Below are 144,179 nucleotides of genomic sequence, written 5' to 3'. Positions count from 1 at the left end.
ACCTTTTACTGCCCGAAACAAATCTTGTGGCTCCTCCTCCCTCACCACCCTCGATGTTGGGGCCGCTTTGGGGTACGCGGGCATCCCCTCGGTGGAGCGGTCTGTGGCCATGCAACTATGTCCAACAGCCGCTACCACTCTGCGGGGTGACCCGTGTCTCCCCTCATGGGCCTGTAAGTATTCGTCAGGTCTAACTGGCAGTGCTTATAGAGCCTGTGGGGAGGCGGCTTCTGCCCTCCACGCCATGGCGTTATTGCAGGTCCACCAGGCCAAAGCCCTGAAAGACCTGCACGAGGGTGGTCACGACCTGGCGGTTCTACATGAGCTGCGTGCTGCGACGGACCTCGCGCTTTGAGCGACGAAGGTGACCGCACAGTCTCTGGGTCGTGCGATGTCCATGCTAGTGGTCCAGGAGTGCCATCTCAGGCTGTGTCTCGCTGATATGAAGGAGCAGGAGAAGGTACAGTTCCTGAATGCTCCCGTGTCACAGATCGGCCTCTTCGGCGACACTGTCAAGAGCTTTGCCCAGCAGTTCTCGGCAGCACAGAAGCAGACTGAGGCGATCAAACACATCATGCGCCGGAGGAAACCTGCTGCTTCCACCTCGGCTGCAGCCCCTCAGCCTGCTCGTCGCCATGGGCGTCCCCCCTGCGGCCGCGGTAAGCGCAAGTGCAAGAGGCCCTGAGACGGGCGACCCAGAGATGGAGGAGACTGCTCATTGGGAGATGGTGACCGCACCACTCCCTCCCCCGGAGGAGGGCCGTGTGGAGAATCTTTTGTTTCGTTTTGCTTTTGTTCCGCCGCTGGCCCAGCAGCCAGCGGTACCCAAAACATCTATAGAAGAGCGATTTCCTCAATCTCTGGGTCTCAAGAGCAGGAGAGTGGTGATCCGTGCATCACGGGATCACTTCCCTCCTCCTCTCTCGCCAGGCAGCGGGTGGCTGCCCAAGAGCACCCCTCCTGCCCATTCGTGGAACCAGGTACGGGTGGTAGCACTCGAGTCCCCGCTTCAAGTCATCAAACACCGGGCTGTCACAAGCCTCAAGCTGGGTTCCTGTGTTTCCTCCCGCACGAGGAGGAATCAGGTGAGTGTTACACTACACACCCAGACCCCGCCCCCTGCCATCACAGGCCAGGCCATCACAGGCCCCAGGGCGGGTCCCTGTGTTCCACCTCGCTGCCCCTCCGCGGGTACGTCGGTGGCCCTGCTGGTCCCGCTGGCACGGTCTCTCGGAGCCTGGCTAGCGCTCCCCAGTCCGTCTCGGTGGCTCCTGCGGATCATCAGACTCGGCTACGCGATTCAGTTCGCCCGGCATCCCCCCAAGTTCAGGGGCATACGGTTCACTTCAGTCAAAGCCGTCGATGCCCCTGTCTTGTAGTGCGGAAATCACAGTCCTGCTGGCGAAGGACGCGATAGAGCCGGTCCCTCCAGCCGATATGAGGTCGGGGTTTTACAGCCCTTACTTCATTGTGCCCAAGAAAAGCGGTGGGTTACAACCGATCTTGGATCTGCGAGTTTTGAACCGTGCACTTCACAAGATGCCATTCAAGATGTTGACGCAGAAACACATTTTCGGGTGCGTCCGTCCCCTAGATTGGTTTGCAGCAATCGACCTGAAGGATGCGTACTTTCATGTCTCGATTCTCCCGCGGCACAGGCCATTCCTGCGGTTCGCGTTCGAGGGTCGGGCATATCAGTACAAGGTCCTGCCCTTCGGGCTGTCCCTTTCGCCTCGCGTCTTCACCAAAGTCGCAGAGGTGGCCCTTGTTCCCCTGAGAGAACGGGTGTGCGCACCCTCAACTATCTCGACGACTGGCTCATACTTGCACAGTCTCGAGAGCAGTTGTGCGCACACAGGGACCTGGTGCTCAGGCACCTCAGCCAGTTGGGCCTTCGGGTCAACTGGGAAAAGAGAAAACTCGTGCCAACGCAGAGGATCTCTTTTCTTGTTAGTGGCTCCATATTGGCCCAACAGGACCTGGTTCCTGGAACTCATGCTCCTCGCGACAGCCCCTCCCTGGCCGATTCCTCTGAGGAAGGATCTGCTTTCTCAGAGACGGGGCACCCTCTGGCACCCGCGTCCGGACCTGTGGAAACTCCACGTATGGTCCCTGGATGGGACGCGGAGGTTCTAGGTGACCTACCCCAGGAGGTAGCACTCACTATCGCTTCAGCACGTGCACCGTCCACAAGATGGGTTTGTTTTCATATGAAAAAATAACATACTTAAAAGGAGAAATTATTTTTAACTCTAGGCCCAAATTACATGTCTTCTTGGTCAAAGTTAACCCAAAAAATAATGTAAACATTCAAAAATTAATAACAATACCTTGACTTCGATACTGGTTCCTGAATTTTTTTAACTCTTAACCCCCTTGATGCCTCGTCACAGCCAATCACCATCCCTTGATTTGGGCACATCAAGCATTCTCCATGCTTACTGTTTCACTGACGTAGAAGTATTAAATTTGGTATTGTAAGGTCCACACATTTGGCCCAAAGAAGGTATCCAATGGTGGATGAAGGTTTCCTGTGTGTTCAATCTTTTCAATGTGCAAAGTTCTTCAATTTAAGTTAAACTCTAATCTGACTCCATTTTATTATGACCTCGTATTTAGCTTGAAATACAAATTGATTGCTTGTCTATTTCTAATTAGTATTCTTCTGATATTTGATTATTCTAGTTAACTCTTGACTTTATATTTACTCGTTCATTCGGTTGCTCATGTCTTTAACAAGGATGCAACGTAATCTACTAGAGTCAATAATTACAGAGTAAAACAGAATAAGGTCAAATGTAACAATTTATTATCAGTCAGGTAAATACTGTATGTATTATGTCAATTACACAGCAATTCAAAGAGATCAAATCATATCAATACAAAACATAGAATTCTCAAAGATAAATCTACGAGTAAAGGATGCATACCTGACTTTCTAGAAATACATAGTGTTAAGTATTGAGACACACCACACTACGGGCTTCTGGTTACAGAATCGCCCTGATCCTTTTACCACATTTCTTAAGTACTTCAGACCAAGACCAATACCCCCCGAGGTGGAGACAGGAACTAACAATTGTAATTTGCAATTTAATCAAGTCGAGTTAGCACCTTTTGGGACAGAAGGTAATTTGCATGAAAACCACTGGGAACTGACCCACCCTCTACAGTATGCAAAATATCTCTGAACTCTTAGGATCTGTATTACCTTTTAGTTTACTTCTTATAAGAATGAGACCATTGTACCAGTCGCCCTGAGACAATTCAAATGATACCATAAATGGCTGCCCACTGCTCCGGGTGTGTGTTCACGGTGTGTGTATGTTCACTGCTGTGTGTGTGTTCACTTTGGATGGGATAAATGCAGAGCACAAATTCCGAGTATGGGTCACCATACTTGGCCGTATGTCATGTCACTTAACATGACAATGATTGTTGTTACAATACATAATGTAGATTTCTTTAAAAGTGCTTCCCCTCATACAATAAAGTTCACAGACATCTTTTCATGCAGCTGTTTTACACTGATTTTGGTTTTATATCAGGGGTGTCAAACTCCTGGAGGGCCACAGCCCTGCAGAGTTTAGTTCCAACCTTGCCCCAAAACACATACCATGTAGTTTTCAAATAAGCCTAAATGACTCGATTAGCTGGATCAGGTGTGTTTAATTAGGGTTAAGTCTGAACTGTGCAGGGCTGTGGCCCTCCAGGAACTGAGTTTGATACCCCTGTTTTAAATGGTCATTGGTTTATTTATTTACCACTTGCCGAAGAGTTTTATTGATCAAAATGTGAATTGTTCAAGTATAATCAAAGTGAATATAACCATTTATGTATCAACATATTCTACTAATATAATCTTGTATATGCCTGTGTGTAGAGGCCTGCATGAATGGAACATGCAGACATATGGTGGGCTGTATGTCCTGTTTTGACATTACACAAAATATATGAGGGGGCCCTTACTTTCACGGAACATAAAATTAAGGTCCCCTGTCTGCATCTTGGTAGCAGACTAGAAACACAGCCAAAAAAGGTAAAACGCATATGTATGAAATGTATTGAACACACCTACTGGAAAAACTATTTAAAGAGGATACAAACAGAAATTCGGGAGATCTCTCTGCAGAGTTTTCTCAGCCTTATTGTCTAATGATAATAAAGTCTCTCTTCTGGCATCAAAACCCCAAGACTTCAAGAGTGATTCTTCATAGAAAAAGCGGAAGTCACCACAAATTGGCGCCCGAACAGGGACTGGAAAGGAGCAACAGGGTGGACGACCACTTTGGGCGGACTTTGACGAGTAGCTCAAACGGTGGCCGCTAAAGAAAAACAGGTAAGCAGTTTTGCTTATATAATCAGTTTGTGCTGTTTGTTGGTCTGCCCTTGGTGGCAAGGACACTTAAAATTGCTCATCCAAATTAAAAGAACAAAGAGAAAAAGAAAAAAAAGGGGGTTTGATCCCAGAATGAGATCAAATGAATGAGCCCTATAAATAAGGGGACAAAGGATGAGTGAATGAGCCCTGTGAATAAAAGGACTAGATGGAGTGAATGTGTTTCAATAAAGATTGGATCAAGATATTGGCATTGTAGATTTTTCGTACACATTTGACTGCATATATTGTGCTACTTAGGGAGAAGATATTTAGAAAATTTAGGAGACTAATGCAGTTCAGATAGTAAAGTATAATTTAGCTATATGCATTAAGTTAAATAATTGTATTAATAAATTATTGCTCACAGAATAACTTTTAATAATAGAAAAGAAGGAAGAATAAATACGAGAATTATTTTTAGCTTTTTTTTGGATACTGAGTGTTCATAAAATAAAATAGAATATAAGTTCACATTATTACAGGAATTTGGTATAATATACATGCATGTGGTATAATAATACTAGGTTTAAAAGTACAAGTTCCAGAAAAAAAAGGAGAAATTGGTTAAAATAATTAAACTGAGTTCGGGAGAAAATATTATTTGGACAAAAAACAAAATAGTAAAGTTAAAGTGTTGTTTAAAAATATATATTGAACTTTAAATATAGGTTTGTCATATCATAGGAAAAATTATGGCAGCCACTCCGGTGGAAATATTAGGATTAAAATATCCATTGTGTAAAGAACTGATAGACAAGCTCTCAAATGGCAGCAGAGAACGAAAAATATAATGACAAAATGGCCAAAGGAAGGGACATTTAATGTAGCACTGTGCGAGGAAATGAAAACTCTAAAAACTACATGGGACTGTTTTTGATGCATTCCGTCCAGCGGTGTGGCAGGCACTGCGTGCTGAGTACCCAATCAGACTAGACCCTAAATCAATAAAGGGAGAACAGCTGGGCCAAACAGAAAATCCAACCACATACAGTGGTGTGAAAAAGTGTTGGCCCCCTTCCTGATTTTTTTTTTTTATTGCATGTTTGTCACACTTTAATGTTTCAGATCATCAAACAAATGTAAATATTAATCAAAGATAACAAGTAAGCACAACATGCAGTTTTTAAATGAAGGGGTTTTTTTATGAAAGGAAAACAAAATCCAAACCCTCATGGCTGTGTGAAAATGTGTTTGCCCCCCTCAAGAAATCACTTAAAATAGGACCTGCCTGACAAAGTGAAGTAGACCAAAACATCCTCAAAAGCTACACATCATGTTGAGATCCAAAGAAATTCAGGAACAAATGAGAAAGTAATTGAGATCTGTCAGTCTGGAAAAGGTTATAAAGCCACTTCTAATGCTTTGGGACTCCAGCGAACCACAGTGAGAGCCATTATCCACAAATGGAGAAAACATGGAACAGCGGTGAACCTTCCCAGGAGTGGCCGACCGACCAAAATTACCCCAAGAGCGTAGCAACGACTCATCCAAGAGGTCACAAAAGAACATCTAAACAACAACATCTAAAGAACTGCAGGCCTCACTTGCCTCAGTTAAGGTCAGTGTTCATGACTCCACCATAAGAAAGGGACTGGGCAAAAATGGCCTGCATGGCAGAGTTCCAAGACGAAAACCGCTGCTGAGCAAAAAGAACAAAGACTCGTCTCAGTTTTGCCAGAAAACATCTTGATGATCCCCAAGACTTTTGGGAAAATACTCTGTGGACTGACGAGACAAAAGTTTAACTTTTTGGAAGGTGTGTGCCCCATTACATCTGGTGTAAAAGTAACACAGCATTTCAGAAAAAGAACATCATACCAACAGTAAAATATGGTGGTGGTAGTGTGATGGTTTACTTGTGTCATCTTTGATTAATATTTAAATTTGTTTGATGATCTGAAACATTAAAGTGTGACAAACATGCAAAAAAAATAAAAAATCAGGAAGGGGCCAGCACTTTTTCACACCACTGTTACACTGATTGAATATTACATATCAACATGAAAATTGGTATGCAAGGTCTTAGTCCAAAGTGCCACAAGTGTCTATAAGGACATTTGCATATCTTAAAAAAACCTGGCCTATAAAAGACTATAAATCCTTAACGAAAACTCAGTGTCACGAAACTAGGACAGCACATGCGACAGGTGATTCTAAACAAGCATGCAAGGTTTCATGGTGATCGGACCACAAGTGGCGCTGTAACAGTTAAAAAGGCTTCAAAAACACAATGGGTCTCATTCACTAAACATGCGTACGCACAATTTTTTTGCGTGAAATGTGCGTACGGACGTTTTCACGAATAAATCATGATTCATCAAAAACTTTCGTACTAAAATTTATTCTAAATGTATGAAAAAATTCAAGAACAACTTATACCACACGTACGCAATAATCATGTACGCCCAGGGCCTTATAAGCAGGTATAAAGAACCCCACATATAATTAGATATGTTATGTACAGGGTGGGTGAAAAGTAACTAGACGTTAAAATTGATAATAAAGTATAATTAGAGGTCCAATTATATAAATATATATATATATATATATATATATATAAAATTAGAGGTCCAAACAACAAATCACCTGATCTATCCTTATATAAACGGTGATTATTGTTTCTCACCTTGTGTTTGGAGGCATGGCACACTTGGTACTGCTTGAAGACATTGCGGCGCGTGCTCTAAGGAGAGAGCGCGTCTTTAGAGTGCGCACAGGGGAGCAGGACCTGCGAGACCTACGAGATCACAGATTGCACGCTCTTCACGAATACACCCCCCCACCCACACACACACAACATGATTTGTGCCCCCCCCCCTAGAAATTGAAATGCCCCCCGATGGAGGTGCCCTGGCGCCGGCTCTGGCGCACAGATATGTTTGCTGAGAGTGACGAATGGCTGTTCAGTTGCTTTTAAATAACACATTTTTTTCTGGCTTCCACCTCCGACAGCAAAACCTCACGTTCATTATCGTTAAAGTAATTTTTCTTTGTCTTTTGTTTCGATGCCATAATTGTCTTTCTCTAGACGAGTGCCGCTTTGCGGAAAGCCCTTATATGGAGCTGGTTTGGGCGTGTATTATGCTAATCACTAACCTCGTGCACGCGGGCGCTCTTTTAGAAGACTCCAGATTCACTAACAGAAGAACGAGTTTAAGAACAAGCTCATGTGCGTACGCACGTGTTGTGAATTAGGCGGAAGGTTTTCGTGAGAAGTTCAAATGTGCGTATAAAACAAAAAACTCTATTTCCTAATGATTATATGGGCAAACAAACTCATTAAATGATAATAACTGTCCAGTGACAGTACAAATAACGGATAATGAAAGTACTCACCTGCTGTGGCCTGATGATGTTCACTGGATCAAGCATCTCTCTGTGTCACTTCTCTCTCTCTCTCTGGGATTCCAATTCCTTGTCTCTTTGCTCATTATAGACACTAAAAAAAAAAAAATGTTTAGAGCCAACATATTCTTAACATATTCACTAAACAAATATTCTAACAGTGTATTTCAAATAGAATTCTTACTATCAGGATGTTCTATGTGGATGCTGTTTCGTCTTACAGGTTTCCACCCTTCAAATCCAAATGATCCACTGGCTTATGAATCATCTCTGCTCTTCAGTTCTCCTTCAAGTCCACCCAGTGGTCGGTCTTTGTGTTCAGACTCTATTAAAAACAGCTTTTCTGTAGTAAAATCGGGTCATTGATCAACTGGTAATAATCTATATTAGCAATGATAGTTTCTGTCCAGTGAGAAGTACAGATGACCAGTTTTGAAAGTACTTACCAGAGGGAGTATCTGCTGTGGTCTGATGATGTTTTCCGGATCGGGCAACTCTCTGTCACTTCTCTCTCTCTGATCTCCAGCTGCTTCTATCTGTCATCCAGATTTCTCTGACTGTCATCCAGTTTTTTTTTTTTTTTTTTTAGTGACATTCAGCCAAGTATGGTGACCCATACTTGGAATTCGTGCTCTGCATTTAACCCATCCAACGTGCACACACACAGCAGTGAACACACACAGCAGTGAACACACACACACCGTGAACATACACCCGGAGCAGTGGGCAGCCATTTTATGCTGCAGCGCCCAGGGAGCAGTTGGGGGTTCAGTGCCTTGCTCAAGGGCACCTCAGTTGTGGTATTGAGGGTGGAGAGAGCGCTGGACATTCACTCCCCCCACCTACAATTCCTGCCGGCCGGAGACTCGAACCCGCAACCTTCGGATTACAAGTCCGACTCTCTAACCATTAGGCCACGACTTCCCCAAGTCGACAAGTTCCTTCATTCTTCTGGACACTTTTTTCTCTCTCTCATGCAACTCTTTTTCTTTGGCTTGTACATCTTCCTCTCTCTGTATCACATTACATTCTGACTGTAACTTTGTAAGTGGAAACGCTGCTTTAACTTTTGATTCAGACCGATTTTTTTGTAGTTGTTTTTTATTCTCAGCTGTTCCACTTGTCTTTTAAGTTTTTCTTTATCGTTTTTTATTTCAATCACTCTGTCTTTGGAATCATTCAACACCTCGCATAACTGAATCGCTCTGCATTTTAATTCATTCAAGTCTTTTTTTAACTGATACTCTGCATTTTAATTCATCCAACTCTTTTTTTTTTATTAAACAGTAATTTTTAGATACAGATAATTACACTCAGAAAAAAGACAAAAGAATACCCTTAAACAAATGTGTAGCCAGGGTAAACGACAACAAAGTAATACATTTACAAGACACAGAGGATGAATAAAGAAGTAAAGTTTTCATTGCTTTCAGATGAACAGAATTTTGTCAAGTTTCCATAGGCAACTCTGAATTTCCTCTATCTTCTTTTAAGTGGTCGTACAATCCCCCCAAAAATAAAAACATCTTTAATACAAAAAAGAAGTCACTTACAAAACAAAATTGGACAAACATTAAAAATTCTGACCGAAATTTTTCTGTATAGGTGCATTGCCAAATATAAACAATGATAGCAAAGGTCAATGCTGATTTCCAAATTATACTCAACTAGAATCTTCTGACAGGTGTGATAACCATATTTAATTGCCTCACTCTGACATCCAAAATTTGGTGTCTTTAGATATAGTGAATTTCCCGAAAAAGACAAAAAAAAAAAAAAAAATGAAACCTACTTTGTGCCTATTAGAAAAAAAAAAATATAGCCTTCCTTTTAACATTATTTTTCAAACCCCAGAAAACAAAGACAACACATAAAATGAAACAAGAGAATAATATCTCTAGAACTAGAGCAAGATATCAATTAGAACAGAAGAAACTTCACTAGAAGAATACAAAAAACTGCGATAGTTCACCTGACTCTGCATCCTAAGGAATATAATGAGTAAAAGGGCTTGAGTAAAAGTCTTTTATGTTTTATTTTATTCTTCCCCCGCTTTTGTCTGTTCTTTCTCACTTTCATCCTTCTTTCAGTCATTAAGATTAAATATCTACTTCAAAACGAGCACTCAGTCTCGTTGACAGCAAAGGATGGATTCAAAAGTAAATATTCAATATTTATGACTAATGTCCTACACGAGTAAGTCCCAAAATAAAAGTAAAAAATTGAGTTAAAGATCCAGCACATGAAACAACACCAAATAGGTAATGGTACCTTTAAATCTACTGTCTCCAGATTCCAATTAACTGAATACAACACTGCCTGTGCATCCTGTATGAAATGATAAATAAATAAAAAAAGAGCAACAAAGCACAGTTCGTGTTCCATGAGTATCAGAAAAAGTTATTTGGTGCGCGGAAACTTCAATGAGGATGCCACAGCATCATTCAGCCCAACTGATCTTTTACAGAAATTCTTTTAGTGTCAATATAAGCAAACGGGCCTCTGAAGCCTGCTTTCTTCCCTTCCTTTCTTGCTCGTTCCACCTTCTCTTGTAAGCATCCAGTTTGTCGCATTTCTCATGCAGCACACAGTTCTCCTTTTCGAGTGTTTCCACCCTGTTCTGTAATCAGTTCACTTTGCTTGTCATCTCTTCTACTTGATTGTTCATAAACTTAAGCGCCTCAGTCACACTGTTTAACGAATTTGCATTATCTTTCACGGTTGTCTCGAGGGATTGCATGCGAGTCAGAAATTCCACTTGCATTTTTTCAACTCGCTCCAAAATTTCCAACAGGTGTAGATTGGAGACCGTCTGATTTTCCGATGCTACTCTGTTGACCATTTTCGATTTTTTGGAAGGTGGTTTAGGAGTTTCACTCAGGGGAATTTTCGATCCAGAGGTGTTTGCTGCATCATTCCTCTTGAACGCGGAAGCCAGAGATTTATTTGCGTACGAATGCATGGCAGCTCGAACAGGCCTATCTTCATCCATTGCGCTCGTTGAAAAGTTTAAAAATCATTAGAAAGATGAAAGAACGAAAAAAGACTTATTCGGATCGGTAACTAAATTATTATTATATTCCCGTTTACATATCAAGTTACTTAGGCCTATCAATTACAAAACAAGTGCAGAGCTTCAGCACATGGATGTTACTCGGTTGCCATCTTGGACCAGTGCCTTCTATCCAGCTCTTGGTTTAACTGATTCTCTCTGTCTTTTGATTCATCCAGCTCTTGGTTTAACTGATTCTCTCTGTCTTTTGATTCATCCAGCTCTTGGTTTAACTGATTCTCTATATCTTTTAAATCATTAAACTCTTTGCTTATCTGATTCTCTCTGCATTTTGATTCATCCAGCTCTTGGTTTATCTGATTCTCTCTGTCTTTTGATTCATCCAGCTCTTGGTTTAACTGATTCTCTCCATCTTTTGATTCATCCAGCTCTTGGTTTAACTGATTCTCTCCATCTTTTGATTCATCCAGCTCTTGGTTTATCTGATTCTCTCTGTCTTTTGATCCATCCAGCTCTTGGTTTAACTGATTCTCTCCATCTTTTGATTCATCCAGCTCTTGGTTTAACTGATTCTCTCTGCATTTTGATTCATCCAACTCTTTGTTTAACTGATTCTCTCTGTCTTTTGATTCATCCAGCTCTTGGTTTAACTGATTCTCTCTATCTTTTGGTTCATCCAGGTCTTGGTTTAACTGATTATCTCTGTCTTTTGATCCATCCAGCTCTTGGTTTAACGGATTCTCTCTATCTTTTGATTCATCCAGCTCTTTGTTTAACTGATTATCTCTGTCTTTTGATTCATCCAGGTCTTGGTTTAACTGATTATCTCTGTCTTTTGATTCATCCAGCTCTTGGTTTAACTAATTCTCTCTGCCTTTTGATTCATCCAGCTCTTGGTTTAACTGATTCTCTCTGTCTCTTGATTCATCCAGCTCTTGGTTTATCTGATTCTCTCTGCATTTTGATTCATCCAGCTCTTGGTTTAACTGATTCTCTCTGTCTTTTGATTCATCCAGGTCTTGGTTTAACTGATTCTCTCTATCTTTTGATTCATCCAGCTCTTTGTTTAACCGATTCTCTCTGCTTTTTGAATAATCCAATTCTTTGTTTAACCGATTGTCTCTGAATTTTGATTCATCCACCTCTTTGTTTATCTGATTCTCTCTGCCTTTTGATTCATCCAGCTCTTGGTTTATCTGATTCTCTCTGCCTTTTGATTCATCAAGCTCTTGGTTTATCTGATTCTCTCTGTATTTTAATTTATCCAACTCTTGGTTTAACTGATTCTCTCTGCCTTTTGACTCATCCAACTCTTTGCTAATCTGATTCTCTCTGTATTTTAATTCATCCAGGTGTTGGTTTAACTGATTATCTCTGTCTTTTGATTCATCCAGCTCTTGGTTTAATTGATTCTCTCTGCATTTTGATTCATCCAGCTCTTGTTTTAACTTATTCTCTCTGTCTTTTGATTCATCCAACTCTATGTTTAACCGATTCTCTCTGCTTTTTGAATAATCCAATTCTTTGTTTAAGTGATTCTCTCTGAATTTTGATTCATTCAACTTTTTGTTTAACTGTTTCTCTCTGTCTTTTGATTCATCCAGCTCTTGGTTTAAGGGATTCTCTCTGTCTTTTGATTCATGCAACTCTTTGTTTAACCGATTCTCTCTGCCTTTTGATTCATCCAGCTCTGGGTTTATCTGATTCTCTCTGCCTTTTGATTCATCCAACTCTTGGTTTAACTGATTCTCTCTGCCTTTTGATTCATCCAGCTCTGGGTTTATCTGATTCTCTTTGCCTTTTGATTCATCCAACTCTTGGTTTAACTGATTCTCTCTGCCTTTTGATTCATCCAGCTCTGGGTTTATCTGATTCTCTCTGCATTTTGATTCATCCAACTCTTGGTTTAAGGGATTCTCTCTGCCTTTTGATTCATCCAACTCTTGGTTTATCTGATTCTCTCTGTATTTTAATTTATCCAACTCTTGGTTTAACTGATTCTCTCTGCCTTTTGACTCATCCAACTCTTTGCTAAACTGATTCTCTCTGCATTTTAATTCATCCAACTCTTTGTTTAACTGATTCTCTCTGCATTTTAATTCATCCAACTCTTTGTTTAACCGATTCTCTCTGCTTTTTGAATAATCCAATTCTTTGTTTAAGTGATTCTCTCTGAATTTTGATTCATTCAACTTTTTGTTTAACTGTTTCTCTCTGTCTTTTGATTCATCCAGCTCTTGGTGTAAGTGATTCTCTCTGCTTTTTGAATAATCCAATTCTTTGTTTAAGTGTTTCTCTCTGCCTTTTAAATCATTAAACTCTTTGTTTAACTGAATCTCTCTGTATTTTAATTCATCCAATTCTTTGTTTAAGTGACTCTCTCTGAATTTTGATTCATCCAACTTTTTGTTTAACTGATTCTCTCTGTCTCTTGATTCATCCAGCTCTTGGTTTATCTGATTCTCTCTGCATTTTGATCCACCCAGCTTTTGGTTTAACTGATTCTCTCTGTCTTCTGATTCATCCAGCTTTTTGTTTAAGTGTTTCTCTCTGTAGTTTGATTCATCCAGCTCTTTGTTTAAATGATTCTCTCTGTCTTTTGATTCATCTAACTCTTTGTTTAACTGAATCTCTCTGTATTTTAATTCAGACAGCTCTTTGTTTAAGTGTTTCTCTCTGTATTTTGATTCATCCAACTCTTTGTTTAACTGATTCTCTCTGTATTTTGATTCATCCAACTCTTTGTTTAACTGATTCTCTCTGTACTTTGATTCATCCAGCTCTTGGTTTAACTGATTCTCTCTGCCGTTTGATTTCTCCAACTCTTTGCTAAACTGATTCTCTTTGCCTTTTGATTCATCCAACTCTTTGTTTAAGTGTCTCTCTCTGCATTTTAAATCATTCAACACTTTGCTTAAGTGATTCTCTCTGAATTTTGATTCATCCAACTTTTTGTTTAACCGATTCTCTCTGTCTTTTGATTCATCCAGCTCTTGGTTTATCTGATTCTCTCTGCATTTTGATCCATCCAGCTCTTGGTTTAACTGATTCTCTCTGTCTTTTGATTCATCCAGTTTTTGGTTTATCTGATTCTCTCTGTCTTCTGATTCATCCAGCTTTTTATTGAGCTGATTCTCTCTGTCTTTTGATTCATCCAACTCTTTGTTTAACTCATTCTCTCTGTATTTTAATTCATACAGCTCTTTGTTTAACTGATTCTCTCTGCCTTTTGATTTCTCCAACTTTTTGCTAAACTGATTCTCTTTGCGTTTTGATTCATCCAACTCTTTGTTTAATTGATTCTCTCTGTATTTTGATTCCTCCAGCTCTTTGTTTAACTGATTATCTTTGCATTTTGATTCATCCAGCTCTTGGTTTAACTGATTCTCTCTGTATTTTGATTCATCCAGCTCTTGGTTTAACTGATTCTCTCTGTATTTTGATTCATCCAGCTCTTTGTTTAACCGATTCTCTCTGTATTTTGATTCATCCAGATCTTTGTTTAACTGATTCTCTCTGTATTTCGATTCATCCAACTCTTTGCTAAACTGATTCTCTCTGTCTTTTGATTCATCCAGTTTTTGGTTTATCTGATTCTCTCTGTCTTCTGATTCATCCAGCTTTTTGTTGAGCTGATTCTCTCTGTCTTTTGATTCATCCAACTCTTTGTTTAACTCATTCTCTCTGTATTTTAATTCATACAGCTCTTTGTTTAACTGATTCTCTCTGCCTCTTGATTCATCCAACTCTTTGTTTAAGTGTTTCTCTCTGCCTTTTAAATCATTCAACTGTTTGCTAAACTGATTCTCTCTGTATTTTAATTCATCCAACTCTTTGTTTAACTGATTCTCTCTGTCTTTTGATTCATCCAACTCTTTGTTTAATTGATTCTCTCTGTATTTTGATTCCTCCAGCTCTTTGTTTAACTGATTATCTTTGCATTTTGATTCATCCAGATCTTTGTTTAACTGATTCTCTCTGTATTTTGATTCATCCAGCTCTTGGTTTAACTGATTCTCTCTGTATTTTGATTCATCCAGCTCTTTGTTTAACCGATTCTCTCTGTATTTTGATTCATCCAGATCTTTGTTTAACTGATTCTCTCTGCATTTTGATTTATCCAACTCTTTGTTTAACTGATTCTCTCTGCATTTTGATTTATCCAACTCTTTGTTTAACTGATTCTCTCTGCATTTTAATTCATCAAACTCTTTGTTTAACTGATTCTCTCTGCCTTCTGAGTCATCCAACTCTTTGTTTAACTGATTCTCTCTGTATTTTGATTCATCCAACTTTTTGTTTAACTGATTCTCTCTGTCTTTTGATCCATCCAGCTCTTGGTTTATCTGATTCTCTCTGCATTTTGATCCATCCAGCTCTTGGTTTAACTGATTCTCTCTGTCTTTTGATTCATCCAGTTTTTGGTTTATCTGATTCTCTCTGTCTTCTGATTCATCCAGCTTTTTGTTTAAGTGTTTCTCTCTGCATTTTAAATCATTCAACTCTTTGCTTAACTGATTCTCTCTGTCTTTTGATTCATCCAACTCTTTGTTTAACTGATTCTCTCTGTATTTGAATTCATCCAGCTCTTGGTTTAAATGATTCTCTCTGTCTTTTGATTCATCCAACTCTTTGTTTAACTGATTCTCTCTGTACTTTGATTCATCCAGCTCTTGGTTTAACTGATTCTCTCTGCCTTTTGATTTCTCCAACTCTTTGCTAAACTGATTCTCTTTGCCTCTTGATTCATCCAACTCTTTGTTTAAGTGTTTCTCTCTGCCTTTTAAATCATTCAACTGTTTGCTAAACTGATTCTCTCTGTATTTTAATTCATCCAACTCTTTGTTTAACTGATTCTCTCTGTATTTTGATTCATCCAGCTCTTGGTTTAACTGATTCTCTCTGCTGTTTGATTCATCCAGCTCTTGGTTTAACTGATTCTCTCTGCTGTTTGATTCATCCAGCTCTTGGTTTAACTGATTCTCTCTGCCTTTTGATTCATCCAACTCTTTGCTAAACTGATTCTCTCTGTATTTTAATTCATCCAACTCTTTGTATAACTGATTCTCTCTGTATTTTGATTCATCCAGCTCTTTGTTTAACTGATTCTCTCTGCCTTTTGATTCATCCAACTCTTTGCTAAACTGATTCTCTCTGTATTTTAATTCATCCAACTCTTTGTTTAACTGATTCTCTCTGTCTTTTGATTCATCCAGCTCTTGGTGTAAGTGATTCTCTCTGCTTTTTGAATAATCCAATTCTTTGTTTAAGTGTTTCTCTCTGCCTTTTAAATCATTAAACTCTTTGTTTAACTGAATCTCTCTGTATTTTAATTCATCCAATTCTTTGTTTAAGTGACTCTCTCTGAATTTTGATTCATCCAACTTTTTGTTTAACTGATTCTCTCTGTCTCTTGATTCATCCAGCTCTTGGTTTATCTGATTCTCTCTGCATTTTGATCCACCCAGCTTTTGGTTTAACTGATTCTCTCTGTCTTCTGATTCATCCAGCTTTTTGTTTAAGTGTTTCTCTCTGTAGTTTGATTCATCCAGCTCTTTGTTTAAATGATTCTCTCTGTCTTTTGATTCATCTAACTCTTTGTTTAACTGAATCTCTCTGTATTTTAATTCATCCAGCTCTTTGTTTAACTGATTATCTCTGTCTTTTGATTCATCCAGGTCTTGGTTTAACTGATTATCTCTGTCTTTTGATTCATCCAGCTCTTGGTTTAACTAATTCTCTCTGCCTTTTGATTCATCCAGCTCTTGGTTTAACTGATTCTCTCTGTCTCTTGATTCATCCAGCTCTTGGTTTATCTGATTCTCTCTGCATTTTGATTCATCCAGCTCTTGGTTTAACTGATTCTCTCTGTCTTTTGATTCATCCAGGTCTTGGTTTAACTGATTCTCTCTATCTTTTGATTCATCCAGCTCTTTGTTTAACCGATTCTCTCTGCTTTTTGAATAATCCAATTCTTTGTTTAACCGATTGTCTCTGAATTTTGATTCATCCACCTCTTTGTTTATCTGATTCTCTCTGCCTTTTGATTCATCCAGCTCTTGGTTTATCTGATTCTCTCTGCCTTTTGATTCATCAAGCTCTTGGTTTATCTGATTCTCTCTGTATTTTAATTTATCCAACTCTTGGTTTAACTGATTCTCTCTGCCTTTTGACTCATCCAACTCTTTGCTAATCTGATTCTCTCTGTATTTTAATTCATCCAGGTGTTGGTTTAACTGATTATCTCTGTCTTTTGATTCATCCAGCTCTTGGTTTAATTGATTCTCTCTGCATTTTGATTCATCCAGCTCTTGTTTTAACTTATTCTCTCTGTCTTTTGATTCATCCAACTCTATGTTTAACCGATTCTCTCTGCTTTTTGAATAATCCAATTCTTTGTTTAAGTGATTCTCTCTGAATTTTGATTCATTCAACTTTTTGTTTAACTGTTTCTCTCTGTCTTTTGATTCATCCAGCTCTTGGTTTAAGGGATTCTCTCTGTCTTTTGATTCATGCAACTCTTTGTTTAACCGATTCTCTCTGCCTTTTGATTCATCCAGCTCTGGGTTTATCTGATTCTCTCTGCCTTTTGATTCATCCAACTCTTGGTTTAACTGATTCTCTCTGCCTTTTGATTCATCCAGCTCTGGGTTTATCTGATTCTCTTTGCCTTTTGATTCATCCAACTCTTGGTTTAACTGATTCTCTCTGCCTTTTGATTCATCCAGCTCTGGGTTTATCTGATTCTCTCTGCATTTTGATTCATCCAACTCTTGGTTTAAGGGATTCTCTCTGCCTTTTGATTCATCCAACTCTTGGTTTATCTGATTCTCTCTGTATTTTAATTTATCCAACTCTTGGTTTAACTGATTCTCTCTGCCTTTTGACTCATCCAACTCTTTGCTAAACTGATTCTCTCTGCATTTTAATTCATCCAACTCTTTGTTTAACTGATTCTCTCTGCATTTTAATTCATCCAACTCTTTGTTTAACCGATTCTCTCTGCTTTTTGAATAATCCAATTCTTTGTTTAAGTGATTCTCTCTGAATTTTGATTCATTCAACTTTTTGTTTAACTGTTTCTCTCTGTCTTTTGATTCATCCAGCTCTTGGTGTAAGTGATTCTCTCTGCTTTTTGAATAATCCAATTCTTTGTTTAAGTGTTTCTCTCTGCCTTTTAAATCATTAAACTCTTTGTTTAACTGAATCTCTCTGTATTTTAATTCATCCAATTCTTTGTTTAAGTGACTCTCTCTGAATTTTGATTCATCCAACTTTTTGTTTAACTGATTCTCTCTGTCTCTTGATTCATCCAGCTCTTGGTTTATCTGATTCTCTCTGCATTTTGATCCACCCAGCTTTTGGTTTAACTGATTCTCTCTGTCTTCTGATTCATCCAGCTTTTTGTTTAAGTGTTTCTCTCTGTAGTTTGATTCATCCAGCTCTTTGTTTAAATGATTCTCTCTGTCTTTTGATTCATCTAACTCTTTGTTTAACTGAATCTCTCTGTATTTTAATTCAGACAGCTCTTTGTTTAAGTGTTTCTCTCTGTATTTTGATTCATCCAACTCTTTGTTTAACTGATTCTCTCTGTATTTTGATTCATCCAACTCTTTGTTTAACTGATTCTCTCTGTACTTTGATTCATCCAGCTCTTGGTTTAACTGATTCTCTCTGCCGTTTGATTTCTCCAACTCTTTGCTAAACTGATTCTCTTTGCCTTTTGATTCATCCAACTCTTTGTTTAAGTGTCTCTCTCTGCATTTTAAATCATTCAACACTTTGCTTAAGTGATTCTCTCTGAATTTTGATTCATCCAACTTTTTGTTTAACCGATTCTCTCTGTCTTTTGATTCATCCAGCTCTTGGTTTATCTGATTCTCTCTGCATTTTGATCCATCCAGCTCTTGGTTTAACTGATTCTCTCTGTCTTTTGATTCATCCAGTTTTTGGTTTATCTGATTCTCTCTGTCTTCTGATTCATCCAGCTTTTTATTGAGCTGATTCTCTCTGTCTTTTGATTCATCCAACTCTTTGTTTAACTCATTCTCTCTGTATTTTAATTCATACAGCTCTTTGTTTAACTGATTCTCTCTGCCTTTTGATTTCTCCAACTTTTTGCTAAACTGATTCTCTTTGCGTTTTGATTCATCCAACTCTTTGTTTAATTGATTCTCTCTGTATTTTGATTCCTCCAGCTCTTTGTTTAACTGATTATCTTTGCATTTTGATTCATCCAGCTCTTGGTTTAACTGATTCTCTCTGTATTTTGATTCATCCAGCTCTTGGTTTAACTGATTCTCTCTGTATTTTGATTCATCCAGCTCTTTGTTTAACCGATTCTCTCTGTATTTTGATTCATCCAGATCTTTGTTTAACTGATTCTCTCTGTATTTCGATTCATCCAACTCTTTGCTAAACTGATTCTCTCTGTCTTTTGATTCATCCAGTTTTTGGTTTATCTGATTCTCTCTGTCTTCTGATTCATCCAGCTTTTTGTTGAGCTGATTCTCTCTGTCTTTTGATTCATCCAACTCTTTGTTTAACTCATTCTCTCTGTATTTTAATTCATACAGCTCTTTGTTTAACTGATTCTCTCTGCCTCTTGATTCATCCAACTCTTTGTTTAAGTGTTTCTCTCTGCCTTTTAAATCATTCAACTGTTTGCTAAACTGATTCTCTCTGTATTTTAATTCATCCAACTCTTTGTTTAACTGATTCTCTCTGTCTTTTGATTCATCCAACTCTTTGTTTAATTGATTCTCTCTGTATTTTGATTCCTCCAGCTCTTTGTTTAACTGATTATCTTTGCATTTTGATTCATCCAGATCTTTGTTTAACTGATTCTCTCTGTATTTTGATTCATCCAGCTCTTGGTTTAACTGATTCTCTCTGTATTTTGATTCATCCAGCTCTTTGTTTAACCGATTCTCTCTGTATTTTGATTCATCCAGATCTTTGTTTAACTGATTCTCTCTGCATTTTGATTTATCCAACTCTTTGTTTAACTGATTCTCTCTGCATTTTGATTTATCCAACTCTTTGTTTAACTGATTCTCTCTGCATTTTAATTCATCAAACTCTTTGTTTAACTGATTCTCTCTGCCTTCTGAGTCATCCAACTCTTTGTTTAACTGATTCTCTCTGTATTTTGATTCATCCAACTTTTTGTTTAACTGATTCTCTCTGTCTTTTGATCCATCCAGCTCTTGGTTTATCTGATTCTCTCTGCATTTTGATCCATCCAGCTCTTGGTTTAACTGATTCTCTCTGTCTTTTGATTCATCCAGTTTTTGGTTTATCTGATTCTCTCTGTCTTCTGATTCATCCAGCTTTTTGTTTAAGTGTTTCTCTCTGCATTTTAAATCATTCAACTCTTTGCTTAACTGATTCTCTCTGTCTTTTGATTCATCCAACTCTTTGTTTAACTGATTCTCTCTGTATTTGAATTCATCCAGCTCTTGGTTTAAATGATTCTCTCTGTCTTTTGATTCATCCAACTCTTTGTTTAACTGATTCTCTCTGTACTTTGATTCATCCAGCTCTTGGTTTAACTGATTCTCTCTGCCTTTTGATTTCTCCAACTCTTTGCTAAACTGATTCTCTTTGCCTCTTGATTCATCCAACTCTTTGTTTAAGTGTTTCTCTCTGCCTTTTAAATCATTCAACTGTTTGCTAAACTGATTCTCTCTGTATTTTAATTCATCCAACTCTTTGTTTAACTGATTCTCTCTGTATTTTGATTCATCCAGCTCTTGGTTTAACTGATTCTCTCTGCTGTTTGATTCATCCAGCTCTTGGTTTAACTGATTCTCTCTGCTGTTTGATTCATCCAGCTCTTGGTTTAACTGATTCTCTCTGCCTTTTGATTCATCCAACTCTTTGCTAAACTGATTCTCTCTGTATTTTAATTCATCCAACTCTTTGTATAACTGATTCTCTCTGTATTTTGATTCATCCAGCTCTTTGTTTAACTGATTCTCTCTGCCTTTTGATTCATCCAACTCTTTGCTAAACTGATTCTCTCTGTATTTTAATTCATCCAACTCTTTGTTTAACTGATTCTCTCTGTCTTTTGATTCATCCAGCTCTTGGTGTAAGTGATTCTCTCTGCTTTTTGAATAATCCAATTCTTTGTTTAAGTGTTTCTCTCTGCCTTTTAAATCATTAAACTCTTTGTTTAACTGAATCTCTCTGTATTTTAATTCATCCAATTCTTTGTTTAAGTGACTCTCTCTGAATTTTGATTCATCCAACTTTTTGTTTAACTGATTCTCTCTGTCTCTTGATTCATCCAGCTCTTGGTTTATCTGATTCTCTCTGCATTTTGATCCACCCAGCTTTTGGTTTAACTGATTCTCTCTGTCTTCTGATTCATCCAGCTTTTTGTTTAAGTGTTTCTCTCTGTAGTTTGATTCATCCAGCTCTTTGTTTAAATGATTCTCTCTGTCTTTTGATTCATCTAACTCTTTGTTTAACTGAATCTCTCTGTATTTTAATTCAGACAGCTCTTTGTTTAAGTGTTTCTCTCTGTATTTTGATTCATCCAACTCTTTGTTTAACTGATTCTCTCTGTATTTTGATTCATCCAACTCTTTGTTTAACTGATTCTCTCTGTACTTTGATTCATCCAGCTCTTGGTTTAACTGATTCTCTCTGCCGTTTGATTTCTCCAACTCTTTGCTAAACTGATTCTCTTTGCCTTTTGATTCATCCAACTCTTTGTTTAAGTGTCTCTCTCTGCATTTTAAATCATTCAACACTTTGCTTAAGTGATTCTCTCTGAATTTTGATTCATCCAACTTTTTGTTTAACCGATTCTCTCTGTCTTTTGATTCATCCAGCTCTTGGTTTATCTGATTCTCTCTGCATTTTGATCCATCCAGCTCTTGGTTTAACTGATTCTCTCTGTCTTTTGATTCATCCAGTTTTTGGTTTATCTGATTCTCTCTGTCTTCTGATTCATCCAGCTTTTTATTGAGCTGATTCTCTCTGTCTTTTGATTCATCCAACTCTTTGTTTAACTCATTCTCTCTGTATTTTAATTCATACAGCTCTTTGTTTAACTGATTCTCTCTGCCTTTTGATTTCTCCAACTTTTTGCTAAACTGATTCTCTTTGCGTTTTGATTCATCCAACTCTTTGTTTAATTGATTCTCTCTGTATTTTGATTCCTCCAGCTCTTTGTTTAACTGATTATCTTTGCATTTTGATTCATCCAGCTCTTGGTTTAACTGATTCTCTCTGTATTTTGATTCATCCAGCTCTTGGTTTAACTGATTCTCTCTGTATTTTGATTCATCCAGCTCTTTGTTTAACCGATTCTCTCTGTATTTTGATTCATCCAGATCTTTGTTTAACTGATTCTCTCTGTATTTCGATTCATCCAACTCTTTGCTAAACTGATTCTCTCTGCATTTTGATTTATCCAACTCTTTGTTTAACTGATTCTCTCTGCATTTTAATTCATCAAACTCTTTGTTTAACTGATTCTCTCTGCCTTTTGAGTCATCCAACTCTTTGTTTAACTGATTCTCTCTGTATTTTGATTCATCCAACTTTTTGTTTAACTGATTCTCTCTGTCTTTTGATCCATCCAGCTCTTGGTTTATCTGATTCTCTCTGCATTTTGATCCATCCAGCTCTTGGTTTAACTGATTCTCTCTGTCTTTTGATTCATCCAGTTTTTGGTTTATCTGATTCTCTCTGTCTTCTGATTCATCCAGCTTTTTGTTGAGCTGATTCTCTCTGTCTTTTGATTCATCCAACTCTTTGTTTAACTCATTCTCTCTGTATTTTAATTCATACAGCTCTTTGTTTAACTGATTCTCTCTGCCTCTTGATTCATCCAACTCTTTGTTTAAGTGTTTCTCTCTGCCTTTTAAATCATTCAACTGTTTGCTAAACTGATTCTCTCTGTATTTTAATTCATCCAACTCTTTGTTTAACTGATTCTCTCTGTCTTTTGATTCATCCAACTCTTTGTTTAATTGATTCTCTCTGTATTTTGATTCCTCCAGCTCTTTGTTTAACTGATTATCTTTGCATTTTGATTCATCCAGATCTTTGTTTAACTGATTCTCTCTGTATTTTGATTCATCCAGCTCTTGGTTTAACTGATTCTCTCTGTATTTTGATTCATCCAGCTCTTTGTTTAACCGATTCTCTCTGTATTTTGATTCATCCAGATCTTTGTTTAACTGATTCTCTCTGCATTTTGATTTATCCAACTCTTTGTTTAACTGATTCTCTCTGCATTTTAATTCATCAAACTCTTTGTTTAACTGATTCTCTCTGCCTTCTGAGTCATCCAACTCTTTGTTTAACTGATTCTCTCTGTATTTTGATTCATCCAACTTTTTGTTTAACTGATTCTCTCTGTCTTTTGATCCATCCAGCTCTTGGTTTATCTGATTCTCTCTGCATTTTGATCCATCCAGCTCTTGGTTTAACTGATTCTCTCTGTCTTTTGATTCATCCAGTTTTTGGTTTATCTGATTCTCTCTGTCTTCTGATTCATCCAGCTTTTTGTTTAAGTGTTTCTCTCTGCATTTTAAATCATTCAACTCTTTGCTTAACTGATTCTCTCTGTCTTTTGATTCATCCAACTCTTTGTTTAACTGATTCTCTCTGTACTTTGATTCATCCAGCTCTTGGTTTAACTGATTCTCTCTGCCTTTTGATTTCTCCAACTCTTTGCTAAACTGATTCTCTTTGCCTCTTGATTCATCCAACTCTTTGTTTAAGTGTTTCTCTCTGCCTTTTAAATCATTCAACTGTTTGCTAAACTGATTCTCTCTGTATTTTAATTCATCCAACTCTTTGTTTAACTGATTCTCTCTGTATTTTGATTCATCCAGCTCTTGGTTTAACTGATTCTCTCTGCTGTTTGATTCATCCAGCTCTTGGTTTAACTGATTCTCTCTGCTGTTTGATTCATCCAGCTCTTGGTTTATCTGATTCTCTCTGCCTTTTGATTCATCCAACTCTTTGCTAAACTGATTCTCTCTGTATTTTAATTCATCCAACTCTTTGTATAACTGATTCTCTCTGTATTTTGATTCATCCAGCTCTTTGTTTAACTGATTCTCTCTGCCTTTTGATTCATCCAACTCTTTGCTAAACTGATTCTCTCTGTATTTTAATTCATCCAACTCTTTGTTTAACTGATTCTCTCTGCTGTTTGATTCATCCAGCTCTTGGCTTAACTGATTCTCTCTGCCTTTTGATTCATCCAACTCTTTGCTAAACTGATTCTCTCTGTATTTTGATTCATCCAGCTGACTCTCTCTGCCATAAGAATAATTCAGCTCTTTATTTAACTGATTCTCTCTGACTTTGTAATCATTCAACTCTTTCTGTAACAGATTCTCTCTGCTTTTGGAATCATTCAACTCTTTGTTTAACTGACTCTCTCTGCCATAAGAATAATTCAGCTCTTTATTGAACTGATTCTCCCTGTCTTTATAATCATTTAACTCTTTCTTTAATTGAATCTCTCTGCTTTTGGAATCATTGAGCTCTTTGTTTAACTGACTTTCTTTGCTATACAAGTAGTTAAGTTCTTTTCTTAACTGAATCTCTCTGTCTTCTTTGTTTAACTGATTCTCCCCACATTTAGAATCATTCAACTGTTTGCTTAAATGACTTTCTCTGCTTTTGGAATCATTGAAGTCTTCATTTAATTTAATCACTCTGTCTTTGGAATCATTCAGTTCTTTCTTTAACTGATTCTCTCTGTCTTTGGAATCATTCAGTTCTTTCTTTAACTGATTCTCTCTGTCTTTGGAATCATTCAGTTCTTTCTTTAACTGATTCTCTCTGTCTTTGGAATCATTCAGTTCTTTCTTTAACTGATTCTCTCTGTCTTTGGAATCATTCAGTTCTTTCTTTAACTGATTCTCTCTGTCTTTGGAATCATTCAGTTCTTTCTTTAACTGATTCTCTCTGTCTTTGGAATCATTCAGTTCTTTCTTTAACTGATTCTCTCTGTCTTTGGAATCATTCAGTTCTTTCTTTAACTGATTCTCTCTGTCTTTATAGTAATTCAAGTCTGCACTTAACTGAATCTCCCCATCTTTGGAATTTTTCAACTCTTGTTTTAACTGTTCCGCTCTGCCTTTAAAATAATCCAACTCTGTGCCTAACTTAATCTCTCTGTCTCTGGAATCATCCAGCTCTTTGTTTAACTGATTCTCTCTGTATTTTGATTCATCCAACTCTTTGTTTAACCAATTATCTCTGCCTTTTGAATAATACAATTCTTTGTTTAAGTGATTCTCTCTGTATTTTGATTCATACAACTCTTTGCTTAACTGATTCTCTCTGAATTTTGATTCATCCAAATTTTTGTTTAACTGATTCTCTCTGTCTTTGGAATCATTCAGCTCTTTTCTTAATTTATTTTCCTTTACCTCATACTCAGTATAAAATTCCTCCTGAAAATAATTTTTAGCATGTCTGAAACACTCCAAATGGTTTGTGAAAAAATTACTGTCTTTACTTTCTGTCATTGTCTCTATTTTTATCAATAATTCATAAACACTTTCATCAGTGTTCTGTAAAATGTGGTATCTGCCTCTACAAATCTTCAAACAAGAGTTCTTTTTTGGATCATTGTGCTTAGCGTCATCTATAAATAATACCATGCAATAGTCCAAGACCTCTTCCCCGAACACCTCACTGAGAGCACGTAAAAGATAATACTGTCTACCAGAGTTTTTCACACCTCTGTGTACTAACAGAAAGGCATGAGGCCCTGGAAACAACAAGGATTCATATGACTCCATTTCATTTCTGATACATTTGACTCCTCTGCTAAAAAACAGGTATGATTTCAAAGTTTTCAGCCAGCCGAATGGAGTTTTTAATACAGAAATCTGTCGTCCACAAACTTGAGCCATCCTAAGATTTTGTTCTTCAAATGCATCTCTTCTCTCTCTTTCTCTAAGAATTGTGCCACATGCTATATCAATAAGAGCATCGTCTCCACCAAGCACCATCAATCTCAGCTTTTCAATAGATCCTGTGGACCATCCAGGTTCATCTGTCAATGTTTCATCTGTTAGAAAACAGTCAGAGAACAAATCCATAAAATACTGCCCAAGAGAACATTTTACATATAATTTTTACACACACACCTAAGCACACACTCGTGTGTGTGTGTGTGTGTAAACTTGAGGTTATGCTGTATTGTGAAAAAAAATCACTGCTGAAGGCCGTTGTTAAGCCGTGGTCACCTCAGGTTAAAAAAAAAAAAAAGTACACTTCCATAATGCACTTAAAGTAAGGTGACAATACGTGCCATTTTTCCCGGGCACGTCCTTGCCCGGATTTGTTTTGGCTTTGTTTTCCTGTTTTCATGCTTACTGAAGGTAATGATCGAAAAGTAGTTTGACCGATAATATGGAAGCATTGTATATAATGGACCAATCGTGGTGTGTGAGAAGGTGGGATCTACGGTCAAAGCGATGCATACCTATAACGTTAAATATTATGTTTGTTCGACTTTAAGCGGTCATCATCAATCTGCACATGCAAACAAAGCCTTTGACGAGTCAAATCTCCAAATGTGGAGATTTGACGTGAATCTCCACATTTGGAGAGGCTATCAAGCTGTGCGAGAACATACCCCGCAATGGGGTATAAGTTGTACCCCTGGGGCACAAGAGCGCCCCAAAGTTGCCCCATTGACATACTATGGTGAGGGACGGCCCGTGAAACAGTACACGTTTTCCTACTATGATAATTTACATAGGAATTTTGCATTGAACATAACTCTGCATCACAATGTGATAGAGGGCTCATTTTACTCAGGCAACCAATCAGACTCTCAGGATCATTGTGAAGCTGTCAAGCCACGCCTTAGCAACCATTTAGAGCACCCTAGCAACTGATCACATAGACTGCCATTATAAAGGGTCAGATGGATATCTTTAGATCACAGTGTTGTAGAGACATGAGGTGGGTGTTTTGACTCAAGACAGCAAACAACCAATCATTAACCACCACTGGCCCTTCCTAGCCACACCCTAGCAACGCAACCCCAAAGAGGTGTATCTTCAAATCTGAATGTCATAGAGATTAGGGGGTTTATTTATGTCATTCATACTGACAAGCTGTCTTTGGAGTATAATCATTGACAGCTGCCAAGCCATTCCCTAGCAACCAAACAGTGTACCCTAGCAACCGCCTGGCAAGACCTATATCTTTGCATCAGAATATCGTAAAGACATGGGAGTTGGTTCTTTTGACTCATGCTAGCAAACCCAGACTTCAAACATGCTAGTCATGCTATCCATGAATAGCTACATGTTAATAGTCATTAGCTAAGTGCTCATTCAGGTTAAGAACATGTTAATAAATCTATAAAACTCCATAGTAACGATCTGTGAAACTAGCAACTGCCTAGCAACACCCCAGGTACCATAGTAACCTCCACAAGTACCCTAGCAACCGCCCCAAATACCCTAGCAACCACATAGCTACCCCTAGCAACCACTCTGGGTACCCTAGCAACGGCCCTAGCAGCCATCCTGGGTACCCTAGCAACCATCCTAGGTACCATAGCAACCACCCTGATTACCCTAGCAACCGTGTTGGTGCAGCCACCTCCAAAAGAGCTGGGAATGCCGGTTCTCATAACGGAGGAAAAACTTAGCACACAGACACACAAGTTTCTTTGCCTGCATGCACACTCCAGTGAGAATGAGCAGTGGCCATTTATTAATAATTCTGGAAGTGGGTGTCACCCCACCCACTTCCAGAAACTAGGTCACAGGGTCAATTCAGAACATATACAATGACATAACTCAACACCCCCACTTGTTCTTAAATTGACAGAGTACAACACAGTATATCACATACCAAATAGAAAACACACAAATTTATCCATTCTGATTCTAGATACAGGTTTAGTTAAAATATCTGCCACCATATCAACTGTAGAACAGTAATGAAGAGTTATTTTGCCATCACTGAGTACAGATCGGATAAAATGATGTCTAATATCAATGTGCTTACACCTTTGACGACATACAGGGTTTTTTGAAAGAGCAATAGGACCCTGATTGTCCTCAAAAACTGTCACTGGTGCATATTCAAGTACATTGTCCATTCCACTTATTAAATTGACAAGATACAGGCTTTCCTGTGCAGTAGCTGATAAAGCCATGTATTCAGCTTCACATGTGGATAAAGCAACAGTTTGTTGTTTCTTTGACTTCCAAGAAATAATAGGCCCATTCTCAGACAAACTAAAACAGTAACCAGTAACACTACGCCTGTCATTCAGGTCTGCTGCCCAGTCTGCATCACTATAGGCCACAAGTTTAAGATTTGCATCATTTTTCTTGTAACACAATTCCAGATCCACAGTGCCTTTCAAATACCTCAACACATGTTTAGCTGCAACCCAATGTTGTTCTTTTGGTACAGATAGATATTGTGACAATTTACTAACAATAAAACTCAAATCTGGACGAGTGCTTGCCATTACATAAATTAAACTGCCAACCACTTCTTTGGATCAGCAAGTTCACCATCATCATCAAATTTCATTTTCATTTCACATGATGTTGATCTTGGGTTGCAGTGAGTCATGTCAAATCTCTCCAAAATTTTTGTGATGTATCTTTTCTAGTTCATTTTTATTTCACCATTTATTTGTGTAAAGTCAATGCCTAGGAAATGTCTAAGTTTCCCAAGATCTTTAATTTTAAATTTAGCCCCCAACATTTCCTTCACACCTTTGAGTATCTGACCATTACTCGCTGCAATAATAAGATCATCAACCCAAATGATCAATATGACTCTTTCTTTGTCAGTTTATTTACTATAAACACAATAGTCAACTGAATTTTGAACAAAACCATTTTCAATTAGAATATCATGCAACATCTTATTCCAATTCCGTCCTGATTGTTTCAGACCATACAATGACTTATTGAGCTTACACACCAATTTCTCTCCTGTTCCTAACTTGACCTCAAATCCTTCAGGCTGCTCCATATACATTTCGCAGTCTATAGGAGCATGCAGATATGCAGTTTTAACATCCATCTGATGTAACTCTAAATCATACTGCGCTGCAAGCTGCATTAGGATACGTACAGAGGTCATATCAGCAGTAGGTGAAAACGTCTCGTTATAATCAATGGGGTAAAAGTTGCACTCCTGGGGGGCAGGAGCTGCCCAAAATTTCCCATTGACTTACTATGGAGCAGGACGTCCCATGAAATGCATGCGTTTCATCTACTATGATAAATTGCATAGGGATTTTGTATTGAACATAGCTCTGGATGACAGTGTCATAGAGACAAGGGGGCGGGCTCATTTTACTCAGACGACCAATCAATCTCTAAGGATCATTGTGAAGCTATCAAGCCACGCCCTAGCAACCATTTAGAGCTTAGCAACAAGTTCCATAGACATCCATTGAAAGAGATTAAAGGGATATCTCCGGACTGAATTGTCATAGAAACATGAGGGTGGTCTCATTTGACTCGGGGCTGCAAACAGCCAATCATGAATCACCTCAACACTTCCTAGGTCCTCCCTAGCAACCATTGTCGAGCACCTTAGCAACCAAAATCCAAAGAGGGATATCTTCCATTCTGAATGTCACAGAGGCATGGGAGTTGGTTTATATCATTCATAGTGACAAGAAGCCTTTGCAGTTTCATCATTGGTAGCTACCAAGCAACTCCATAGCAACCAAACAGAGTACCCTAGCAACCAAAATCAGAAGAGGGATATCTTCCATTCTGAATGTCACAGAGGCATGGGAGTTGGTTTATATCATTCATAGTGACAAGAAGCCTTTGCAGTTTCATCATTGGTAGCTACCCAGCAACTCCATAGCAACCAAACAGAGTACCCTAGCAACCAAAATCCAAAGAGGGATATCTTCCATTCTGAATGTCACACAGGCATGGGAGTTGGTTAATATCACTCATACTGACAAGCAGCCTTTGCAGTTTCATAATTGGCAGCTGCCAAGCCACTCCCTAGCAACCAAATATAGTACCCTAGCAACCAAAATCCAAAGAGGGATATCTTCCATTCTGAATGTCACACAGGCATGGGAGTTGGTTAATATCATTCATAGTGACAAGCAGCCTTTGGAGTTTCATGATTGGCAGCTGCCAAGCCACTCCCTAGCAACCAAATATAGTACCCTAGCAACCAAAATCCAAAGAGGGATATCTTCCATTCTGGATGTCACAGAGGCATGGGAGTTGGATTATATCATTCACACTGACAAGAAGTCTTTGGAATTTCATCATTGGCAGCTGCCAAGCAACTCATAGCAACCAAATAGAGTACCCTAGCAACCAAAATCCAAAGAGGGATATCTTCCGTTCTGAATGTCACAGAGGCGTGAGAGTTGGTTTATATCATTCATACTGACAAGCAGCCTTTGGAGTTTCATGATTGGCAGCTGCCAAGCCACTCCCTAGCAAACAAACAGAGTACCCTAGCAACCAAAATCCAAAGAGGGATATCTTCCATTCTAGCACATAGAAATACTACTTACACCCTAGCAACCGAGTGGCGAGTTTTGCCACTGCAAGCACCCACTCACATTCTCTTCAGGAAATGTACATTCTAGTTTTCTCTTCCTCTTCTATAAAGCAGCACAGCATGGCCTCACCCCCTTTGCTGCGTATTCCCGAGGGCTGGGTTTATCTGGGTTCCTGATGTAACGGACCCAGGAAGTAACTCATTGTAGTCCCTACGAGCCATTTTTGTAGGCATTAAACTGCCAGAATTTTAAAAGACGATATCTTCATTTGCACTGAACTTTTCCGCAACTTTGCAGATATTGTTTATGTTCAAACAGCAACACACTAACTAACGTTAAAAAAGTGAAATTGCAATCAACCACCCCTTTAACAAGTACTAAAGAATAATTTTTAGTATGTCAAGTACAAAATCAGTGCGCGAAAATAGAGCACTTTAAGTTATGGAAGTGCACTTTTTTTTCACCTGGGACACTAAAATTTGAGCATGCAAAATTTCTTAGGAAGCTGCAACGGTTGTAATATGTCGTCAAATGGCGCTTTTCCACTGCGTGGTACAACTCGGCTCGGCACGATTCAGAACTGCACGGCACGGCTCAGTTCGGGTCGGTTCCCACTGCAGTTTAGTACCGCTTTAGTGTGGGTGGGATTATTCACATGGCGTTATAGTTGCACCGCCTCTACTGCCATGACTCCTGAAAAACTTTTTAATTTCGCGTCGCTCCATTACGCTCTCGCTGGATCCTCTCCTCGGCTATCAACGAGAGTAAAGTCTGTACTTCCTCAACAGACAATGAAACAGCCATTTTTTTGGTTATTAAAAGGAAGGTGCGCTCATTCAAAACAGTTGCGTTCGATCCTTCACTGGCTGTGCTGATTTAAATCTATAGGGTCTGTTGTGTCTCGTGCTGAAAGTTCAATGACGCAGGCAGTGACGATTTTCTCCGGCCAATCAGTGATCATCAGAGTTTACACGTCACGTAACGGTACGGCTCTCTTGGAACCTCGGCTGAGGTGGTACTAAAAAAAGTACCAGGTACTGTACCCAGCATACCTTGAGTAACTTATTGCTTTTATAAAATGGTTACCACAGTAAAGTTAATTCATTAAATGCTTTTCTTCCACTAAGAATATTCCTGTCAGTAAATGGCAAGAGATTGTTGCTAGGTGTAACATGCCTGGAGCTCAAATGAAAACAAGGCAACAGGAGTTTTTCAGCCAAATAAATTGAGTTTTTAATACAGAAACCTGTCCACTATAAGATTTTGTTCTTCAGATGCATCCCTTCTCTATTTTTCTCTAAGGAGTGTGCCATATGCTATATGAATAAGAGCATCATCACCTCCAAGCATATAGATCTTAGGTTTTCAATGGAGCTTCTGGACCATCCAGCTTCATTTGTCAATGTTTCATCTGTTAAAAAGCAAAGTCAGAGAACAAATGCATAAAATACTGGCCAAAAGAACATTTTACATACCGTTTTTACACACACACACACACACACACACACACAGACGTTTGTTTCTGTGAATTGTGGGGACTTTCCTTAGACTTCTATTACTTTTATCCAGACCAAAAAATATTTTCTATCCCCTAAAGCCAAGCTCATACTACATGATTTTTGGCTGGATTTTGCTGGCACGGACAGATTTCGACAGTCTGTGACAAAATCCCCGGATCGCGACCAAATCAGTGTTCGTTGCGGTCACCGAAGCTTGTTAAGTATTGAGCAGGTCAGCAACGTGATCCGAACCTGTCTCGAGTAGGGGTGGCTGATGCGAAACTGACATTTCGACACGGTGTCGAGATCCCGAAGCGCAGATGTTTCAAAACACTGCTCAGAAGTGTGATTTGAAATCACCCATGTCACGTGACTAAGGCGAATCAAAGCATCGGGGCATTTCACAAGCGTTTCGAAACCCGAATCTGCTTTGGATCAACAAGGTCGGGAACAAACCAGACAATCGCACATCTGTCTTAACCTAGACTCCCTCGCCGATGGGAGTCAAGGCTCATTCCACTAGGAGTGTGGTGGCCTCCAAGGCCTTCCTCGCAGGTGTCCCAATACAGTTCCTGATGAGGAACGTTTTAGGTTACGTATGTAACCCCAGTTCCTCGAGGGAACGAGACGCTGCGTCTCGAGGCCACACTTCCGGCATCCCTGCCAGCGCTTGCTTCATTCTAGAAGCTGACACCAGTTTCACCGCACGTGCTTTTATACCAGCTGGTCATTACGTCACCTCGCCCATGACGTCTCGCCCATCCTTTGGACAGATTTCACTTGTATTCAGAGCCGGTTACGTTGAAGGCGTTCCCCAAAGCGTCTCCAGACGCAGCGTCTCATTCCCTCGAGGAACTGGGGTTACATACGTAACCTAAGACGTTTCTGATCCATTACTTTTAAAGTTTATTTGTATTGTGACATCACAGGCTTAACAACTGATTGAGAAGCTTGAACCCAAATTATCGCACAATAGGTCATATGTGATAATATCATAGCATGCATAAACTGCTTTAAGAGATATACATGGCCTTATCATAGGGTTCATTTTATTTGAGTAATAGTTTCATTTGATTGGAGTTTTGAATACTTGGTTGCACATACAAATGTTCTTAAAAAAAGTAGTCTATTCATGGAAACTCTCTACAATTCAGTGCAGTGTACCCACTCAGATATGAATTAAAAATGCCTAACCTATGAATCATACTGAATTTCATTATATTTAATATAATATACATTTTATAGAAATGTCACGATTCTGGACTTTTATTTTTACATTCTATTATTACTCGGGTCCTTATTTGTTTCTGGTTATTAATTATCTTAATTTCTCTCTCATTAGGTTTACTGTGTATATATACTTCCTGTTTTGTTCTTTTCCCTGATGGTATCTCTTTTAATGTTAAGAAATTGTGTTACGCTTACTCTTACGATCTCTTATTTTTTGGTTTTACTCCTTTATTGTGTGCTTTATATGCAGTACAAACTCATGAAAACAGACCAAAGATATTTTACACACAAACTCTGAACAACTCTCTTACTTCTTCCTAAGCACAAACAAATTTGCTTTTATTTCTGTGCTATTATCGTAGTAAAGTATTACAAAATTAATACAGTTTAATGGATAAAATGTTGGAACCCCATTATTCAGATCAGAAAGTGCAGAGCCAAATTTCTTACCATTGTAAATACCTAAGATTGGTGTTAGGTAACCTGTAATCAAGAGACAAAGAGTGGGACAAAACATAATGGATAAATTAAAATATTAGTTAAAACATTTAACAATCCGATCAATATAAATATGTTGTGTGATGGAAGATAATCTTATGCAACCATACGAAGTGTAGTTATAGACAGTCTAGCTATAGATTGTCTATCTATCTATCTATCTATCTATCTATCTATCTATCTATCTATCTATCTATCTATCTATCTATCTATCTATCTATCTCTTTTATTTTTTTATTAAGACCTTTCAAATCTAGTGCACATTTCAATCTCTTTAATATATTTTTGTCTGACTAAACAAGAGGAAGTTATCACACTGCTATACTTCATTTTAGGCAAAGTCAGAACATATGAAAAACTGAATCTACATTACTGAATCTTGATTTCATCATTCAATTTCTAAATACTTCCTAGATGTGAAGATTTTTTTAATATTTCCCTTTTTTTTTCTTTACATTATTGATTAATTACCTTACACATACTTACCCATTTCAATATCATTACAACGTGCTGCAATACACAAAACAGACAAAACTGTTTTATAAATTAATATCTTATGCATTGACAAAAGCAATGGCACTGAACCAATAAATCATAATAATAAAAGAGAATCTAGAAAGTCACCGACCTCCATCTCTTCCTTTGCCACCCCACGCCATACTGTAGAAAATGGATAAATATGGATTAAAATCACAAAAATGAGAGTTATTTGAAAACCAGACATAGGATACACATACTTCGAAAAGATGTACTTGCACAAATTGATTTCGAAAGAGAAGAGAAGGCTCTTCTTATTCCAACCTCAGAGTGTGACAGACGCTGTCATGGCCGGTCAGCAAATTTTATTTTGCCCATATCAGCAGCTAAATCAAGGAAGTAACCATGTCTCGAACATTGTCTCACACAAACAATATACCAGCCAACACCTAAATGAAAAGGAGAAACGTACTTTTTTTTTCCAATTGATTTCAGTATTGAAAATGTGGCTTCAGAATTGAACAATGCTTGTTAGCAACTGAAAAAAACTGTATTAGTAATTAAAATAATTCTAAGCAGTTCTTTTAAGCTGCTTTTGTTGCAGAAGTAGAGGCTTTATATTTAAAGTTTGGAACATTAGGTCTTCATTTCTGTCATGCTGTGTTTAAGCATTTGTAAAAAAGATAAGAAAGATTCATGATTTTTGGTATGGGGTAAGCTTGTGTGAAGAGAACATTTAAGCATTTTAGAAACGTGTTAATTGACTGAATATTGTGTGAATACAACATTAATTGTGTTAATGGTATGGTCACAAGAGACGGATGTTGTGTTAATTGTGATTAGAGTTTTGAAAATGTGAATACATATTGGACAAACGGATGTTAGCAATTGAAAAAAAACTGTAAATAGCAGGGCTGCCAACTCTCATGCATTCAGAGTGTGCCTCACGCATTTGACACTTTTCTAATGCTCTAACGCAACAAAGCACCCTAAGTTGAGTGATTATATAGGAAGGGCTATTTCCACACTTTCTATGCTAAATAGATAGTTCGTTCAGAATTTAAATAAAATTAGTTTTTCATGCTGTTAGCAGCCATATACCCTGCGCATGAAGCAAAATTTTAATAGTGACATATAAATCCCTCATCCCTCACATAAATGCGGGATTCATTTTCGAATGGGAGAAAAATATAATTTGTCAAAAAAAAAAATGTTCATAGGCTCTTCCACATTTTTATGACTCCCACTGATGTCATTCTTTGCAGCTCTTGCCTCAGCTTTGCATGAAGAGGTGCTGGAAACTGTCTTGTGGCATGGACTACTGGCTGTGCGTCTTTTTTCAACTGTATTTTGTAGGTGAATGGTAATACTCTTAACCCTTCTAAAATGTCAGTAAACTGCTCCACTATATTTTTCACACTGTTCTGTCTTATTATGAAATAAATGTTTTTCTCAATTCCACGTTGGCCACAATTATTGAATAGAATGTCAAAAGTGTCTCAATCCACCTGAATTCACCCTACATAAATAACAATATAAGTTTAATAATAGGCCTATAATTACACAAATTCCTTATTTGTAAGTCACATTGGATCGAAGCATCTGCTAACTGAACAAATGTAAATGTAAACTACCACACTGTCAGAAGCAGAATTATTATATCAAAACAAAAGAGCATGAATGTGCATTACTTATGAAGGTCCTGACTTGGACTACACACATCCAAACACAGGTTAAGAAAGCCAGGCAAAGACTGTACCATCTGCGACAGCTGAGGAAATTCAGGGTCTCACCAGCAATCCTGAAAACTTTCTATTCAGGGACCATAGAAAGTGCATCTCAGTGTGGTATGGAAACAGCTCCAATCAGGACTGCAAAGCTCTACAGAGAGTTGTGCGCTTAGCTGAGCGCATCTCAGGGTCTGCTCTCCCCTCTCTACAGGACATCTACCTCAAACGCTGCAAAAATAGAGCTGTCAAAATCATCAAGGACTCTAATCACCCTGGTAACCATCTATTCACTCTACTACCATCTGGTAAGCGCTTCCGTAGCCTGATGGCAAAAGCTGAGAGACTTAGGAGGAGCTTCTTCCCCCAGGCCATCAGGCTCCTAAACTCTAACTCTGTGTCATAATATCACTTGACTCCATGTAAATATCACCATATCAATAAGCTTCAGGATTTTTTCTACCTCATATTGCTGCTATTTACATACCCTGTACAACTTTTTGCACATTCCTCTTATTATTATCTAAGTCAACAACATACTGACCTGCACATTTATATTTATATTTTTTATCTTTATTTTATCTTATTTTATTTTTTTCTACTTTTCTTTTTCTTAATATTTGTATACTTTATAATTGCACTGTCCTTGGAGCGGACCTGACCTACATTTCACTGCTGGTTATACTCTGTATAATTGTGTATGTGACAAATAAAAATCTTGAATCTTGAACATACTGTCAAACCTCAATCTAGTTCTTCTTCTTATATCAAACATGTTTTAGAATGATTCGGAAGGATGTGGTAACTTATATTGAGGATATATGATAATAATGTGTGTATTTGATTAGATTATTTCAAAGTTATAAAATAAATAAAAGGAATAAAGATTAAAACATTATGTAGAGATATTAAAATATAAAACGGGAAAATATGCACATAAAGAATGTGCTCTTTATAAACCATATTTTATATACTGTAGGCCTATGACTTAACTTTATATTGTGTTTATTTTGTTCCATACACTCAAATACAAAGCTATAAGATAAAATAATAATAATAATAAAAACGGCATATATTATCATCTAAATAATGTAACAAGACACCTCACAGGGACATGAAAAGGAGTAGACAGAAGCCATTAATCATACTCTTCTCACAATTAAAAAAAAAAAAAAGTATTATTATTATTAATTATTTTATTATTGTTGTTATCCACTGTATCTTACTGTAATTTTTCTTATTGTATATTTTGAGGTTATTTGGTGTTCATAGTTTGTTATAATTATATGAATATGATACTCCTTAATGTCAATTCATTGTTGTTGTTGCAGGAATGACTATGTGGGTAGTATGTGGAAATCAGCATCATTTTTAACTGCTCCAGAATTTTATTTATTCCAGAGGGAGGAAATTATTTCATGTAAAACACTATGTTGTGTCAACAAAACCAATGATTTCATAGAAATATAAAGAAACAAAAAGAAAATACATGGCATATTAAAATAACAAACACTAAATGAGGCTGTTAGCAATAAAATACTGTAAATACATATCATTCACTATATTAACACATAAAAATGTCCTTGGCACCATCTTACAGGAACAATTTATACAAACCCATTCTGTATAAACTGGAATTTCATACATTTCGATCTGTTCTTCACATGAAGATATCATGTGACTTCAGAAGATTTGAAATAGTGTATGGATAGACTACTTTTATGATCCTTTATAGGTTTTTTTTTCCCTCTCAGAGCTTGACAGTTGTGGTTGCCATGAACTGTTGCTGTCCAGTAAAAAAAGCAGAGAAGGTTTGTTTGTGTTCCAAGTCACACACATGATTGGAGGATGAGTTAATGAGTTTTTTAGGTGAACTATCCCAGGAAATCAGGCAATCTCAATGGCCTGTTCTCACTTTAAGACATTAAAGAAAAGGAACAAATAACCAACTTTTGGATATCTTATTTTTAAAGCATTTAGCATTCTGAGATCGACTGATTTTGAGTGTAACAGTATTTCAAGAGTTCTTACAAGGTGGCTCAAATTCCTTGCTGTTTCGTATCGCAGATTTCTGTGATTCAGTGAATCATCTCTACTCTCCAGCTCTCCTTCATTATCAGGGGACAGTGTTAAAGGACAATCTTTCAGTAGCCTGTACAAACCTCAAATAGCAGATGTTCTTTACTAATTTAATGAATAATAATGACTGAACAGATAACAGATAGTGAAAATGCTAACTTGCTGTGGTCTGATGACGTTCACTGGATCAAGCATCTCTGTGTCACTTCTCTCTTTCTGATCTCCAGTTCCTCGTCTCTTTGTTCACTTTCAGACACTAAGGAAAAAAATAAAAATTTTGGGCCAATATCTTAATGTTAAAGCATTTTGGGTATCTTTTTTAGAGAAAGATTGATTGAATATAATAGTACCAATTCTTACCATCGGGTTGCTTGCTGTTTCGTCTTGCAGGTTTCTGGATCCCAAGTGATCCACTGGCTTGTGAATCATTTCTGTTCTTCAGATTTTCTTCATTTTCATCTAGAGGCCTGTCCTTAGACACTATAATAAACAAATATTTTTCTAGAGGACACTGTCTGCATGCTCAAACCTATAATGGTAATAAGTGCTAGTTGAATTGGCTGTAACGTATATTGAAAGTCAATGTCCAGATAATAGTACAGATAACAGATGTTTAAAAATACTCACCAGCAGAGAGTATCTGCTGTGGTCTGATAATGCTCTATGATTCGGACATCTCTGTGTTATTTCTCTCTCTCTGATCTCTAGCCGCTTCTGCCTTTCATCCATTTCCTTCACTCTTTTATCCAGTTCTCTCTCTTTCTTACGCAGCTCTTTTTCTTTGACTTGTACTTCTTCCATACATAATTTTCCTCTTCTTAAGCAACGTACCATCATCGCTCAAGAGAAGACCTGTAATAAGAAAATAAGACAGTGTGACAATAGCACAATTTGTACATTTAACACTGTACATTGATTTCTATATATATCTTACAATAAAAAGGTTCTATAAATAAATACATTACATACATGCATATATACATACATTATGGTTAAGTAGCCTAAAGGTATTAATGTATAGGTCATAATCACCTGAAAATTATTATTATGATTGATATAAGTGTATTCACTATAGAATTCACTGTATGACACTTTCTCAAAACAAGTTCAAAAGCAGGGTCATTGCTAGGAATTCTGGGACCTGTGCACTGAATTTACTATATGGCCCCTCAAAATCACGCTCAGTGGGGTTTTCGCGAACCTCTGTACCCTATGCACTGTCAACTGATCAAAGGTGAGAGTAAATAATCTAACAAAATTGACCTTTTCTTCTCCTCGCCATGCTGCAGAGAATGAACAACACATGAAATTAAACAACAACTGTTAGAAAATCTCAAAATAAACCCATTTTGGGCCGAAATTAATCTTCCGTTAACGAGCCTGTTTCGTGGTGATATGTAGGCCTGATCCTGTAGGGAGGGGTGTGGGGGAGTCGATGGACTGTTCTTACCTGTTTTCTTAATCTTTAAGAATCTGTTATTAAAACACTACATGAAGAAAAACAGCTTGTTGATCTTCTTAATTGTTTTATTGCTCCATGTCAAACTCGATTAAATAAATTAGAATTGAGCAATGAATAAATTGTGGAATGTGCAAAATAGCTACACATTTTATTTATTTAATTATTTTTTAATTTAACATTTTACAGAAGTTTCCAGGTGGAGAAGACAAGAAAAAGATGCAAAATAACAATGAAATAAATTAAAACAACAAAATTAAGAACTAAAAAAAAAAAACGTATAGAAATGTTTGCATACATTAATAGACTTTACAGTTTAAAAAAAAAAAAAAATTCTAAATAGACTTTAGGTATTTCTGATCTTCTGATGTTTCCAAAACAGCTTGTTTTTTGTTTTTTTTAGAGACTTGCTTTGGAAGAACAAATGTTGAAAAACATACACAAGGAAAAAAGCCAGGGGTTCAAGGATGGCCAAACATTTTATTATGCACATTATTTCAAGAGAGAGAGAAACATAAAATAGGTAAATAAATAAATCAGAAGATCACATAACAATAAACACAATCTTTCTTACAAAACAAATTAATTATTAAATAAAAATGATACACAAACACCAAAAAGTGAGCATACATTCAAAGTTTTGCCTTTTTTTACTGTAGGTAAAATATGTAATGTAGGTTTTAATATCTTCTTGATAAGAAAAGTGGGGGGTAACTTTATTCTACTCTTTGCATAAACTTAAAATAGCTGCATCGTTATTTTATTTGACCTTGCTCATAACGTCCCGTTGTGGAAGGGGCATTACAATATTTTTATTTTATATATATATAATATGTGTAGTAATACAGATTCATCATCCTGTGCGCAAGATATACAGTAGGTGGCGGTAATACTCCCAAGACAGGGGTCTGCGACCTTCAATGTCAAAAGAGCCATTTTGGCCCCTTTCCCACAGAATAAAATGCATGTGGATCCACAAAATATTTGATGCCCAAATAAAGATAACGCAGCATATAGATGAAGTTTTATATTCAGTTATGTTACAGGGCAGGGGAGTAGCAATCATTTCAGACGTGAGGGGGGACAGAAATGTCAAATGTAGTAGTAATAATAATAATAATAATAATTATTATTATTATTATTATTACATTTATTTATGTACAATTGACAAAACAATCTCTCTTACTTTTAATTGGCTAAGAAATAAAATACACTGCTAGACAATAACCAATAATTTGCCTTCTATAATATTTTTGATAAATATTTTACTAATGACAAATTTATGGTTATGATTGTACAATCAGTATATATACTACAAACACTTTTTCCATTTTTATCACAGAATAAGGCAAAATATATATTTTATAGCTTCTGTACTGTAATAAATGCTCTCAATTACCACTATATAATTCATATTTATTATCCGGAGAAGACATGAAAAACACAAACCATATCGTCTTCACGGTTCATCAGTTAAGTTTTATGCTTGTTATTCAGCTTAGCCACAGCGATAACGGGACGCATGTCAAAAGTTATTATTACTTCTCATATAAGTCCGTTTTCAAGAGCGTTTTCTTTTCTCTTTTAATTTGAATCTAGATTTATTCACATTGGCCCTTGAAAATCTCTACTTTAACACACTTGACCAAGAAAAAGTGCAGGGGAAGAGTTAGGTTGTAAATCCCCCGCGTATTGCACACCCACGCTACAGGGAGCCACCGCAGAGGAATGAAAGAGCCGTGGGTTGCCGACCCCTGTCCTAAGAGAGATTCATTGAGATATAGGCTAATCCATGCTGCATACTCCGGTACAGTAGGTGGCGGTATGCACCTGATAAGTCATGATTGCAATCCACCATAAAACTAATTATGGGTGTTTTTCAAACGGAAGGCTGCATCCTACCGAGGCTGCATCCTTCCTAGTTCAGTCCTTCAAGGTGATGATACACGAGGCAACATTTTGAGCAATGTTGCCCGGCAATGTTGCCGAGCGATGTTGCTCAGCCATGAGAAACCACCATCTTGTTTGAATTTTTCTGACAGCTCCAAGTTGGTCACGTGATTCGCTGCTTGCATTCTGATTGGAGGATCTCAAAAATTGCCGACTACAGATCTGACGGATCCAGATACAATTTTGTTGCCCATTCTCAATGGAAAAGTGGCTGAGCAACATCGCTCGGCAACATTGCCGGGCAACATTGCTCAAAATGTTGCCTCGTGTATCATCACCTTCAGAGTCTTGTAGGCTAGCTCCTCCTCGGCCTATAAACGCTAGAATAAGACGATCTAGTAAGTGCGCTTGGCTACGTCACATATGTTCCCACCCTCACCGTCACGACACAAAAACACTAATAAAGCTTAGTTTTGGAAAAATACTTTGTATTACAAATCTTTATATTATTTGGCTTTCTTTTAATACAATACAATGAATCACAGCCATCTACAATCTCCCTGTGGCTTAAATGATTGGCAGTTTAGCATATAGTAACTAATTTACACCAAAACAAAAGATAACATCTATCAATTTCATGTCCGAAAACATTATTTTTGTCTTATATTTCACAATAAATTTAGACCAGCTCAGTACTGACTCGTTTTTCATCAGTTTATTTTCATGAAATGGAATGGGTACAAAGGATTGTGGGTGACTGAAGGTCGTGGAGCATACATCCCATGCATCCTTCAGTTTCAGCTGAATAAAGGACACGAAACGAAGGCTGTCTTCCAAGGATCCTTCCGATTGAGATGGCCTTCAGCAAAGTTTGATGACGTGGCAGCTGAGAAATGCAGCCTTCCATTTTATAGTGGTGGAACTATGATGTCACTTTGTAGGCTAAAACCCGGAAGCGAGTTAGCATTTTAGCACTTCCAGTTTCATCGTCCCAGAGTCCATGGGTTTTTTGAATGGGATTTTGGTTAAATCCCTTAAATAAGGTCTGTGGTTCACATAGGCTCAAGATACTTTCATGTTTTATTCTACGACATAAAACACACCAGTTACACCACACTCAAGATTTTTTTAAGCTGTTACATTTCTTAAAAAATATGGTTGCTAACAAGTTGCTAAATGGGACTACAGACGCTGTCGGAGACATTACATGTCATCACGCCAAACAATTTACAGTATTTTCCAATTAGCCTTTTTCACAAAAATCGGAAATTACGTCAGTGCAGAGTAAAGTTAGTTCCCTATCTGTCGGTCACTACGAGTTATGTCGTGACGACATTAGGGGATTTACTTGGGAGCCCCGACTGCCTCTGATAAGAGAAAACGCCAATGAAATTTGGCTAGTGGATTTTGCATACCTGAGCCACTCCCCGTGCATACGGGTATAAAAGGGCGACAGGTGCATCCACTCATCAGATTTTTGCTTCGGAACCGAGTGGATGAGAAGTCTTCAACAGATCAGATCTCCACAAAGCCGTCTGCCTCGAAGTTTGTTCCTGGGTGGCGTTACGGTGCAGACAGCGGTGTCCCTGCAGCAGCGATTCCCCTGGGCACTTCACCTGAAAGAGCAAATTTCTAAAACACTGGGCGGTTCCGTCCGTGTTCTCTTGGTTGCGGTCGCTTCCTGTCCTCGGATGACGGTCACGAGCGTTGTCTTCAGTGTCTGGGCATCCAGCACGCTGAAGATGCGTTTGTGGATGAGTCATGCGCCTGTTGTGGGCGTATGAACATGGTAACGCTGCGATCTCGCCTTTCCTTTCTGAAAGGATTGGCACCCTCTGCCGCCACCCGTCCCGGTCTCTCTGGCTCGAGCAGAGGACCACCGACTGGCGCTCTGGGAGATCTGAGGGTGACAGTAAGAGCTTCTCCGCCGGGCACGTCCCCGCGGACCTCTTACTCCTCTTGCAGCGCTTGTTCCGTCCGGTTCCCGAGTGATTTCGCTGGTTCGCCCCACAGGGCCGCCAGCATTTCATTCGGTGCGCCGCCCGAGGATCAGATGTCGATCGCGGCATCGGGGGATGGGCTTTCGTCCTCTGAGGATGAACGATCGGCGGGGCTGCCCCTGCCGATCCGGACCCAGAGCTGACGGCCATGCTTGCCCGGGCAGCCGTGAGTATCGGGCTGGAGGTCAATAGACCGCCCAGTCCCGTGCCTTCGCGGCTGGATGATTGGTTCATCGGCGCAAAACGCGACCAGCGGCCGCACTTTGCCCCGGTGCCTTTCTTCCCGGAGGTGCATGAGGAGCTGACGAAGTCGTGGACGGCCCCTTTCTCGGCCAGAAGCCGCTCGTCTCCCTCCTCTGTCCTCACTACCCTCGATGGCGGGGCGGCCAGGGGGTACGTGGATATTCCCCAGGTGGAGAGAGCGGTTGCGGTGCACCTGTGCCCGCAAAACGCCACCACCTGGAGGAATCGTCCGCGTCTCCCGTCCAAAGCCTGTAAGCTGACGGCCGCACTTGCCGCCAAGGCTTACAGTGCTGCGGGCCAGGCCGCCTCTGCCCTGCATGCCATGGCCATCCTGCAAGTTCACCAGGCCAAGGCACTGAAACAAATGCACGAGGGTAGTCCCGACCCGGGGTTGATGCAGGAGCTGCGCACGGCGACTGACTTCGCTCTCCGGGCGATGAAAGTCACGGCGCGGTCCCTCGGGAAGGCGAGGTCCACGTTAGTGGTCCAAGAGCGCCATCTCTGGCTCAATCTGGCCGAGATGAAGGACGTCGACAAAGTACGCTTTCTCGACGCCTCCATCTCCCAGACGGGGCTATTTGGCGACACTGTCGAGGGTTTTGCCCAGCAATTCTCGGCAGTACAAAAGCAGATGGAGGCAATTCAGCACATCCTCCCTAAACGGCGGGATGATCCAGCTGTCACCGCTGGCCCAAGGGCCAGGCCCCAGTCTGCTGGTCGCCGTGGGCGCCCTCCTGCGTCCTCCAGAGCTGCTCCGCCCCGTGCTGAGTCGTCACCTAGGCCGGTGCCTCGAGCCTCTCGCAGGAGTGTGGCGCCCCCTGCGCCTCAGCCGGCCGCCAAGTCCTCCAGGAAGACGACAAAGCGGCCCTGACGCGCACAACCCGGAGATGGAGGAATTTGCTCTTTCCCAGGAGACGACGAGGCTAGCGTCGCTCCTTCCCCCGGAGGAGGGCCGGGTGGAGAATCTTGTGTTTTCTTTTGTTTCTGTTCCGCCACTGGCTCAAGGGCCAGTGGTACCCACATTGTCAAAGAAAGAGCAATTTCCCTTTCCTCCGGGTTCCCAGGTCTGCGGGCTGACAGTGTGCGACGCACTGCCTCCTCACTCTCACCCGAGACCCATATTGCCAGTGGCCAAGAGAGTGCGGTCTGGGGACGCGATGCCTCCCCGCGCACCTCTAGCCAGTCCCCCCGGGACTTAGGGAGTTTTGTGGGGATGAGTCAGAACGCACCGCCTTCTGTTCCATCCAACCTTACTCCCCCTCGCTGCACCACTGCGGGCACGTTGATTGTGCCTTTGGTGCCACTTGCACGGTATCTGGGGGCGTGGCTTGCGCTACCCAGCCCGTCTCGCTGGCTCATTCGCACAGTTCGACTTAGCTATGCGATTCAGTTCGCCAGGCGGCCTCCCAGGTTCAGTGGCATCCTCGAGACTTCGGTGGCAGTCCGAGATGCACCTGTCCTGCGCGAGGAGATTGCTGTCCTTCTGGCAAAGGGTGCAATCGAGCCGGTCCCTCCAGCCGAGATGAGGCAGGGGTTTTACAGCCCCTACTTCATCGTGCCCAAGAAAGGCGGTGGACCTGCGAGTCTTGAATCGGGCCCTACACAAGCTCCCGTTCAAGATGTTGACACAGAAGCGCATCGTCAAATGCGTTCAGTCCGCGGATTGGTTTGCAGCGATCGACCTGAAGGACGCTTACTTTCATGTCTCGATTCTCCCTCGACACAGGCCGTTCCTACGGTTTGCGTTCGAGGGGCGGGCATGGCAGTACAGGGTCCTCCCCTTCGGGCTCTCCCTGTCTCCCCGTGCCTTCACGAAGGTGGCGGAGGGCACCCTTGCCCCGTTACGGGAAGTGGGCGTCAGGATCCTCAACTATCTCGACGATTGGCTCATCCTGGCCCGGTTGCGAGAACAGTTGTGTGGTCACAGGGACCTGGTGCTCCGGCACCTCAGCCAGTTGGGGCTTCGGGTCAACTGGAAAAAGAGCAAGCTCTCCCCTGTGCAGAGAATCTCTTTTCTCGGTGTGGAGTTAGACTCCGTGAGTATGACGGCACGTCTCACGGACGAGCGTGCCCAATCAGTGCTGAAATGCCTGAGTTCCTTCAGAGGCAGGACAGTGGTTCCGCTGAAACAGTTTCAGCAGCTCCTGGGGCATATGGCATCCTAGCCGCAGTCACGCCGCTCGGGTTGCTTCATATGAGACCACTTCAGCACTGGTTACACTCACGGGTCCCGAGATGGGCATGGCGCCGCGGGACATGTCGTGTGACCATCACGCAATCGTGTCGCCGCTCTTTCAGCCCCTGGTCGGACCTTGCCTTCCTACGGGCCGGGGTGCCCTTAGGACAAGTGTCCCGGCATGTTGTTGTCACAACAGATGCCTCCAGCATGGGCTGGGGCGCTACATGCAACGGGCAGGCAGCCTCGGGGCTCTGGACGGGGCCTCGACTGCTTTGGCACATCAACTGCCTAGAGCTGTTAGCAGTTCCTCTGGCCTTAAAGCAGTTCCGGCCACTGCTCCTAGGCCAGCACGTGTTGGTCCGCACGGACAACACTGCGGCTGTTTCGTACATCAACCGGCAGGGAGGTCTACGATCACGCCGCATGTCACAGCTCGCCCGCCATCTCCTCCTCTGGAGTCAGTCACAGCTCAAATCGCTGCGCGCCGTCCACATTCCGGGGGAGCTCAATCGTGCAGCCCGACGCGCTCTCACAACAGCTCACGTTCCCCGCAGAATGGCGTCTCCATCCCGAGATGATCCGGCTGATTTGGAGTCGATTCGGGGAAGCTCAGAGACTTGAGTGGCCTGCCACAGGCTGTGGTGGACACCATCACTCAGGCTAGGGCCCCTTCAACTAGGCAAGCCTATGCACTGAAGTGGAGTCTGTTCGCGGACTGGTGTTCTTCTCGGCGGGAGGACCCCCGAAGATGCATGATTGGAGTGGTGCTTTCTTTCCTGCCAGAGAGGTTGGAGCGCAGGCTGTCGCCCTCCACCTTGAAAGTGTATGTGGCTGCTATTGCGGCCCATCACGATGCAGTGGACGGCCGGTCCCTGGGGAAGCACGATCTCATCGTGAGGTTCCTGAGGGGTGCCAGAAGGTTAAATCCTCCTAGGCCACCCCTGATGCCCTCCTGGGATCTCTCTATTGTCCTGGCTGGACTTCAGAGGGGTCCCTTTGAGCCGCTGGACTCAGTCGAGCTGAAATTCCTGTCAGCTAAGACAGCGCTCCTGACTGCGCTCCCTAACATCAAGAGGGTCGGGGACCTCCAAGCATTTTTGGTAAGCGAAGAGTGCCTTGTGTTTGGGCCGGCCTACTCTCATGTTGTCCTGAGACCCCGGCCTGGATACGTGCCTAAGGTTCCCACCATGCCCTTCCGTGATCAGGTGGTGAACCTGCAAGCACTGCCCTCGGAGGAGGCAGACCCAGCCTTGGCGTTGCTGTGTCCCGTAAGAGCGTTGCGCATATACGTGGACCGCACCCGGAGCCTCAGAAGCTCTGAGCAGCTCTTTGTCTGCCACGGAGGTCAGCAGAAAGGGAAGGCTGTCTCCAAGCAGAGGTTGGCCCACTGGATAGTGGATGCCATCGCCTTGGCGTACCAATCCCAAGGCGAGCCGTGCTCCCTCGGGGTGAGGGCTCACTCCACACGGAGTGTTGCCTCCTCCTATGCGCTGGCGCACGGCGCCTCTTTGGCAGACATCTGTAGAGCTGCGGGCTGGGCGACACCGAACACCTTCGCGAGATTTTACAGTCTCCGCATTGAGCCAGTCTCTTCCCGTGTGTTGGGTAACGGGTAAGTGGCGGGAAGAGTTGGCCGGTGTCACGCTTTCTGCGCCATTCCCCCTTACCCGGGGATATGAGCGCTTATTCTCTCCTCCAGTTAGTTCCCCGGACGGCGAACCCTGGTGGAGTTCCTCCAGCACCCCCGGCAGTCAGGCTGGGCGGAGCAGTCTGACGCCAGGCCCAGTACCGGTGTTAGCTTGCCCGGGTCTCCTGTCAGCCCCTGTACTCGGCTAGGTGCCCGTGTGGCCTGATTCCCTTCGGGTGATCCCACATGTGTATTCATCCACGGTACGGTTTCCCTCACGGTAAACCCGTGTCTTCCCTTTGACAGAGCTCTGTCAGACCCTGCTGGCAGCCCTCCTCCCTTCTCCTAGGTAGGATCTAGAGGATTTTCTCTTATCAGAGGCAGTCGGGGCTCCCAAGTAAATCCCCTAATGTCGTCACGACATAACGTCTCCGTTCCCTCCATTAGGGAACGAGGGTTACGTACGTAACCGAGACGTTCTCTTATAGGTCTGCACCTATTATATCAGTATGCCCTTTTCTCAAATAATGCTTCTTACCTATTCTGTTTGGTCTATTTTCCAAGTTGTTGTTATATAATCTATAAAGAAATAACATTTTACTCTTTTGTAACTTGTATGGCCACTCGGGCCGCTGACTCGTGAGATAATGTGCTTAACATAGCGCTGGATGGTTTCTATTCTCCATCTCCCAAGTCCCATTTTAAATAGCCTTTGATCTCCGGTACATTTGAGCGTATTATCTCAATTTATTCAGTCATTTCCCTCAAATCACCACATTATGATAAATTACTTGAAAATGACAACATTTATGACCAGATGCACATTTTTCCAAGAATACATTAAACAATTCTCCCTCCGGTTGAAGCATATTAAACTCAACACAACAACGCAAGTTAATCCCAATAGAATAGGAACAAAGCCATGAATTCGAGTTATCTATTGTTTAATATGTATTTCCCAGGGCACATTATACAACGTACATTTACGCCATCACATTAATAATGCAAAAGGAGAGCAAGTAGAAAATACAACATTACAATAATAGCAAAAAAATCACGTGGGGAGTCGAAATGCACAGGCAGTAAAGGACAGAATGGCAAAGCTAATGTTAACTGCCGTTTAGAACTAAACAAACTTGTATTTGTGATGACCCGAGCTGACCAAACAGTTAATGGTGAAATATTTGTGTTTTGTAGAGTACAGTACCAGCAGTTCACGCTTTTTCGTAGGATCTAATTTGTAAAAAAAAAAAAAAAAAACCTTTGATTCTCGAATTCATTCTTGTTCAGTATGGCCGCTGTTGTCACCGGAAAAACTTTTACCCTGCAAGCACCAATCCGGAAGCCAGAAACACGGAAGTGAAAAAGGCTAATTGTAGTATCATTACAGTGACGTCATAGTTCCCCCACTCAATACTCCTAACAGTGCGTTCACACCGCCGCCGACAAGAGCGTCAAAATTCGCTCTGGCCGCTCTGCTGTTAGAGAAGCAGACTCAGACAGATTGTTAGAGTACAACAGGTGAGTTTTATTGCAATCGGTGGAGTCAGCAGTATGCTGATGGAGGTGAGTAACAAGTTCATTGAACAGATATAGTAGTATGATGAGGTTGATAATGGAATATCCTTTGCTTTAACAGGAACTCGTGGATAGGGGAGACGGAGCACACACCTCACAATCCCGGACAGGGGAGATACACTCGTGGAGATCCTTGGAGACACAGATGATGGAGTAGAGCTGGGAAGAACACGCTGGAGATGAGACAGGAGGTACGTAGGAGATCAAGGTAATACACAGGTAAGTAGCTGTAGTAGAAATAGTCCACTTCAAAAGGAAACAAGATCGGACAGTGAGCTGGTGTGAGGTGTGTGCTTTTATGTGCAGGCTGATGAGGGAGCTGATGAAGTACAGGTGTGTGCAATTAATACTCAGGTGAAGGAGTGCGTTGTGATTGGGAGGTGAATGAGCCTGGCTGATCTGTGACACCTGCCAACGACGCTGTAGAAAGATTCGTTGATACTCTGACGATTGAACGCTTGGTCTTGTATTTAAAGGAGCCGCAAAGGAAACAAGCAGGTTGATCTTGTGTAGACTGACCACAAGTAGGTTATAAGTTAACCTTAGGAAATATTTTAACTGTGAAAGTAAGAAATTGATCGATGGAAAGAATTTAATTATAGTTACATGTTTGCTGACAAAATAAACCAATAAAAGCCATTTGTGTGGTGTGTTTTTGTGTTCATGTTTAAGTGCTAAGTTGAAGTATGATGAGAAATTAAGTGTGGAAGCGGGCTAAGACCTCTACCTATCTCAAAGCCAATGGATATCTCTTCAAGGAAGACTTCTCTAAAGGTGATCGAGAGAGGCGCTCCAAGCTTTGGCTGTTTGTGAAGCAGGCGCGGGATGCGGGGAAAACAGCTTTCTTCGCGGGGGCTTGAGCGTTTATTCAAGGAGAAGGTGAAATCAAGATATGATTCTCTATGGATGTTGGTTATTTTTAATTTTTCTGAACAGGTGCTCATTCTCATGGGTTTTGTGTTTTAGCTTCCAGACTGTTCAGAATGTTACTGTGATATTTTAAGCTGCTGGTTGCAGGTTTTTGAGTTTAAAACACAGACTATTCAAAGAACTTGTTTGGGCTTGAACTTTTTATTGCTGTTCTAAGTGATGTGGCTCGGGCAAACTACGCACTTTGTTCTCGATTTCATTAACTGCAAGCCGTTCTACTCGCCACGGGAGTTCTGCTCGTTCATTCTCGTGAGTGTCTACATTTCACTGCAAGCGCGCACATGAGCTCAGCTTTACAGAAACTCGCTGATCTGATCACAGACACAGAACAACACCCGGACTCTGTTTTAATCATTCTCTGGGACTTTAATAAAGCAAATCTCTCCCGCGAACTGCCAAAATACAGACAGCACATCACATGTCCCACCAGAGAAAGTAATATATTGGATCACTGTTACACAGCGATACAGGACGCATATCACTCTGTCCCACGGGCAGCTTTAGGACTCTCTGATCACTGTTTGGTTCATCTTATTCCGACCTACAGGCAGAAACTTAAATCTGCAAAACCTGTATTAAGAACTGTTAAAAGATGGACTAATGAAACAGAGCGGGATTTACAAGTCTGTTTCTCTCTCACTGATTGGTCTGTTTTTGAAGCCGCTGCCATCGATCTGGACGAGCTCACAGAGACTGTAACATCTTACATCAGTTTCTGTGATGATATGTGCATTCCTACCAGGTCTCATTTAACCTACAACAACGACAAACCATGCTTCACTGCAAAACTCAGACAGCTCCGTCAGGCCAAAGAAGATGCTCACAGAAAGGGGGATAAAGTCTTGTATAAATAGGCTAAATACACACTGGAAAAGGAGATCAGAGTGGCAAAGAGGAATTATTCTGACAAGCTAAGGAACAAATTCTCTTCCAGTGATTCTGCCTTAGTGTGGAAAGGTATGAAAGATATCACCAGTTACAAGTCACCATCCCCCAGCACTTTGGAGAATCAACAACTGGCAGACGACCTGAATGAGTTCTATTGCAGGTTTGAAAGATCATCCCACACCCGTTCTGAACACCTCTCCACACAACCATTCACACCTCCAGCAACCCCCCTCTCTCCCACACCTACAATTCAGATAAGAGAAGATGATGTGCACCAGGTCTTCAGAAAGAAAAAAAGAAGGAAAGCACCAGGCTCAGATGGTGTGTCACCAGCCTGCCTTAAAATCTGCGCTGACCAGCTGGCCCCCATCTTCACACAGATCTTCAACAGATCACTGGAGCTGTGTGAAGTCCCCTCATGCTTCAAACGCTCCACCATCTTCCCCGTCCCAAAGAAACCCAAAATTACTGGACTTAATGACTACAGACCTGTGGCTCTAATGTCTGTGGCCATGAAATTATTTGAAAGACTGGTTTTGGCTTATCTGAAGGCCTCCACTGGACCCTTACTGGACCGCCTGCAGTTTGCCTACAGCGCAAACAGGTCTGTGGATGATGCAGTCAACATGGGACTGCACTTCATCCTGCAGCATCTGGATAGAGCAGGGACTTATGTGAGGATCCTGTTCGTAGACTTCAGCTTCGCTTTTAACACCATCATCCCGGACACCCTTCAGAATAAACTGACACAGCTCTCCGTCCCTGAAGTGGGACAATCACATTGAGTCCATTGTGAAAAAGACCCAGCAGAAGTTGTACTTCCTTCGCCAGCTGAGGAAGTTCAGCCTGCCACAGGAGCTACTGAAACAGTTCTACTCTGCCATCATTGAATCCATCCTCTGCACTTCAACAACTGTCTGGTTCAGCTCAGCTACCAAATCTGACCTCAGAAGACTACGGAGAGTAGTCCGGACTGCTGAGCGAATCATTGGTACAACTCTCCCCACTCTCCAAGAACTGTACTTATCCAGAGTGATCAAAAGGGCTGGTAAAATCACTCTGGACCCCTCACATCCAGCACACTCCCTCTTTGAACTGTTACCGTCTGGTCGACGCTACAGAGCTCTGAGCACCAGAATGACCAGACATAGGAACAGTTTCTTCCCTCAGGCAATCCATCTCATGAACACTCAACAATAAAAGTGGAACACACAACTATAATACATTATCCATTCACCACACTCACTTATTTTATTTTTATTTTCTCATTTCTAATTTGCACATGCTTGACCTGTACATACATAGTTGTCTATATTATATATTATACTTTTGCTGCTTTGTACATTGCCTATTTGGATATTTGTATATTATTCTTTTATTATCTGTGTCCTTTCCTGTTGCTGTCTTTCTGTTGCACTGTGGAGCTTCTGTAACTACAATAAATTCCTTGTATGTGTAAACATACTGGGCCAATAAAGCTTCTGATTCTGATTCTGATTCTAAATGTGTGTGTGTGTTATCCAAAAAGTGTAATGATGCGGTTCCTCAACCAAGATACTGTGCAAGCGTTCTGTGATCAGTGTCATTAAAAATATCATGTGTGGGGGGAGAGGTAAATACATATGTGAGAGGGATAGAGTGTGCATATGAGTAGGTAAGAGTGTTATGTATTATAAAAAAAAAGGGTTACTAAAAAAATTGCACATTCAGTCAGAGTTCATTTTATGTCATAAAAATCAGTGCACTATATATTTGTTAGTGCACTGATTCTTACAACATAAAAATGAATGCTAACTGAATGTGCATTTTTTTTTATAACACTCATCTCACCTCATACACACACACACACACACACACACACACAAAACACTCACTCACATACATATATTTTAATGATATACACTGATCACAGTATCCTTGCACAGTAACTTGGTTGAGAAACCACATCATTTCACTATGAATTGCTGGATAACTCTTGTGTTTGTGACAAATTATCTTTGTATTATTCTATATTAATGGAAAGATCACATAATGATTGACAATGTTTGTTTGACATGTTTTACAGCATTCTACGCATTTTTGGTCCTAGCCTGATGCAGAGCAGTTCTGTTGGGATGAGGGGTTCCTGCTGCAGTTTCAACAGTAAAGAAAATTACAGTGAAGGTTACAACAACAGTAACCATTTATACATTATTTGTACTTAAATGTCCACTGAAGTGGTTTAAAACATGCAGCATTATTCTATGTGTTGATGTCATTTTAACTGAAACAAAAAATACCCCTACCATATATGATATGTCCCCCACTGTCTTCCTGTTTCAGTTAAAATGACATCAACACATAGAATAATGCTGCATGTTTTAAACCACTTCAGTGGACATTTAAGTACAAATAATGTATAAATGGTTACTGTTGTTGTAACCTTCACTGTCACCACTGCTATAATAACAATAATACAAAAATTTGCAAGTGGTTAAAGGACAAGGGATCTTTAAGAGTGGGAGAGAGGGGAAAAAAACAATAGTAATAATGATGATAATCTTAATAATATAAATTAGAAACGAAAATAGAATAGAATAAAATAAAATAAAGTCAGCGAAAGGGGATATGTGGGAATAGGAGTGGCAAGATTGTGAAAGTAACAAGACATTGTGTTGTGTTCCGGTGTGGTACATAAACATCCTGTTTAAACAGAACAATAAGTTTCATTTTCTCAGAAATCATGAATGATTAGACTAGAGACAGAAAGACAAAAACTGAGCCTGTAATGACACAGAACAGATCAGATTGAGTTATTTTGATCACATTCTCAAGCATGACTTATAGTGTAAAATGTTTTTTAAAGTTATTATAATTATTATTATTATTATTGTTGTTGTTGTTAATTTGGTCCAGTCCAAAACAAAAGCTTCGGAACGTTGAAGGTCGGCTGTCATTCTGCGCCTACGCACTGCCCGCTGCAGGTGGTGGTGAGCAGCGTCCCAGACCCTCTCGCTCTCTCGGAACCAGTAATCCACTGATGGAACATCCAATGGTTCCCCGGACCAGGGGAACATGGGTAGCTGGTAACCGAGTACGCACTGGAACGGAGTAAAACCCGTGGCAGGTTGGCGAAGGGAATTTTGAGCATACTCTGCCCAGCCAATAAACTGGTTCCAAGAGTTCTGGTGGCCATGGCAGAAGGTTCGAAGGAAACGTCCAACTTCCTGGATTTTCCTTTCCTTCTGCCCATTCGTCAGGGGATGGTAACCAGAGGATAGACTGATGGTCACACCTAGAAGCTTGAAGAAGGCCTTCCATACTCGAGAGACAAACTGGGGCCACGGTCTGATATCCTCAGGAATTCCGTAATATCTAAAGATGTGGTTAAACATCAGTTCGGCAGTCTCCATGGCTGTGGGTAGGCCTTTGGGAGGAAGAAGACTTCTTAGACATATTTTTCTAAATGCATCAAAAAAAGTGTTAGTATATGTCACAACAAATCATAAAATTAAGACTTGTGTGGAAAGACATTTAAATGTTCATAATTGAACATAAAGGTGTGAAGGATCAGAGTAGTGTTTATTCAGTAGGGCGTGTGACCATTTAAAATCTTGTAGTACTTTTCAAAAACTTAATTTGCATGTGTTGTGAGGATTTGCATCGTTTCTTAATTTGCATGTGTTGTGAGGATTTGCATCGTTTCTTAATTTGCATGTGTTGATTTGTAGCTCGTGCTGTCAAAATGATGACGTTTTCTTGATTTGCTGGTGTTTTTTTCTATTTGCATGTGTTTTCTGAAGTTGCAGCGCGTTGAGCTCTCTCGGCCACCGTACTATACTCTATAAACATATTTTCTCCAAAAACATTATTTAATAAGTAAAAGAAAACGGTTGTTTCAAGTCTGTTCAATGCAGTCATGTTTGAACGGGAAACCTGATATCTGATGTTAAATAAAAAGGAATTGTTTAAATAAAGTGAACAGCATCAAAAATCTTTTTTTTTCTTCAGTGAGTAGTGTTCTTTATCATTCTTGTAATAATAACATGACTCTTAAAAAGAGATGAGTGATTGAAATTAATTAATAAGTGATGGAAATTATGACCCTGATGGCTTTCAAGTGTGAGGATGGGCATCTTCTGCTTCCACTAAAGAGTGTGTGTGTAAGAGATTCTTTTTAGAGATGTTCAGCTAAATATATCCTGAACATTTACATAGTGACTCATAATGTATTTGCTGTCCATCCACAATCACTCAAATGGAAATGTGTAATTATTAGGTCTAAGGACAAACTGTATGTCATTCCACTTCCAAACAATATTACATTTACATTTATTAATTTAGCTGACGCTTTTATCCAAAGCGACTTACAATTGCTATATATGTCAGAGGTCGCACGCTTCTGGAGCAACTAGGGGTTAAGTGTCTTGCTCAGGGACACATTGGTGTCTCACAGTGGATTCGAACCCGGGTCTCTCACACCAAAGGCATGTGTCTAATCCACTGCGCCAGCACCACCCGCATATTGAAAGAAAAAAAACTCCTGGGGAACTACTTCTGAAGCTTTATACAGATATCAATGCCAATTGTTGTTTTTCAGCTTTATTTCTCCATACAATTTATAATGATGTTATAATAATGCAGTGATAAAATATTACTGCAGAGTGCGTGAACTTCACTTTTTGGCCTTGCAATATAGACAGTGTTTACTTGACTGTACACTTTATAATGCATTCACTTTATTTGTTTATTTACTTTCTGAAAGCAATGTATGCCCAAGTAATTAAGTAAATTCCAAGCATGAAGAAGTAAACTTAAAATTACTCAAATGTACATACTACAACTACAGGCTATTTAATAATGTACTTTGAAAGTACACTTTCAATGCATTGTTACAAAGATCATTTTCAGAACACAGTTAAAAAATATTCATAAAATATATTTAAGTAAAATGCAAATAAATATACTTATAAAAAATTTACAGAAATTTAAATTCAAGCATATTTTTGTAAAATAAGTTTTTTAGAAAATATACTAAATTACAATTATTTTAAAGTGTGTTAAAAGTTGTATTTTGAAAATAGTCAAAACTATGCTGCTAATATACTTTTTGTATATTTAAAAATAGTAAATTTTTTGTTATTATATTTGCAATGTACTATTAAAACAGGGAATATATTACAAATACAATAAAGTATTTTTTCACTTCTATATAGAACCTTTTAGGGGTTCCAAATATGTAGCGCCTGATAGAACCTTTTAAAGTTCTATATAGAAGAGAAGAGCATATAATCCCAGCATATAGACCACTTCTCAAACTCACCAAACCGGTTGAAAAGCAGATCACAGTATGGCCAGACAATGCCACCTCAGCACTGCAGGACTGCTTCCAGGACACAGACTGGAATATGTTTAAAGAGGCAGCCACCTACAACAACCACACAGACCTGAATGAGTACACTGAAACTGTGACTGCTTACATAAAAAAGTGCACTGATGATGTGACAGTCACCAAGACCATCACCACACGTGCAAACCAGAAGCCATGGATGACAGCAGAGGTTCGTGGGCTGCTAAAGACCAGAGATGAAGCATTCAGATCAGGAGATAAAGCAGCCCTCAAAACAGCAAGAGCCAATCTGTCCTGTGGCATCAAAAAAGCAAAACGGTCATATGCCCAAAAAATCAACAACCACTTCACAGACAGCAGAGACACACGGAGCCTGTGGCAAGCCATTCAGACCATCACAGACTACAAGCCCCCGCCACAGGCCTGTGATGAGGACACATCCCTCCCCGATGCACTCAACCACTTTTATTCACGGTTTGAAATGCAGAATGACACACCTGCACAAAAACTGCCCACACCTCCCAACGACCGGGCGCTCTGTCTGTCTCCAGCCGACGTAAGGAAGACCCTATCTAGGATTAACCCACGCAAGGCTGCGGGTCCTGACAACATACCTGGCCGTGTTCTGAGAGACTGTGCTGCACAGCTGACAGATGTCCTAACAGATATCTTCAACACCTCGCTGAGTCAGGCAGTCGTCCCCACGTGTTTCAAATCCACAACAATCATACCGGTACCAAAGAAATCACCTGTGTCCTGTCTCAATGACTACCGTCCCATAGCACTGACTCCAATCATGATGAAGTGCTTTGAGAGGCTAGTCATGCATAACATCAAAACCAGCCTCCCCAACACACTCGACCCGCTCCAGTTTGCATACCGTCCAAACCGCTCTACGGACGATGCAATTTCCTCCACCCTCCACCTGGCTCTTACCCACCTAGAAAATAAAGACTCCTATGTTAGAATGCTGTTCATTGACTTCAGCTCGGCATTCAACACAATAATCCCACAACAGCTCATAAATAAGCTAAACCTGCTGGGCCTTAACAATTCCCTCTGTAGCTGGATCCTGGACTTTCTAACTGGAAGACCTCAGTCAGTCCGTGTCGGCAACAACACCTCGAGCTCTACCACACTGAGCACAGGTGCTCCACAAGGCTGTGTGCTCAGCCCGCTGCTCTTCACACTGCTGACCCACGACTGCACTGCCAAGTTCAGCTCCAACCACATCATCAAGTTTGCTGATGACACAACAGTGGTAGGTCTCATCAGCAACAACGATGAAACGCACTACAGAGAGGAAGTGGCACAGCTGGCTGAATGGTGTGGCACAAACAATCTGTCCCTCAATGTGGAGAAGACAAAGGAGGTTGTGATGGACTTCAGGAGAAACTCCGTTGACCACCCCCCACTGACCATCGACAGCTCGACTGTGGAGAGAGTCAGCAGCACTAAATTCCTGGGGGTGCACATCACAGAGGATCTCACCTGGACCACCAACACCATGTCACTCTCCAAAAAGGCACAACAGCGCCTACACTTTCTCCGCCGGCTGAAAAGAGCAAGTCTCCCTCCACCCATCCTCACCACATTCTACAGAGGCACCATTGAGAGTGTGCTGACCAGCTGCATCACTGTCTGGTACGGGAACTGCAGTGCTGCTGATCGCAAGACCCTCCAGCGGACAGTGAACACAGCTGCAAAGATCATCGGTGCCCCTCTCCCCTCCATCCTGGACATCTTCCTTACACGATGCTCCAGCAAAACCAACAGCATCGTGAAGGACTCCACCCATCCCTCCCACAGTCTCTTCCAGCTCCTACCATCAGGAAGACGGTACCGGAGCATCAGAGCCCGCTCCGCCAGACTGCTCAACAGCTTTTTCCCCCAGGCTGTGAGAGCCCTGAACTCAAACCACCCCGCCCCCCTCTGAAACCCCATGCAAACCCCTACCTCCTGAACATGGACCACCCCCCACCCCAAACCTTACCACACCAAAGAAAAACTGTATGGAACTTTAATTTTTTTTTTTATTCTTATTTTTCTTTACACTATGGACACTCTCCTCTATGTGCACTATGGACACTTTACACTATGGACACCTTACACTATGGACACTTACACTTTACACTATGTGCACTATGGACACTTACACACACTGCTGCGTGTGCACAATCTCACAAAAAACTCAGCAATATATGTATGTTTACATGCTCATGCACTACAAATCATCCTGCACTGTTCCCCAACCAGCTGCTGACTCAAATGTCTCTCTTTGCACATGTACAGTATTTGTGAAGCATTCGTATAGTTTGTATTTTTTATCTTCTATTTTTTAGTTTGTATAGGGTAATATTTATGTGAAGCATTCGTATAGTTGTATTTTTTATCCTTTTAGTTTGTATAGGGTAAATACTTATATATAGTATACTTATAGTTAAATCTGTTAGTTGTGTATAGGTTTATAGTGTTTTTTTACTTCATTGTTGTAATGTCTGTATTTATGTAGCACCGTGGTCCTGCGAGACACGACATTTCGTTCCACTGCATGTCCCCACATGTAGCGGAATGACAATAAAGCTCAACTTGAACTTGACTTGAACTTGAAGAGTGTATGTAAGCTGAAGTTTCTGTTTCTAGTAATGTCTACTTCTGTTAAACTTTCATTTTCTCATAAAGACCCTCCCCTTTGAAAAGCTATAAAATGAGCCCTGAAACAGACACATTATCTCATTCACCTCCTGATCATAGATGGATCTGCAAATCTCAGTTTTCCTTCTGTTCGTTCTTTTCACTGCAGGTACAAAGATAAATAGTGTTTGTTATATTACTGCGTACAAATACAGATCACTAATGTCTCTCTCTCTCACTACGTCTCTTTGTTTTAGGACACTCTTTCAGCTGTTATGAGTGTTCGGGTATGTTGGGTTCTTGTGCAGGTCAAACTGTAAAAACATGTCCCAGTGGATTTTCCAAGTGCTTGAGTTTAACAACATCAACACTAATCGGTAAGTTCAATAAGATGGATTGAAATTCACTGTTATATTTGACCGAAGGAGACGCTGGTGTTTTTTGTTTTTTTTACTGGTGCTGCTTCACTTAAACTTTTCACAAACTGCTAATTTCCTAACAGAATTTATGATTGTAATCACAGAATATTATATTAGATTTCTGCTGTTTAATTTCTCAGATTGTAATGCTAACAATATAATTTGTATTAAAATGTAATCAATATTTGAAATAAGAAAATGCAGCATTTTGACATTTATAAATATATTTTCCACCAAAATAATGTTGAACTGGTCTTCCCTGAATCTTTCTTGTTTTCAGAGGGCGTCAGTTTTAAAACAAAGGCTAAAGGCTGTGTTGCTGACTGTGCAAGTGGTTCCATGAGCCACAGCACTGCAAAACTTTCTTCAGTGTGCTGTAACACAGATCAGTGTAATGCCCAAGATGCTCCAGGTATTGTGCTTTACTGACCATATGCAAATGACTGTCTTTAAAGTCAATACTCATTTTACTTCCAAAGAACATTCAATCAGGAAATATAATACAGAGCTAGCTTGTCAATTGTAAATTTATTAAATTGTGCAGCTAACATTATTTCATTAGATTTTATATTTTGCACAAAAAAACAAACAAATATGATTTCATTCTGCAGATCCCTCTAATGTCCCCAATGGAAAGACATGTTACTCTTGTGATGGGAAGAGCTGCTCAAACATAGTGAGCTGTTCAGGGAGTGAAGACCGCTGCTTTAAAGCAAAAGGTGAGAATCTGGAAAAGAAAAAAAACTTAATTTATCTCTTATGTTTAGCAATTATGAGGCGCCGCGTAGGATTTAAATCAAACTTCGCTTATCAATACATACATAAAACATGTGCATATACACCTATAAATTACTCGCATATACATGTATACTATTGGATGTTCAAAATACATATTATGTATCAATACATACTGTATTATGTTAGTAATGAATGCATATACACTTGTGAATAACTTGCGTATACATATAAACTTAACGCATGCATACACCTATGGACACTCGCTAATACATATAAACACGATCCATGCATATACACCCACAACAACACTCGCACATACATATAAACTCGCTGCATGCAGAAATGCCTATACATACTTGCATATACATATAAACTCGCTGCATGCATAAACGCCTATACATACTTGCATATACATATAAACTTGATCCATGCATATACACCTATAAACACTCGCACATACCTATAAACACTCGCACATACATATAAACTTGATCCATGCATACACACCTATAAACACTCGCACATGCATATAAACTTGATCCATGCATATACACCTATAAACACTCGCACATGCATATAAACTTGATCCATGCATATACACCTATAAACACTCGCACCTGCATATAAACTTGATCCATGCATATACACCTATAAACACTCGCACCTGCATATAAACTTGATCCATGCATATACACCTATAAACACTCGCACCTGCATATAAACTTGATCCATGCATATACACCTATAAACACTCGCACATGCATATAAACTTGATCCATGCATATACACCAGGGATGGAAATTAACTTTTTTGTCCACCGGCCACTGTGGCTGGTGGATTTCAAAATCTACCAGCCACTCAATGTTTTTACCAGCCACTTTCTGGTTTTTAACCGACAATGTGTAACTGGATGTGAAAATTAATACTACAAGATCTACAATACTTAAGCAGTTTATTTAATCTCAAGTCTCAATGAAATACTGACATTTTCTATTTCTCTCTTATACACACACAAACCATGAACTGATATACATTTCATTAAATGAGTAGGGCAGATTAAACAAAAAACTAACATTCCTCCACCCATCCTCCCCACTCCCAGTCCAATTTACGCCTGCTCGGATGATTCGTGGTCTTTTATGGCTTCCAGTTTTAGGTTTTTAGTCCCAACAATGAAACTATTAGTTTTGGCATCTTCTGAAGCGTGTTGACGACATACCGAGCAGAACATTGTCAGACTTGTCTCTTCGTAAACTAACCAATCACGGGACTCCCCATTGTCTGCTTTTCTCCATCGTTCTTTAAAAAAAAACGTTTTTTGACCTTCGCCTCTTTGTCCACTGGCTCCTCCTGAGATGTTTTCTCTTAGGGCTGCAACAAACGATTATTTTGATAATCAAATAATCTAACGATTATTAGAACGATTAATCGACTAATCATCGATTATTCCACTGATTGACCAGTAGACTTTGATAATTCAGCTTTTGTGATTAGTTAAAATATTAAGTTATACATATTCTAACATAAAGGTCACTTCAGCTTTAGAAAAGTATATTATGTAATTACAATTATTAAACAATTAATTGGCAACACTTTACAATAAGGTTCATCATTTAACATTAGTTAACATGGACTAAGAATGAACAATACTTCTACAGCATTTGTTAATCTAAAAGTTAGTTAATTTCAGCATTTACTAATGCCGTTTTTTAAGTTTTTATTAACAAAGATTAATAGTTAAATGTAATAAATGCATTGTTCATTGATGTTAATTAATACATTAACTAATGTTAATAAATTATACCTTATTGTAAAGTGTCACCAATTCATTATACAAATAGATGTATTTGGCACACAAATGAAATGACAGACAGAGACCCTCTCTCACCATTTAATTAGCTACATGAAAAAGAAACTGAATGACACATTCTGCCTAACTTCTCCTTTTGTAAGTCATATAGATAAGAAACATAATAAAGGTAAGTGATACGATGCTTTGGATAAACTATTTTATTCAGAACATAATATTTTAAAATACCTTATAGGGTTATGAATAATCAAAACAGTCCTTAGCTAGATCAAGCTTTGGTCTCTGTAAACCAAACTGTCACTTTTTTTTCCCACTAATAAAAATATTTAATAATTAGCTAGCTCCACACTGGAGAGCTGCTTTAGTCCGGACATTACATTACTGAAAAGCAGAGCTCATTCAAACATCCACATCGTTGTAATCAGATGCATTTTTAAATGCTGTTTTCACACTGCTGTCAGTTTTTATTGTGTTTATTTAGTAACTGAGACGAAAGCGCGCTATATATTAACATGTTCATCCAATGGCCGCTCAAGTTCAGGTGCATTTTCTCTGAAGCGCTGTATGTCTTCTTCTCTTGAATGCATCCAGGAGGGCTGAACTACAGTCTTGCGCTACAGTGCCACACTGGTGAAACCGCAGTATTGCAGGCTCTAACATTAGGTGCCTCCTCTAAAAGTGTCCGCCGTCCGGGTGAAACAGTATGCTATTTTTATTTACCCGCCACGGTGGCCGGTAGGTGAAGCGAGTTTACCCGCCACAACACAAAATCACCCGCATTTGGCTGGTGCTAATTTCCATCCCTGATATACACCTATAAACACTCGCACATACATATAAACTTGATCCATGCATATACACCTATAAACACTCGCACCTGCATATAAACTTGATCCATGCACCTATAAACACTCGCACATATAAACTTGATCCATGCATATACACCTATAAACACTCGCACATACATATAAACTTGATCCATGCATATACACCTATAAACACTCGCACATACATATAAACTTGATCCATGCATATACACCTATAAACACTCGCACATACATATAAACTTGATCCATGCATATACACCTATAAACACTCGCACATGCATATAAACTTGATCCATGCATATACACCTATAAACACTCGCACATACATATAAACTTGATCCATGCATATACACCTATAAACACTCGCACATGCATATAAACTTGATCCATGCATATACACCTATAAACACTCGCACCTGCATATAAACTTGATCCATGCATATACACCTATAAACACTCGCACCTGCATATAAACTTGATCCATGCATATACACCTATAAACACTCGCACATGCATATAAACTTGATCCATGCATATACACCTATAAACACTCGCACCTGCATATAAACTTGATCCATGCATATACACCTATAAACACTCGCACATATAAACTTGATCCATGCATATACACCTATAAACACTCGCACATACATATAAACTTGATCCATGCATATACACCTATAAACACTCGCACATGCATATAAACTTGATCCATGCATATACACCTATAAACACTCGCACATGCATATAAACTTGATCCATGCATATACACCTAGAAACACTCGCACATACATATAAACTCGCTGCATGCAGACGGGTGACTGGATGCACTTTTTTTCCAGGGGTTTCAGAACAGCGTAATCGAAAATACGTCATCGGGTAGGCGTGGCCTATTTGAGAATCTGCATAGGTCACCGATCATGCGCAGTTGGGGAATAGTCATTTACTTCAGATACCTGTCCTGATCGCAGGGGTTTCATGTCAGATACCTTTTATATTATATACAGTACCTTCAGATACACTTATTTTTGTTGTTGTAAAACCATGGTTAATTTTCGAAAGGAGACTGGCTACAACTTAACGTTACAGTAAAACATAATCACGCGTTACTGCACGTTTTACATTTCTTCTGATTGTTTGTTTTCGAAAACCGTTTAAATGTAAGGTTATAAAACATAAAAAATAACCTGTATGACTGTTTTGTTCTTCATTATCCAACTGAGCTGATCCTCCTGGGATTGGAAATGCCCGCGCAATAAAACAGCATTCTGCGCATGATCGGTGACCTTAATTTTTTCTTTTTTTTTTTGGAAAGGGGGCGTTTTCCCAACACCTCCAGAAACGCCCATTTTACGTCGTGGTAATGAAACCCCTGGGGCCGTATTCATAAAGATTCTAAGAATCCTCTCAGAAAACTCTTAATTTAGCTTAAAAACTTTTACCTAGGAGTCTTAGCTTAAGAGCGATTCGGGACCGATCTGAGAGCAACTCTGAGTAAGGAAAAGACAAAAACTTTCATCTTAGTGAGGAGGCGGGGTTGACCCTGTTGCTATGTATGACACAGTCTTTTGAAGACTGTGATTGGTTGGTTGTCAAGAAGGAAATAAAAGAGTGCTTTTAAGAGTAGGGTTTATTATAAGCCTTCACTTTGAAATTACAGGCGGAATTTTTCCTCTCGCTCTTTCTCACACACACACACACTATATATGTATATATATTCTTTATTTTTTATTTACCATGCTGTCATACTTACAGAGCCGGCGCCAGGGCACCTCCATCGGGGGGCATTTAAATTTCTAGGGGGGGGGGCACAAATCACGTTGTGTGTGTGTGTGTGTGTGTGTGTGTGTGTTTCAGGGGGGTGGGGGGGCTGCAATCTGTGATCTCGTGCAGTTGCTGACGCTCGCTAAAGCGTGCAATCGCATTATGTGCGCTGTTTTATAAGTACTTTCGCTTTCAAAATCGATCGCGTTCAGCAAGGAGGGGAGAGGATGGAAAGTCAGGGGGCACAGTAACTCGTTTGGGCGCCTTGGCGCCGGCCCTGCATATTTACTGTGTTTTATAGGAAATGAACAGAGGCATAGCCTAATAAGTGCTGTAACAGACCCAAATCATCACTGCTGCATAGTTGCATTTTTCCAGTTGCCAAATATGTTAATGTAGTGATTTCTGGCGCTATGGCAATTCTGTGCGGTGTCTGAGATGTTAGCATGTCTTTAATGAGATCAGTCACAAACATGATCCCTGCACGATCTAATGTGTAGCGTCTTATTAACTCACTGTCATGCATTGTGTGCAACACATTTCTTCTCCCTCTTCATTTTCGTCCATTTTCTCCGCTGCTAAAGAAACTCTTAAGCCCCTTAAAAGTCCTCGTCCGTACTCCTAACAAGTTTGGCCTTAAGACCTCTTTTAAGGGTTAAGATGCTTTCTGAATTACTTTTTTCTTTACTAGGATCTTTTCTTTAATTTTAAGAGTAAACGCCCACATTTCTAAGAATTTTCTTAGAATTTTGTCACTAGGAGCTACTTTTTGCATTAAAATTCTTCATGAATACGGGCCCTGGAATTTAGTGACAGCCGCATGGTGCCTGAACTTTTCAGTGCAAACGGAAGCAGCGGCATTTCCGGCGGGACATTTGAAAATGCTTAACGCATTAAAACAGTGTTTTTAAAATGCCAAACTCAGTAAACACATTATTAATAAAGCATACGATGTATAGACATGCAGATGAGTGCAGAATAAGAATGTAACACGTTTTACAATTACGCGTAAAGCGTGTTCCTCCCATAAGGAATACGCTTAACCTGGCTTAATGCGTTAAGACAGTGTTTTTAAAATGCCAAACTCAGTAAACACATTATTAATAAAAATCAAACTATGTAGAGTATAGTATGATTTATTAATAATGTGTTTGAGTTTTGGCTGTTTTGGGGGAAAAAATTATAATATCGATATAAAGTGGTTGCATATTGACATGAAAAAATATTTAAAAACGTGTATTGTAGCAGTATATTTAAACTGGAGGAAGTTTTGAAGCGCTATATGTGCTTGATGGTTAAGGGACCGTCTGACAATTCCATCGACTGGGTTAAAACGTCCGATGTATTTTTAATTAAAATTACTTTTAAAATAACACATTTTCAAACTGTAAAGCTTATATTACCTATATAGTGATTTACAGTGAGGGTTTTTTTGCCAATATATCCCTTGTACACAATTATTTAAATAATAAATGTAGCCTCAGTCCAATTTTTCATGTAAAATTCTTGTGTACTGTACGTACAGTAAAAAATATTAGAAATATTGTCTAAGGCACTTGTATATGCACGTGTTTTATTTATGTACTGATAAGCAAAGTTTGATTTAAATCCTACATGGCGCCTCATAAGCAATTGATACAGATCACATTTACCAATTTCCAGTTTGGATAAACCTTTGTTTTCTTTCTTTTCTTCAGTGACAGTGACTGCTGAGCTGTCGGGAGATATTAAAGGTTGTCTCTCTAAATCTTTCTGCAATGGCTCAGACTTGATTCCTGCTGTGAGTGATGTCTCATGCTGTGAGGGGTACTTGTGTAACAGTGCTAAGAGCATCACGCAGAGCTTCCTGTTCCTCTGCGGTTCTCTGCTCTGCTTCATCCTGCTGCACTGAATCCAGCAGCTCTTCACATTCTACAATCAGACTTGCTGTTGTGAATATAAAGCTTGTATTTTCTCTGTACAATGCAACTTTTGTGTCCTGTCATGATTTGTTGCTGTAACATTTTAAAATAAAGTACTACATTACCTTGTTTCATCGGTTATATTTAATATAGCTTGTCATGCTGTGAAAAAGTCAGAAATATATATTACAGAAATTAAAATGTTTTATATGATCATTATGTTCAGATGAAACGTATATGACAATTACTTAATACTGAAACAGTCTCCTTTTTTAGTTTTAACAATATTTGGATTCCCTCTATCAGGAATCCTGTCCAAATTATAGACCATAAAAGCTATAAGAGAAAAATTTAGATATGTTGAGAAGTAATATTTTGCAAATACCTTTGTTAATTATTTTTCACTCAATATATTTTATGTGTGTAATTAGCCTGAAAGGTCAAAAGTATAACTATAATACATCATGTGATCACAATTTGACAACTAATGATGTAAAGTTTAAACTATAAACCCTTTCACTTGACTCATTACTATAATATTAAAGGGGACATGAACTTCCTTTGTTTTTTTATTTTGCTCTATTCTCTGAGGTCCACTTGTAATGTTATCAAGATTTTTACATAAAAAACATAATTTAGAAGTAATAGGCTATTTTCTGTGTTGAGGATTGTAGACTTGAAAGTAAACGGCCTCTGTTGTGATTGGCTAACAGCATACATTCATTCCTCAGAGATCAGAGGTGCCCAAACTTTTCCTGTGAAGGGCCAAAAATCAAACTTGACTGAGGGCCGTGGGCCAAAAATAAACATTGTATTACACCAAACTGAATTTTATATTAAAAATAAAGTTTGTGGGCAATGAACAATTTTTGGATACTTATAAAATAGGGAAAGGGGAAAAGTGTGGACGCTATTTTGTCTGATAATGAACTGTGAAAGAAACTGATACTCTGCGTGTTTTTTAGTTTTTTTAGCCTGCTGGGTTCACAAAGGAAGGGGATGTGTGGCTTTCGGTTGGCTAGCACTGACCACCGACGCGAATAAAACCAGGGTCCCACTTATTGGCCCGGAGGTAGATAGTGGGGGGAAATTTAGGTAGATAGGGAAGAGAGTGTAGGTGGACACTGGCTTCTATTCTACAAGATTTATTCTCAGCCTCAGACGTTACGCCCAAGGACCTTTGGCTAAACATCTGATGCATATGGCACACTTTTCTGGAAACACTTCAGGAATGTCGAAGTCGTCATCTGACTGGTTGAATTAAACTGGATTTCCGGGAGATGCGAGTGTCACGTTTATATTCGGTCCACCGGGAAACAAAGATGCCGTGGCGCCAAACCCCCTCACGAAAGAGATGCAGCTCCATGAAAATGTCAACTGTGCACCGTAAGTCTTGTTTTTTTTTATTTATTTGTTAACTACCAAATCAGTGAACAAATTATTTAAATAAGTGAAGTGATATACTGCCAAGTATGGTGACCCATACTCGGAATGCATGCTCTGCATTTAACCCATCCAACGTGCACACACACAGCAGTGAACACACACACACCGTGAACACACACCCGGAGCAGTGGGCAGCCATTTATTGCACGGCGCCCGGGGAGCACTTTAACAACACATTAGTGTGATACCCAGACTGAAAGATTGTTAAATGTTTTTAAATGGGTCAGATGGTATTTCTTTTGGTAGTATATGATTGGTACATCTACATATATATATATATATTAACAGTTGAAATGTGTTTTGAGTTGGGTATTAACAATGCTATGAAATAATATTTATGATTTAGTGCTGTATAAATAAAACTGAATTGAATTAACCATAAATGCAGATCTGCTTGATTGTGATTTATTTTTTATTGATTGTCAACAAAATGGGGCCATTCAAAACCTTTATAAAGTCCTCCTTCCTCTGTAAACTATCTTCTATTGGCTGACACAACACATGCACCATAGGCCCAGCGGACAACTTGTCTGTATGCTATCATTATTGACTGTGTTATACCAATGGCATCAAAAAGTGTTACTTATAGGCAGTCACGACCTAAATAGAGTTAACTTAACTTAATTGAGAATCAAAATTATTCAGACTGTTTTAATATTAAAATATTTAACAATGGATTTATACATGTACACAAGTATTTAGCTTAGAGTAATAAAAGATTTCTGCCCTAAAACATGTGTCTGCTGGCCTGGAGAGGTCTATGCTCCTGTCTGTAGCACATATGGGTTTAGACAGCAAGCCTCAAAGCCTGGGTGTAGAGTCCGATACTGCACATCAAGTGTGGGGGTCACATTCTCCACTAAGACCCAGTATGGCACTGACTTTCCTCAGCGGTGACCATGGCCTCGCATTTCCCACACAAGCACCTATGAATCAACGTGTTTATCTCTCTCTCCTGCGGTGATAAGAAACCACTATATATGTCGGATATTAACGAGTGTGACACGCCTGATCAACGCTTATTAGTTTCTATTACTGGTAAATATCAATACTCAGATGACCAATACTAGCATTGCTATTGCCTGATTACATTAGCTAACGTGTGTATATCTGTAAGCTAACACTGATCTCTCACCAAACACCTGCTCTGTTCTCCTCACATCAACTCAATTTGTCTTCTCTGACCGCTGTTTTGTCTAATCCTGGCCTGGCCTGTCCTGCTCTCTTGGCTGCATAGCAGGCTCATGGTTTTATCTGTGGTCCGTCATACGAGTGTAAATACATATTTAAAATTTCCTCAGCATCCGAACTGTCTGCAATCCATTGTTTTCCTGTGGATTCAATGGACCGCTCTCCCTTTTGATGCGTCACTTCCGGTTTTGGTGCGTTTCAGATGCGAAAGTAAAATTCTCTCACAAAAACGACTCCAGAAGACTTAATAGCGTATTTTAAAGTATAAAGAAAATCTAGTTCTTACAGTATTTTTCTATACATCGACTCACTGGAGTCTCTAACCTGCAATATGCCCTTTCAGAGTTTCTGCTGCCAGTGCGAATGCAACCAGGAAAATTACCTGAGGGAGAAATTAGTTCTCTTGGAATGACCCTGCTGGCTAGTTCCTAGAACTACAGTGCCCTCCAAAAGTAGTGGAACAGTAAAGACAAAATTGCTCTGTTGTGGAGTCGAGACATTTGCAAATATGATTAAAAGATGCATATGAGACAAAACTACAGAATGTCACATTTTATTATTGTGTGATTCAACACATAGATGCTTTACCAGCTAAGAAGTTCAGCACTTTTAGAGTTTCATCCCTCTATCTGATGTGAGCATAAGTATTGGAGCAGTTGCCTCACAGGTCTTTCTAAGTGATCAGCTGTGTCCTGTTGCATTAATTCTTCAGATATTAAAAGCAGGGAATGTGTCGTATCAGTTATATCCATTACTTCTGTATTCTGAATCTTGCATTCGATGATGACGCACACAAACCAGGATGAAGACGAAGGAGCTGACTTTGAGAGAAAAGCAAGCAATTTGGATGCTAAAAGAAAAGAGGAAGTCAATTAGAGCTCCAGCAAAAACAAAGGGCATGGAGAAATCAAGAGTTTGGAAATCACCAGCAACCAACAACGACCTGATCGACTGAGAAAACAACAGTAGTTGATGACAGACAAATCATAAAAGCTGTGAAAATTAACCCTAAAAGACGTGTCTGTAAAATCACCAACAACTTCCAGAAAGCTGGGGTGATGCTCTGACCATCTACTGTCCTCAGGAGACTTTGACACAGAATTACAGATGCAGCAAGATGCAAACCGCTGACCAGCACCAAAAATAGAAAGACAAGATTAGAGTTTGCAAAAAAGCACAAAGGTGAGCCAGAAGAGTTTTGGAACTGTTTGTGGACCGATGAGACAAAGATGAACCTTTATCTAAGTGATGGGAAAGCAAAAATGTGGAGGAAAAAAGGGAACTGCAATGATCCCAAGCATACAGCCTCATCTGTAAAGCATGGTGGAGGTGGTGTCATGGCATGGGCATGCATGGCTGTCTCTGGAACAGGCCCTCTCAACTACAGATCCAGCTTCACCTACAGAAGAAGTGAGTATAAGGGTTTTTTATGAATCTTTGCAAATCGCCTTTCCTAATAATATGCTAGTTAGCCAGTTTCGTGGCTGAAGTTTACAGTATTGCTCATCACACCATGGAAGAGAGGGACGGGGCGAGCAGAGCTCATTACCATTTAAAGCGACATGGACTAAAATAAAGCTTGCTGAAAAAAAGAGCTGATTTGACAGGGTAAAGGAGGTGTTTTTTACACTACCATTGAGAAATTTTAACCAAAGTATGTTATAGAGTTTTCTTTAAAAGAATCATATCAACTTATATCATATCAAAATGTGCATCCGATGACCCCTTTCTCAAATCAGGATGTTCTGAGATTCCTGTCAGAATGATGTAGTTCTGCGCAGGCCGTTCTAATAATTGACTGACAGGGCCATCTTACCTTAGACCCGCCCTGAGTGAGCTGAGAGCTGTCCGCCATTGCAGTAAATGAACATACTTTCCAGAAGGCCATCAATTCACTAAAAATGTTTTTTTTATTGGTCTTATGAAGTATTCTAATTTGTTGATAGTGAATTGGTGGGTTTTTGTTAAATGTGAGGCTTGTGAGCCTAAAATCATCACAATTAAAAGAACTTAGACTTAAACTACTTCAGTCTGAATTTAATACAGGAGTTTCACAATTTGAGTCGAATTACTGAAATAAATGAACTTTTCCACGACATTCTAATTTTTTGAGATGCACCTGTAGTTTTTAAAATGGTTCTACTGTGGTGTGACTGACACAAATTTCTGGTACAGATTCATAAACATAACCACTATGCTATGACAGTGTCTTAAAAACTAGTTTGACCTAGCAGTAGACAAAGGCTAATTAGTCTTACGTTTCAGATTCAGACTTTTTAAGACTAATCTAATCAGTTTATGCAAGTTTATGTCCACCAGTCACAACACCTAAAAACATCCTCTGGGTCAAGAATTTTTTACTTGCAAAATGAATATCAAAATAAATCATAGCAAAAGAAACCGTCACACTATACCAGGGAACACAGAGCAAGGAACGAGGAGACGAGGAATTTGCAAACGAGTCTTTTAATCATCAACTGGGAACATGGGAGGCACAGGAAACACTAGGAATGACATTCAGGATCCAACAAACATTAACTGAAAGGACTGGGGCTTATAAACACTGGGTAATAGGGAAAGACGATGACACACCTGAAGCAAATTAAAACAATCAGACTGGGGAGAAACTGGGTCACAGGGGAGCAAAACACACACAAGACAGTCCACAATCCTGACACACGCCACTTCCTTAAACATTGGTTTGTCACTGTGTAAAAATAAATGCAAAAGAACAAAAGGTTTTTGTTTTTTGTTTGTTTGCATGTTTAAAATAAAACTTCAAATTTAATTTTACTAACATGTGCCTTCTTTCTGCTCCTCTAATATCGTATAATAAAAAAAAATCAACATTACTAAAGGAAACTTTTATTATTTTGTCTCTAAAGAGCATTTTTACACATTTGCACTCACTATTGCCATAAAAATGTTCAAGGCCCCACTAGGTGCCTTGAGTTTTATTTTTTAATTACAAATGTACCACATGTACCACCTTTTACACAAATGATTTTATTCAAATAATATTTAATAAAGAGATATTTAATATTGTTGGGAGTGATCCTGGCATAATAATAATAATAATTATTATTATTATAATTATTATTATTGCTGTTATTATTATTATTTTGAGCATAACTAAAATTTATTATTTCAAACTGTAGCAGCCCTTTCTAAATATCCTTTAAAAATTCCAAAAACAATTAAAAAAAAAATAATTCTGTTAGCCCATTTTTGTTCTTTAGTGTTTTTTAAAGTAATTTTTTAAGTATTTTATTATTTACTATTATTGTTGTTTTGTTCTTAGCTCTGATTTGTATTCTGTTATGGTTATGTAAAAAAAATATAGATATAAAAAAATTAAAATATTAACCCATAATAATTATAAATATATTTAAAAACAAATAAAGAGAAATATATTTTACCCTATAGTTTTCAGCATCCCCATAAACCTACACAGGCAAATGCATGGATGAATATTTTTCCTGTTTTGATCTAGACCAAATTAACAACTACAATTAATAATTATAAATATAAATAATAATAATAATAATAATGACTTTAAAATTTTTTTACACTACTTTAAGTCATGCTAAAGTATGTAATCAGTTTTTACAGGCTCAGTTTTTGTCTTTCTAATGTCTCTAGTCTAATCATTCATGATTTCTGAGAAAATGAAACTTATGGTTATGTCACAGGATGTTTTAATGTACCACACCGGAACACAACACATTGTCTTGTTACTTTCACAATCTTGCCACTCCCATTCCACCTTTCTCTGACTTTCTTTTATTCTATTCTATTCTATTCTATTTTATATGATTAAGATTATCATCATTATTACTATTGTTTTTCCTCTCTCCCTTGTCATTTAACCACTTGCACTTTCTTGCATTATTGTTATTATAGCAGTGGTGAAAGTAAAGGTAACAACAACAGTAACCATTTATACATTATTTGTGCTTAAATGATCACTGAAGTGGTTTGGAATCATATCAAGCAGTACAGCCCCCTTTTTTAAATAGCCAATAGCATCCGTTTATATCACAGCTTAGACTAGAGCCACTGAGCTTGGTAAAGCCGCATTTGACAGTTTATAACAGCCACAGTATCATTCATATTGCTATAAAATATAGCATTCTGTGTAGAATTCAAATGGGTCCGATATGCTTTGTGATCTGCGGTGAGTGACTATCGTGTCTCTGAATCTGAGCAGACTGTGTACGCTATGGTGGTTTGCAAGACACAGCGCCAAACCAGACTTCTGAACCAGATTTCTGTCTGAATCGTTCCCTATCCCCTATATAGTGCACTACATGCCATTTACCGTACAGAAAATACAAATTCTGTGAACAAGTGACTGATTTCAGCGTCTATTTATAGTGCAGGGCCCGGGGGTGGGGCACTTCGGATTCTAGAGAGCATTTGATTGGACAGAAAGTGAACTGAGAGACTGTACGTTTTGAATGCTTATATCTTGTAAATGTGAATTTAGTATGGAGTCAAAAAAGGGCCATATAGATCTGCAAAATAAAACAATGTTTTGCAAACAAAAAATATGTTTTGCAAAAAAAAAAAATGTTTTGCAAAAAAAAAAAATAGAGTATTGAGAAGAAAAATGCTTTTTTGCAAGTAAAAAAAAATAATTGCAAAAGAAAAGTTAACCACTGAGAGAAAAAATAAAGTTTAGCAAAGTAAAACTTCAGCAGCATTGACTTTGCAACACATATTTCCCTTTGCGCCGCTCCTTTAAATCCGCGTTTCAGTCATCCGTGCCTCTGCGGCGCAAGCTTTCCTTTGCGCTTCATTTTTCTTTGCGCCTTGCTTTGTGTCCCTGATTTGACGTGGGGGAGGGGTCAAGAGGTTGGGGTGTGTACAAGGGACGAAGGCGCGTGCTTCTCGTTACGTCATCAGCGCGAGCCCCAGACCGAGTGAGTGGATCGATCGAAATGGCGGAGCAGAGACATGCGGGTGATGGATCACAGGTATGTATTATTGATCGCTTTCTTCAAGTTCGCTAGATAGACCGATAACTATATGTAACTATGTGTATCAACGCGTTTGCTCAAGTTAAGCAAGTTAGAGATCAATTAATGCGGTTAATGTGGCGATTAGCTAATCGCCGACGCAACGTTAAGTGTGTCGGCGGCTGTACATTTCTCTCAATATGCACACCTTTCACGTTGTTTTATAATTAATAAATAATAATTATTATTCTCCACGTCCTAGTTGTATTATGGACTATAAACGATGCCAAAGGTGTCTCTCAAAATATACTGTAAATTGAAAACAAATAATACAAAACAAATCCCTTGTATGTGCAAACATAATTTGAAATAAACCTCTTTCTGATTCCGAACAAGTTGATTTATATACAGTAGGTCACATCCATATAGACTATGTTTAAAAGCTGTGATGTTAATATGATACATTGTTAATGCACTTATTCTAGATCAGTTGTGGACATCCTGGAAAACCATTCAGGACTTTGCCACCAGTTCTTTGTCCCTGATGTGGTGGATGATGATAAGGTATAACTGGAAAAAAAAAATATGCCTATATCTTGTATTTCATTTTAGGAATATTATATATAGGAAAATTATTATTTGCCAAGTTAAAAAATAATTGTCAAACACTTGTTCCTTACAAAAAATAATAGTAGAAAATGGATTGCTCTTAATACCTCAGTAATGGTTTCCTGTAGCTTATTGGTTAGATAACAGTGCTAGCATAGCCCAAGGGCTTGGGTTCGATCTCAGGGATTGCACATAATTAAAACAAGTGTTATTATAGTAATAAAGTAGCTTTGGATAAAAGCAAAATGCATATGTACCTGAAAATGGATGGTGTTTTTTTTTTTGACAGGCTGATGCAGACTTCATCATGCAGAACATTCTTCCGAAAATGTCGGAGAAGGGTCAGTACGAGAGACTTATGAAACAGCTATAATCAACTTTCTGCAAGACTTTCTCCAAGAAATTGAAAGCTGTGGTATGTATGAACTGACAGAGTTGATAAATATTGTTAAAAAAACTGCAGATTACACAAATTAATGTTAAAATGTAATTGATCTAATTCAGACAATACCAACCCTAGAGATAAGTTCTTTTGCTTGTAGAGGATAACCCTGACGGAGACATCCTGCCCTTAACTGTCCCCGGTGTTATGCAATGGCTCACTGCCCAGGGACACAAACCTCTTCTAATGTCAGAACTTAAAGAATTCAAAATTTCTCTTCATTTTTACCATGAGTGTATGCAGAGGATGCCAGAACATAAAATATGCTTCCCAGTTGTAAGTGCCTGTGCCAGAAAAATTACATTTCCCACAGTACACATGGGTGACTACAGTTCTTTTAAATCAGTCATGTTGCAAGCCATTCAGTTTGACAACGGTTTTAACAATTTAAAATGCTACTAAATGTATGGAATTGTACATGTTCAGGAAAAAAACCTTTTATACATTGGTAAATGTTCTTATGGTTTTGAAATTTACTGTGTATGTGTAGAGAACACAACGTGTTACATATTGTAAAATTTTATATCTTAATGCATGTGTTAAGAGAACACAAGTTGTTATACAAGTCTTTTTATGCTTTAAATATAGCCAATACAGAAAATAAAACAAGCATGCAATGTCAACTTAAGTTTGTTTTTTATTGAATTGGATGTTAACTTAATTTGCTTCTAAATGGATCATTTGGTCACTAGTCATTTCAATGATTGATTTAGTGTCAATTAAGAATGAAGCAGCACAAAATTTAAAACTTCTAAATACTTGTCTCTTCCATAGTTTTGAGAGTGTGAGGTTGGGTTAAAAAAAGCTTGAATTTAGGCCTTAAGTTCTTCAGTTAAGGGGCATTCGACTGGAGGAACTACAATTCCTGTCCACGGCTGGTCAGAGATACTGTCTGTGTCCCAGTCAGAGTCGTCGTCTTGTGCAATCTGTTAAAAGTTGGTAATAGTTTATGGACATTGGGGCAATATCTTGCATGAAAACATTACTTTCATTAAAGAAAGAGAAAAATACCTTTCTGGAGTACCCATCAATGGCACCGAATATCACAAGGCCATATCTGATAAAAGATCATCTGTTATTACCAGTTGAAATGCGTATGTAAACTGTAGAGAGAAACTCACATGCATAACAAATCATTTTTAAGGATTAAAAATATCGAACAAATCTTGGGCTTTAGTTATATTCCTTCATACATTTTCAAAGAATTTAAATAGAATTAGAAAACACAGAAACTCACAAATAATGACTTCACATAATGTAATGTGATCACAATATGTGATATTTTCACAGAAAGGGTCACATATACTTTTATCAGTAGCATTACATCAATGGCTTGACACGCATGACATACCTTATCAGCTTATGGTTTGTGTCTACGTGAACAACATGAAGAGGGCCCTTGACGGAATAAGTCCTTCTGACTACACATCTCAATTGTGTAATTCTTGCAAGTATTCCAGCAGAGTCCACTCGATGCATGGAATCCCAAACTCTTGTCCATTGCACACGATGACCCAAGGCTTGTAAGTGTCCCTTCATCATTCTATGGCCTAGGTGTGGACTTTTAGCTTTGATTGATCTCACTAGGTTGTCAAGTTCTTCATCTATGATTTTACTGTAGGTGTCCTTTAGAGAAATGCCATACTCAGTGAGGCGACGTTTGATTGTCCTTGTTGACACACCAAGAAGCTAGGCAATACATGGAACAGATAGCTGCATATTAACTAGGTACTGAAGATGTTCTCTGGAAATAAACTTTGGGGGGCCCTTAACTCCAAATTCCACTTCAAGGGCAGTAACAGGTTCATTGTTATTGTCAATATGCCTATCCACTGTGTTTTTCAAGGTTGACAGTTCGCCAAGGAGTTCCTCTGGGACTGAAATTTGATCAGACTGATGAAATGAAGAGAAGCTCATGACCGCATAAAAACTGCAAATAATCTAAATCTAGGGGTAGGCGACTCATTGTATCCTGCAGTTTGGATAGCAGTCTTTCCATGATCATCCTTCCCAGCTGGTGACTTGTGGCATCATTAGGTCCATGGACCTAAAGATAAGAATTTGATTAAATGTATAAAAAATTATTTACAAATTGATATGCGAGTCAGCTAAAGTTAAAACACCCTTAGGAGCTTGGCTGGTGTGTGTGTGTGTTGAGTTCTGTGCATCTGTGTGTGTTTTGTGCACGATTGTTTCTTATTTGAGTGTTTTCACGATTCTGATCAGTAGGAAATGCTGCTCTATGTAAAAGCAGTTCGAGTTTGGGTCACTTATAACGTGCATTTGAAAAAGCAACACCAGTCGAACATCATCATCATTATTATTAATATACTTTATTATTAAAATACCTGAGAAGGTTTTAGAAATATTGATAAAATGATGTCCATATGCATTTCCTATAACTAGTTATGTGTGTTATTGTCTTCCTCTACTGCGCTTATTTTGAGTTTTCTAACTCAATTTTGAGTTTACTTTGCTAAACTTAATTTTTTCTCTCAGTGGTTAACTTTTCTTTTGCAATTATTTTTTTTTTACTTGCAGAAAAGCATTTTTTTTCTCAATACTCTATTTTTTTTTTTGCAAAACATTTTTTTGTTTGCAAAACATTGTTTTATTTTGCAGATCTATATGGCCCTTTTTTGACTCCATATTAAAGTCATTACAAAAGTACTTCAGAAAGTAAGTTATGAGAAAAGCTTATGCAGAATTTGATTGACATTTTCAATTGAATGTGATGGCATTTAGATATAAGTGTGACAAATATTTAAGTGTGATTTATAGTGTGGGAGGAGTTAAATGTAACACCTGTGCTCACTAGGAGTCAAATATGAACAAAATGAGGGTCATCTATTCCCTTTAACTTACACTTTTAAGATCCAATAGTAAGATCTTGCATTATGAGATGGTCCAAATTAGAATGCTGTGCATTTCAGTATGTTCCTTACAAAGCATCATGAATACAAGTTATTTCAGATGGATGACTGTTATGCCGCTTCATGGTGTTTTTTGTCCTTTTTATAGCTTGAATGTGGTAACGACCTTCCGGTCTGGAAAAGAGTGGCACGAAAATTCTTAGTCATACAGATTTGGAATAACATGAGGGGGAGTAAATGATGACTGACTTTTATTTTTGGTGAACTATACAACTCACCTTTATCACAATCGGGACACTACAAAAAAAGAAAATGTTATTAATGTTACAGCAGTTCATTATTGAGGGAACGATTCAGTATAACATTAAGTTGTATTTGAAATAGATTTCTTACTATTAGGTGGATTAAATTCCTTGCTGTTTCGTCTCACAGGTTTCTGTGATCCATATTTTTAATGGTAGGCTGTTTTTAGAGTCTCCTTTTTTCAGGGACAGATGTAGTTGTAACCTAAACATGTTAATAGGGAAAGGAAGGAAGGAAAGGGAAGTGGTGTGTGGCCAAGTTTGGTGATCCATACTCAGAATTTGTGCTCTGCATTTAACCCATGCAAGTGTACACACAGTAGTGAACATACACCCGGAGCAGTGGGCAGCCAATGCGGTGCCCGGGGAGCAGTTGGGGGTTCGGTGCCTTGCTCAAGGGTCTTGGTATTGAGGGTGGAGAGAGCGTCGGTTATTCACTACCTCACCAATAAACCCTGTCGGACCTGAAACTCAAACCCACGACCTTTGGGTTACAAGTCCAACTCTCTATCCATTAGGCCACGACTGCCCACGACAGTGTATTTAACATTTTATGTTATGTAGTGTCAATAGTACAGACATGTGCCTTCAGTTGATAGATGACGCCTTTAGCCTCAGAATAACAATTTAAAAAATCTTTGGATTCAACTCATTTGATTTTCCTCAACTTTCTGAAATAAATATATAATAAGAAACTTTATAGCCTATATAAAATTATATTGTTTAGCCTCTATAGGTGTTTTTGATTTTTATTCCCATTAAATAAAATAAGACTTGTGATTCAGTGATGTCCATTACTGCTTTATTCAGAAACAGAAGTAACTTAATGTTGTTGGTGTATTTTAATATTAATTTTATTTGTTCACAAGAAAAGTAGCCTACAGTACTCTCAATAAAGTATTTAACAAATTTGTCAAGACTGGAATCTCTTCAGGAAGTGGTGCTATTTTTACAGTGAAAAACTACACTGTTCAGTGCAATTTGTTTTGTTTCTGATTTCATGAAGAAATATCACAACAGAATTAACCAGTTTCCAGCTTTTAAAAATAATGTATTTTAGGAACAGCTTTGTTCATTGAGGCTTTCTGTTATGTTCATTTTTGGTTTTTATCAAAATGTTTGTAATTTGTTTGGCATCCCTGGCATGGATTAAAAGGTAAAGACAAAAGCTATTCAGGTGAATCTATGATGTGACCCACCATAGTGGCAGAGAACTAACTCTTAATTGAATTTGTAGTCATGTATATTATACAATGATAGGTTCCAATCCTTCCATGACCCATTTAGAGCAGGGGTTCCCAAACTCATTCCCGGAGCCTCCCCAACACTGCACATTCGCATGTCTCCTTTATCAATCACACCTGATTCAACTCATCAGCTCATATAGCAACTCCAAGACCTGAAATGGGTGTGTCAGACAAAGCAGTCATGCAAAATGTGCAGTGTTGGGGAGGCTCCAGGAACGAATTTGGGAACCCCTGATTTAGAGCATAAGCAACATAGAGAATGAATATATCAGTAATAATAGTATCTGTCCAGTGTACAGATAACAGATGTTTAAAATACTCACCAGGAGGTGGACCAGGAGGACCATGAGTTGGAGTATCTGCTGTGGTCTTTTTCTCATACTTGGCTTTAAAATAAATATCAGCTTGTCTGAATAATGCCAAATCATTTGTGAAAAAACTGTTGTTCAACGTTTCCTCTGTTTTTTGAAATAACTGATGAACACTTGTGTCAGTGTTCTGTAAAATGTGGTGTCTGCGTTGACACATCCTCAAACAGGTGTTCTTGTTTGGATTATTGTGCCTTGCCCTACCCATAAATAATACCATGCAATAGTCCAAGACCTTCTCCCCGAACACTTCACTCAGAGCACGTAAAAGATAATACTCTCTGCCGGTGTTTTTCACATCTCTGTGTACTAACAGAAAGGCATGAGGCCCCGGAAACAACTGCAATTCAAAGAAATGCAGGTCCTTTTTCAGAGATTTGACTCCTTTGCTGAAAAATAACTTTGATTTCAAGTGTTCCAGCCAATAGCACGGAGTTTTTAATACAGAAACCTGTCGTCCACAGACTTGAGCCTTCCTGGGCTTCAATTCTCCAAATTTAAATGCATGCCCGTTCTCTCTTTCTCCCAGGATTGTGGCACATGCTTCATCCATAAGAGCATCATCACCTCCAAGCACCATGAATCTCAGCTTTTCATTGGATCCTGTGGACCATCCAGATCTTTGTCTGAATGTCTCATCTGTTAAAAAGAGCATTAAAACAAATCGTGCATGAAAAATAAAAATCTGTACATTTGTTTGAGTTGTATGTGGCTTTTACACTAGTTTTTGGTGTGGATCATTGTCTTGGGTGCACAGCATTTAAATTACATTTATACTTCGAATTATGTATGAATTATACTGAATTATGTAAAAATAACATTTAATTTGGTAGAATGGAATTCCATTATTCACTATTATGTGTGTTTTATATAAAAAGTAACCTGCAAGATCTTTTTTCTTCACTAACACCACTTTTGTTATTTTGTCAGACTGTGCACAGATGAATATTCTGGAATGCATCTCTTCTTGTTTGAAATTATTCTAGAGTCAATATTGCTTAAAAATGCTACTTGGAAATGAATTAACAAACAAATTAAGTTCTACTAAGGTTTCTGTGATCCACTGGCTTGTGAATCCTCTATGCAAAATAGTTTTACAAAAAAAAAAAATTGTTTTTCTTGTCGGATTATTAGTAATATTTTTAATGGTAGGCTGTTTTTAGAGTCTCCTTTCCAAAAGGTTACCAGTTAGAACTGAATAGAGGTTGATAGCTTTCTTTTTATAACAAGTACCACATTGTATTATTAGGCTGCTTTTAAATAAAAATAGCCTCAAATTAATCACTGCTAAAAAAAATTCAGGGACAGATGTAGTTGTAACCTAAACATGTTAATAGTGCATTTAACATTTTATGTTATGTAGTGTCAATAGTACAGACATGTGCCTTCAGTTGATAGATGACGCCTTTATCCTCAGAATAACAATTTAAAAAATCTTTGGATTCAACTCATTTGATTTTCCTCAACTTTCTGAAATAAATATATAATAAGAAACTTTATAGCCTATATAAAATTATATTATTTAGCCTCTATAGGTGTTTTTGATTTTTATTAAATAAAATAAGACTTGTGATACAGTGATGTCCATTACTGCTTTATTCAGAAACAGAAGTAACTTAATGTTGTTTGTGTATTTTAATATTAATTTTATTTGTTCACAAGAAAAGTAGCCTACAGTACTCTCAATAAAGTATTTAACAAATTTGTCAAGACTGGAATCTCTTCAGGAAGTGGTGCTATTTTTACAGTGAAAAACTACACTGTTCAGTGCAATTTGTTTTGTTTCTGATTTCATGAAGAAATATCACAACAGAATTAACCAGTTTCCAGCTTTTAAAAATAATGTATTTTAGGAACAGCTTTGTTCATTGAGGCTTTCTGTTATGTTCATTTTTGGTTTTTATCAAAATGTTTGTAATTTGTTTGGCATCCCTGGCATGGATTAAAAAGTAAAGACAAAAGCTATTCAGGTGAATCTATGATGTGACCCACCATAGTGGCAGAGAACTAACTCTTAATTGAATTTGTAGTCATGTATATTATACAATGATAGGTTCCAATCCTTCCATGACCCATTTAGAGCAGGGGTTCCCAAACTCATTCCCGGAGCCTCCCCAACACTGCACATTCGCATGTCTCCTTTATCAATCACACCTGATTCAACTCATCAGCTCATTAGTAGCAACTCCAAGACCTGAAATGGGTGTGTCAGACAAAGCAGTCATGCAAAATGTGCAGTGTTGGGGAGGCTCCAGGAACGAATTTGGGAACCCCTGATTTAGAGCATAAGCAACATAGAGAATGAATATATCAGTAATAATAGTATCTGTCCAGTGTACAGATAACAGATGTTTAAAATACTCACCAGGAGGTGGACCAGGAGGACCATGAGTTGGAGTATCTGCTGTGGTCTTTTTCTCATACTTGGCTTTAAAATAAATATCAGCTTGTCTGAATAATGCCAAATCATTTGTGAAAAAACTGTTGTTCAACGTTTCCTCTGTTTTTTGAAATAACTGATGAACACTTGTGTCAGTGTTCTGTAAAATGTGGTGTCTGCGTTGACACATCCTCAAACAGGTGTTCTTGTTTGGATTATTGTGCCTTGCCCTACCCATAAATAATACCATGCAATAGTCCAAGACCTTCTCCCCGAACACTTCACTCAGAGCACGTAAAAGATAATACTCTCTGCCGGTGTTTTTCACATCTCTGTGTACTAACAGAAAGGCATGAGGCCCCGGAAACAACTGCAATTCAAAGAAATGCAGGTCCTTTTTCAGAGATTTGACTCCTTTGCTGAAAAATAACTTTGATTTCAAGTGTTCCAGCCAATAGCACGGAGTTTTTAATACAGAAACCTGTCGTCCACAGACTTGAGCCTTCCTGGGCTTCAATTCTCCAAATTTAAATGCATGCCCGTTCTCTCTTTCTCCCAGGATTGTGGCACATGCTTCATCCATAAGAGCATCATCACCTCCAAGCACCATGAATCTCAGCTTTTCATTGGATCCTGTGGACCATCCAGATCTTTGTCTGAATGTCTCATCTGTTAAAAAGAGCATTAAAACAAATCGTGCATGAAAAATAAAAATCTGTACATTTATTTGAGTTGTATGTGGCTTTTACACTAGTTTTTGGTGTGGATCATTGTCTTGGGTGCACAGCATTTAAATTACATTTATACTTCGAATTATGTATGAATTATACTGAATTATGTAAAAATAACATTTAATTTGGTAGAATGGAATTCCATTATTCACTATTATGTGTGTTTTATATAAAAAGTAACCTGCAAGATCTTTTTTCTTCACTAACACCACTTTTGTTATTTTGTCAGACTGTGCACAGATGAATATTCTGGAATGCATTGTTTCTTGTTTGAAATTATTCTAGAGTCAATATTGCTTAAAAATGCTACTTGGAAATGAATTAACAAACAAATTAAGTTCTACTAAGGTTTCTGTGATCCACTGGCTTGTGAATCCTCTATGCAAAATAGTTTTACAAAAAAAAAAAATTGTTTTTCTTGTCGGATTATTAGTAATATTTTTAATGGTAGGCTGTTTTTAGAGTCTCCTTTCCAAAAGGTTACCAGTTAGAACTGAATAGAGGTTGATAGCTTTCTTTTTATAACAAGTACCACATTGTATTATTAGGCTGCTTTTAAATAAAAATAGCCTCAAATTAATCACTGCTAAAAAAAATTCAGGGACAGATGTAGTTGTAACCTAAACATGTTAATAGTGTATTTAACATTTTATGTTATGTAGTGTCAATAGTACAGACATGTGCCTTCAGTTGATAGATGACGCCTTTATCCTCAGAATAACAATTTAAAAAATCTTTGGATTCAACTCATTTGATTTTCCTCAACTTTCTGAAATAAATATATAATAAGAAACTTTATAGCCTATATAAAATTATATTATTTAGCCTCTATAGGTGTTTTTGATTTTTATTAAATAAAATAAGACTTGTGATTCAGTGATGTCCATTACTGCTTTATTCAGAAACAGAAGTAACTTAATGTTGTTTGTGTATTTTAATATTAATTTTATTTGTTCACAAGAAAAGTAGCCTACAGTACTCTCAATAAAGTATTTAACAAATTTGTCAAGACTGGAATCTCTTCAGGAAGTGGTGCTATTTTTACAGTGAAAAACTACACTGTTCAGTGCAATTTGTTTTGTTTCTGATTTCATGAAGAAATATCACAACAGAATTAACCAGTTTCCAGCTTTTAAAAATAATGTATTTTAGGAACAGCTTTGTTCATTGAGGCTTTCTGTTATGTTCATTTTTGGTTTTTATCAAAATGTTTGTAATTTGTTTGGCATCCCTGGCACGGATTAAAAAGTAAAGACAAAAGCTATTCAGGTGAATCTATGATGTGACCCACCATAGTGGCAGAGAACTAACTCTTAATTGAATTTGTAGTCATGTACAGGTCCTTTTCAAAAAATTTGCATATTGTGATAAAGTTCATTATTTTCTGTAATGTACTGATAAACATTAGACTTTCATATATTTTAGATTCATTACAACACAACTGAAGTAGTTCAAGCCTTTTATTGTTTTAATATTGATGATTTTGGCATACAGCTCATGAAAACCCAATCACAAAAAATTAGCATATTTCATCCGACCAATAAAAGAAAAGTGTTTTTAATACAAAAAAAAAAGTCAACCTTCAAATAATTATGTTCAGTTATGCACTCAATACTTGGTCGGGAATCCTTTTGCAGAAATGACTGCTTCAATGCGGCGTGGCATGGAGGCAATCAGCCTGTGGCACTGCTGAGGTGTTATGGAGGCCCAGGATGCTTCGATAGCGGCCTTAAGCTCATCCAGAGTGTTGGGTCTTGCGTCTCTCAACTTTCTCTTCACAATATCCCACAGATTCTCTATGGGGTTCAGGTCAGGAGAGTTGGCAGGCCAATTGAGCACAGTAATACCATGGTCAGTAAACCATTTACCAGTGGTTTTGGCACTGTGAGCAGGTGCCAGGTCGTGCTGAAAAATGAAATCATCTCCATAAAGCTTTTCAGCAGATGGAAGCATGAAGTGCTCCAAAATCTCCTGATAGCTAGCTGCATTGACCCTGCCCTTGATAAAACACAGTGGACCAACACCAGCAGCTGACATGGCACCCCAGACCATCACTGACTGTGGGTACTTGACACTGGACTTCAGGCATTTTGGCATTTTCCTCTCCCCAGTCTTCCTCCAGACTCTGGCACCTTGATTTCCGAATGACATGCAAAATTTGCTTTCATCCGAAAAAAGTACTTTGGACCACTGAGCAACAGTCCAGTGCTGCTTCTCTGTTCAAAAGTGGCTTGACCTGGGGAATGCGGCACCTGTAGCCCATTTCCTGCACACGCCGGTACACGGTGGCTCTGGATGTTTCTACTCCAGACTCAGTCCACTGCTTCCGCAGGTCCCCCAAGGTCTGGAATCGGTCCTTCTCCACAATCTTCCTCAGGGTCCGGTCACCTCTTCTCGTTGTGCTGCGTTTTCTGCCACACTTTTTCCTTCCCACAGACTTCCCACTGAGGTGCCTTGATACAGCACTCTGGGAACAGCCTATTCGTTCAGAAATGTCTTTCTGTGTCTTACCCTCTTGCTTGAGGGTGTCAATGATGGCCTTCTGGACAGCAGTCAGGTCGGCAGTCTTACCCATGATTGCGGTTTTGAGTAATGAACCAGGCTGGGAGTTTTTAAAAGCCTCAGGAATCTTTTGCAGGTGTTTAGAGTTAATTAGTTGATTCAGATGATTAGGTTAATAGCTCGTTTAGAGAACCTTTTCATGATATGCTAATTTTTTGAGATAGGAATTTTGGGTTTTCATGAGCTGTATGCCAAAATCATCAATATTAAAACAATAAAAGGCTTGAACTACTTCAGTTGTGTTGTAATGAATCTAAAATATATGAAAGTCTAATGTTTATCAGTACATTACAGAAAATAATGAACTTTATCACAATATGCTAATTTTTTGAAAAGGACCTGTATATTATACAATGATAGGTTCCAATCCTTCCATGACCCATTTAGAGCAGGGGTTCCCAAACTCATTCCCGGAGCCTCCCCAACACTGCACATTCGCATGTCTCCTTTATCAATCACACCTGATTCAACTCATCAGCTCATATAGCAACTCCAAGACCTGAAATGGGTGTGTCAGACAAAGCAGTCATGCAAAATGTGCAGTGTTGGGGAGGCTCCAGGAACGAATTTGGGAACCCCTGATTTAGAGCATAAGCAACATAGAGAATGAATATATCAGTAATAATAGTATCTGTCCAGTGTACAGATAACAGATGTTTAAAATACTCACCAGGAGGTGGACCAGGAGGACCATGAGGTGGAGTATCTGCTGTGGTCTTTTTCTCATACTTGGCTCTAAAATAAATATCAGCTTGTCTGAATAATGCCAAATCATTTGTGAAAAAACTGTTGTTCAACGTTTCCTCTGTTTTTTGAAATAACTGATGAACACTTGTGTCAGTGTTCTGTAAAATGTGGTATCTGCGTTGACACATCCTCAAACAGGTGTTCTTGTTTGGATTATTGTGCCTTGCCCTACCCATAAATAATACCATGCAATAGTCCAAGACCTTCTCCCCGAACACTTCACTCAGAGCACGTAAAAGATAATACTCTCTGCCGGTGTTTTTCACATCTCTGTGTACTAACAGAAAGGCATGAGGCCCCGGAAACAACTGCAATTCAAAGAAATGCAGGTCCTTTTTCAGAGATTTGACTCCTTTGCTGAAAAATAACTTTGATTTCAAGTGTTCCAGCCAATAGGACGGAGTTTTTAATACAGAAACCTGTCGTCCACAGACTTGAGCCTTCCTGGGCTTCAATTCTCCAAATGTAAATGCATGCCCGTTCTCTCTTTCTCCCAGGATTGTGGCACATGCTTCATCCATAAGAGCATCATCACCTCCAAGCACCATGAATCTCAGCTTTTCATTGGATCCTGTGGACCATCCAGATCTTTGTCTGAATCTTTCATCTGGTAAAAAAAGCATATAAACAAATCGTGCATGAAAAATAAAAATCTGTACATTTATTTGAGGTGTATGTGGCTTCTACACTAGTTTTTGGTGTGGATCATTGTCTTGGGTGCACCGCATTTAAATTACATTTATACTTCGAATTATGTATGAATTATACTGAATTATGTAAAAATAACATTTAATTTGGTAGAATGGAATTCCATTATTCACTATTATGTGTGTTTTATATAAAAAGTAACCTGCAAGATCTTTTTTCTTCACTAACACCACTTTTGTTATTTTGTCAGACTGTGCACAGATGAATATTCTGGAATGCATTGTTTCTTGTTTGAAATTATTCCAGAGTCAATATTACTTCAAAATGCTACTTGGAAATGAATTAACAAACAAATTAAGTTCTACTAACTCTCAAAATGTACCTCCAAATTAGGCAACTTACCATCATTGTTCAAGAGAGGACCTGTAATAAGAAAATAAGATTTGTACTTTTAACCCTTAAGTTCATACATTGATTTCTCTCCATAAATGTTTCACATTAAGTGTGATTTAAAGCTGCAGTCCGTAACTTTTTTGTGTCCAAAATTAACAAAATTTATATAATAAGTGAGTACACCATGAATCCATTTTCCAAACCGTGTTTTTGGCTTGTCCTGTATCACGGTACACCTATAATAAGTGTTTATATTCAGACTATTTAGACTGGTTCGGGTAGTTACCGCCGCGGAGTAGCCCAGTACCTGCGTGATTCGTCATAGACATAAACAGAGAGAAGTAGCTCCGGCCACAATGTTCTTCCGCAAAATGCGTCAAAAGTTACGGACTGCAGCTTTAACATTCCAGGAATTCCTCAGTTACGTTTCATTACGTGTAGGATACAGGTTTTCACATGCAAGTTAGATTTTTTTTTAATATTTATTTATTTTTATCTTCTATAATAATATCTTCTACCTATATACACATACACACACACACACACACACACACACAGGCTATAGTTCTTGCAAATATTTAAAATATTTCTTACAGCACAAACACTAAATAAATGCATTGCATACATGCATATATACATAAGTTACGGTTAAGTATCTGAAAGACAAACAAAGTTCAACTTACTCATTTCTGTCTCGTCTCTGCGACCTGTCAAATAGCCAACGAAATAAGAAAGTTGTGTTATTTAATATCATATTTGCATTCTATAGTCCATAATCACCTGAGATTATTATTATTATTATTATTATTATGATTGACACTAGTAGAATTTCTCAAAGCAAGATCAAAAGTGAGACTAGAAATTTTAATTTACTGACCTCTTCCTCCCCACGCCATACTGCAGAGAATGAACAAAATAACAACTGTTAGAAAAACTCAAAATAAACCCCTTTTGAGCCCAAGACGATCTTCCGTTCTAACTTCCGACGAAGTTTCGAAAGTAAAAAACACAAAAACCTGGTTTTACATGTTCTACTACACCTGCCCCTGGCTGCTAAATATGAAAGGTTTTCTTAAGCTTTAAGAATCCATTATTAAAATCACTACATGAAGAAAAACAACTTGATGATCTTCCTAATTTTTCATGTCAAACTCGATTAAATAAGTCAAAGCTATGATGTGTCAGTGACTACACGGAAGGGTGGTGCGTGCGCGCTCTGGGCGTGTCGTGCGCGAGCGCGTTAAGGGCGGATTACGTCAGTCACACACGGTCACTGATCGGAGGAGAGCAGATGAGGGTAATTTAAAATATTACCGAAGTTAACACTTAAATATTTAACTTCATTGTTAGATCTCTTACTTCAGTCGCTATGATGAGTTAGCTTGACATTTGTCGGTGTTGTTGAATATGAGGCTCAATGACAGCTGTGTCCTGTAGCTTATGCTAAATTAGCTTAGCATGCTGTCAGCTCATCTCTTTTTGACTAACTTATAGATTTTCGTTTTCTTTAATGTTACAAAGGTAATATGTTAATGTTGGTATGTTGATCTCCACAGTCGATTTTTTTTTAATTAATGATAGTTAGCTTTCATTACTCTACCAATGGATGTGCTTTGTTTATGTCAAGTTGACATAAGAGTAATTCCAGTAAAATCTTCTCAAGAGACATGAACTGTTTATAAAGAGTGCAAAATAATTACTAACTTAAATAAGAATTTGAGTAAAGAGCAAAGAAAAGCATGTGAACTTTTTTTTTTTAGTTTTTTTTTTTTAAATGGTATATTACTGATTTACTGAATAATATTATAAAGTGTCTATGACTGTTTTGATTAAAATTATCACATTTTTGAGGATTTTTTTTTTTGAGAATTGGGAAAGTAAAATAAAAAAGTAAAATTGCTAAATTTAATCCAACTTTAATCTAAAGCTGGTCAGTAAACGTGGATGAGCAGCTGAGATGAGTTTTGATGAGTTTGTGTGTTTTGTTGACAGGTGTCCTGCTGAAGCTGTGATGATGCTGTCGTGTCTCTTCAGGCTCCATGGCCTGTTCGTTGCCTCTCATCCATGGGAGGTGATCTTGGGAACGGTTGCCGTGACGATGTGTCTGATGTCCATGAACGCTTTAGCTACCAATGACCAGATCTGTGGCTGGAACCATCAGTGTCCCAAAGTACAGGAGGTACACGGATCACATTTCAGATCATAAAATCATTAAACGTTTTGTAGATCTCTCTTTATATATTTACACACAAGGTTATGGCTTGGTTCTGGTTTGAACTCATTTTATTACTGAAGTCTAGCTCAGGTTACAATATTTGCTGTGAACTGTATGGTTGGGAATTCTGATCTTTACCGAAACGTAACATTTTTATACATTTTAGCATTTTTACATAAAAACGAATGTTAACACTTTTTTTTTGTTGAACATTTTTAGAAAATTCTAAGCAGCGACATGAACATTTTAACCATTACGAGATGTGGAGCCATCATTTACATCTACTTCCAGTTCAAAAACCTCCGTCAGCTCGGCTCCAAATACATACTGGGTGAGTTTCTTTCTCTGAAACTTATTTACTTTTGTGATCTGACATATTTCTGAGTGAAAGAGCATATTTAAGGAGGAAAAAGTGTTTAAGACAGTTGAAATTTGAGAACTTGATTAAATGGTGAAATGAGTTTCTATATGATAAATGGTTGAAAAATACACTACTTAATGAAATATTATTAAGACATACAAACATATTTTTCTTTAGAATAAACAATGCATTGATTAATTGTTCACAGTTAAGGATAAGAATCATGAATTTCGATGTTGCGTTGAATTTAAATGTACAATTTTGCCTCTCATCTTAACCATACATATTATAAAAAGTATTTATTGTGTTTTTTGTCCAGGTATCGCTGGTCTGTTCACCGTCTTCTCCAGCTTTGTGTTCAGCACTGTGGTCGTTCAGTTTCTGGGCAAAGAGCTCACAGGACTGAAGTATGAATCTCATCTGTCTCTCATATTCATGCCCTCAGTTTGTCTCTAACAGTCTCGTTGTGTTCCTGCAGCGAGGCTCTGCCATTCTTCCTGTTGCTGATTGATCTGTCTAAAGCCTGCACACTGGCCAAGTTCGCTCTCAGCTCAAACTCACAGGTACAAAGATATGATTTTGCTGCACTAAATATTAAACAGCAGCATGAATATTGCATTTTGTTTTTCATGTTTTAATTTTTCATTTTATTTGAGCATGTAGACGAGTCCCAAATTACTTTCTGAGGGTTATAGGTTTTTTCTGGAATAAAAAATGTTGTATTTTTAGTCAATTTCTGTGAATCGGTTCAAGTGGTCCATTTAAATAAGTAGTTTCAATATAGATTATGTGAATTATTGGTGTGTTGGCATCATCACTGAAGTGAACTTTATAGAAAATGCACATTAAAAAAGTATCCAAGTGGATATTGCTGTTTGTTACTATGTGTTATAATCAGGGTAATTATAGTTTACTAAAAGTAAAATCATTACATTTATTAAACTAATTCATATAAATGTAACATAAATGCACAGGAGGAGGTCAGAGAGAATATCGCTAAAGGCATGGCCATCCTGGGACCCACATTCACGCTGGACGCGGTGGTGGAGTGTCTGGTCATCGGTGTGGGAACAATGTCTGGTAAGTTAAAGCTGCATGTCTCATTGTGTCTCTTTTGCATTACTTTCTTTTTTTCTTTTTCTCCAAAGAAGTTGACAAATAAAAAAGTTGGGCTACTTGTATGATTTAGTGATCTGATTGCATGTGGGGAAAAGTCATGGAAAATTGTATAGTCTTTTAAATAATAATGTACCTTTTTAAAAAATATATTTTCAGTCTCTATAAAAATAATTAATAATGACTGGAAAAGTCATTGGTTAAAAGTCACTGGAACCCTTAAAAATGTGATCCTAATCTTGCTTCAGATTTTCATTTTCTGATTGCAGGTGTGCGTCAGCTGGAGATCATGTGCTGTTTCGGCTGCATGTCGGTTCTGGCTAATTACTTTGTGTTCATGACCTTCTTCCCCGCCTGTGTGTCGCTGGTGTTAGAGGTTAGTGTGTTTGTTTGTAGTGTTTGTAAGATGTTCTGTATAGCATATAAACCCAGATGTGAGTGAGCATTGACCCCAGTCACTGCCCCCTGTCTCGTCCAGCTGTCCCGTGAGAGTCGTGAGGGTCGGCCCATCTGGCAGCTCAGCCATTTCGCTCGTGTTCTGGAGGAAGAAGAGGGAAACAAACCAAACCCCGTCACTCAGAAGGTCAAAATGATCATGGTGAGTTAGGAAACATCAGGCTTACAATAATGTAATACACTACTGTTCAAACATTTGGGGTCTGTACATTTTTTTTATTAATACTACTTTTCATCACATTCACACATTAAATGAATCAAAAGTGACAAAGACATTTATAATGTTTAAAAAATCTGTTTCAAATAAATTGTTCTTTTGAACTTTCTATTCATCAAAGAATCCTGAAAAATAAATATCACTGTTTCCACAAAAATGTTCAGCAGCACAACTGTTTTCAACATTAATGATAATCAGAAAATGCAGCAAATCAGTATATTAGAATGATTTCTGAAGATCATGTGACACTGAAGACTGGAGTAATGATGCTGGAAATACAGATTTGATCACTTCAATTACATCTTAACAGATATTCACATAAAGTTATTTTAAATGGCAAATCACAATATGGTAGTTTTTACTGTATTTATAATTGAATAAATACAGCCTTATTGATGTCTTTTTGACTGCTCTGGTTTTTGTTGACTTCAGTCTTTAGGTCTGGCGCTGGTTCACGCTCGCAGTCGACTCGTGACTGAATCTCCGACGCACAACATGAGCAGTTCAGACTTGGTTCTGCCTGCAACGAACATGGAGTCCGACAGAACCATGTCCAGGTGCGAGCTGAGAAACATGACACTGTTGAGAATGAAAACCTCTCTATTTATTTAATCATTAGTAATAATCTCTTTCTTTCTGTCAGTGTGGATCTGGAGCAGGTCATCACGCTCTCTCTCGCTCTGTTATTGGCGGCCAAGTATGTGTTTTTTGAGCAGGCCGAAACAGAATCCTCCCTGTCAATTAAATCCCATGTGGCCACGCCCAACTGCTCCCTGACCAATAAGAGAGGAGGAGAGGAGCGCTGTCAGAGGGATTCGGCCCCGCCCAAAGCCCTGATGGGGGTCCCTACAAATAAAACTGAACGAGAGCCGCCTGATCTGTCAGATGGAAACCGTGAGGAGGAAAAAAACGATGAGCTCCAGTCTCACCCGCGCCGCCCTGTGGACGAATGTCTGATGATTCTTAAAGACCCCAAAGTAATTCAGTCACTGTCACATGCATGTTAACTGATCTTAAAACGTCATGTGCTTTTATGTTAGCTCTTTCTATTCTCCACTTGTTCATTTTATGATTTATTTATTGTTTTGTTTCATGTTTATTAATGTATTTTTTTTTCAATTAATTTTTTTCTTTCAATGTTTGTTTTTTGATTCCTTACATTTAAGTTTTTTCATCTTTTCGTGCTTTTAATAATTTTTTCTTTTTTTTTGGTATTTTCTTTTACTTTTATCTGTTTTTGTTCACTTGTTGTTTTCTTTCTCGTGTTTATTTGTTTTTTTGTTTCTGATGTTTGTTAATTTATCTGTTCTTCCATTTGTTTCTTTTCTTCCATTTTCTTTAGATGATTCTTTTTTTTATTTTTTATTTTGTTTCTTTTTTGTCCTGTGATTCTTAAAGACCCTTAAGTTATCAATCAGTAATTAAGCAAACTTCATGTGCCTTACGTGATCTCTCTCTTCTATCAGAGAGGAGCTCGTTGCCTGACTAATGCTGAGGTGATGGCATTAGTGGAGTGCAGGGGCATTCTGGGATACCGTCTGGAAGCAGTGATGGAGAGTCCAGAGAGAGGCGTGGCCATACGCAGAGAAATGCTGTCCGCCAAACTCCCGGAAACATCTGCGCTGGAGAACCTGCCCTACAGACACTATGACTACTCGAAGGTGCTGCTCTGGAGATCCAGGGTCATGTGTGATTACGTCACAGCTAAATAGATGTTTAAATGACATTTTCTCATTTCCCCAGGTGATTGGCACTAACTGTGAGAATGTGATTGGCTATGTACCTGTGCCAGTGGGCGTGGCCGGACCACTCCTATTGGACGGGAAAGAATTCCATGTCCCCATGGCAACAACAGAAGGCTGTTTAGTGGCCAGCACTAACCGAGGATGCAGAGCCGTCACAGTGAGTCATGTGGTTATTTTACATTAAAAAAGTTAATAAAATAAATATATAACAAGAAAAAACAAAATAAATAATAACGACATTCTACTAGTATTCTAATATTTCTGTTCTTTCTTTTAGTTTCTGCTGTATATTCATTTGTTTGTTCTTCCATTTGTTTCTTTGCTGTTTCTTTGATATTTTGCATTTAGGTGTTTATCCTTTCTTTTGTTGATCTTTTTAATTTTTAATTTTCTTTTGCACATTTGTTCTGTTTAATTTTTTTTGTTCATTCTTTTACTTTTTGTTTGATTTTTGTTCACTATTTCCGTTTTTTTGTTCACTTGTTTTTTTTCTGTTTATTTGTTCGTGTGATCATTCTTTTTTATATTTATGTTCATTTGTTTTATATTTGTTCTTTCACTTTAATTTCAGTTTCTTCTTTCATTTGTTCATTTATTGATTATTTTTTCCCTTTGTTGACTTATTAATTTTGTTGCAAATCAAGTTTTTCTATTTTTTTCTTTTTGTTAGTTTGATCTTCTGTTCCTTCTGTCTAATTTTGTACTTTGTGTTCTTTGATTTCTGTTGTTTATTCATTTTAGTTTCTTCATTTTTGTTTTTAATGTTTACTCGTTTGTTTTTTCAATTCGTTGATTTTTTTTCGTTGTCTATCTGCTTATTTTTAAAATGATTTCTTTGTTGTTTTCCTGTGTTCTTTTGTTGACATATCCATTGTTTTTATTTTATTTAGCACAATCATTGATTGGGTTTCTTTCTCTCTGATGTTAAGTGTCTCGTCACTAAGCGCTGTTTCTCTGGTGTCTGTAGTTGTCGGGTGGCGTGAACAGTCGTGTTCTGGCGGATGGAATGACTCGAGGGCCGGTGGTTCAGATGCCATCTGCGTGTCGGGCGGCGGAGGTCAAGGGCTGGCTGGAGAGTCCAGAGGGGTTCAGTGCCATCAAACAGGCCTTCGATCACACCAGCAGGTCAGAGGGCAAAGGTCACATACAGAATGAACCCTATATAGCACTGCTGTGGGATAGTTTCCAGTGCTCAGGATAACTTCAGCTCTGAAATAGCTCTGTGTGCTTCTCAGGTTTGCTCGTCTGGACCGGCTGCAGGTCAGTTTGGCCGGGAGAAACCTGTACATCCGCTTGCAGTCTCAGACCGGAGACGCCATGGGCATGAACATGCTGTCAAAGGTGTGTGTGATGAACCAGAGCTCGAGCGTCTCTCGTATTACAGCAGATTTATGAGTCACAGAGCAGCTGACCTTTACTCCAGCACTGACTTTAATAGATGTTCCTGCTTTATTTGAAATGAACTATTATATTAAAATTCACAATGGTTTGTATTACATTTAATATTCTACTATACTTGAATTTTAAGAAGTTCAGTCTGATAAATGATATATTGGTGACCAGACATTTTTTTATTTATTTAGCTATCAGTCAGAAACATATTATATATATATATGTATGTGCGTGTGTGTGTGTGTGTGTGTATGGATATGTATGTATCAAAATATTTCTATGAAAACATTACAGTAAAGTATAATATTATGTTAGATAATAATATATTTATTATTAAATTGATATTACATTTATAGTAAAATATATATATTTAAATTTTATAATATATTTCTTTATTTAAAATGACCTTTTGTCTTTTTTCATAAATTACTAAAATTTTCACAAATATTCACAAAAATTATTTGTTTTATTGTATAATTATTACATATATTTTGTATAATATATATATTTTTTGATAATGTTTCATGAATAGGTTTATCTAAAATACAGTGACCAACAATCTGAGACATCTGTGTGACATGAAGGTTTACAGTTGTGTGTGTCTGTAGGGAACAGAACAGGCTCTGAGCAGACTTCAGGAGCGTTATCCTGACATGCGTCTGCTAGCCGTCAGCGGGAACTACTGCACCGATAAAAAAGCAGCCGCTATCAACTGGATCAACGGCAGAGGAAAGTCCACCGTGTGTGAAGCAGTCATACCAGCACGAGTCGTCAAAGAGGTCAGTTTGCTAAGAGAAAGATAGCTACTGTTCCTCTAGGGGGAGACAGAAACCCAAAAATTGCAGGATGTTTTACTTTAAAGTGTACAAATGTATCCTTCTGAATCCATTCAATGCACGAGATGCAAATGGAAATCCAAACTTTAGCATCAATTGGCTGTGTTTGCAGCTGTTGAAGAGCAGCACAGCGGCTCTGGTGGAGCTGAACATCAGTAAGAATCTGGTGGGTTCAGCGATGGCCGGAAGCATCGGGGGGTTCAACGCTCATGCGGCAAACATCGTAACGGCCATTTACATCGCCTGCGGACAGGTGCGTGAGACCTACAGCTGCTAATATGACATTTGCTTTATTAATACACATATTCCTGATCATATTGTCTGCAATTTATCATGTTATGCATTGTGAATATTGTAATTTATAATAATGCAAGTAATTATATAATTGCTATATAATTTTTCTATTGTTGTTTATATGTGTGTGTAGGATCCGGCGCAGACGGTGGGCAGCAGTAACTGCATCACTCTGATGGAGTGTGTCGGGACGGATGGAGAGGATCTATATGTGTCCTGCACCATGCCCTCATTAGAGCTGGGAACTGTGGGAGGAGGAACCGGGCTCCCTGCACAACACGCATGTTTGCAGGTAACACACACACACACACACACTCGAACAATATGAGCGTCAGTAAGGCAGTGAATGAGCTAAACACCCTGCTCTGTGTGTTGGTCAGATGTTGGGAGTTCACGGCTCCAGCGATCAGTGTCCTGGGGAGAACTCGCGGACGCTGGCGCGGATCGTCTGTGCTACGGTTCTGGCCGGAGAGCTCTCTCTGATGGCCGCTCTCGCCGCCGGACACCTCGTCAAGAGTCACATGACTCACAACAGGTACAGCACACACCTGCATCGATAATTTGAGCAGTGACACAAACATACAAAAATCCTTCCTTTCTATTAACACAACACTTTTAATTATTTTTTTAATATATATTCTACATATTTGTGATCATAAATGTTTTAATTTTAATTTGCAATTAGTCTTCTCAGAAACAAAGTAGGAGAGAGATGGGGGGGGGGGGGGGGGGGGGTTCACGATTTGAACTCGGGACATCTTTGACGGGGCATGCTTGACAATTTATTCATATTTAAATAGAAAATATTAAATTATTTTACATTGTTTTGGAATGACCTAATATTACAGATTTTATCTGTAATTTTTTACAGATTTTATATATATATAATTATTCTATATGTGTATACTATGCATTTAGAGACAGCCCATGTTTATTATTCAATATAGTAGTAATTTATTTTATTTTATACTCATTCATATAATATGCACATACATATATATATATATATATATATATATTCATATTATATATTTCTATATTCTTCCATGTATATTTCTGTTATTTGAAAAAGATGAGTGATTGCTAATTAAAAATGTAATATTTGTGTGTCTGTTTATTATATGAATGAGTATATTGAATAATAAACATGGGCTGTCTCTAAATGCATAGTATATACATATAGGATAATTATATATATATATATATATATATTAGTTAACGTTACATATATATTGCATGATTTGACCTGTTGTTTCTTTCCAAATTGTCTAGTAATATTAACATCATTACATTTATAACATTGAGATATTTATTAATATTTATATTACAGTATGACTTTACATTTATATTGTTTTGTTTAGATTCTAAAGTGTTTTTACTCTAACAGGTCAAAAGCCAATCTTCGAGAGACTGAACCGCAGCCGAATGAAGCTTCCTGAAGCACAGAGAACTCTGGGAAACGGAGTCTGTGTGGTTTCTGGTGATTATTCTCAGGGCGTCTGAAGACACGGCCTGCAGGAGTGACCGATGTCTGGAGGAGTTCTCTTCTGTGAAGCACTAATGCTTGATGTTTGAGTTGTGCCTCATTTTTGTAAGGCGGCTACAAGAGTAACTGAGCGAGATGCTGCTGCGTTTGTGACTCGATTGATGCTCATTTCACTCGATCTGTGTCTGTTTAGTCTCGCACTAAAAGCCAAAACTGTTACTTGCTCAAGATTTTCAAAACCTGGTGTAAACTGAAGTCAAAGTTGATATTGCTTGATAGTGAAAACTGCAGAAAATGGGATGTGAAAACAGGCTTTTTTGCAAACAGGTGGAAAATTTCTAGACTAAATCATGATCTCAGATCAGAGTTTGATGGGGATTTTTGCAGTATGGATATTCAGTTTTTGAAGGAATGTATTTAATGCGTTTAATCGATCACGCCAAACTCACTGTGACAAACTCCACTGACGGACCTTATAAACGAGCTGCTACTGTACTTTAATAATAGTCATATGAGTTTATGAATCTGAGTGTGAGTGTTGTGTAGCTAAAGAAATGGGTCTGATGGTGTCGTTTCTGTTGCTTCTGTATGAATTCATGACTTTTTGTCAACAAAAGCAAATCCTTTCACTTTCTGACCATAGAAAGTGCTGATGAAGCCATATGTCTTTAAACTTGCTTTGTCTTGCTATTTTCTTGCTAAACCACTGATCAGATGAGCATATTTTTAAATTATTACAGTATTTTTGTTGGCTGTTTTAAAATAATTAAACTAGACAAATAAACATGAACAGAGTATTATTAGCATTCTGTGTACAATAATTTTTTTGTTGACAAATTGCCTATAAATTTAGTCCTCGTTTTGTCATTTCACATTAATAAATCGGCTAAAATAGCATCTAATTTCTAAGCTGATAAAACAAATCCAAGCCCAAGATTATTTATACATAGTATTTTATATATTAATTTCATTTGCATTTTTACTTAAATATGAGGTTCCCTTATATTGTCTTTTTTTTCATATATTTGCCAAAATAATTTTCAGCACTCATTTTGAAATGATCCGTTTTTATTGGGTGTCTTGTCGGGACTGAATGATTTAATGGTACAAAGACCTTTCAAAAGATCAAAGAAAAATAGGGTTTTTCATGCCATGACAATTTTAAAATCTGCAGTTTGCCTGCAGAATGGGGTGGGGCTACATGTATCGCTCCGCCCACAGCGCATTTCATTGGTTAGTGGCAAACCAGTCAATAATAGACTGTGTAACTGTGAACATTAACATGTTTAACAACAAATGAAGTATTGCAAATGTGTTATAAATCAATAATATACACTTTAAACAAGATCTGAATCAAATAATGAAAAATCACTTATTTGAGCGTTTTAAAACTCCTAAATAAAAGAGAACATGGATCCAAACAAGCATTAATTGCACAAAGAATAAATGACACGAGTCAAAGGTGCAGAAAGATGTCAATCATTTTATTCCTCTCTACACAGGGCCGCGGTGCCGCCCTCTATTCACAGTACAAGTTCATCCTGACACCTTTAGTGTGACACGCTATGTACACGAAACATCTGAACCCCAACGACATTACATTCAGTGCAAATGCAACTAATAACACACTAGACTGGATTAGACGGCCGCACACGCAAGCACAACGCCACTCCTGATTGGCTGTTTCCACCGATAAACCCTCCAATCAGCAAACGCTCACCTCGGTGGGGAAATCAGGTGTGCGTTTGTTAAAGTAACACATTCAGCTTTACTGTTTCACTCCGGTGGATTCGTACATTCTGGTTCAGTGAGTGTCTGGAATGTTTAAGGTTTACGAGAGTGGCGTTTTATGAATCGTAAATACTCAGATGTTGTCGTGCGCCTGCTCTACTCGTCGTCCTCTACGGTGTCTTTAACAGTCTATCATGGGAACAGTTTGACCAATGAAAATGTTTCGCAAAAAAATGTAAAAGCTCTTGTCTTAGTTATTTTCTTGTTCAGGTTTTTTTTTTTGGACTTGTTCTCCAGTATAAATATTTAAAAATTCTTAAATCATCACATTTATTGGAAATGCAAAATACAGGATGCAATATATTTATCAAAATCAAGTGAATTTACGCTTAAAAAAACGTCAGAAAATGTATTTAAAAAAATCAATTTAATTCAAAGGGAAAACTAGATATTTTTTTTTTCCCACTGACATATATTTTTGCTTGTTTTAAGCATAAACTAATTTGATCAAGTCATTTTACTTACTGTAGGTGCAAAATGTATGCAAACATTTTCTGAAAAAATTATGTAAATTAAATGAATTAAAAAAAATTATATTTGGCATCGGACTAAAAAATACATTTATTTCAAAGGGAAATATATATATTTTTTAACCCCACTGAGAGATTTATTTTCTCTTGTTTTAAGAATTAAGATTTTTTTTTTTTCAGAAAAACTTTTCTGAAAAATAGATCAAAATGAAGCGAAATCATCCTTAAATCAAGAAAAATATCAGTCAGTGGGTTAAAAATATTTAATTCAAAGGGGGGAAAAAATTAAAGATTTTTTTTTCTTATTTAAAGCACAAAATAATATTTATATATTTTTTATATTTATGTGCCTAAAACAAAGAAAAATATCTGTCAGTGGGTTAAAAAAAATAAAATAAAAAAATTACCCCACTGACATTCTTGTTTCAAGCATAATTTAAGAAAACAAGACTTAATATCTTAATTTTAGTTCAAGTAAATATATCCTGATTTAAGAATTTGTAGATTGTTTTACTGGAAAACATGACAAAAATACTGAGTAAGAACATCATATTTTGCCAGTTAGTGCCTTTTAAGATTGTTTACTAATGCTTAAGATTTACTTTTACACTTTAAATTTAATCAAGAAAAAATAAATAAATGCAACTAATTCTACCTGATCTACAACTACATATCATCTATGCCCCAAATTTGAACGGCATCTCTCTATTGGACAGTGAATTTGATTGGCGTCAGGGCTCCTCCAATAAGAGAATGCTCTTCTGACGACTCGGTCTGATTGCAAAATCACGTTTAAATAATAGCTTGAGGTAAGAAATCAATATGAACTGATCTTTGTATAAACACTACAGAATGCCAGGTTGGTCTGTGGCTGTAGTTTGGATATAACGGACGTGGGCGGTACGATCAGCAAGATCAATAATGAGGCACTTTTCTAGAAATGTTTGAGTCGATACACACCTCTCAGTCTCTCACACACACACACACACACACACACTAAGGCATATGAGTCGGATTAGTCAGGTAAAAGCATCGACTGACGATCTGAAGCAATAATGAAATTATATACAAATAATCTGCGCGCAAAGTTTTTCTGCCGTATTAAAAATTTCTGGAGGTTACGATCGATCTGGAATTGTGCTACGGTATATCAGCTGCTGAGACACGGATATAACTAAATGGACAAAGAAATGAAGCGTCTCCTCGTCAGCGGCAGATGCTGCGCTTCATAAAAGAGACGGCCAACATCGAGACGAAAGGCAGCTTCATAGAGTTCACTCACAAACATGCCTTTGATTTCCCCAAACAACAATTATATGAGGACAATGAAAGCAAAGCTGAAATGTTTGTTCAAAACAGAAAAAACAAGACTTAAACAGAGCCGGTCTCATGTGTTCAGCTTCAAAACTCTCCGTTATATAGAAACTCCCCACCTCACTTACTTACATGCATACATATATATTCATATCAATATAGATCTCTGCCAGAAAACATGGGACAGACATTGGCATTTCTAGTCCTCTGTCTGTGTGAGCTAGTGTGGCGCTACAGAATGGCATCAAGCGTCTACCGATGGGCCGCCGCAGGGGCTTCCTGTGGCAGCGGGATTCAGAACAGTCTGGAGAAGGGGCGCGATGAGTTTTCTGTGTCACTAGAGTGTGCTGTAGCTAGAAGAGTGTGCAGGAACTAGAGGCGCTCGGGCACATCCATGGCAGAACTGGGGAACTGCAAACAATGGCAAATAATGAATTTCATTAAAAAAAATAAAAAAAAAATAGTACAAATAATAAAAAATAATAATAACTAAAAAACAATAATATTATATTAAATATATAAACAATTCATAGAAATAGTAATAACAACAATAAGATAATAAGATTAATGATAGAAAAATAATAATATTAAATATAGAGTACCATAACTAATAAAATACATAATTACAACAACAATACCAATAGTAATAATAGTAAAATAACAATAACACATGATGAAATGCATAATAACAATTAATAAAATGCATAATAACAACAATGATCAAATAAATAAAAACCTATAGTGAAAATAATAATATACAATTAAATATATTATAACAATAACAGTAAAATAATCATAAAATACCAATAGTAATATATATATATATATATATATATATATATATATATATATATATATATATATATATATATATATATATATATAAAGTAAAGTCGTGACGTATTGTCAAGTATGGTGACCCATACTCGAAATTGGTGCTCTGCGTTTAACCCATCCAAGTGCACACACACAGCAGTGAGTAGTGAACAAATGCACACACACACACACCGTGAACACACACCCGGAGCAGTGGGCAGCCATGCTGCGGCGCCCGGGGAGCAATTGGGGGCACCTCAAGTCGTGGTATTGAGCAATTGCTCAAGGGCACCTCAGTCGTGGTATTGAGGGTGGAGAGAGCGCTGGACATTTACTGATGTCCAGGGCTCGAACCCGCAACCTTTCGATTACGAGTCCGACTCTCTAACCATTAGGCCACGACTTCCCATATATATATATATATATATATATATATATATATATATATATATATATATATATATATATATATATATATATATATATATATATATATATATATATATATATATATATATATATATATTTTTTTTTTTTTTAAAAGACAACATGTAGTTAAAAGTCTGACTCTGGCTAATATTGGGGTCACTGCTGACGTATAAAGTCATCAGATGTAGTCTGGTGTACCTGGTGCTCAGAAGAGGATGGGCTTTCCGGCAGTTTTCTCCTGGACGTAGGAAGTGAAGCGCTTGAGGAATTTGGGATATTCTCTCTTCGCGACGGCCCTCAGGACAGACGCAGGAGCCCAGCCGCCAGGATTCACTGCAGCCACAAACAAATTATTTATGTTTTATATTTTCCTTTATCTTACTTGGGTAATTTAATAGCTATTTATGAAGATTATAGGTGAGAGGTTCCTCTAACCATTGGCCACGTAAGTGATTTTGCACAGGATGTTGTCTCTGCTGATCTCTTTGTCTCCCTCTGGAGGACTGACCAGCGTCTGGCAGATCATCGCAATGTTGATTCTAGCACGAACGCATCTGTTGTTTGGCTACATGAGGACAAAAACAACAAAACAGTGAGCCATAAATAAATATATATATAAATATATATATACACACACACAAGTCAGAATTGATCCACAGAAGCCATGAATGCATTAAATGTTGCACCAAACTCGTTAAACTGCTGCTGGTTAAACAGAGGCGACACAGATAGATTGACTCAGCAGTTGCCATGGAGACCAGACTCACCTGGGCATTCTCGTGCTCGACTGAAAAGTTGCAGACGAGCCATGTGTCTGGATCGTTCTCGTTATTGGCTATAATCTTACGAATGGAAGACAGGTATAAGACGTCTCTCTGGGACGCTGGCCACACTCTCTACACGGACCAAAACACAAAACACTGTCAGAATCAATCAAATCACTACGAAGAAGTGCCTTGGAGAAAGCGTGCACTCCTCTCACCTTATGAGTCTGGTAGATGATGATGGCGTTATCAGACAGCGTTTCCACGATGTTGAAGTTTTCGACAGTAGCTGGAGACAGAGACAAAAACAAAAGCTGATAAAGCTAAAGTCAAGTGAGGGCTGAAACACAGAGGTACAAGACGACGATGAGTAATTCTACCCATGATGCATCACTATCGATTATGCCAGTGATCATTAGGAGGTACGGCTGAATTATCTGGGAAGGGGAAGTGTTCTGGTAAGTCACTGTATTAAAGCATGTAAAAGCATGGTAAGAGTATATGGTGCTTTCACAGGCCAAACTGTGCCGAGTCATTGAATGTGCTCCATTATTAATGATATCATAGCTTTATTAGATTATATTTAGACAAGTGCCATCATACAACAACAAAAAAGATTTTTAACATTTTGAACTACATACCAGGGTTCATTAACTAAAACTTATAAAAAAAAATAAAAAAACTTATTTATTGGTGAAGTAAAATACAAAAACTTAAATGGAAAAATGTAAACTAAATTAAAATCTAAAATCCTACTGTGATAATTAACTGAAATAATTTTAAGTTAAAGCACTAACGGATATAAATAAATTGAACTAAAACTGAAATAAAACTACATTAACCTAAACAGCATAAATAAATATATATATGACAAATGGACAAAATTACAAATAAATGAATAAATAAAATAACTGAAAATATCATTTGAAGCTAAATAAAAAGTGAATTAATGAATTAAAACTATAATAGTATAAAAATACCAAAATAACACTGTTCTACACAAATCACAACTCAAAACAACCTCTTCAGAAAATTCAGCTTTGCATCCCAGGAATAAATTACATTTTAAAATATAATAGAAAACAGTTCTTTTTATTGTAATAATTTTTCACAATATTACTGTTTTTACTATAGTTTTGATCAAATAAATGCAACCATGGTATAGACAAAAAAAAAAAAAGAATCATACTGACCTAATATGATTAATATTAAAATGATATATGCTTTTTAGATTTAATTGTTTAATTTGCTAAAAATATTTAATCATACTCATATATGCCAAAACATGAATAAGAATAGAGATAATGAATTTTTGTAATTCTTAAATTTTATAAAAGTGATTAATAAGCTGACTCAGAACTGATCATGTTTTTGCTGCAAAAGACGTACAAATTATAAGTGGATCTCAGAGAGAGAGGAAAAAAAGAAAGAATGCTACATAAGTGACTGATGTGGTCACGTTAAGCTTTAATGTCATTAATATGTGTTGTATGTGTATATATACTCACTCTCCCAGTCGTTACGAACATCTGTATTCCAGAAGTAGTGGCAGACCTCGTGACCTGTGACCCCTTTGACACTGTGTGTGGCCTTCAGAGGGTCCAGCACGATCCCGTTCTCCTCCACCTCACGCCGGTACACCTGAGAGAGACAAACACAGACGGAGATTGAGTCTGTGGACTAAAGCACACACATCAGATCAAACTAATATATTACACACACCTTCATCTCTCCCTCTTCCACCACCAGCTGCCAGTTAGCATCTCCACCCACGTCCTGCAGCGAGTAGGTCATGTGATTCTGAACCATCTCCTCCACCTGTCCAAAACACAACAGAACAAGGTCAGAGGTCATGCCCTCTCATTTAAGAGGATCTAGATTAATAACACTGAAAGTCAGCATTACACAATACTGACTAAATATGATCGGCTTTCACAAACCACTGCTCTTCTGTAATGTTAGATTACTTCTGTATTTCTGAATGAAACAAAAAGAAAACTTCTCCCCTTCAGAAACACCACCAGCACACACTTTTCTGAGGTCAAGTTCTTCCTCCAGAGAATTGGCACATATCCCAAAGCTAACAGGCATGTCATATTACTCCCAAAACTTTATTATATTAATCAGCATTAAACTACTGGTTTTAGAACGGCTGCATTCAAAAGCAACCTAAAACAATGACTATTTATTTAATGCCATTTTATCAGCGCTTTATTACATAGTACAAACATGTACAAGACCAGGAATTAAAGCAAATTAGCTGCATTTTGATTTCAAGGTGACAAAGTAAGAGAAATCCTAGAAGGTATTATACATGCAAATTATCACATTAAAAAGCAATAAAAAGCATTATTAGCTGCAAATTTAAAAGGCAAACACAAAATAGCGATACCAGGGCAGACCGTGTGGTTTTAATGTGCTGTTTAAACCGTATATGTTTGTCCATCATGCAAACTTGCCAATAAAATGACTGGCTGTGTTTTCAAACCTAATGGACTCCCTTGACTGACAGCAGATTTGGGCATTAGCACAGCATCATACCCACATTAATATCATGCACAAAAATGCTGAAAAAGAAGGCACTATGAAACTCAGATTAAGGTGCATTGTTCATTATTTTATTTAATATATTTGCTTGACATTTTTGAAAAGCTGAAAATATTTACATATGTATTACATTTACATTTGTGCATTTAGTAGAAATGCTTTTTTTTTTTTCCAAAGCAACATATTGTGGTAAATCTGCAGAATTTTTAAAATAAATTGACATTTGATCAAATTAATATTTTTCTCCTGGAATGCACTTTCTGTGTAAAAATGTTTCCTGGGTTCATTTAACGCAGGACACATTCAAATGTTTGGAATGATGTGCAGAATGTCCCGCTGACTAAGTAGGCAGCTCGTTAGGGTTTGAAACACAGCCATTATGCACGTATTGGTGTGAGATGTAAGGTCAAGTCATCTCATGCCATAACAGTGTTGGATGAGTGTGCTAGAGGGCGCTGTTACCTCAGCACTGAATCTGTGCTCATGGAGCGAAGGAGTGAAGGCTACAGCAGAAGATGAGGGAGAGGAAGGACGAGAGGGGGGCTACACGGGTGAGGAAGAGAGAAATGCAGCTTCATCAGGAGAAAACAAACCCCAAAGAGCCCAAGACAGAAAAACAGAGCACCACAGGGACACAGGAAGATGTCTACAGACGATCACGATGAGAAGAATGAACTCACTTTCTCAGCGAATCGGTGAGAGCCCACACTGGAGTAGACGTCTCCTGAAGGCACTGAACTGCTCCTCTGTATCCTGCTCTTCTCACACTGAGACTACAAAAACACACATTAATTAATGATAAACGTATTTCAGAGTGAAACTGAATAATCAGAGGAAAATAATATAATTGATTTTCTCCATTGGATGGTGAAATGTTAATATGTTATTGTTTATAATTATTTATTTTCCTTAGAATAGAGTGCTCTGGTGATTCCTGCTCAATAAGAGGATGCATTAAGGATAATAACCAGACTATAAAATGCTTTTTTTATATATATTTGCTTTACATTCTTAAATATCTGAAAACACACATTAAATTTACATTTATGCAAATGAGTTTAATGCATCCTATTATCTGCAGAGGTTTTAAAACCTTTTTAATACCTGAACAAACTTTATAAAAAGGCTGAGACATGCATTCAAATACAAAAAAGGTAAGCACAAATGCATTTAAATTGATTCTAATGCTAAAATGATATATATATATATTCTCTCAATACATATGTATTATAGGTCAGTTGATCTTGGATTTTGCTGATACAATAAGACTTTCAAAGAAAGGCAATAAAAATATTATTGTGTGAAACCAGCAAAATCTATATAAGTGAATGTATTAAATAATATTCAAAATAATATAAAAACATTTTTATTGTGTGTTCAGTGTGGGACTTTTAGTTTAAAAACAAGCTCTAAATAAGCCCGTAGAACATGCAATAGCACCACGTTTTGACTTTGAACATGAAGCAGTCATATTAATCAAATAAAATAAATGTATAGCATTTCACCAGTTTAAAAACTTGAACATTTGAAAGTGATTTAAAAAAAAAAATTTAAACAAATATTAGCATTGTGACTTGCAGCGTAAAATAAAAAAAAAATTATATTTATACCAGTAATATATTTATATCCTTATTTTTATAAAGTTAAAAAGTTAATATAATTTTTTTTTATTTTTTATATATATTAATTTAAAAACATCAAACTGCAAAACTTAAAGAAAATTACATTAATTCATGTGACAATTTAACAATATCAGAAAACTATGAACGTGTACGTGTTGTTAAATTGTATTAATTTAATAAAAATATAAAATGTGGGTTCTTCAAGTAAATATTTTATATCTAAGGGGTTCAGCTGACAAAAAAAGGCATAGTATTTTAAAGTTTAGTAATCACATTAGATGGTAGCACAATTTGTTTTTCCACTCTCAAATTAAAGCTATCTTCAAAAGATAATTCAGACTTCTGCGATCTCATTTAAGACTTTGAATGTCTGTATTTACACACTTGTTCTTCTATTTTGTCCTGTCGGTCCAGAGCGGCCTCCACAGCGTCAAAGAACTCGTCTTCATTGATCAGGCTGTTTGGACCCTCCTGATGGACAGAACAACATGAACATCTCCATACAGTTTACAGCTCTGCCTACTTCACAAAATTCATCTGCTTAAACCGAACCCACCTCGTAATCAGGCCCTCCAAAATGAGACTTATTCTTCAGCTCGGACAGGGCTGATTTATATGCCTCCTCCACCCTCCTCCTCTTCTCCATCTCCTGTAGAAAGCAAGAGAGGGGGAACGGCTTTAGCTGACTAAACACTGCGTGATGTTTAATGTCTTGGGGTGAGTAGATCTCGTCTCGGTGTGATCTGGGCAGAGGACTGTTCTGAAGCGCTCCATTGTTCAGACAGGAGCAAAACGCCTGTGTTCTCGCTCCGATTGTATGTGTCAGTATTGTGCTGAATGCTGCTGACTGCGACACATCGGCAGACGGCTTCAGCTCCACCTCTGTATCACACGCTCCACATTCACACACAAACCCATTAAAACTGCTGGAGGCACTTCGCTGGTAAAGATACTGCAGCAGTTATTCACAGCTTCCCATGTTTATGAGCATGGCTTCCATCTCTCAAACTCTGATGACAGATATGATTTTTATATAGAAATGAGCAGCACTAGCACAATTTGCAATAGCGGGCGCTGGAAGTATAGTGATTTAAATAAAATACTATTTCACTATATGACTATAGTAGTTTCAACAGGAGAGCTAAATGCACATGTTTGAAAAGATGTTTATGTTTGCTGCATATTAATGAAAAATGATAGAGTCCCGTCACACTGCTGTCATGCAAAATGTTCTGATTGGCTAAAACTGACATAGGACTTCTTATAGTAGTTTCTTCTGGTGTCATTTTAGTATTGCTTATATAGAATTTTAATATTTACTGATATTTTCAATTTACTTTCATTTTTATATTTTCAGTTTTCCTTTTAATTTAAGTTTTTTTATGTATTATTTATATAGGATGACAGTGTTTATTAATATTTTGAATGATCTTTTTTATATTTTCACTTTTCATTTTGCTTTTTCTTTAAGTTTTAGTCATTTTGTTATATATCATTTGTACAGCATTTATTAATTTTTTTTTAAATACATATTTTCAGTTTTAATTTTAAGTTTGAGTAATTTTATGTTTTTACGTCATTTTTTATATTTCAATAAAGTTTTAAAAAATTATATAAATTTCTGTTTCAATAATTTGAGACAGAATGAGAACTTATTTTATTTTGGTTAGTCTAACTTTGATAACATTGTTTACATTTTTATCCAATATTTCTATTTTTATTTTTTCAGCTTTAAGTTACGGAAACTAGTTTGCACAAACTAGTCGATAAGTTGCACCAGTATTTGATGCTTGTGTCAACTAGCCATGGGTCATTTGACTTCAGTTGCATTTCTTCTATGTCAGTGGGTGACATTATTTGTGCATGAAAACCAAATACATTTGACAATACAAGAAACTGAACAGTGGTCTTCTGCTCTGGGTGACTAGTTGATTAGTATAAAGTAGTAGTCATGGAAGCCCTACTTTGCTCCGCCTACTAATGTATCATATTTGTTCACATATAGCATCAATGCAAAATATTTATGCCAAAATTACAACTAGCTGTGAATTGCCATGGCAGATGTACCCTAATTTGACACCAGATCCCGTTCACACATGACTTAACTGTAGGTATTTTTTTAGCTTCACACTACAATAAATGTTTTATTTTCACAGTCAGGGAAATATATTTCGCTCTGTCAGAGACACAATCACAGCAGCGGCCTACAAACAGAGCCCTGAATTACAGAAACACCAGCTCTCTTCTGATTTGATCAGCTCAAGGACGAGCTCCAGACGCCCGAGCTTCGTACCTTATCCAGTCTCTTCTGCCAGCTGTCCTCTCTCTTCACCATCAGGTCGATGCAGTGGGAAAGCGTAGCCAAGATCCCCGCCGTGGTCGCCTTGAACGTGATGGCCTCTCCTTTAAAATCTATCCCATTAATGCCTTTATGACTCAAACACTGGAATACTGATGGGGAGAGAGAACAAACCTAGTCACACTCTGAAGCATCAAGACATTAATTTGCCAGACAGTGTTACACAGACTCCAAATCAGGCATAATGCAATAAAACATCAAGTCATAATATTCATTAATATTCTACATGTATTATATTTTATATGCATTATCTATCTTTAAAAACATAATATAAAATTATATTTAAAAAAAATTACACACACATACATATATATATATATATATATATATATATATATATATATATATATATATATATATATATATATATATATACACATATACACACACACACTCATATTAACTTATTTACATTGATATTTATTGTATATTTAGACAATATACACTATATATTATTTAGATTTAAAAAAATATATAAAACAGTAGTTATAATTAGTAGTTAGTATATATATATATATATATATATATATATATATATATATATATATATATATATATATATAAAATAATATATATTTTAAAATGTATAACATATCTATAATAAGTTATATGCTCTCTATTAAGTCTTTTTGTTTTCAATAAAGACAAAAAAACTTGTCATGTTTGGTTTGGGCACAGAGCAATACATCTGAGGTCCTTTGTTACATTATACAAAGACGGAAACAGTTTGATGGCCACATTCAATTCAGCCACATATTATTTCTCTAAAACAAATTATGCATAAATGCACAACTCAGTGAAAACATCTCAAACACAGCTCCACTGGAGATATGCTGACTTTATGTTATAGATTTCACACAGTTCCTTACAGCAGGCTCAAATGACTGGTTCACTGGAGCAAATTAAGTGGACAAACTGCTCATAATGTCAGTGGCGCCCCAGTTACTGTCTCCTCGAGCTGAATCAGAGAGAATTCATTGAGCGTGAAAAACCTGCTGAAGTGTCCCACATGCAGAAATCAGTAAAAACACTCACGTTTCTCCTTGCTGCCGTTGTTGTTATGTAGGAATTCTCCATTGGAACGAGTGGTAGGGAAACCATCTTCATCGTCCTCCACGACTGAGCAGAGAAAACACACACAAACACAGTCAGTGTGAACTCATGTCCCTGTGGTTGGTGGTGCTCAGATCGGCCCACTCACATACTGAGAGTTGACACATACTGTAGCACACAACGCAGCGAGAGAGGACAAGGACGAACAAAAGAAGCAGTTGATCATTTGTGTGAATCAACAGGCCCTTGTGCTGTAACAACAGATGCATCCAGAGCAAGCGAGAGCGACGGCACCCATGCAGAGGAATCTGGACATCGCTGCAGTCTGAATAAGTTTCAGCGTTGTCTAAACATGTCTGTCAGCATATTCGATATCCTCATCTCTCCCACACACACCAGAACACACTCCGTCTACTCACTCTTGTCTCTCTGGAGCTCGTCTTTGGTCACGGCGTCAGCGCAGCCATCGAAGTATTTCTGCAGCGTGTCCACCTGCCTGCACAGGATGTCTCGAAACGTCTCCATCTCTGCCAGCTTCTCCCGCAGACTGTGACCCTTCTGTGGGTCAGAAACACAAACTTATGAGTTCAGAGTAGAGAGGCATGACCTATTACCATATTGGCATTGCTCAATAATGTACGTTTTATTTGTGTCCTCACCTTAAAGGAGGAGGTGGAGGTGGCGGAGTATCCGCTGGTGGCTGATGTGAGGGACAGCATGGAGCCGTGTCTCCTCAAACTGGACTCAGAGCCATAACCGGACTCAGCCTAAACACACAGACACAGAGAGACAGAGCTTAATGTGATATTCAGGAGCGTTTTTACACTAAAGATTCACAAGTCAGCCACAAGGCAATAAAACATCAAGTCGTAAATCAAATCTCTTTCATATAAATAGTTGATAAATAAGTAGTTTTAATAGTAATAATAATAATATAATAAAAAATGAATAAATAGTTCATTATAGGGGTGTGTGATTTATATCGTCTGAGATAATATCGTAATTGTTGTTTTAACGATGTGCGATTTGATATCGAATATTTTGCAAAAAATATTCAAAACACCCCTTCAGTGCATGCATACAAAACGTGACGTCTAGACTATTGCCCGTACACATTTACAATGTGTTCTGTCACTGCATGATTCAGTCTATTAACATGCATTTAAGAATGATCACAAATTCACGACACAGGGGAGAAAATGTATATATTTATACCAATTCATATAGTAGATCAATTTCACACGAAGAGTGCCATTTTCCTCCAAATATTACCATGATTACAAATGTGATATTGATTACAACAGTTCCATAAACGAAGTTAATTAAGAGACTAAACACCACATTTCCCGTTTTTGTGCAATTTCGCCAACAAAAATGATTCCACAGGCACAGCGCTTTTTTGCATCTGTGAGCAAATGATGGTGGTTCGATCCTGAATGAATCAACCGTTTAAATTATTCGGTTCAATCACAACGACTCCCTTATTAACAGTCACTTGCTGCCACCTACTGGAGGTTTTAATTTCACATTCATAGTATCTTTTATTATTTAAATAATTTCAAATATCAGTATTCATCGTTTTGTGTTTAACATATCAAAAAATGATTTATGCATTTGTAATTGTAGGTCAAATGCATTAATGTCTGGCATTAAACAGTGTGTAAATACATCTAAATACAACTTCAGATGCAGCTTCTGTGTTGATTTCACTTGCTTGGTAACAGCTCAAATGTCTTCTAATCCACTGATTAAATGTAAGAATTTGACTCAAAAGATACTGAACATTTTAGAAAAAACGGCTTTATAATGGTAAAAATGCCCATAAAATGTAAAAATCAGTTTAAACTTGTTGGAAAAGATTAATTTCTATCAGTGTGAACTGCCCACACAGAATATGAAGAATATCAAAAACTTTAGGGGTCTGCCGTCCACAAAATATCGTTATCATTATCATTATCTATAAAATCCCATAAAATATAGAGAAATTATTTGTGTCAATATCACACAGTTCATTAAATTTTTTAAAAATATTTTTAATAAAATAATAAAGACAAACACTATACAAAAAATATTCATGTTCTATAATTTATATTAATATATTTTATAGATATTTAATATGTATTACATATAAATTAATATAAAATACAGATAAGAAGTGTGGACTGCATATTCAGTTCATATTCACATTGCCATTTACAGTCAAACACAAACATGACACTTTAAAAACAACATAAACTGGTGTGTGTGTCCTGATCAATTTCCACTTCATCTTCAGGATACGTCACTCACACACACACACACAGACAGTCCAGAGAGTCACTTTCCATGAACTCTTCCATGAGCTTTCCTGTGGCTCACTTCATGAGTAACAGCCTCTGAAAATAGTTTCTGAGTTTATTTAGCAGCATAAACACACACAATGACTGTCTCCCCACGAGGCTTCTGAGCAGAGCATGAAGGCAGGTTACTGTATCTTTCCTCCACATGAACAAATTTGACCTCTGTACCACAATAATAAACTCACTCATTACAGTTTATCTGAAAGATGGAATGAAATACGATCTGAAAATCAACTACTTCCCCTGTGATGTTCCGCATACTGAAACGAATCCAGTGAATCAGAGTTCAGTCTGAACACACACACACACACACAGAACACAAAGCCAAGAGAGAAATAGGAACACACACATACACTAACACAAACAAACCTTTCCTGTAGATAAGAACCACCCGTAAACACATGACTTTACAGTCAAAACAACCTATTATTAAATAAATGTACAACTATAAGCAGATAAGAGTCAAAACAACAGAATTGGGGATAAACTTTTTTCTTTTTAAATCAATCTCTCAAGTTCATCTGCCACAAGATTTTACACTAAAATACAGATGAATTCTTCTAGCTGTGTTCAGTATGTGATACTAGTGTACTATTTGCTGTATGCTACATAGTATACACTATTTCTCAAAACCAGTATATGAAACATTTTTGGTTTTGGCTGAAATGGTTTTGGAGAAACCTCTATTTTGCTAAATATACAGACTGGATTAAAAAATTTTAGTTTTTTTTTTTCCCCATTCAACCAAATACATTGGATTAACGGATCACTAAATAAACTTTTTTTTTGTTTGTTTTTGGTTTTTGGCCAAATTAAAATTTGAAACAATATGTAGCATGCAATGACAAGCACTTCAAACAGTACTATGTTTGCTACATTGTTGTCACATGACATTACACACATTGTGTGCTATTTGGAATATTTTTAATAACCATCTCCATTATTTAGCCTTTTTTAAATCCAACTGTGTGAAATTGGCTTCTGCAGGCCAATAAAAAAATAATAGTTACATAAGCAGACATCACACTGGAAACCGAATGGTATACATGTTGCATTGTGGGATACTGTATTCCTTAATTTGGATAGCATATGGAAAAACTCACATACGCTTTACTGAACATACACACTGTCTTTAGTGAGGAATTAAATCTCGTCCAGCACTAGATGGCAACAGTGAGCACATGTACGGTTGAGTGGGCAGTAACTATAGGATAGAACCAGAGCATTCAGTGTCTCAACCAAAGATGGGTCAGTCCTACATTCACTCCAGCCAATCAAGCACACTCTTACTGTCACTATGGAATTGATAACACCTCCACTGACCAATCAGAAATCAAAAATAATGGCCGTGTCTTTGTTACACAATTAATGGCCTCAGAGACTGGTGCACAGATGATAAACTTCAGGATATTAACATCCATTAAGGCTCTCTCTCTCTCTCTCTCTCACTAACACACCCACCCCAAATCAATAAACCTAATCAACTGACAGCAGGAGAGAAAAAAAAAAAAAGAGGCATTGTAATCAGTGACATGTTTAATTCAGCAGCAGTATCATTAAAATATTTTGTGTGCAGTGTTACTTTAGCATCATTAATATACTGTTATAGTTTTTGTTAATATTTTGACAAGGGTTATTAAAAGTTGACTAAAGCTAAAAGCATAAAAAACATCTGTTACTCAAAATAAAATAAAATATTAAAAACTCAATTTCAGCTAACTGCCAAGGTAACATTTCTCATTTTAAATTCAACTTGATTACTAAAATAAAAAAATTAAATTAAAAAGATTATCAAAAACTAAAAATAGAATAAAAATAGAAACCGTTTCAAAATATGAAAAACTATAATGGCAACATAATTATACTAAAATAACACTGATTTTGCATTAGTTCTTTTTAGATTTTCTATGTACATTTTAATTTGTTACATTTTCATTCATTTTTTTAAATAAAGAGGTGCATTTATTTCAGTTTTAGTTATTTTAGTACTAACTTTAACTCTTTTTAATACTTTGATTTATAAAATACATTGAATTTTATTTCCATTAGCAATTATTTTATCTCAAGTGACATCGATGTTTTATGGCGTTTTTTGTAATCGTTTTAGTTTTAATTAGGATAATATCCCTAGTGAGGCTGAGTCGGGGCTGATATTTTGAAGTCATGGACTCTGCACAAAAGGGATTATATGACATCAAGCACGTCTTTTAGATACACAAGCACACGTCTCATTTACAGTAGCTTTATTGGGAGTGTGTGGTGTTGACACAGTGAGAGTGAAAGGCTTACCACAATACAGCTCCGATTAGATGGACAGATCACACTCACAACCTGCAACAACAGACAGATCTGAACAGCTCCACCCATACGAGTCAGTGTCATATCCTCACGTAACTCAAGCCACAGATTTGTTATTAAAGGTGCAAACGGACTATGTTGTGCTCTGCAGTCAGACCGTGTTATGCATTATTTCTGCTGTCAGATTCCCGCACCACAGGATTTTCAAAGATAATTGTATAGTGATAAATCCACCTGTCATGTCATATAATGGGGTCTGCATTAAAAGTATTCATTGCTAAAGCTGATCTGTGTGGGACTATTCCCTTTGTACCCTAATGAAATGATAGGCAGAAGGAAAGTGTCCTTGGGAAGAATTTCAGCAGTGACTCAGACTGCGAGGCTTGTTCCAAGAAGAGCCATGTGTGCGTGAGTCACTATCGGAGAGGGGTCATCCTCGAGTCAAGAGAAGAATGAATGGGGAAATGTGTGCGAGCAAGAGTGACCCCCCCTCCCCTGGGCGGCAGAAATCAGAAGCACATGTGGATCAGGGTGTGTCCTCATGACTTGAACACTTGTGCAAACTCAGCAGACAGACGCTGAAAAAGGCAGAGCAATACACACACACACACACACACACACACACACACACACACACAGAGAGAGAGAGGATGGAATATAGGTAAAATTAAAGAATTTTAAAATTATTTAGTTATAATCACTTACTAATTAATTATTTTTTTAAATTAATAAAACTAAAGGAATTAATGCTCAATTCATTTTTAAATATTTTATTTATTACTTTTTATTATATGATTTTTTTATTTAAAAAATATATATTTTCTTATAAAATAAGTATATTAGTTTATACTTATTTTATTTTTAAATGTTTTAAAATAAAATCAACAAATAAATATAAAATTCTTCATTTTTACATTTATAAATTACTTTTGTGATTTTTTCATATATGTAATAATTTATTCATTTAGAATTATTTATTTTTATTTTATTTTATTTAAATGAATGAAAATAAAGTTATATAAATTAACTGCATTTTTTTTAAATAATCACTTTTATTTATTAAGCATATTTATTTAATCTAATATATAATTATGCATTCGTTTAGATTTATTTTGTTATATTGATATATATATATATATATATATATATATATATAGTGTTACTTAATCACTTTTTTATTAAGAGAGAGAGAGAGAGAGAGAGAGAGAGAGAGAGAGCGAGAGTGTGTGTGTGTGTGTGTGTGTAAAATCCTTCAATAAGACCTTATCTCAAGTTTTTTGTCACTCAGTAGCTCATATCATGATTCATATCATATCACTTCCCCTCATCAGCCTTTGATTGTTTTGGTTTTTCCACACTTCTAGAGTTTGATTTCCACCACAGATGTTCTCTGTCCTCAACCCCCAGCCCCTGCGCTGTCTCCACCTGCCCACATCCTTTCTCTCAAGGGTATTTTACTACAGCTATGCGACTGGTAAGTTCACTCATGCACGTTAGTACTGAACTGCTGCCTGCGTGTGTTCGTACATGTGAACTGCTGTATGAGGTTTCACATATGATCAACATTCATTGTTTTCATTTGCGTTACCATAGAATTGGGCGTTTGTGATCTAAACGGACTTCCTGTGTGTGTGTGTGTAAATCACTTCAGTGCTCAGCTGCTCAGATGATGCAGAAAGACTGAATCACATTCATAATGTCACACACAGTCAGTCTTTTCTCTCTGATTTCTCATCTCAAGGCGTTATTATTTAGTTTTACGACTCAGCAAGCAGCCTCTAGACAGGTAGCTCTGAGCTTGCTATTTTAGTAACAGAGTAAACAAGACAGCAATGTCTGACTGTTATTTCCGATTTCAGAGTAATTCACCCAAATTTGTCACAAAAATAACAAAAAACAGTGGTTGTTGTCGATCAGATTGCATCTACATAGGCGGTTCTCAGCCAGAAACCAGACTTAATACTGATAGTCAATAGTCTGGCTGTGTGAGAGAAGAGCATGCTGGGTAAAGACAGACACTCACCCTGTGTTGCTCGATGGAATCGATCCATTGGTTGCGATGCTCTGGGTCCTGAGCACGTAGATACCACACGCTATCATTGACGCTGATGTCCAACCGGCACTCGTCAAACTCATGAGGCTACAGAGACAGAGAGAGAACACTTATTAGACTGATATGATCATCAAACATCATTACTAATGACAATCACTTTTTGTACATTTATTAACAAGTTGCTTTGAATGAGAGAGGGATCCAAGAACCCAATCTGTTGTTGATAAACTACAACTATTCAGTACTAGACAGAGTAGTAGTAGTATATTTTTATTTATTGCCATGTCAGCATCTAAGGCTATATTCATGGCAAAAACAAATAAAACAATACAAGTATAACAAATACAATAAAAACCAGCAAACAAAAAAAACAAGTTATATTACAGAAGATTTTTACACATTAACATATGATAAAAATTCTAAATCTTTTTCTGGCAAAATTATACTAAATACTTCTAAGTGGAGTTCAGTACTAGACAGAACAACCACAACCAAAAGAAAAGAGAGAGAGCCTTGACCCACTGAGCCAGCTGGGAAATGGGAGATATTTCCCTCTGAAAAAAATAAAATAAAATAACTAACAGCAGCCATGTCTGAGTGTGTGTGTGTGTGTTTGGTATTATTGCCAGATGTTGATTTCTGCAGACCTCACACTGTTCTATGAAAACCAGATGAGGAGTCAATCACTCCTCTCCTTCAGTCTGATATACTGCACTCCTCTAGCCCGGTGTTTCTTTTCTTTTGCCTCCCACTATCCGAGAACACACCAGTATTTGTCATGATATATCATCACACACACACACACTAAATATACTATTAATTCTTTATGTATTAATTTATTTTTATATTTATTTAAAATTAATTTAATTATAATCCTATATTTATAAATTCAATTTATATTCATTATTTTACTTTCCCTCCCTCTCTCTCTCTCTTTTTTATTTTTTTATTTTATTTTTCTTAAATATTTTATTTATTATTAATTCAATTATTGATTAATACATTTTTCATTATTTAATTTTATTGTAAACCATATCATCCAGCCAAGACAGTAATTATTCTCATTTCTAATTTAAAAAGGAATGACCTGAAGTTTAGTGAGCGAGTCGTTTGAACGATTCCGAGAACAGGATTCAGACTCATGAGTCAAAAATGGATCTGACAACCACTTTAGGGAAGTCGCAATTTATGTTTGTTGTTACATGCAACCACTGAGGGCAGCACTATAAAAAAGAATATATTTTGCCTTCACTCACAGGAAATGACACTACTTGCGTGAGTAATAACCCGAGACCTTACAAAGACGCATATCAGACTACATCAACAAAGACAGAGCATTAGAAAGACCCCAAATGATATGACAGACACCTGGTGCTCTGGATGAAGCGTGGGGCGCTCATTCAAAGCCTGACGCTAATCACAATATGAAGACGCATGACAGGACGACACACGAGGAATGAAACGGGCTTTAATGAGACCGGAGACAAAGCTGCATGTGTTTAAAGGACAGAGAATAATCAGTCACATCTGAGCGAGGATGATTATTACTTATCACACCACAAAACACCACCACAACAACAAACAAACACAGAGAGCCAGAGGCCTCAAACAGGCTTTACATAGAAACAGCATCTTCCCACTGAAAACCCAGAGCTCAGAGGAAGCTGTGAGAAAACTAAGAGACTCTATAACAGTGTGAGACTACCAAGAAACGTTATGCTGCCTTATAAGATGCAGTTGCTGCCTGAGAAGGCGATCCCAGAATGCATTGCGACGAGCTCAGTCAGCTGGATCTGTTCTGCATTTACAATGGCAGTGTTTGAAAAATGGCTGTTATGATGGTGAAAATGTCAGTTTAGATTTAGGAGTGCTTATATTTGTGCATGGAACCCAGAATGGACTGACGCGGGAACGTTCTACTGCCTGTATGGGAAAAGCATTGAGAGGGATTGTGGGAATGGAAAATCGAGACACGATGGGCAATGCAGGGGACCCCGAGAGGGTCACAGTTGGTACTGAGAAGAGACACTAAAATAAACACAAGGGTCGTCACCATGGGACTGACTGAACCTGCGAGACACCATCAATCGCACAGCAGTGTACACAAACACAAACATCACAACACTTACACACAGATGTTAAACAGGACTGCTATCTGTTGATTCGTGTGTGCTTCCATCTGAGATAGTGCTGCATTGTGGGTAAACATGATTTAGTAGAGCTGTAAACGTAACATGACCACACACCTATAATTAGCTAATGAGGACACAAGTAAAATTAGTATATAATAAGCAGTAAGTTTACTAACATTCATAGTATATACACTATAATGAAAATACAAAACATTTCTTCATAATATCTTGATAAATGTCTATTTTCTATTTTTATGTATATATTTTTTTCTTCCATGTTTTTTTTAACTTAGCACCTACTTTACTATATATAATTATATATTTTATATCATATATGTATCTCACACACACAATCTTATTTATATTCATTACTTAGCACCTTATTTTAATAAATTTTTGTATTGTTATTTATGTTGTAATTTTGTTCTTGTCATTACTTGTTTTGTGTAAAATGCTTTGAGGATATTGTATGTAAATACTTCATGCCAATTGAAAAAATGGCATGAAAACAGAAAGAGCAGGTACAGAGCTCTTGCTTTCTCAGTGCATTATTGGAAATCTTCAGTCCTACACGTGAACTGAACTTCAAACACTCTGGGTGGATGCATTCATTCCCTTTCCAAAGATCGGCTTCCCAGCACACACACACACACACACACACACACACAGGCCTACGTGTGCAAAGTCACAACAGCAAAAGGAGACAGACAGTGAGGGAGCCTGTGAAATTTACAGCATTGCGTCAACAACTAAATGAAATGTGACATTTACAGAATCCCAGTACAATAATCAACACATCGTGTGTGGCAACATAAGAATGATGCATTTTTGTACCGCATCCAGAGAGTAAATCACAGTGTGCAAATATGCACAGCTGTATGGTTTTTGTACAGCTACAGCAAGAAAATAGACAGATGCATCCAAAGTAAATACTACATCTAAAGACAACAAAATTTGATTATTCATTACAATTATACAAGTCAGACAATAGTTTATTTGTGTAACGGTACACAAATATGATGGTTCGCTACATACCTCAGTTTTAACGTCATGGTTCGTTATGATTTCGGTACAGCAGGGGGGAAAACTAAACTTTTTTTTTTTTTTTTTAAATAGTGGTTTACTGAACAAGTTGCTCTCTCTTTAAATACATTCAGTTATAGTTTAAAATTTCTTAGTGATAAAAGTCTACCTCAGTTTATGCTTGGGTAGATTATGCTTAGGTATGCTTGTCTGGACCCTCCACCAGACATGTAAATTAGATTAGATTCAACTTTATTGTCATTATGCAGAGTACAAGTACAGAGCTAATGAAATGCAGTTAGCATCTAACCAGAAGTGCAAGAATATAGTGTTTTATATACATATAAGTGCAGAGTAAGTGAAGATATGATTTACAGAATGTACAGTGGAATTGCTATATACAGTATTGAGCAGGGTATATACAGAATCTAAATAGGAATGCAATGTAGGGATTGTATGTACATTATGAACAGAGCAATGTAGGATTATATAGATTACAGATTATATATACACATTATGAACAGCAGAGACGTGAGAACAGTGGTAATAAATAAATAAATACAGCTGGATGAGTGTGTGCAAGTATTGATAGAACAATGTATTCTATGCAAAATAACAGTAGTGCAATATTTTATAGAAATAGTTTACTGTGCTTTGTACAGTAACAACTTTAGACAGTTTATAGTGTAATAACTTTAACAATGTGCAGTCTGTGCAAAATATGAGTAGTGCAAATGCATGTGTGTAAAGTACTGTGACCAGTGCAGTAATAAGCAGGTGCAGGTTAGATTGGTGGTGTGGCGTTCAGAAGTGTCACAGCCTCGGGGAAGAAGCTCTTCCTGAGCCTACTAGTGCGAGAGCGTAGGCACCTGTAACGCCTGCCGGATGGGAGGATGGTGAAAAGTCCATGGTTAGGGTGAGAGGCATCCTTGATGATGTTTCTTGCCCTGACAGACAGCGCTTATGATAAATGTTCTCAATGGAAGTTAACTGGGTGCCGGTGATCCGTTGAGCAGTTTTCACCACCCGCTGGAGTGCTTTGCGGTCAGATGCGGAGCAATTGCTGTACCATACTGAGATGCAGTTCGTGAGTATGCTCTCAATGGTACAGCGGTAGAATTCCACAAGGATCCTGGGATTCAGGTGAACTTTCTTAAGGCTCCTTAAGAAGTAAAGGCGCTGCTGTGCCTTTTTGACCAGAGTGGAGGTGTTATGGGACCAGGTGAGGTCATCAGAGATGTGGATGCCAAGGAACTTGAAACTCGACACACGCTCCACTACAGCTCCGTTGATGTAGATGGGTGTGTGTGCATGACTCCTAGTCCGCCTGAAGTCCACAATGATCTCCTTTGTCTTCTGGGTGTTTAGTTCTAGATTGTTGGTGGCACACCACACAGCCAGGTGCTGCACCTCATCCCTGTAGGCTGACTCATCGTCATCCTTGATCAGACCTACCACCGTGGTGTCATCTGCAAATTTGATTATGGTGTTGGAGCCATAAACAGGAACACAGTCATGGGTGAAGAGGGAGTACAGGAGAGGGCTCAGTACGCAGCCCTGTGGCACGCCGGTGTTCAGGGTGATGATGGAGGAGGAGAGGTTATCTAATTTGACGGACTGAGGTCTGTTAGTCAGAAAATCTAGAATCCAATTGCAGATGGGTGTGCTGATTCCAAGCTGGCTGAGCTTGGAGATCAGCTTGGAGGGGATTACAGTATTAAATGCAGAACTGAAATCTATGAACAGCATTCTCACATGTGTGTTTTGACTGTCCAGGTGGGTGAGGGCAGAGTGAAGCGCTGTTGAGATGGCGTCCTCTGTTGACCTATTGTGGCGATATGCAAATTGGAATGGGTCTAGTGTAGCAGGGAGACAGGATTTTAAGTGGGATGCAACCAGTTTCTCAAAACACTTGGCAATGATGGGGGTGAGTGCAACAGGACGGAAGTCGTTAGGGACCGAGTCAGTGGAGTGTTTCGGTACTGGTACGATGGTGGAGGTTTTGAAGATAGTGGGGCCAGTTGTTGCACATAATGCCGTTTTTAAATGACCTTTTAAATAAAATTTCTAGGCTATTTGTTCAAATATATTCAATTACACACTGGCTTACTTGTGGATTACTTGTGGATTATTGTGATGTTTTATCAGCTGTTTGAACTAGGGGTCGACCGATATGTGTTTTTCAGGGCCGATGCCGATACCGATTATTACAGACCAAGTAGACTGATAACCAATATATTGAACTGATATATATGTCTGGTGTAAAAATGAAAATTAATGTCAAAATTAAGAATAACAAGGTCTCTGACAAAAATGGCCTTCCCTAGTGTTGGTTGCACTTCTTACTCTGGTCTTCCCCCATGCATCCATCTACAATAAGGGTAATATATAAAGAGAGAGTTAAAAGTGGGGCCACTGTATGCTTCATGATTAAGCCTATGAATACTAAATACTAAAGCTAAACAGCTTGGGGAAATGTAAGTATTTGGCTTCAATAATTTACATGTTAGAAATGTATGTGTAATAGCATAACCTCTCATAATTCTTCATTAATTATTTTCGGTTGACTAAATCATAACCTACAAGAGGGGACTATTCAATTCATCATCTAATGCACATCAATTGATTAATTTAAAAAGCGCAATGTATATAATAAGTGTAAATAATTTAATTGTCTTCATAGCTCCATTGTAGAAGTTGCGAAGAAGACCGCAACTATTTTAATGAAACTATAACACTAATAGCCTGTTATAGGCTCACTTGGTTCAATAGCCTATTGAAATGTCCCAATTTCCGTCATCATAATCTTGGCCTATGTGACAGTATCTTAATCTTGGCCTATGTGACAGTAATTTCCATTAGTTTTCATTTACAGTGCAGTGCAAATGAAGGCATAAAACATTAATTTAATTTATCTTTTAATCAAATGAGAGTTAAACTCAAATTTGGCAAACAAATGGTTTACTATTAAAATTAAAACATGGAAGAAATAGCGTATTGTGTGATTGTTCTTTTAAACAAAAGTTGTAATAATTGTAGTAGTATTAGTAAATAAACTGAACTTTTATTTTGACGGGTTGCCATGAGGACCTCTTAAGTTTCTGTAGCCTATTTATGATATGACGATCGTTTTACTCAAACGAAACAGTCAAATGCTCATGAAGTAACTCTCAGAGCAGTTCTGGGGATGTTGTTCATATATTTATGTCCTCATTTAGTGAAATGGCAGATGTGGAAAAATGTCCCAACAAAGGTTTGGCGTGCCGAATCACACACAAGCATGACGATAACATGTTCCAGGGTGTGAAATAAGCACAGTGTGCTGAAGTCCACACTTGAATGTGATTAACCAGCAAAAAATGATATCAGGAGCTGGTTCCAGATGGACGTTAAGGCTGTTTACTGAGCAATTCAGTCTTGGATCTGTGTTTTGGGAAATCAGATACACAGGAAGGTGGGACTTCAGCTTTAACAAAGGAAACAAATGCCACGCTGACCCACAGATTAGGACACAGGATGCAAAGGAAGAGAGCATGTCATATGACTAACTAACCCGCTGTTATTGACAGGTTAAAGAGCATCTATACGGGATTTAAATGTCCAGACAGAGTTTTGGTTAGAGCAAATCTTGGAGGAAGGAAGTATATGACAGGAGAGATGAGCAGAGGGACTTTCTGACTTGACCCCCAGGTCACCAAACAGGAATTCATCAGCAGGAAGGCAGAAGGGAGCAAACTTCCCGGTTCAGACAACAGGACAGTCGTACATCTCTCTTTTCCTTCTATTTCAGATCTACACATCCTCTTTTTTCACTCGTTCCACCCTTTTAAAAATATCACAGATCATTCCCGTGTCTCCACGCTGCTCACACCTCCTCCTCATTTTAGCATTGGTTTTCTTTACAGGACATTTTAGGGTTCACTGACCGTTTGATCTGTAATGGAGGCCGTTTGACACCTTCACACACAGATTCACTCAAACCCATTTTAACATAAGCCCTCTGAAAGCCCGAGGCGCTCAACGGCTCCGGCAAAATTGGGCTAATCGAACTTTCCAGCAGATCTGCAGCGACTGCCTCAAGATTTAAAGGGACAAAGCACAACAAAACGTCTCCAGTCAATCTTCACAAATCATACTAATCTAACCTGTTTAGTGATGTTATTAGAGGCATTTCCTTAATTATATGTTGTCTGCACTATGTTTGTATTTCTGTACTGGAAGCTCCTAACACCAAGACAAATTCCTTGTGTGTGTAAACACACTTGGCAATAAAGCTCTTTCTGATTCTGATTGAACTGTTAATGTTCTAAACATCCTTTCTATAAAGCAGGGGTGGCGAACTCCAGTCCTGGAGAGAGTTCAGCTCCAACCCCAATTAAAACTCACTTGCCTGTAACTTTCTAGTAACCCTTCAGACCTTGATTAACTTGTTCAGGTGTGTTTGATTAGGGTTGAAGCAAAACTCTGCAGGGCTTCGGCTCTCCAGGATCGACGATCGCCACCCCTGCTATAAAGTATTAAAAGGTTCATTAGATGGAATACAAAAGTTTATATGTTTGATACAATGCCCTTATGAACAAGTTTATGTTGGGGAAGCCTCTTGTTGTGAAATAGATCATATTACTGAATGTAGGAGTGTAATTAAAAGAGGTTATGTAACCACTTCAGTGCTGTAACATTTTTAAAATAATTATCCTATGTCCTCTTTTTTGTTTACTGGCACATAAAATTGCCAGCAATAGGAGGTGATATTGACCAAAATCAAAAATGAAATGTTATTTGAATTGAATTTTAAATTAAAGACTCAATAAATGTAAAAACCCGTTTAAAAATGTGTTTGCAGAAATATATTTCAATGAGTTTAACTCTAAAGAAGGCCTGTGTGTTAAAACATGTTTGCAAAATAAAGAACAGTTTTCTTCCAGCTTCAAGATTCTTTCATTTCTCTACTCCACGAGTGCTGCTGGTTTTGTTTATGTATTTTATGAAAATGCCAAGGCTACTCTTTTCCATACAATAAAAGTGGACAAGTCAAGCTTCAGAAAGGACAAAAAATAAAAAATAAATAAATAAAATAAACTGCAGAATAGTCCAAGTCTTATAAAGCTACAACAATATTGAGACATTAATAATTTCTATTAATATGGTGTGAAATATTTGAGCCTCTAGCATTATTGAGGGCAACTGCAAAAGTAATGATTGTTTTCAAAGCAGTGTTCCAAAAGATTGACTGCTGTGAGGTTTTGACACTAGTTTATGGTTTGCAGTATAAAAAAAGCAGGTCACCGCACAGACATGACTGCAGATGACGACTTGAGCCCAGAGTTTACCATGTGGCAGAAGGTGAGGATATGCACACAATGGCTGTGAGACTGAGAACAAGCTGCTTGATAGCACTCCTCTGGGGTTTAGCACAGCACACTAATCGAAAATGCAAATGCACACACACACACACACACAGTCATTGACATTTTAAAAAGCACTTGACTCCCTTTCTCTTTTTGGCAGCTGTAACTACAAACACAGTTGCCTTAATCAAATATTCAGCAGGCTAATACAAGTGTGTGTGTACATGCGTTGTGAAAGCATTGGGCTTTGCTGTTAAGTGATATTTATAAACTTATAAGAATTAGCCTACTTCATAAAATGAGACAGGTGTGCAAATAAGCACATATTTTGCACATCTTCTCAGAAACAATTCATGCATGGTTTCACAAACGAATCCACGCTCTGGAAAAAGTGAAGACATTAAGTTATGAAGACTTTAAAAATGCTTTTTGCTGTGTCATTTCTGAATTTAGTTTGCACACAAAGCTTGACCTCAGTTTGATGAAAATGAACATTTTCCAGACTGTGCATGCCGTCCTACAGCGATGGTCTGCGATGACCCTCGCTGAAGTACCAAAATACCAAAGCTGCCGTTTTATTTCACCAGAGAGCAGCTTCATTTAATGTCTGAAAGGCTTTTATACACCATTTATTGAACCCTGGTGACCGCTGCCGACATAAAAGATGTGCCTCCATAAAAACAGTCTCTGCTCTTAATTTCTCTCTCTCAGTGTAGCTGTAAACAGTTGCAAACTAATGACAACTGACTCATTTTCTGTTACCGAGTAAACTTGCATTTGCCGATTTATCACAAAACATAAACTACTCTGCTCATTTAGCGAGACATCTACGAGTAAATGATTTACAAAAAAAAAGGTGGCATGAAAATGTTGGGAAGATCATATAATAATTTTCCCTTTTTGTGGCACCAGAGCAGTTCAGCACACGAGCGTAAGGCTACATGAAGATCAAGTCAGTTGTGTTTACAGAAGACTGATGGGTTGGTAACGCATCTGGTAGCAGTTTTGATCAGTTTCTCTTGTGGTTTAGGTTTGGATAGATGAAACTGGATTGAGAGCAATCTAAATGATATTCAGCCCAAAGCCACATAAATGATCTCAAAAAAACCACATGAGAATACACACAGGACCTGCAGGGTTTGGACACCAAAGAAAGCACACACATCTTCAACAGGAAGACCTCAATTTGATCCATTTTATCTTTAATAAAACCAGCGAAAAGAAACAAAAACCATCAGGTCAAAACAATAGAGTAACTTGATACACACTGTTTCCACATTCAAATCGCCTTTACAATTTCTGCTTTTCCTCCCATGTCTCTCTATGTCCTCTTTTACTTCTCTCCACTCATCCAACTACCTTCCAGGGCTCAACTTTCAGGATTGTTCTGCTCTTTATACTTGCTCTATCAATATTTTTACTGGCCCAAATACAAGAGAAAAAAAATAATATATATATATATATATATATATGCAACAAATGTTTAAGTCGGCAAAAAAAACCCCCAAAGAACATGATCAACAAATGGTAAGAATGGTGGCCTTTCCTCTACTGCATTTATCGTAGGGGTGGGCGATATGGGAAAAATATCATATCACGATTTTTTATAGAAATATCACGATTCACGATTTTTATCACGATTCTTTGTTAGTTTTATTATTTTGGTTTTACAAGTTGTCTGAGCATTACAGCCAAACTAGAAAGACAAAGATGCATGGCAGATATTTAGGCCAAAGTGGGCGAAGATAAAAAATCTTTGTCATTATTTTATTTTTCTTATTAAAAAATAAGAACAAAGATACACATTACAAATACACATAATATACAAATAAAACAAACAGTGCTTTATTTCCAGGTACAATAGGTGTATTTAGCAGAGCATTCAATGAAATTGAATGAACAAATATAAAAATAAAACACTAGATAGACTGATTCCTAAAGCAACTGTATTAAAGTTTTTCAGTCAAGAATAGTGAGTGATTTTTCTCTTTTGCGTTTTGTTGTTTTGTTAACGTTAAATGAATAGTTCCCCCACAAATTAATATTCTGTCATCTGTCTGTCAATTCTGTCATAATGTTGTATTTTTATATCATCATTTACTCAAAAGTTGTTTTAAACCGGAATGAGTTTCTTTCTTGTGCTGAACATTTATAAATGCTATTTTGAAGAAGGTGGAAAACCAAACAGTTGCTGGTCCTCAGTGACTTCCATAGGATTTTTCTTTCCTACTATCAAAGTCAATGTGGACCAGCAACTGTTTGGTTTTCCACTGAGTAAATAATGACAGAAATTAAATTTTAGGGTGAACTATCCCTTTAATGACAGTCGACAGCACGTTTAGTGTCCTGTCCCTTTAAGAGCTGCACACATCTAATATACAGTACAGGCACGCATCCGTTTCTCTCTTAACTATTTACTTTCATTTTAGAGATAACCAACTCAGTCTGTATGTAAACATTGTGTGTTTTGACAGTATTAGCGCAAAATATAACTTAGTTGAGTAATCAGGCGCTCGCGCTGTTAGACAGGCGTTTTAGTGCGGGTGCTTCAGGTGTATGCGCTCAGAACAAGCGCACGTCAGACCAGCGCGCGAATTAAACATTTAACCAGCAAGGCTTGTATGCAAATAATGTACTTTTGCGATCGCGAATAAGTGCAGTGTCCTGTCAGAGTAACTCTACTGCTGTATGTCGTGTTGCACAGTACATAGAGACGGCGGCGCCAGAACTGTAATTGACAATGTGCGCGGTAGCGCGATACTACGATATTTCTTAAAAAGCAGATCGTGGAGACATTTTTATCGTCCACGATCAAAAATCGTCATATCGCACACCCCTAATTTATCGTCTTCTGCTGTAAGCTCAGCTCTATTAAGAACTTTGCCTGTCCTGACATGAGTCAAGCACTGCATTTTAGATCCCACGGTGGCATTTGCAATGACCCGCCCTGCACCAGAATAACCTGTACCTGTGCGTACCTGTCCTAAGAGAACTTCCCCTCTTCTCCTGTCAGATCATGACATAGTCCAGGTCCAGCGTAGCTCAAAGAAAAATTGCATGTTTATGGGCCACGCTTTTGGAGAGCTTAACAAGAGTGCAAGAGGGCAAGAGAATTCCAGCTCACGTGAGGGTAAAACTTGGCAGGCGAAAGCACATGCACATCAAGTTCAATGCACTGGGAGCGCTGAAAGCTGTATGGCGTGGCCGCTGTATTGATGTTTTTTTTTCTTGGGCTGAATACAGCCGTTGATAACAGATCCAACTCAAAACATTGTGAAGCGAAACTCAGAAAAAGCACTTAAAACACCTGCTAACACAATTGTAGGGTGACGTCCAGGGGATTGCTTATGGCTTTGAGTGGTTTTTAGCATGTCGCTATATTGTTGCTTATTTGCTCAAGTCAAAATGTCTATAGTGTCTGTGTCTCCTCAACTAGAGGCCCTTGGCTGAAAAGGCTATGGCAATATCTTTAATACTTCCCAAGTAAGAGGAATAAATACTAACTTTGGGGAAAAAAACTCTAGTGGTGCTTTTTCCCATTTTTGAACTGTCCCCATTGGCATATAATGCATCAAAGACTACTCAAGTCTACAGATTTCACTAACAGACCTACCAATCTGGGTAAAAATAAAATAATGATGCTGCCATTTGCACAAAGTCATTTTTGCCCCCTGTAGTTTGGCTTCGAAGTTTCAGCTGAAAATTGTCATTATGTCATTTCTCTTTCTTCAGAAAAAATATTCACAAAATCAGAAAATTTATGCCGGGGAAAACCCCAAGGAAATTTGGTTGATTTGACATGAAATGACCTTATAGCGTAAACTGTGCAAGACAAGTTGCACGCTAAATTTAACAAATTACCAGATGCTTGGGATAAAAATGCCCGCAAAACTCAAGATTAGGGTGCAAAAAAAAAAAAATTATAATTTTTTTAAATTCTACACAACTAAATCCATTACGGCTGTTGTGATTAAAGTGAAATTTAAAAAAAAAAAAATGGATGAAAAGTGTTGATTTCAGCACTGCATTTGGATCTGCTCAGGTTGCATCAAATTTTAAGAAGTCTTTTTGTAGTGTTGAGCATTATAACCATTGTATTCTGACTGATGTAATTGGTTAAATTTAAGTATTTGACCTGAAAGGCAACACGGATATATTTAATAAGGTAATTATAAAAACTGAAATGTTAAAATGTTTGTAAAAATGTTATCCTTCATGTAGTTAAGTTCATTTCTGGCAACAAGTTTGTTCAACTTGTTCACTAACCCCAAGTATGAGCAATAGGAAAAGTATTGCTTGAGTTTCAATGTAAAATCAGGCAATGGTAAAACAGCCTACTGGATTCGTTAAGTGTTGCTGACAGACCGATTAAGTCAGACTGAGTGTGTGTGAAATTGTTTTTGATCTTTCACAATCCGTCTCCATGTCCTGAGGTCTGACATTCACAAATCTAATCAAGTCCAATTCAACAACCTGAGCGTCTCACAAAAAGCACAATTAACACTGTTTCCAGCTTGTGTGCTGACCTGAGCACTGAACCAGCGAGACCCAGTTTTATAAGGATGCACAATGAGGCATTCTGGGTTTGAATCAGGCCTTCACGTGGACGATGTAATCCTGTTGTGTCTGCAAGGGTTAAGCCAGTCTGATTTTAGGGTGGTCCCGTTTGTGTGTGGTTTAAGTATGTGTGAATCATGTGAGGACAGCGTAATCGCAGGCAGGAAGAGCGTAATGACACAATAACCTGTTTTTGTGAGGATTTACGAGGACAGATTGCTGCCGTGTGTGTGCTGAATCAATCTGAATAAAGCTGCTTCGTATTCCAGAACGGCATTCTGAGAGAAAGATTTACTGAGAAAGAGAAATACATTTAGATGCACTATAAATGAAAAAAAAAAAAAAGAGTCTGTTTTTGCCCTCTTTTCGAGATTACACAGAAAGGCCCAAACTCATCCAGTGACCAGGGTGCAAAATAAACAGTAACCACGTGCCAAAGTGAGTAAAAAGAAAACACAGTGGTAAATTTATGAGGAACTGGAACATAATACATGGTTGAAATCCAACGCTCACTGATGTAAGCAACACATGATTCAATGCAAAGAGTACAAAACTCTCAAAAAACTAGGAATATTCCTTGCAAACAAAAAAATTAACAAAAAAACTCTGAAATTCTGAACAGATACAGAGATGAGAAATGGCTTATATAGGCACACAGTGACCTGCAGTGTTTAACACTAAAATGCAAGGAAATAACAACCAAATAATCCAAAGAAATTCATAAATCAAACGGCAAACAGTCTTTAAAAAAAGGCCGGTAGAGAATATTTTTAACTAATAAATTCTGCCAATTCACTCACCATTGGCAGGTGTTAAAGTTAATTTTGGACCCTAAACATCTCATTTCTACCACACGCTTGCGTTTAATACCAAAGTTAATATTTAGGATTACCCATAAAGGTTGGAGTTCAACAAATACACAGCTGGAAAAGAGTCACTCTCAAGTCTTGAAACAAAGGAGCCATTTTTCTCTCGCTCAAAGCCAAAATGCAAAGCATCAAATTAGAATGTCGAACACACAGCAGCGACCTGCAGCTTTAAACATGAACTACCTGAGCGCAGGCTGTGCACACTCACAAACCTACAAAACCATTCCATCATCAAGCCCGATTATTTCAGACTTCACTTCCTGTTTTTACTCTATACATTTTCTTACATCTAAAACAACTCAGAAAATGCTTGTATGTTCCTTTCCCTGTATCTTCAGTAAGGGTTTTGGTTTAATCATTGAAGGACCAGCAGTAACAGGGTCACCATAAGGACTTGTACCTCTCCAGTGGTCTCCATAACAACACAACCTTCGCCCTGTTTCCTCATTTTCAGTGGTGAGGCAAGAGTGTGTGCATGGACTGCTGTGGCACATGTCGAAATCTGTGTGTGGTCATGAGTTAATCTTCAACGCAATGCAGGGAATTCTCATTTCATTCTGTTTGTCCGGGCCAAATCAGATCATAAGCAATCAACCAAAAATCTGAGCAGTATGCATTCATTATCCGAGCTCCTATAGATACTGTATAAATTCAGTAGCATTTGTCACTACTCAGTTTGAGTCAAATGTGAAGGCAAAGTTGACTGTGGCCAACAACTTCTGCAGGTGCGTGTGCGCGAGTGTGATTTTAGCATTAATGGGGGGGAAATAGGCCACAGTCTGTCTGTGCCTGGCCGGCTGCCTGTGGCAAAGGATCGTGTCTGTCCTCCGTTAATCTCTTTTCTCTTTTACTCTGCCCTAAAAAGAGCTCTCAGCACATCCACTGCCTCAGCGATAATCATTTTAGATGAAGCACAACCATCGTACCAAATCTAATTTCTAGAGATGCAGCAATACAGACCCAGCTTTAAAAAAAAAAGAACATTTAAACTAAGATTATGATAATGGGAATATTACTTTTTAACGTTCTCTGAACAACAAATATTAACATTTGTAAAAAGTCAGACGAACGTCCAACTAAAATGTTTCAGAAAAACAATGAGCGATGTATATATTGTTCTTTTTTTGTGCTAACGTTTTCAGAATGTTGTTAAATAGCAGATAACTTTATAATAGAACAAACATCATTGACATCAAACATCATTGTTCTATTGACATCATCGGAAGAATGTTTTTTTATAACTTTGAGAGAACCTTTATCATTATAAATAAATATAATAAATATCCAATAAACAATATGACGGCCCAAAACAATCAGTGAAGTTTCAATAATGCATTCAATTCACTGAATTATGCAAAAACAGGGTTATTGATGTGAAATCAGACGCCTTGCGTATAATCAGGTATTAAAACATTTTAATGCACAATATGCCAAAAAATATGCTGCTTAGTAATCCTGAAGTTGGCATACAAGAATTAGAATTATGAAAAATCATAAAAATTAGGCATTATATTATCTGCTTAATCAGACTGATAATAAAAAATGTCTATATTGTCAACAAAACATAATGCATTCAACTACAGTTCTGAAGCTCGCAGCATGACAATCTCCAATTTGAACCAATTGAAGCTTTCGTTTTGAATGCACGCCATCATTCTAATTTTGGCTCAGCTCTGAAATTCCCACGGCTGTCTGGAAGGATCTTTCCCCGGGATACTCACTGTGATGACAGCCTTGCTGAGGCAGAGGGAACCGCGGCACCCATACTCGCGCTCGTCCTGGGATTTGTAGTAACTCAAGGTGTTGTTCTTCAGCACGACCCAGCGGTCTTGCCATCCGTGAATGTAGTTAGTCCACTGTAGACAAACAAAACTGTTATAAGAAAACAAAAAGCTGGATCTAAGAGTGTGCACACAGCCATAATGATGACTTTTGACAATAAACATATGATGCACAGTTCAATAAAACAATTGATTGTGTTCTTGAATACATAGATATACTTTAAATGGGAGAGGGTTTAAGTCATTGCATGTGGAATAATGCACTAATCTCTTATGGAATATGCTCCTCTCATCACAAAAACAGATGATCAGCTGTCTGAGTCATGAGGAGAGGTTTTCTCCTTTAATCCCATCAGGAAGAAAAGACGAATGAACTCTAGTAACCCCGACTAATTCCAGCTTCTGCCCAGAACCTGCTGCACCCCTTCTGAATTATATATGCATAAAGAAAGATATCCATGCATCATATATTAAGTATTTATCATAAAATATCAAAAAACAGTTTTGGTTAACATAACCTTGGGGCTTGCTGTCTAAAGAACGGCATATGGTTACCATGCACTGGAAATCAATATGGAAAATATAATCAAAAACGAGCAAAGCAGTAATAAGGGTAAATAAGCTTTCCACTGATATATGGTTTGTTATGATATGACAATATTTGGCTGAGATCTAGCTAACGTTACTGGAATCTGAGGGAGCAAAAAACAACAAATCTAAATATTGAGAAAATCGCCTTTAAAGTTGTCCAAATGAAGTTCTTATCAATGCATATTAGTAATCAAAAAACAAGCTTAGATATATTTACAGTAGGAAATTTACAAAGCATCTTCATGGAACATGATCTTAATATCCTAATGATTTTTGGCATAAAAGAAAAATCGATCATTTTGATCCATACAATGTATTGTTGGCTATTGCTACAAATATACCTGTGTTATTTAAGACTGCTTTTGTGCTCCAGGGTCACTTATATTATTTAAACTGTTAAGCATTTGTAGTATTTGCTGTACTGCGTTTGATTTGTGCTTAATTTAATTAAGAAAACCCATGCGTCCGGGCAGTAATGAGGAACTGATCAGAAGTAAAACATTGAGCATATTACGGTAATAGGTAACGTTAACGTTAAAAATTGTTTAATTGTCATGTAAATAATGTCACCATGCAAAATATCTTAACTAAAATCAGCATAATTAACGTTACTGTTTGTGATTACGATTTTGGACATTTTCTTGACAAGCTCCGTGACATTCATCCAACCGTCTGACGTTTGTTTACATCGGATCAGGTGGAAACACACACACAAACACACGCTTTCCCGGTACGGAAGGCATTATTCGGGATCGTAACTCACCTTACTGAGCACCCCGCCGAATTCCGCAACCCCTATGTGCGGCCCGGGTCCCGGTTCGACGTCCAGATCCTCGTCGGAACCGGAGGAGTTCCAGCTCTGGCTGTCCGGTAGGAGTCTGCCGTTAGGAAGCGGGCTGGAATTCATAACGAATCCAACGAACGCTCCACTGAGGGGGAAAAAAACGACAAAAACAGAAAAAACGCGGGCGTAATATCAGCGGCGAATGTCCGTTAGAGGGCCTCGCATCGATTACGGTGTTGTTTATCCAGGAAATCCCGAAAATAAGCGATAGATGTGGAAGCAAACCGTCCTTGTGTTGATTTCAAGAGCGTCTGTGAGGCTGCGCGAGGCAAGCGCGAGAGACACCCGCCCCCTCTCTCGCTCTCTCTCTCTCTCAAAAAAAAAACGCCCTCTAAATCAAGATCAGCTGCCAACAGAGATTCTCCTCACTCACAACAACAAATATTCGCGATGGAGTCGGGGAAAAAATGTGGAAAATAAAAAACAAAAATGATTCCGCATTTCTATTTTTTATCCTCGCCCGCAGAGGCGCGCGCTTGCCGCTGCTCTCCTTCAGCTCAAGGGGCGCTGGCTAGTGTATGACGTCACCGAAGCCTCGTTTTCCTTAAATGGAAACTTTTGCCCCGCCCCTCTGCAGAAATGATTGACAGTTAGAAAGAGTTAAAGAAACGCCCTCAAAGTGCACTCAGCTTTTGGGTGAAAAATATTGATAACACTAAAAATAATTAATGTAAAAATTTATTATTTATCACTATGTGGTTATATTGGTGTGAGTGCCGTTTGTTTTTAACAAATATTGATTGGTTAAGTGTTTAATAGCTCACCATGATAGTAATCACCATGGTAACGATTGGCATCAAACATCACGTGCAGCCTATTTTCATCTAATTGCAGGTTCAGTCTATATATTTTTTTACATTTCCACTCAGTAAAATGTGTCTTATACTTACAGAACCTACAGTCTATGATGCTGTGGTTTGTTTTCAGGCCTTTGCTATGGAGTTGCTAAGGTGCCATGAGGTGTGTTTTTTGGTTGCTAGGATGTTTACTCATATCACTAACTCTAATGTGAGCAATAATGAAAGTGTGAAAGCGATGATTCACTTTTTACTAAACACTACAAATCAAGAAATCTAAATGAGTTTTGCGTTCACCTTTTCCTTTTTGCTTTGTGTTAAGATCGTTTAGGAACCACATACGATTATATTTGGCATTGTTTGCAGGTTTATTTGTCAAATTCACACAGATTAGGGGAAAAAGCATTACGTAAGTGGGTGAATCCTTTAGTGTAGATTCATATAACTGCTAAACAGACAGAAAAGTGTGACCCGTTTCCTCTTCCTGTTGACCTTTGGTGGAGAGTGTGTACATGTGACTCATCACACATGACCATGAGCTCCAAATTGGCGGTTTAAAAACTGAAACCTGCCATTTTCAAAACAAGATATGAATTATATGTGTAAAATATTCACTTCAAGGTTGTGTCAGTGTGTTTTTCCTACACATATACATATATATATATGTGACCCTGGACCACAAAACCAGTCTTAAGTGCCAATTTTTCGAAATTGAGATTTATGCATCATCTGAAATCTGAATAAATAATCTTTGTTTGTTATAATAGGACCATATTTGGCCGAGATACAACTATTTGAAATCTGAGGGTGCAAAAAAATCAAAATATTGAGAAAATCAGCTTTAAAGTTGTCCAAATGAAGTTCTTAGCAATGCATATCAATAATCAAAAATTAAGTTTTGATATATTTACGGTAAGAAATTTACAAAATATCTTCATGGAACATGATCTCTACTTAATATCCTAATGATTTTTGGCATAAACGAAAAATCGATGTTTTTGAACCATACAATGTATTTCTGGCTATTGCTACAAATATACCCCAGCGACTTAAGACTGCTTTTGTGCTCCAGGGTCACATATATATATATATATAAACTCAGATCAATTGATAATTGTTGATATATCATCATGATATAATATTAACATTATTCAACTGATTTTAATATTTTTGAGCCATTGATATTTTCATAGTTCTGGCAGCTGGTGTTGATTTAAAGAGTGCTTATACTCACACATTATTTTTGTTAAGTTGCATTTAGCCTAATAATGGATGCACAGATTCTAGCGTGCATCTTGCAAATGACTGCTGAATGTCTTTATAAAGTTGTTGTGATCAGTGCTCGGTGTCTCTCATTCATAGCAGTGTTGCCATTAGCTGTGCATCACTCCCCTGTGACTGAAGCTCAGAAATTCAAGTCACTTTACTCCACTGAGCTCTGCTAACTGGAGAAAGAGGAGTCTGTCTATGATATAATGCCATAGACCACAATACCACCTCATTAGTTTTGCCATTAAGGTTACGCATGCATATCAACAGTAAAGCATTAGTGTAAAATAAACAAATTCTGACACTTTCCATTGGTTTCCACACATTTTGTCTAACAGGTCTGGGTGAACTGCCTTCATCTGAATCACTGTGGCTGTGCTGAAGAAGAAGAAAGGGCGATGGATGGATGTTATAGGTGGATGAAGGTGAATCAGTGGATGCATATATTCATATAAAAATATGAATAAATACAAATAAATATAGGACAAAACTGTAGAAAGTTTGATCAATTATAATATTGTATTTTTATTTATATTATGTATGAAAAACAGTACATACATGCATGCACACATATATGTGCATATATATATAAAATCAATGCTGTATGCATATTAATAAATGAATGAAAATATAAATATATATGAAAAATCCTACGATACTGATAAAAATTATATTAATAATATTTATTATATTAATATAAATGTGGGGGAAAAAACATTATTTATTGAATATAAAAAAATGTAATTAAGACAAAGATCTTTAGCAGAATAAACTCCTGTTTTGCCGGAATCTTTCAGTCCTTCATTATTTAGACAGATCGTAAACATGCCATTCATTTAGTATTCATCTCTGTCTGTCTTTCTCTCTGTATTTCTTCACCTCTCACACAGTGAAAACACAAGATGCACATTCCACCTCACTGTCCGTCTGTTTTACTCATGGGATTGAAGGATGCATGTGAACATGACTCACACGCTGTTGGCAATGAAGGGAACATGATCTTATTAGTCATGATTATAGCAAGGGTTCTTACAGCACAGGCGAACCCACATTATCTAACCTCTGCAAATTCACTTCCTGACGTTGTGATTAAAATTTAAATAGCTGTTAATTAATGTCCGTTGAACTCTTTTTCAGACCTCCAATGTCAAGCTTTCCAGCATAGTCATCATATAGATTACTAATACAGATCAATGGCTCAGTTTTATTGTCACATATCCTTCCTAAAGTGCTTCTCATATCTTTCTGGGAAGTTCCTAAAAAATTCATTTTCTTACTCAGTATTTTTGTCTTGTTTTCCAGTACAAACATATCTTGTCTTCAGAGAAATGTATTGCTTAAAACAAGTAAAAAATGGAGTAAGAAAAATTCTCTTTGAGTTACGGATATTTGTTTTTATTTTAAGCAAAAGCCCATATAATTTTGAGATATTTTTCAGGAAACTTTCATTTAAAAAAAAAAAAAGTAATGTTTTTGAAAGAAGTCTTCTCTGATCATCAAGTCTGCATTTATTAGGTGAAAATACAGTAAAAACAGTAATGAAATATGTGTACAATTTAAAATAACTGTGATCTATGAATATGAATTAAAATGTAATTTAAGTCTACAGTGCCACAATCCATCAGAAATCATTCTAATATGCTGATTATTTATCAATGATGAAAATTGCTTTTGCTGCTTAATGTTTGGTGCAAACCATGACATACCGTAAAAAAATTGCGGTAAGTAAAATTAAACGAAAAGAAAAAATAAATTAACACTTTAATTTAGCAAGGATGCATTAAATTAATTAAAAAGAGACAATGAAGACATTTATAATGTTACAAAAATAAATAAATGTTGTTCTTTTGAACTTTCTATTCATCAAAGAATCCTGAAACAAGACTTAATTTGCTAAATAATTTTGAATCTCAGATAAATGTATCTGATTTGAGATTGTTTTGATATTTGTACTGGAAAACAAGACAAAAATACCAAGTAAGAATTTTTTTTGTAGTGTGGGTGAAATACAGAATTAAAAAATGGCTTTCTTTCAATTCATGAGTTTCAATTTGACTCGAACTGACAAACAGGAAGTTGAACCATTTATCTTCAAAGATGGCATGACTTGTAAAATCACCCTATTTATTTTGTAAATGCATAGTGCATGTTATATATTATGAACGATTCATCCATGAAGGTTTTAGACACAGATTTGTTTTGCTATGAATCAGATTTTCCTGACGTTTGAAGTTCTTGGCCTCAGCTGAAATATAATTGATTCCAACCCTTTCTTCTCAGATAGAAACCCAAGGCAAATTCCCGAACGTACACTTCCATTTCCTGTAAAAAGGCTTTTTATGGTATTCCACACTGAATTCAGTCAGGGCTGTATGGAGCTTGTGGCCGTGTCATGTGTTTGACTCTGGCTGAGAGCCTGGTTCAGTCATGAGACCCATGAAGGAGACCATAAGACCTCCATCAGGACCTCCATTAGTCCAGCAGGACTCCTCCTCTTCCCCCACATGCTCCAGATTAGCAGCGTTCCTTGGAAAGCCAGGCACGACTGGGAATTAGACACATGTTTCTCGATTCTGCCGAGCTGAACGGGTCATTTGGCGTGGCATCCGATTTAGATTGGTTTAATTTGGTTTAGCATGGATTATAGCATGTGACTCATGATAATATTACATAATCACAAAGCCTGTGGACCTTGAGGCGTGTGAGGAAGGCGGAGATCTTTAACTATGAGATGACAGAGACCTGTGACTGCTTTAGGTCTGTTTGCCTGGCTAGTTAAAACCATCATGTGAGATTAAATACTTCACATTCTTCAGAGAGACAAAAAAAGCAAGTTCAGATGTGGGGTGTTTTACAGTAATCAGTATGAACAGGAGATTTTTAGTTTTATAGTCTCTTCTGCTTACCAAGGCTGTGTTTATTTGATCACCAATATAATTGGTGTAATATTGTGAAATATTTTTACAATTTAAACTGACTGTTTACTATTTTAATACATCTTAAAATGTCATTTATTGCTGTGATCAAAGCTGAATTTTCATCATTACTACAGTCTTCAGTGTCATGTGATCCTTCAGAAATCATTATAATATTCTGATTTGCTGCTCAAGAAACCTTTATTTTTAATATCAATGTTGAAAACAGTTTTTGCTGCTTATTATTGGTGGAAACTGAAACGTTTGGGGTAAATAAGATTTAAAAAAAGAAATTAACACTTTTATTCAGCAAAGATGCATTAAATTGATCAAAAGTGACATTAAAGACATTTATAATGTTACAAAAGATTTCTATTTTAAATAAATTCTGTTCTTTTGAACTTTCTGTTCATCAAAGAATCCTGAAAAATAAAATGTATCGCAGTTTCCACAAAAATAAGAAGCAGCACAACTGCTTTCAACATTGATGATAATAAATCAGTATATTATTATGATTTCTGAAGGATCATGTGACACTGAAGACTGGAGTAATGAGGCTGAAAATTCAGCTGTGCATCACAGAAATAAATTACATTTTAAAATATATTCACATAGAAAACAGGTATTTTAAAATAGTAATAATATTTCATAAATTTTACAGTATTTTCATTAAATATATAAATGAAGAATGAAGAGACTTCTTTCAAAAACATAAAAAAAATCATTATTATTCCAGACTTGTAGCTCCATCAGAAGACTTAAACCAGGGCTGTCCAAACTCGGTCCTGGAGGGCAGGTGTCCTGCAGAGTTTAGCTCCAATTTGCCTCAACACACCTGCATGGAAGTTTCTAGTATTCCTAGTAAGAGCTTGATTAGCTGCTTCAGGTGTGTTTGATTAGGGTTGGAGCTAAACGCTGCAGGACACCGGCCCTCCAGGACCGAGTTTGGACAGCCCTGACTTAAACGATCCAGCAGTGAGTGTTTTAAATGGAGGGGGGTGTGAGGTTCTATTCTAGAATAATCTTGCCATCTGTTCTTGTATTGCAGGCGTGGAATGTCAGTGTCAGACTTCCAGAATATTCCAGCACTTCCCGCCTGGCCAATCAAAGGGTCATCCAGAGTTCTAGAATGCCGGTGAAATCCCACTCTAGACGTGAGCGTTCTGTGGTTTTGTTGGCTAATAAGTGTACTAAAACAGAGTCACGGACTCACGTTTCGCAGATTAGCGCCAGGGCTAATGCTAATCTGAGAGATTGTGTTGACGGGGTTTTACTGATCAGCGGTGTGAATTCAGTTCTGTGTGAATTCTCACAGTAAAACAAAGCTATCTGTCTGCATGCACACAATATGGGTTTATAACTGATTTAGCTATGAAAAGGCTATAAATAGTCAGTGGCACTGCCTTTTCCTCTTTCTTTGCACAATAAGGGACTCAAGTTTTGCATAACCTGAACCAAAGGTGCTGTACTGTACATGAGAAAGCAATGATCTTGGGCTTGTTGAAGCAAAATAGCTGCTTTGACTCATAAGAGCTTAATGTTTGTTTAGCTAATGCTACATGGCATAAATTATGCATGGTGACTCATTGGACGCGAATCATTCGCTAGATTTAAACGTGCGGTTTGCATCTGAGACTCATCAGCATGGAGAAATTGTGTAATCTGCAGTACAGAGAGACGTTTGAGCATTTGGGCACAGATGCTGTTTAATTAAATGGGTGTTTGGCTATAAAGGTTCATCTTCCATAACTTTACAGTCAGCAGTAAAAGCATGTCAAGTTCCAAGAGTTTCTACCGCTGTGATTGTGTGTGTGTGTGTGTGTGTGTGTGCAGGTTGTAATGTATACTGTGTGTTTACAATGTTTTTTATTCCATTCTTTCTTTCTTTATTTTATTTTATTTTTTAATTTAATTAAATGTTTGAACACACCCACACTTAATTATATTAATTCTAATATAATTTATTATTAATTAATTTACTTAATCAAAAAAATGTGAAACATTAAAAAGAAAAATACAACAAATCATGTTTAAATTATTTTTTATCACATTTTGTTTTTAATTTTTACTGCCCTGCATTTATTTGATATAAAATGTAATTAAAGCATTAAAAAAGAAAAAAAGAAAAGTAAAGCAAATCACATATATTTTAAATTATATTTTTATTTTGTATTTTATTTTAGTTTTGTCAACATGCCCATGCTTCACTGTTGACTTCAAACAATGAACTTACTTTATAAAAAAATTTTAATTGAAGCAATAAACGTAAAACAAATCACATTTGTGTTTACATTTTTTTAAATTGTCAACACAACCTACATTCTTGACCATTAGTTTTAATTGTTAATAATTACAATAAAAAATATTTAATTGTAACTTTAAAAAAATAATAAAATGAATTAAGTTTATTTTATTTATTTTTTCATCATGCCCCACAAATTTCATTGTTAATTCTTATCACTAATGATTATCATCGAGAATTTACTTAATAAAAAAAAAAATTGAGGCATTGAAAGAAAAGGTTCAAATTAAGCAAGTCACATTTTTCAAAACCGAAAATCTTCTACACTCCCTATTCCCTGTATTGACTAAAACATTTGTTGCTTGTAACCAACTTTACAACCAGCCAGCTGATCACAATCCTGTGTCTGACACACACCACACCCACACACCCACACACACACACACACACACACACACACAGACAGAGAGGGCTGCCACAGCATGTTAAATCCATACACTGACTCCCCTCAGGCTCAACAGCTTGTTTGGTGAAACATTCTCTCTCAGTCATTCAAAATTACTTCACTTTGTTATTCTGCTGTGTGTGTGTGTGTGTGTGTGTGTGTGTGTTTCCCACTCAAATTATCTCAGCTCAGTGAGTCACCGGCTCTTAAGCAGGAGAAATTCCGTCCCCACCCTAAATGATTCCTTATGCTGGGGGTTCAGGGGTCCCGACTCGAATCTGCCTCCTACTGGAGATGAAGAGCACAGCACTGACTTCACATTAACTTTTAAAGGACCACTATTTTTTTTCACAAAACGAAAAGCAGTTGCTATACTGGAAATAGAGTAGCATATATATATATATATATATATATATATATATATATATATATATAGATACAGACCTGCCAACCTGTACGCATTTTGCGTAGCGGGCACGCATTTTGACCTCAAAGTACGCAGGTACGATTTGTCACTTTCAACCTGGTGACGCCTTTGTGCATCACAAAGCAATCAAGCAACAGCAATGAAAGAGCACTTCAGAAGCGCTGGGTTCATTCCCCATCTAGCAAGTGGGATGACTGACAAATGCGTAGACCTATCATTAAAAAGAGACTGCAAATAGACAGCAAAACAAAATCCCACTCGTTCTCGTACCTTTTTTACTCCGGCCGTCTGATTTCTTAAAAGAGGACAGTACACACGGTACTTACAACTACGGTAAACAGGTTGGGGTGGATGTGGAAAGTTAAAATATTGAGTTGAGTTAACTTAATCCTCTGGAGTCGGCGTGATCGCATTGATTTTCTAGACGAACTGTGAATAGAATAAAAGCACTCATTCATATTCAGTCAGATCTGCTGCGGTTTATTTGTGTTCATATAGCTGCACTCACTGAACAGCGTCCTAATATTAGGGCTTTTAGTCCAAAAAAGTGCACGTACTTGGATAAATACTCATATATTTGCACTAGACACAGAGTTACCGTGTTTGGGGAACAGCTTCACAAACACAGTATTATTTCTGTATTACAGTCATTCATAAGTTAATAGTTCAGATATAAACACTGATGTTTATGGTAGCGATCAAAATAGACCTTTTGAAAGTTAACTGGCGCTTCAAATAACGTTTGTGACTTAAAAAAATGCATTTGTGATTGAATCAAGAGATTCGTTTAAAAACGCTGATTCATCCAGTAAAGAAACAAGTGAAGTATTTATGAGTGAGACATTAAATCATTCATTCAAACCACTTTTTCATAATTTTAATATGAACTAAATATATTATAAATACATATTAATTTAAATGTTTAATAATTCGTTCAAATTAAAATCACAGTTTATTTGTCACACTGTAAAAGGAAGTTCAGTTTGGGTGAATTGCATTATTGAATACAGTACCTCTGGTTGTACGCTGCACAGTTGGCAAATGAGGCGGGTTTGTCATGCAGAAAATTTGCATACTGTGCACATTGTACATTCTGCATACTGCAAAAGGCAGAGTTAGACAGGAGGCATTATAATAATATTTATATAAAAGCAGTAGACGTCTATCTGTGTGCTGTTCAGCAGATGTAGCAGTTACATTATGATTCTGACAGATTCAGCAGAATCTTTGGGGAAGTGTGTGTGTGTGTGTGTGTGTGTGTGTGTGTTCTCATAACCTATTTCAGCACACAGACTGTTCCCAAACGCAAATGAATGAAAAGCGTTAAAGACTGTGATGTGTTATTCATCCCATGAGAGACACTGCAGAAATGGTAAAGAGAGGGTGAGTATCAGAAATGCTTGTCTGGGCGGCACAACTGACACCTTCCTGTAAACCGCGAGGCGTTTGCTGCACTTTGACACATTTATAGACGAAATGCAGTGCCTGACTGTTGCCTATGTGCATTTTAATGACACAAAAATTAACACATGCACACACACACACAAATTAAATTTATTTCAATTATAAAACAAGAAATAAAACAATTGATTCTTGTAAAAAAAAAAAAATCTTGTAAAACGTACTCCAATGATCTTTCATTTATTAATTAAAAAATATATATTTTGATATACTTTCAAAAATAAAGTTATTTTATTGGCATCAATGGTTCCATGAGGAACATTTAACATCCACGGCACCCTTCTATTGCACAATAGGTTTTTATTGTAGAAAAATGGTTCTTCTGTGGCATGAAAACTCCCTTTATTCAGCCACAATATAACACACTATCCTGACCTCACACTGAGAGATCAGACATGTCACTGCCTCTACAGGAGAGACAGAACAGAGTTTCCTTTACCGCTGTCTGTGCAGATAATACTGTGCACTCAGCTCTCTCCTCTCTCTCTCTCTCTCTCTCTCTCTCTCTCAAAGTCTGTTCTGTTTGTAAAGGCACTGGTCTCTGTCTCTTGTCTTTGAGTGCTGCAGGCATCTTGTTGCTCACTGAATCAAAGCAGCGTGTGATTCTGTACCTGG

At 37.8% G+C, this 144,179-nt stretch overlaps 5 protein-coding genes and 1 long non-coding RNA gene across 13 annotated transcripts in view; 3 read left to right on the top strand and 3 right to left on the bottom strand.

The window, feature by feature from the left end:
- LOC306862698 (uncharacterized protein) overlaps positions 1-34,272 on the bottom strand; it is a gene marked incomplete at its 3' end in the record, with an annotated part of 42,774 nt that extends 8,502 nt beyond the window's left edge. Inside the window, exons 1-6 of the mRNA XM_079405617.1 lie at positions 34,229-34,272; positions 34,120-34,151; positions 33,978-34,001; positions 33,444-33,476; positions 31,605-31,675; positions 23,109-25,800 (exon numbers count right to left, since the gene is read on the bottom strand). Of these exons, the coding sequence (XP_079261743.1) occupies positions 23,109-25,800; positions 31,605-31,614 (2,702 nt within the window). The 5' untranslated portion in view covers positions 31,615-31,675; positions 33,444-33,476; positions 33,978-34,001; positions 34,120-34,151; positions 34,229-34,272. The remainder of the gene's footprint in view (positions 1-23,108; positions 25,801-31,604; positions 31,676-33,443; positions 33,477-33,977; positions 34,002-34,119; positions 34,152-34,228) is intronic.
- A 24,355-nt stretch (positions 34,273-58,627) lies between these two features.
- Positions 58,628-66,549, top strand: LOC306862160 (uncharacterized protein). Its single transcript, XM_079404830.1, has 5 exons — positions 58,628-58,700; positions 58,789-58,908; positions 59,231-59,362; positions 59,562-59,669; positions 65,787-66,549. The coding sequence occupies exons 1-5, from the start codon at positions 58,652-58,654 to the stop codon at positions 65,978-65,980; spliced, it is 603 nt and encodes a 200-aa protein (XP_079260956.1). The 5' UTR covers positions 58,628-58,651; the 3' UTR covers positions 65,981-66,549.
- A 6,976-nt stretch (positions 66,550-73,525) lies between these two features.
- On the top strand, positions 73,526-81,125 carry LOC306862558. 2 transcript variants are annotated; one of them, XR_013783582.1, is made up of 4 exons: positions 73,526-73,606; positions 74,074-74,152; positions 74,487-74,612; positions 74,740-75,797. It is a non-coding gene; the product is annotated as an uncharacterized lncRNA (long non-coding RNA). The 2 variants fall into 2 exon arrangements; XR_013783581.1 differs by lacking the exon at positions 74,740-75,797 and adding an exon at positions 79,959-81,125 and having other exon boundaries at positions 73,546-73,606.
- Positions 75,145-88,108, bottom strand: LOC306862556 (uncharacterized protein). Of its 4 annotated transcripts, none has more exons than XM_079405432.1 (12): positions 87,768-88,108; positions 87,574-87,597; positions 86,900-86,920; positions 85,773-86,456; positions 81,795-82,478; positions 79,385-80,068; positions 77,906-78,019; positions 77,791-77,809; positions 77,505-77,686; positions 75,991-76,686; positions 75,651-75,696; positions 75,145-75,565 (listed from the first exon to the last, which is right to left on the bottom strand). In XM_079405432.1, the coding sequence occupies exons 1-7, from the start codon at positions 87,784-87,786 to the stop codon at positions 77,997-77,999; spliced, it is 2,139 nt and encodes a 712-aa protein (XP_079261558.1). In that variant the 5' UTR covers positions 87,787-88,108; the 3' UTR covers positions 75,145-75,565; positions 75,651-75,696; positions 75,991-76,686; positions 77,505-77,686; positions 77,791-77,809; positions 77,906-77,996. The 4 variants fall into 4 exon arrangements, with proteins under 4 accessions (XP_079261558.1, XP_079261559.1, XP_079261557.1 ...); XM_079405433.1 differs by having other exon boundaries at positions 75,146-75,565; positions 75,651-75,742; XM_079405431.1 differs by lacking the exons at positions 75,145-75,565; positions 75,651-75,696; positions 75,991-76,686; ... (1 more) ...; positions 77,791-77,809; positions 77,906-78,019 and adding an exon at positions 78,983-79,131 and having other exon boundaries at positions 79,291-80,068.
- A 20-nt stretch (positions 88,109-88,128) lies between these two features.
- Positions 88,129-97,923, top strand: LOC306862555 (3-hydroxy-3-methylglutaryl-coenzyme A reductase-like). The gene is made up of 19 exons (XM_079405429.1): positions 88,129-88,187; positions 88,883-89,069; positions 89,325-89,436; positions 89,786-89,873; positions 89,945-90,029; positions 90,441-90,546; positions 90,852-90,958; positions 91,061-91,180; positions 91,688-91,812; positions 91,899-92,232; positions 92,722-92,916; positions 92,999-93,157; positions 93,968-94,125; positions 94,236-94,341; positions 95,001-95,171; positions 95,341-95,481; positions 95,656-95,814; positions 95,903-96,057; positions 96,910-97,923. Exons 2-19 carry the CDS (start codon positions 88,902-88,904, stop codon positions 96,959-96,961), a joined length of 2,541 nt encoding a protein of 846 aa, XP_079261555.1. The 5' UTR covers positions 88,129-88,187; positions 88,883-88,901; the 3' UTR covers positions 96,962-97,923.
- A 542-nt stretch (positions 97,924-98,465) lies between these two features.
- Positions 98,466-134,323, bottom strand: LOC306862557 (ceramide transfer protein). 4 transcript variants are annotated; one of them, XM_079405434.1, is made up of 19 exons: positions 133,928-134,323; positions 132,514-132,648; positions 116,834-116,950; positions 114,802-114,843; positions 110,833-110,940; positions 110,593-110,731; positions 110,156-110,239; positions 109,055-109,212; positions 107,318-107,410; positions 107,146-107,232; positions 105,820-105,912; positions 105,602-105,682; positions 104,315-104,410; positions 104,101-104,233; positions 102,811-102,881; positions 102,596-102,724; positions 102,264-102,393; positions 102,027-102,161; positions 98,466-100,994 (listed from the first exon to the last, which is right to left on the bottom strand). In XM_079405434.1, the coding sequence occupies exons 1-18, from the start codon at positions 134,069-134,071 to the stop codon at positions 102,034-102,036; spliced, it is 1,968 nt and encodes a 655-aa protein (XP_079261560.1). In that variant the 5' UTR covers positions 134,072-134,323; the 3' UTR covers positions 98,466-100,994; positions 102,027-102,033. The 4 variants fall into 4 exon arrangements, with proteins under 4 accessions (XP_079261560.1, XP_079261562.1, XP_079261561.1 ...); XM_079405436.1 differs by lacking the exon at positions 105,602-105,682; XM_079405435.1 differs by lacking the exon at positions 114,802-114,843.
- Positions 134,324-144,179: the final 9,856 nt, after the last annotated feature.

The sequence above is a fragment of the Barbus barbus genome, assembly GCF_936440315.1.
Source record: "Barbus barbus genome assembly, chromosome: 43".
NCBI lineage: Eukaryota > Metazoa > Chordata > Actinopteri > Cypriniformes > Cyprinidae > Barbus > Barbus barbus.
Note: the sequence above shows the minus strand (reverse complement) of the source record. Positions and strands in the feature narration are given on the sequence as shown.

Coding starts and splice junctions, on each gene's coding strand:
- LOC306862160 (XM_079404830.1), top strand. CDS start 58,652: ATGGATCTGCAAATCTCAGTTTTCCTTCTGTTCGTTCTTTTCACTGCA. Junction 59,363..59,561: donor TAATGCCCAAGATGCTCCAG/GTATTGTGCTTT, acceptor TTCATTCTGCAG/ATCCCTCTAATGTCCCCAAT. Junction 59,670..65,786: donor CCGCTGCTTTAAAGCAAAAG/GTGAGAATCTGG, acceptor TCTTTTCTTCAG/TGACAGTGACTGCTGAGCTG.
- LOC306862556 (XM_079405430.1), bottom strand. Junction 86,457..86,899: donor TCCTCTCTTGAACAATGATG/GTAAGTTGCCTA, acceptor TTTTTTTACCAG/ATGAAAGATTCAGACAAAGA. Junction 80,069..81,794: donor TCCTCCTGGTCCACCTCCTG/GTGAGTATTTTA, acceptor TCTTTTTAACAG/ATGAGACATTCAGACAAAGA.
- LOC306862555 (XM_079405429.1), top strand. CDS start 88,902: ATGATGCTGTCGTGTCTCTTCAGGCTCCATGGCCTGTTCGTTGCCTCT. Junction 92,233..92,721: donor TGATTCTTAAAGACCCCAAA/GTAATTCAGTCA, acceptor CTCTTCTATCAG/AGAGGAGCTCGTTGCCTGAC. Junction 95,815..95,902: donor CACAACACGCATGTTTGCAG/GTAACACACACA, acceptor TGTGTTGGTCAG/ATGTTGGGAGTTCACGGCTC.
- LOC306862557 (XM_079405434.1), bottom strand. CDS start 134,071: ATGAATTCCAGCCCGCTTCCTAACGGCAGACTCCTACCGGACAGCCAG. Junction 110,941..114,801: donor CTAATCGGAGCTGTATTGTG/GTAAGCCTTTCA, acceptor CTGTGTGTTTAG/GCTGAGTCCGGTTATGGCTC. Junction 110,240..110,592: donor CGAGCTCCAGAGAGACAAGA/GTGAGTAGACGG, acceptor TTCTCTGCTCAG/TCGTGGAGGACGATGAAGAT.